The sequence below is a fragment of the Ovis canadensis genome, chromosome X (genome assembly GCF_042477335.2).
Source record: "Ovis canadensis isolate MfBH-ARS-UI-01 breed Bighorn chromosome X, ARS-UI_OviCan_v2, whole genome shotgun sequence".
Taxonomy (NCBI): domain Eukaryota; kingdom Metazoa; phylum Chordata; class Mammalia; order Artiodactyla; family Bovidae; genus Ovis; species Ovis canadensis.
In genome coordinates, this window is record NC_091727.1 from 87,053,228 (window position 1) to 87,197,406 (window position 144,179).

General features: G+C 46.2%; 1 protein-coding gene, 3 long non-coding RNA genes and 2 pseudogenes across 5 annotated transcripts; 3 read left to right on the plus strand and 3 right to left on the minus strand.

The window, feature by feature from the left end:
• Positions 1-19,889: 19,889 nt before the first annotated feature.
• Positions 19,890-45,197, minus strand: LOC138930409 (uncharacterized). Its single transcript, XR_011446182.1, has 4 exons — positions 45,164-45,197; positions 34,859-34,960; positions 23,837-24,028; positions 19,890-20,105 (listed from the first exon to the last, which is right to left on the minus strand). It is a non-coding gene; the product is annotated as an uncharacterized lncRNA (long non-coding RNA).
• A 3,320-nt stretch (positions 45,198-48,517) lies between these two features.
• On the plus strand, positions 48,518-58,474 carry LOC138930408 (uncharacterized). Of its 2 annotated transcripts, XR_011446181.1 has the most exons (3): positions 48,518-48,740; positions 53,253-53,529; positions 56,119-58,474. It is a non-coding gene; the product is annotated as an uncharacterized lncRNA (long non-coding RNA). The 2 variants fall into 2 exon arrangements; XR_011446180.1 differs by lacking the exon at positions 56,119-58,474 and having other exon boundaries at positions 53,253-54,014.
• Positions 48,760-51,741, plus strand: LOC138930410 (uncharacterized). The gene is made up of 2 exons (XR_011446183.1): positions 48,760-49,872; positions 51,522-51,741. It is a non-coding gene; the product is annotated as an uncharacterized lncRNA (long non-coding RNA).
• LOC138930406 (heat shock transcription factor, X-linked member 3-like) lies at positions 52,319-53,712 on the minus strand (annotated as a pseudogene).
• A 617-nt stretch (positions 58,475-59,091) lies between the features above and the next one.
• On the minus strand, positions 59,092-59,880 carry LOC138930407 (melanoma-associated antigen 10-like; annotated as a pseudogene).
• Positions 59,881-61,756: 1,876 nt separating this feature from the next.
• On the plus strand, positions 61,757-64,916 carry LOC138929983 (melanoma-associated antigen 10-like). The gene is made up of 4 exons (XM_070289633.1): positions 61,757-61,982; positions 62,323-62,468; positions 63,222-63,314; positions 63,665-64,916. Exon 4 carries the CDS (start codon positions 63,685-63,687, stop codon positions 64,468-64,470), a length of 786 nt encoding a protein of 261 aa, XP_070145734.1. The 5' UTR covers positions 61,757-61,982; positions 62,323-62,468; positions 63,222-63,314; positions 63,665-63,684; the 3' UTR covers positions 64,471-64,916.
• Positions 64,917-144,179: the final 79,263 nt, after the last annotated feature.

Consider the following 144,179-nt stretch of genomic DNA (forward strand, 5'->3'; position numbering starts at 1 on the left):
TCTAGATTGGTCATAGCTTTTCATCCAAGGAGCAAGCGTCTTTTAATTTCATGGCTGCAGTCACTATCTGCAGTGATTTTGGAGCCCAAGAAAATAAAGTTTGTCACTGTTTCCAATGTTTCCCCATCTATTTGCCATGAAATGATGGGACCAGATGCCATGATCTTAGTTTGCTGAATGTGAAGTTTTAAGCCAACATTTTCACTCTCCTCTTTCACTTCCATCAAGAGGCTCTTCAGTACTTCGCTTTGTGCCATATAGCGGCGGTGTCATCTGCATATCTGAGATTATTGATATTTCTCCCAGCAATCTTGATTCCAGCTTGTGCTTCATCCAGCCCAGCGTTTCTCATGATGTACTCTGCATATAAGTTAAATAAGCAGGGTGACAATATACAGCCTTGATGTACTCCTTTCCTGATTTGGAACCAGTCTGTTGTCCATGTCCAGTTCTAACTGTTGCTTCCTGACCTGCATACAGATTTCTCAGGAGGCAAGTAATATGGTCTGGTATTCTCATATCTTGAAGAATTTCCCACAGTTTATTGTGATCCACACAGTCAAATGCTTTCACATAATTAATAAAGCAGAATTATATGTTTTTCTGGAACTCTCTTGCTTTTTCTATGATCCAATGGATGTTGGCGATTTGATCCCTGGTTCTTCTGCCCTTTCTAAATTCAGCTTGAACATCTAGAATTTTATAGTTCATGTACTGTTGAAGCCTGGCTTGGAGAGTTTTGAGCATTACTTTGTTGGCATGTGACATGAATGCAATTGTGCAGTAGTTTGAAAATTCTTTGGCATTGCCTTTCTTTAGGATTCAAATTAAAACTGACCGTTTCCAGTCCTGTGGCCACTGCTGAGTTTTCCAAATTTGCTGGCATGTTGAGTGCAGCACTTTCATAGCATCATCTTTTAGGATTTGAAATAGCTCAACTGGAATTCCATCACCTCCACTAGCTTTGTTCATAGTGATGCTTCCTAAGGCCCACTTGACTCACATTCCAGGATGTCTGGCTCTAGGTCAGTGATCACACCACTGTGGTTATCTGGGTCATGAATATCTTTTTATATAGTTCTTCTGTGTATTTTTGCCACATCTTCTTAATATATTCTGCTTCTGTTAAGTTCATACCATTTCTGTCCTTTATTGTGCCCATCTTTGCATGAAATGTTCCCTTGATATCCCTAATTTTCTTGAAGAGATCTCTAGTCTTTCCCATTCTTTTGTTTTCCTCTGTTTTTTTGCATTGATAACTGAGGAAGGATTTCTTATCTCTCATTGCTATTTTTTGGAACTCTACATTCAAGTAAGTATATCTTTCCTTTTTCCCTCTGCCTTTAGCTTTTCTTCTTTCCTCAGGTGTTTGTAAGCCATCCTCAGATAACCATTTTGCCTTTTTGCTTTTCTTTTTCTTGGGGATGGTCTTGATCACTGCCTCCTGTACAATGTCATGAACCTCTGTTCATAGTTTTTCAGGCACTCTATCAGATCTAATCCCTTGAATCTATTTGTCACTTCCACTGTGTAATCATAAAGGATTTGATTTAGGTTATACTTGAATGGTCTAATGGTTTTCCCTACTTTCTTCAATTTAAGTCTGAGTTTTATAATAAGGAGTTCATGGTCTGAGCCACAGTTGGCTCCTGTTCTTGTTTTTACTGACTGTATAGAGCTCTTCTATCTTTGGCTGCAAAGAATATAATCAATCTGATTTTGGTATTGACCATCTGGTGATGTCCATGTGTAGAGTTGTCTCTTGTGTTATTTGAAGAGGGTGTTTGCTATAACCAGTACATTCTCTTGGCAATCTGTTAGCCTTTGCCCTTCTTCATTTTGTATTCCAAGGCCAAACTTACCTGTTATTCCAGATATCTCTTGACTTCCTACTTTTACATTCCAGTCCCTTATGATGAAAAGGACATTTTTGTGGGGATGTTAGTTCTAGAAGGTCTTGTAGGTCTTCATAGAACCATTCAACTTCAGCTTCTTCAGCATTACTGGTTGGGGCATAGACTTGGATTACGGTGAAATTAAATGGTTTGCCTCATAGACGAACAGAGATCATTCTGTTATTTTTCAGATTGCATGCAAGTACTGCATTTCAGACTCTTTTGTTGACTATGAGGGCTACTCCATTTCTTCTAAGAGATTCTTGCCCACAGTAGTAGATATAATTCAATTCAAACCATTGTTAGATTTGTGATAATGTAATCATGGGTTGGCATATTTTACCTTTCCTTTATCTATTTAAGAAAACAACAACAACGGGTTTCTGAGTAAAATTTAAGAGTATAAACATAAGCTCTTAGGGGATGTTTTACCTGGTTCAGAAAACAGACTGTTTCCAAGCTCTCTGACAACATACTGCTGCTGCTAAGTTGCTTCAGTCATGTCCGACCCTGTGCGACCCCATAGACGGCAGCCCACCAGGCTCCCCCATCCCTGGGATTCTCGAGGCAAGAACACTGAAGTGGGTTGCCATTTCCTTTTCCAATGCATGAAAGTGAAAAGTGAAAGTGAAGTCGCTCAGTCGTGTCTGACTCTCTGCGACCCCATGGACTGCAGCCCACCAGGCTCCTCCATCCATGGGACTTTCCAGGTAAGAGTACTGGAGTGGGGTGCCATTGCCTTCTCCACTGACAACATACATTTGTATATAAATAATTAGCATGCTGATTCAAATGATCTTTACCTACTCATCAGGGCATACTGTATCAAGACCTCTACTAGGCAATATTTTGTTTGTTGTTTCTAATATCATTTCTGTTTTTAAGTAATAAAGATCAGTCATTTTAAAAGAAGGTATAATTTGGAATTGTCAAGACATCAGAATGCCCCACCACACCAAGTCTGTTTTAGAGAGGCCTAACCAGTCCATCCTAAAGGAGATCAGTCTTGGGTGTTCATTGGAGGGACTGATGCTGAAGCTAAAACTCCGATATTTTGGCCACCTCATGTGAAGAGTTGACTGAGTGACCAAACTGAATTGAACTGAACTATAATACACAGATACATTTAAGCATCCTCATTAAAGAGCATTAGAATAGAACAGTCTTTTGGACTCTGTGGTAGAGGGAGAGGGTTGGATGACTTGGGGGAATGGCATTGAAACATGTATAACATATAAGAAACGAATTGCCAGTCCAGGTTCAATACAGGATGCTAGGAGCTGGTGCACTGGGATGACCCAGAGGGATGGTACAGGGAGGGAGGTGGGAGGGGAGTTCATGATGGGGAACACGTGTATGCCCATGGTGGATTCATGTTGATGTGTGCCAGAACCAACACAATATTGTAAAGTAATTAGCCTCCAATTAAAATAAATAAATTTAAATTAAAAAAAATTTTGAAAAATGCCCCCATACAATAAGACCTAAATCTGTTTACCTGGTTGTTGGGTATATAAACCAAGACTCCACTTAGGAACCAAAACACCCAGGGCTTTAAGAGACTATAAAGAAAGAGAAATAACCATGTGTCTGTGTTATTTTTACAGTTAGAACAAAATCTAAGTAGTGTAAAAGTTTTCAAAGGAAAGGTAAAGAAATGTCCTAGTAACTCAAACACTATTTTAGTCAGGAAAGAAAGCACAGAGGTCATCCAAGGCAACTCTGCTCTGACAACAAAACTCTCAACAGAAGCCCTAGGGATCCAGCCTCCACTTAAAGATTTCCAGAGCCTCAGAGCTTCTGGTCTCCCAAAGCTCCTCCCATCATCCAACAGCTCAAGGCATGGACAGTTTCCTTACATGGGATCAAGTTTCCTTACATCTGCCTCCCTGTAATTCCTGCACATTGGTTCAAGTATCTGAGGGGTGGGGAGAGCTAATGTTTTTTTATGGTTCTCTACATGGCATTTTCCACATCTGTGTTCTCAGTGGACCTTCTCAATAACCCTGTGAGACAGAGGCTCTACGACTCTTGTCTTATCAGTGAAGACATAGAGGCTGAGACAGACTCAGTTCTGTGCAGGGTGGTGAAGTGACAGAGGCAAGGCTTCAACTCAGCTTCCTTAAATCCACCTTTTACGTCATTTTCATTACTCTGTCTTGTTGAAACATTAAAAAAAAAAAAAAAAACAACCCTTCTGCTTCCCCATGAGAACAAACCTTGAAGATAGAAAGGGGTAGAATAATTGAAGTACCATTTTCACCAGTGTCCCAGAAAGATCTCTGCCACCCACGTGGCTTTAAATCCCCCAGACAGAGGGACCCGGTTGTGTGTTTCCAGCCATGAGTTCAGAACACACTAGCTGACTTCCCATCTGGATGTCCCATATGACCTCAAATTCAGCAGGTTCCAAGCTGAACTGATCACTTGCTCCTCAATCTCTCTCCACCTTCCACTCCTGATGTTGGTCATAAATAGCACACTCTACCCAGGCAGCTATGCTAGAAACCCGGAGAATTATGCCAGACACTTCTCTCTCCCTTGCCACCACCCCCAAACACCATAAGGATTCCATGACTTTGAAATCACTTTTGATCTGCCTCTCCCCTCCATCCCCACTGCTATAGCCCTATTCCATTCACCATGGAATTTCACTTTAGACAAATTCAGCAGCCTCCTAAATGGTCTCTGTGCCTCCAGAAGCAGCCTTCTCACACCCACCTGCCTCCATGTGGACCACCACCATCAGGGTGCAGTATGACATCCCATGTCCCTCCCCTGCTACCCACCTGTAAGTGGCTTCCTGTTTGCCTCCAGAAAGTGAAAATGAAAGTTGCTCAGTCGTGTCCAGCTCTTTGCGACCCCATGGACTATACATTCCATGGAATTCTCCAGGCCAGAATACTGAAGTGGGTAGCCTTTCCCTTCTCCAGGGGATCTTCCCAACCCAGGGATCAAACACAGGTCTCCTGCATTGCAGGCGGATTCTTTATCAGCTGAGCCACAAGGTAAGCACAAGAATACTCCAGAAGGCACTGTCAACACCAGCTGATCAAGAAATTCACTGGGACATAGATGGGATATCTTTATATTTTTTAACTTCCCCAAGTGATTTGAATGAGTCAGAAAAGTTGGAAAGTAATTCGTGTGAGGCCAAGTTGTTACCTTCAATGATCTGATTCCTCTCTAGTCATCATTCCTGCCTCTTCCCCCTCAGCAAAGACCATCCCAGAGAAAACATAGCATGCCAGCTCACACCTCTGTGCCCTATTGAAACTGACCTCTCAGCCTATAATGTTTTTCTACTCCTGGCCTACTTCTACTGAACCTTCAAAACTTAACCAAGATGTAAATTCTTCAAGAAGTATTCTGTGACCTCATCAGACTGGATTAGCCACCCCTCCCCATCACATCGCATAGAGTTCTCTATCATAGTGCTTAGGACTTTGTTCTGAATCAATTTCTTTATGTGTCTGAGTCCCTGGCAAGCCCATAAACTCCTCAAAACCAAGGACTGTGTTTATCTATCACTGGCAAATGTCTCACATAATAGGTGCTCAGTAAATGTCAATCTGCATTGAGCCTGATTTCAAGCCAAGCCCCCGCAGTGACTAACAAGACATTTGCATTTTAGGAAATTCAGTTCCTAAATTGGGCTTCAATTCCCACATCTGTAAGTCAGGATAACAAATCCCAGGTTCATTCATACACCAAACATGGGAATATCCACTAAGTGCCAGGTACTGAGTTACATGAAGAGTGAACCAATCAGTTGGGTTTTGTAAACTGTTACACAACATTCCAAAAATATTTCTGCAATTTTAACTTCTGCTTAGTCTCTCTGGGCCAGAAATAACAATTTCCTTCAATAAAACAAAAGTCTACTAAGCTTTAGTTTCCATTAGGCTCACCAAGGCATCAGGGTAAAGTCACTCAGCCCAAAGGGAAGGCACTGGCCTAACTGGGGGTGGAGGTGCACCCTGGGAAAGCACACCATATAGAGAAGAATTTGTGCCTGTCTCTGGCAGGGACAGTGCTAACACCCCAGAGACAGGGGACTCACAGCTGAGCACCCCTGAAGAAAGGTCACTGAGCCCCAGTCTTTCTCCCTGCTGACTTCAGTTTCACACTTGCTCAGGGTTCCATGGGAAAGGGTGTGGAGCCTGACCCCACAAGTTACACTGGGCTCAACCACCTGGCTTCCTGAGGCTCATCCAGGACTTCCTGAAGCTTGTCCACTCAAATTAATGCTGAGTCCCCTGAGATGTTCCTGGCAATGTGACTCCCAGGAACAACAGTCTTAAAGTTCAGGCTCACAAAGCCCAGGGAAACCAAACTGATTTGCTGGACCTGAAGAATTTGATGCTAGAGCAGCCCTGGGCTATTCTCCACCAAGTTACACTCCTGTTCTTAAAGGCTTATATCCTGCAGGCCCAGAGGGGAACATAAACTCACTCAAGTCCTTGGACTAGAGATTCTTGGACCTGTTCTAATCTCTCACTCTCTCCCATATAGTTCCAATCAACAGTTGCTTCTTAGAACTCACAACTCTGCAGGAATTTAGCAATGACAGAATGTGACACAATGTCCATCCCTTTAATGTGATCTAATCTCTCAGTGGCTCAGAAGTAACTCCTAGCATGGCAGAGCTCTCAGAAGTTACGCCAAGAGCCAGGCAAAGAGGAGACAGAAGCATTTCCATTATGAACAGAGCCCCCAGAAAGCATTTAAGTCCTCTTTCACTGAAGCAGGTTCTTACCAAGCATCCCCTTTGGATACCAGCCAGGTGATCTTGCCTACCTCCAAGAAATCAAATGATTTGAGCTCTTGGACAAAGGAAGAGAATAAAAGATGAAACGTGTTATCTTTGTTATTGCACACTTGATGACACATGGAATTAGACTTTCAGGATCACATGAAGCCCATGAACCATCTCAATCATTCATTCAATGAATATTTACTAAGCATCTACTCCATAGGTGGAAAATCAGCCAAAATCTGTCTTTGGAGAGCTAACAGTCTAGTAGTTCACTGATTCCTAACATGCCAATGTTCACTGGAATGGGCAAATTTAATTTAGATGACCATTGTACTACTGTGGGCAAGAATCCCTAGGAAGAAATGAGGTAACCCTCATAGTCAACAAAGGAGTCCAAAATGCAATATTTGGGTGCAGTCTCAAAAATGACAGAATGATCTCTGTTCATCTATAAGACAAACTATTCAATTTCACAGTAATCCAAGTCTATGTCCCAATCACTAATGTTGAAGAAGTTGAAGCTGAACAGTTCTATGATGACCTATAAGATCTTCTAGAACTAACACCCCACCCCCCCACCAATGTCCTTTTCATCATAGGGGACTAGAATGTGAAAGTAGGAAGTCAAGAGACACCTGTAATAATTGGCAAGTTTGGCCTTGGAGTACAAAATGAAGAAGGGCAAAGGCTAACAGATTGCCAAGAGAATGCATTGGTCATAGCAAACACCCTCTTCAAATAACACAAGAGATAACTTTATACTTGAACATCACCAGATGGTCAATACTGAAATCATATTGATTATATTCTTTGCAGCCAAATATGGAGGAGCTCTACACAGTCAGTAAAAACAAGAACAGGAGCCAACTGTGGCTCAGACCATGAACTCCTTATTATAAAACTCAGACTTAAATTGAAGAAAGTAGGGAAAACCATTAGACCATTAAAGTATAACCTAAATCAAATCCTTTATGATTACACAGTGGAAGTGACAAATAGATTCAAGGGATTAGATCTGATAAACAGAGTGCCTGAAGAACTATGGACAGAGGTTCATGACATTGTACAGGAGGCAGTGATCAAGACCATCTCCAAGAAAAAGAAAAGCAAAAAGGCAAAATGGTTGTCTGAGGACATCTTACAAACACCTGAGGAAAGAAGAAAAGCTAAAGGCAGAGGGAAAAAGGAAAGATATTCCTATTTGAATGTAGAGTTCCAAAGAATAGCAATGAGAGATAAGAAATCCTTCCTCAGTTATCAAAGCAAAGAAATAGAGGAAAACAAAAGAATGGGAAAGACTAGAGATCCCTTAAGAAAATTAGGGATATCAAGGGAACATTTCATGCAAAGATGGGCACAATAAAGGACAGAAATGTTATGGACTTAACAGAAGCAGAAGATATTTTAAAAAGGTGGCAAGAATACACAGAAGAACTGTACAAAAAATATATTCATGACCCAGATAACCACAGTGGTGTGATCACTGACCTAGAGCCAGACATCCTGGAACATGAAGTGAAGTGGGCCTTAGAAACATCAGTACAAACAAAGCTAGTGGAGGCGATGGAATTCCACTTGAGCTATTTCATATCCTGAAACATGATGCTGTTAAAGTGCTGCACTCAAGATGCCAGCAAACCTAGAAAACTCAGCAGTGGCCACCGGACTGGGAAAGGTCAGTTTTCATTTGAATCCCAAAGAAAGGCAATGCCAAAGAATGTTCATTACCACACAATTGCACTCATGTCACACGCTAGCAAAGTAATGCTCAAAATTCTCCAAACCAGGCTTCAACAGTACGTGAACTGAGAACTTCCAGATGTTCAAGCAGGATTCAGAAAAGGCAGAGGAAGCAGATATCAAATTGCCAACATTCATTGGATCAGGGAGACTCTAAACATTTTCATGTTTTAATTTTGTTGTTAGTATTGGTGTTCTTGTTTTTGTTTGTTCTCTGTAATGAAATGAAAGCGAAAAGTGAAAGTCCCTCAGTCGTATCCAACTCTTTGCTATCCGATGGACTATACAATCCATAGAATTCTCCAGGCCAGTATATTGGAGTGGGTAGCACTTCCCTTCTCCAGGGGATCTTCCCGACCCAGGAACTGAACACTGGGGTCTCCTGCATTGCAGGCAGATTCTTTACCATGACTAAATTTTCAGTTTGGAAAGAACTTTGTGTTTGTGGACTGTGTAGAGACAGTTGTGGTGCCACGGTGAGAGATCAGAGAGAGGAAGACAAGATTTAGAGTCACTGAAATCATCTCAATGAGAGGTGATAAAAACTCGAATGAAGAAGTAGCATGGAGATGCAAACAGCAGATTCAGGGGAATTTTATGATTCCCAGGTGGCACTAGTGATAAGGAACTCGTCTGCCATTGCAGGAGACCTAAAAGATGCAAGTTCAATCCTTGAGTCAGGAAGATGCCCTAGAGGAGGGCACAGCAACCTACTGTAGTATTCTTGCCCAGAGAATCCCATGGACAGAGGAGCTTGGTGGGCTATGGTCCACAGCTTCGCGAAGAGTCAGACACAATGGAAGTGACTTAGCACAGCACATAATAGAATAGATTTGGTGAATATTTGGCTCTTGCAGAGAGGGAAAGAAAAGAAATGATGGGCAGGATTCTGTTCCATGAGCCCCAGCTGAGTGGCGTCGCTATTGACTGAAGGTGGAGCAAGTTTGGGAGCAGCTGGGAGGAGACTAGTTCAGTTTAACTACACAGTCAGCCCTCTATATCTACAGGTTCCACATCTGCAGATTTAACCAAGTGTAGATTAACAATATGTGAAAAAAAAATCCAGAAACTTCCACAAAGCAAAACTTGAATTTGCCATACTATGCTAACTATTTACATAGAATTTACATTATACTTACAAGCATTTCCATAGCATTTACACTGTATTAGATATTGTAACTAATCTAGAGCTTATTTAAAGTACACAGGAGGATGTGCAAATACTATGTCACTTGATATAAGGGACTTCAGCATCCTCAGATTTTGGTATCTGGGGGGTCCTGGAGCCAATTCCCTGCATATACCAAATGATGACTGTACTAAGTTTGAGAAGTCTATGAAATAGATGTCATACAGATAGTTGGATATATGTGTCTGAAGTTCTCAGGATATTTCAGAACTAGGAACATATATTTGGGAATTATGTGTGTACATTACAGGTCACACTTTGGAACTACATAAAAATAACCAAGACAGATTTACAATGATCACGGAAGATGGTCAAGAAAGGGGTAGTTCATTTAAGGCAAAAATAATATTTAAGGTAGAAATTAAGGTCACTTAAGGTAAAAAATAACCTGAGATAAAATAATAAGAGATAAGAGAACCAGGAGAATAAGAGACTGAGAAAGTTCAAAAGAGGTTAGAGATCAAGAAGGAGAGAATAAAGAGAAAAGAGATGCAAAATATTACAAAAGTAACAGAGAACTTAGTAATGAATCGACTCTTTCCTATCCCATTTCTCTTACATCCAGATATGATGCCATGTTTCAAGTTCAGGTGATTAGAAAAATAATAGTAAAATTAACAGAATTAGGAACACAGAAAGAATTAATAGCTTGGGAAGAAAGCAGATGAGTTTCAGTTGGGACATACTAATTCTGAAATGCAATCAGGACACTAATCTCTGAGAAAATCTCAGAAGAAAGATCAGATATGGAAGTTAATATTTGAAAATCATCTATATGAAGGTGTTAGTAAAATCAGTGAAATTTTCATGGAAGAGAATATAAAAAGTGAGGAGGAAAAGAGGTATGCAAAAGTAAAGAGGAAAAGAAGGTATGCAAATGGCCAATAAGCATATGAAAATGTGCTCAACATAGAGTCATTGGAGAAATGCAAATCAAAACACAAAGAGATACTACTTCATATCCACTACAATAGCTATATTCAAAAAGACTGACAATATTAAGTGTCGGTGAAGATATGGGACAAAATGGAACCCCCTCCCCCCACATTGCCAGTGGGAATGTAAAATGGTACAGTTGCTTTGGAGAAGCCAGGCAGTTTCTATGGAAAACAATTTGGCAGTTCCTCAAAAAGTTAAATATAAAGTAGCCATATGACTCAGCAGTTCCACTCCTAGGTATCTATCCAAGAGAAATGAAAATGTATGTGCAATAAAATTTTTTACACAAATATTCATAGTAGCACTATTTATAACAGCCAAAAAGGGACAACTCAAGTGTCCACCAACTAGTGAATGACTTAAAAAAATCTGGAATAGCCATTCAGTTAAATATTATTTAGCTGTAAAAATATATTTTATTCTTAAAAATTGTTTTGTGAAGGACATTGTCAGAAGAATGAAAAGAGAAATCACAGACTAGGAGAAATATTTGCAGTATAGTTTGGATAAAAGACTTGTACCTTAAATATACAAAGATTACTTAAAACTCCATAGAAAGAAAACAATCCAATTTAAGAATGGGCAAAGAATCTGAACACTTTACCAGAAAAAGACATATAGATGGCAAATAAGTATATGAAAAGATGCTCCATATCATGTATAACTAAGGAATTACAAATTAAAACAATAATGAAATATTACTATGTATTATCTGTTGTTGTTATTCACTAATTTGTGCCTGACTCTTTGTGACTCCATGGGCTGCAGCATGCCTGGCTCCTCTGTCGTCCACTATCTCCCAGAATTTGCTCAAACTCATATCTATTTAGTCAGTGATGCCATCCAACCATCTCATCTTCTGTCATCCCCTTCTCCTCCTGCCCTCCATACTTCCCAGCATCAGGGTCTTTACTATGAGTTGGTTCTTTGCATCAAGTGGCCAAAGTATTGGAGCTTCAGCTGCAGCATCATTCCTTCCAATGAATATTTAGGGCTGATCTCCTTCAGAATGGACTGGTTGGATCTCCTTGCAGTCCAAGGGACTCTCGAGAGTCTTCTCCAACACCACAGTTCAAAAGCATCAATTCTTCAACATTCAGCCTTCTTCATGGTCCAACTCTCACATGCATACATGACTACTGGAAAAACCATAGCTTGGACTATGCACTATTAGAATGGCTAAAATTTAAACAACTGAGAACAGCAAATGTTAGAAGTATGTAGAGCAACTAGAACTCCCATTCATCACTGGTGGGAATACAATATGGAATAGCCAATTTGAAGGAGAATTTGGCATTTTCTTACAAAACCAAGCATACACTTACTATATGATCCAGCAATTATGCTCCTTGGTATTTACCCAAACATGTTGAAAACAGGTCCACAAAAAACCTCCACACAGATGTTTATAGCAGCTTTATTCATAATTTTCCAAATTTGGAAACAAGTAAGATGTCCTTCAGTTAGTGTATGGATAAATAAACTGTGGTCTATCCAGACAAATGAATATTCAGCTCAGTTGCTCAGTTGTGTCTGACTGTTTGCGATCCCATGGACAGCAGCACACCAGGCTTCCCTGTTCATCACCAATTCCTGGAAGTTGCCCAAACTCATGTCTATCAAGTCAGTGATGCCATCCATACATCTCATCCTCTGTCATCCCCTTCTTCTCCTGCCTTCAATCTTTCCCAACATCAGGGTCTTTTCCAATGAATCAATTCTTCACATCATGTGATCAAAGTTATCAGAGCTTCAGCTTCAGCATCTGTCCTTCCAATGAATATTCAGGACTGATTTCCTTTAGGGGCTGACTGGCTTGATCTCCTTGCAGTCCAAGGGACTCTCAAGAGTCTTCTCTAAAAGCGCAGTTCAAAACCTCAATTCTTCAGTGCTCAGCTTTCTTTATGGTCCAACTCTCACATCCATACATGACAACTGGAAAAACCATAGCTTTGACTAGATGGACCTTTGTTGGCAAAGTAATGTCTCTGGTTTTTAATATGTTGTCTAGGTTTGTCATAGTTTTTTTTTTCCCAAGGAGCAAGCATCTTTTACTATATAGTCCTAAAAGAGAAATGAGCTATCAAGGCATGAAAAGACACGGAGGAACCTTAAATGCATATTACTAAGTAAGAGAAAACAATCTGAAAAGGCTACATACTGTATGATTCCAACTACATGACATTGTGGAAAAGATAAAACCATGGAAACAGTAAAAAAAAAAAAAATCAGTGGTTGCCAGAGGTTCTGGGGGAGAGAAGCACTGTACCAAAAATCCCCTGTGCTCCAACTACTCATCAAAACTTTTCCATATGATATTGTAATCGTGGACACTGTAGTGGCTCAGATGGTAAAGTGTCTGCCTGCAATGCAGGAGGCCTGGGTTCAATCCCTGGGTCAGGAAGACCCCCTGGAGAAGGAAATGGCAACCCATTCTAGTATTCTTGCCTGCAAAATTCCATGGATGGAGGAGTCTGGTAGGCTACAGTCCATGAGGTCGAAAAGAGTCTGACACGACTGAGCAACTTCACTTTATGTATTTGTGAAAACACACAGAACTGTACAACACACAGAGTGAACCCTCATGTAAATTATGAATTTACAAAGCAAATTAGAATCACAAAGATGTAGAAAACATGGGGGTAAAACTGTGCTGTTTAAAAACATTTCCTCCAATGATTTTAGAGTGTCCAAGTAGTTTCATGAACAACTCCTTTATAATTTACAAGGGACAGATAATTTCCATCCTCTAAAAGTAGTTTAGTTAACAAATGAACCACACCAATGCAAGATGTTAGTGGAGAAAACTATGGTCAGAGGAGTAAGAAGAGAGGAGTATATGGGAACTCTGTACTATCTGCTCACTTTCTGTAAAACTAAAACTCTTCTAAAAATAAAAGTCTACTAATTTTACAAAAGTTAAAGAAAGACTGACATACTAGTCCATGTTGAAACAGAGTGAGCCTTGTAAACATTACCTTAACTGTGAGAATCCAGTCACAAAAGAATACATATCCTATGATTCCATTTATTAATACAAGAAAAGTCAAGAGTAGGCAAATCTATGGTGACAAAAAGCAGATTAGTAGTTGCCTAGGACTTAGGCAGAATAAAGGGAACATGCAGAGTGAGACTGCTAATGGCTATAGAGTTTCGTTTGGGGATTTTGAAATTGTTCTTAATTTTTTGGTGATGATTCTGGTGATGGTTGTGAATACACAGCTCCGTGAACATTCTACAACCACGTTAAATGGATGAATTGTATAGTATATGTACTAAATTTCAAGAAATCTTGATACTGTTAATGAATTTGAAAATCTCAATAAAATGGATGATTTCTTAGGTAACTTAGCAAATTAGAATCACAAAGATGTAGAAAACATGGGGGTAAAACTGTGCTGTTTAAAAACATTTCCTCCAATGATTTTATAGTGTCCAAGTAGTTTCATGAACAACTCCTTTATAATTTACAAGGGACAGATAATTTCCATCCTCTAAAAGTAGTTTCCAGCATAGAGGAAAGAAGAAACTAGGCCCCATTCATTTTATAAAGCTAAAGTTATCCTGCCCACAAAACATAATTAATACATGTACTAAACACAGAGAAAACTTAATGTCAGTTAAGAACATAGATGCAAAAATCCTAAACAAAATACCAGCAAATCAAATTCAGCAAGACAAAAATAATACTACAACATAAGCAAAGGATTATTATTTTAGGAGTGCAATTTTATATTAGAATATATAGATATATATTATAGCACAACACTTAGCCAAATGAGAAAACCGCCGTGTATGACAAAGAATATCTTAAATTTCGGTATCAGAACAGAAAATTGGACAAGAGTTCAGTTCAGCTCAGTCTCTCAGTCGTGTCCGACTCTTTGTGACCCCATGAACTGCAGCATGTCAGGCCTCCCTGTTCATCACCAACTCCCTGAGTCTACCTAAACCCATGTCCACTGAGTCGGTGTTGCCATCCAGCCATCTCATCCTCTGTCGTCCCCTTCTCCTCCTGCCCTCAATCTTTCCTAGCATCAGGGGCTTTTCAAATGAGTCAGCTCTTTGCATCAGGTGGACAAAATATTGGAGTTTCAGCTTCAACATCAGTCCTTCCAATGAACACCCACAACTGATCTCCTTTAGGATGGACTGGTTGGATCTCTTTGCAGTCCAAGGGGCTCTCAACAGTCTTCTACAACACCACAGTTCAAAAGCATCAATTCTTTGGCACTCAGCTTTCTTTACGGTCCAACTCTCACATCCATACATGGCAACTGGAAAAACCATAGCCTTGACTAGATGGGCCTTTGTTGGCAAAGTAACGTCTCTGCTTTTTAATATGCTGTCTAGGTTGGTCATAACTTTCCTTCCAAGGAGTAAGCGTCTTTCAATTTCATGGCTGCAATTACCATCTGCAATGATTTTGGAGCCCCCCAAAATAAACTCAGCCACTGTTCCTACTGTCTCCCCATCTATTTGCCATGAATGATGGGACCAGATGCCATGATCTTAGTTTGCTGAATGTCGAGCTTTAAGCCAACTTTCTCACTCTCCTCTTTCACTTTCATCAAGAGACTCTTTAGTTCTTCTTCACTTTCTGCCATAAGGGTGGTGTCATTTGCATATCTGAGGTTATTGATATTTCTTCTAGCAATCTTGATTCCAGCTTGTGCTTCCTCCAGCTCAGCATTTCTCATGATGTACTCTGCATATACATTAAATAAGCAGGGTGACTGCTTATAAATTAAATAAACACTGCATATAAATTAAATAAACAGCCTTGACATACTCCTTTTCCTATTTACAACCAGTCTGTTGTTCCATGTCCAGTTCAAACTGTTGCTTCCTGACTTGAATACAGGTTTGTCAAGAGGTGGGTCAGGTGGTCTGATATTCCCATCTCTTTCAGAATTTTCCACAGTTTATTGTGATCCACACAGTCAAAGGCTTTGGCATAGTCAATAAAGCAGAAATAGATGTTTTTCTGGAACTCTCTTGCTTTTTCCATGATCCAATGGATGTTGGCAATTTGATCTCTGGTTCCTCCGCCTTTTCTAAAAACAGTTTGAACATCTGGAAGTTCATAGTTCACGTATTGCTAAAGCCAGGCTTGGAGAATTTTGAGCATTACTTGACTAGCTTATGAGATGAGTGCAATTGTATGGTAGTTTGAGCATTCTTTGGCATTGCCTTTCTTTGGGATTAGATGAAAACTGACCGTTTCCAGTCCTGTGGCCACTGCTGAGTTTTCCAAATTTGCTGGCATATTGAGTGCAGCACTTTCACAGCATCCTCTTTTAGGATTTGAAATAGCTCAACTGGAATTCCATCACCTCCACTAGTTTTGTTTATAGTGATGCTTCCTAAGGCCCACTTGACTCACATTCCAGGATGTCTGGCTCTAGATGAGTATGATTGATCACACCATTGTGATTATCTGGACAAAGATCTTCATGACCCAGATAATCACTATGGTGTGGACAAGAATAAAGAGTAGAAAAAAGTTCAGTTTTAATAGCAACCAAATAAATGTACAGTTTAAAATAAGATACTAATTCTTTGCAGTCAAATTGGGAAAAGATTCAGTGATATCAAGAATTCAGATGAAAAGGGCATACCCTGCCACTAATATGAGAATTATTATAGGGCAATTTAGCTATATTCATCAAAGGCCTGAAAAATGTATGGAACAATTGCACATCTAGGTATTTATTCAAAAGAAGCAATCGGGGGTTTTTGCAAAGATTTAGCCACAGAATGCTCATCTCTACATTTTTATATTAGGGAAAAATAATCTAAATGTCTAACAATAGCGAGCTGGTCAAATAAATTGTAGTTTCACACAATGAAATGCTATGTAACCACTGAAGGTGTAGGATAATAAACTTTAAAGAAAGTTCAGAATATATTAAATAAAAAGCTTTATTAAAGAAAATACAGAATACAGAGAAAAGAGTGAAGGATTTTAATAAAATGTTCATAATGATTACCTCTGAGAGGTAAAATTATGGGTGACATTTATGTCCTTTTTCATTTTCCTTTTTATGTACCTGTGATTTCTACATGGTCTATAAAAATATATTACTTTGATAAAGAAAAATTCAATAAAAGAATAACTTTTAATGTTATGCTCTTTAACTGAGAAGTTCCACTTCTAGAAATTTATTCTGATAGTCATATTGTCACTGAAAGATTCATGTACAAGAACATACATTCTGATAATAACCAAAGAAAAAAAGGAGACCAATCAAATGTCTAGCAATAGTAATTATAAAGTATGACATAACTCTAGTTGTAGTTATAGAATAAAATACTGGGCCCCTATTACACATCATGAGGTAGAAGAATATTTAAGTCATAAAACATTCAGTGAAAAGAGCTGATTATAAAACATTAAATAGAATACGAAGCAAATTTGTTTAAAAACTAAGTAGAAAAAAGACTGGAAAGAAATATACCCAAAATGAACATCAGTTCTGGTTCTCTCCAAGTGATAGGACCACAGGTAATTTGTTGATTTTCATCTTTCTGCATTTTGTACTTTTTCTACAATGTAATTTTATTTTTATTTTTAAAATACTTATTTATTTGGCTGTGCTGGGTCTTAGTTGTGTCATGTGCGATCTCCGATCTTTGTTGTAGCCTGAGAGATCTTTAGCTGTGGCATTCGAACTCTTAGTTGCTGCATGTGGGATCTAGTTCCCTGACCAGGGATTGAACCTGGGGGCCCTGCATTGGGAGTGTGGAGTCCTAGTCAGTGGACCACCAGGCAAGTCCCTACAATATACTTTTAAACTCCAGAAAATAATTTAAATTTGCATTTAAGTAGCAAGGAGAGAGAAAATGTAAAACAATGTAACTCTTCTCTTTGCTGCCATCTTGCTGTGAGGCATTTAAGTTTAAGCATGTTGGTATTCCATAACTGAATCCAAGAACTGGTCCTGTTATGAGTGGGAAGGATATAGATTAAAATAAATTAGAAAAGGGGTAATATATTAATGTGATATCTATGTAACTTTAAAACATTTAGAAAAATTACATATGACTCTTCATGAATCACATGATTCATGTACATGAATCACATAATTTTTTAAAAGTATAAACATAGAAAACTTCAGAAACCAATACATGAACACATTTTCAGTAGTGTACAGCTTTGCGACCCTATGGACTCTAGCCTGCCAGACTCCTCTGTCCATGGGATTTCTCAGGCAACAATACTGGAGTGGGTTGTCATTGCCTCCTCCAGGGGATCTTCCAGATCCAGGGATCAAACCCGCATCTCCTGTGTCTCTTGCATTGCAGGTTCTTTACCTGCTGAGCCATCAGGGAAGCCCCAATATCAACACACTAAGAATAGTTAATTTCTGTTGGTATGAACATAGGTGGTTTCTTTTGTGGGTATGATTTGCTATTTTTTTATTTTCCAAAAGCTTCTGCACAACAAAGGAAAATATAAGCAAGGTGAAAAGACAGCCTTCTGAATGGGAGAAAATAATAGCAAATGAAGCAACTGACAAACAACTAATCTCAAAAATATACAAGCAACTTATGCAGCTCAACTCCAGAAAAATAAACGACCCAATCAAAAAATGGGCCAAAGAACTAAATAGACATTTCTCCAAAGAAGACATACGGATGGCTAACAAACACATGAAAAGATGCTCAACATCACTCATTATTAGAGAAATGCAAATCAAAACCACAATGAGGTACCACTTCACACCAGTCAGAATGGCTGCGATCCAAAAATCTGCAAGCAATAAATGCTGGAGAGGGTGTGGAGAAAAGGGAACCCTCCTACACTGTTGGTGGGAATGCAAACTAGTACAGCCACTATGGAGAACAGTGTGGAGATTCCTTAAAAAATTGCAAATAGAACTACCTTATGACCCAGCAATCCCACTTCTGGGCATACACACCGAGGAAACCAGAATTGAAAGAGACACATGTACCCCAATGTTCATCGCAGCACTGTTTATAATAGCCAGGACATGGAAACAACCTAGATGTCCATCAGCAGATGAATGGATAAGAAAGCTGTGGTACATATACACAATGGAGTATTACTCAGCCATTAAAAAGAATTCATTTGAATCAGTTCTGATGAGATGGATGAAACTGGAGCCGATTATACAGAGTGAAGTAAGCCAGAAAGAAAAACACCAATACAGTATACTAACACATATATATGGAATTTAGGAAGATGGCAATGACGACCCTGTATGCAAGACAGGGAAAGAGACACAGATGTGTATAACGGACTTTTGGACTCAGAGGAGAGGGAGAGGGTGGGATGATGTGGGAGAATGACATTCTAACATGTATACTATCATGTGAATTGAATCGCCAGTCTATGTCTGACGCAGGATGCAGCATGCTTGGGGCTGGTGCATGGGGATGACCCAGAAAGATGTTATGGGGAGGGAGGTGGGAGGGGGGTTCATGTTTGGGAACGCATGTAAGAATTAAAGATTTTAAAATTTAAAAAATAAAAAACTAAAAAATAAATAAATAAATAAATAAATAAAACCAAATGATAGAGCTACAGATATTTGGATTCGCTGGTTTGGGAACAGTGGGGACTCATCTGATCTGTTTCTGAGACTGTGGGAGAGCCCAGTCAGTTCTGGGTCAGGAGGAAGCATCTGTGACTATCGCTTTCCTTTACAGTCTGTGGGGCTGAACCATGGGGCACTGCTGGTGAAATAATGCAGTGACGTTAGCCTCTCCATTCCATTGTCTGCCAGGGAACCCCCCAGCCTATGCCAACAGCCACACAAATCAGTCTCAGATCTCCAGGCCTTTAGAACCTCTAGTCACGCAGAGCTTCAGGTCAGAAGCATTTCCTTCCCTGCCATGGCCCCCTTCTCTAGCTCTTCTGCAATCTGCCCCCTGTCCTGGCCCTGGCACCGTTGACTGCAAACTCTAGGAGGGTCGGGACTGTGGCTTAGCTCAAATCTTGCCCCGTGCCTGCCATAGCATCAATTAACATTTATGAGACTTTGAAGGGCAGGCAGGTATGAAACAGCATCTTGGTGCCCAGTTTGTGAGTAGAGAGGACAAGGATACCCGCATCGCATCCCAGAAGTCTTTCCTCCTCATAGGAAAGCACAATGCAGCCCTCTACTGGTGATGGTATGGCTACGGTAATTTCATGGGTAAGTGTGCCACCTAGTGGAATGGGGTAGACATGGGCAGTGATAAAAGTAGGTCAAAATAGAAATTAAATGATTCAAACAGATCTCTGAAATAAAAATACACAACTCATCATAAAAACTAGAGCAGTGGGGACCAGATGTCTGTGCAAGGACAGGGTAGCAACAAAGTCAATATGGCATCAATACGCAAACTTACCTGTGACATGATAGGTTTCCTTTGATTCACAGTGAAGGAACACATCCCATGGGCTTATAAATTAACCATCAGTTCAGTTCAGTTCAGTTCAGTTGCTCAGTCGTGTCCGACTCTTTGCAACCCCATGAATTGCAGCACGATTCATGGTACTTGCTCAAGGTTTCTATGGATGCTATGTCACTCCCATAACTTTAGGATTATTCTACCATTTTCAGCATTGTCTCTGTTAGTGAGGAGATGATGGAATTAGTCTATCATAAGAAGTATATAAAGGGAGAAACCTCCTTGGCCAAAAGTTCATATAACAAAAGATATGCAAACAATAATTTTTTCAATGAAACAAATCAAAATATTTTCTGGGTATCCCAAGCCACTGTGTTCTTAGTAACAAACTTCTAGGGGCAGAAAAACTGAGGTCAAAATTGCACAGCCTTTATATTTTCTTCTTCAAATATAAGTCAAATCATGGCTGTCAAATATCACAGAAAAATCCTCCATTTACCCCACATCAGAATGGACTGAGGCCCTACTGCTCAAGCTCACACATAGCACATCTGAGAGCATGCATGGGGGAAACTGCTCAGAGCTGGCTTGTGTGAACTGATGCCCTCTCTTTCAAGGCAATAAACTGGAAATGGCCAAACTGGATGTAGAGTTCCATGGAACTTCATAGATTTCATGATGCCAAAAGTACTATACACAGCTTGAGAAGCACATTCTGAACAAGTGTCTTTGAACCTCTGAAAGGTGAGGCAAAGCATTTTTTTTTAATTGAGCCAGGCAAAATCTTAGCCAGAAGGGCAAAAAAATCTGAGGAATTGAAGAGGTAACACCTCTTTTAAAAATTATTATTATTTATTTAGTCTGTACCAAGTGGCTTATAGGATCTTAGTTCTCTGACCAGGGATTGAATCCAGGCCACAGCACTGAAAGTGCTGAGTCAATCACTAGATCCTCAGGGAAGTCCCATCACCTGCTTTTAAACATCAGCACAATGACAAAGCCCACAGTAAAGTTGGACAACCTCCATAACAACTTTCATTCAGATCGTTGCAAGCTGCTGATTGATCTCTCAGTCTTCATTTCAAACTGGCCAAACCTACACATTCTAGCCATATTGATAGTTGTAGAATCTAACTCTGGCCATTCTAAATGGCCATTTCTTCTCTAGCTGCTGTTCAAAAACTTCCAGTGCTTCCAAACTTCCTGTCGAAAACATGGGAGCACCTCAGTATATATTCAGTTCAGTTCAGTCGCTCAGTCATGTCTGACTCTTTGCGACCCCATGAACTGCAGCACACCAGGCCTCCCTGTCCATCACCAACTCCTAGAGTCCACCCAAACCCATGTCCATCGAGTCGATGATGCCATCCAACCATCTCATCTTCTGTTGTCCCCTTCTCCTCCTGCCCTCAATCTTTCCCAGCATCAGGGGCTTTTCAAATGAGTCAGCTCTTTGCATCAGGTGGACAAAATACTGGAGTTTCAGCTTCAACATCAGTCCTTCCAATGAACACCCAAGACTGATCTCCTTTAGGATGGACTGGTTGGATCTCCCTGCAGTCCAAGGGGCTCTCAACAGTGTTCTCCAACACCACAGTTCAAAAGCATCAGTTATTCGGTACTCAGCTTTCTTTATACTCCAACTCTCACATCCATACATGACCACTGGAAAAACCATAGCCTTGACTAGATGGACCTTTGTTGGCAAAGTAATGTCTCTGCTTTTTAATATGCTGTCTAGGTTGGTCATAACTTTCCTTCCAAGAAGTAAGCATCTTTTAATTTCATGGCTGCAATCACCATTTGCAGTGATTTTGGAACCCAGAAAAATAAAGGCAGCCACTGTTTCCACTGTTTCCCCATCTATTTGCCATGAGGTGATGGGACCGGATGCTATAATCTTGGTTTTCTGAATGTTGAGCTTTAAGCTAACTTTTTCACTTTCATCAAGAGGCTCTTTTGTTCTTCTTCACTTTCTGCCGTAAGGGTGGTGTCATTTGCATATCTTAGGTTATTGATATTTCTCCCAGGAATCTTGATTCTAGCTTGTGCTTCCTCCAGCCCAGTGTTTCTCATGATGTACTCTGCATATAAGTTAAATAAGCAGGGTGACAATATACAGCCTTGACGTACTCCTTTTCCTATTTAGAACCAGTCTGTTGTTCCATGTCCAGTTCAAACTGTTGCTTCCTTACCTGCATACAGGTTTCTCAAGAGGCAGGTCAGGTGGTCTGGTATTCCCATCTCTTTCAGAATTTTCCACAGTTTATTGTGATCCACACAGTCAAAGGCTTTGACATAGTCAATAAAGCATAAATAGATGTTTTTCTGGAACTCTCTTGCTTTGCCATGAGGTAATGGGACCAGATCAAGACTAAAGACTTAAGAGCCTCTTGATGAAAGTGAAAGAGGAGAGTGAAAAAGTTGGCTTAAAGCTCAACATTCAGAAAACTAAGATCATGGCATCCAGTCCTATCACCTCATGGCAAAGCAAGAGAGTTCCAGAAAAACATCTATTTATGCTTTATTGACATCTCGATGATCCAGCAGATGTTGGCAATTTGAGCTCTGGTTCCTCTGCTTTTTCTAAAACCAGCTTGAACATCTGGAATTTCATGGTTCATGTATTGCTGAAGCCTGGGTTGGAGAATTTTAAGCATCACTTTACTAGCTTATGAGATGAGTGCAATTGTGTGGTAGTTTGAGCATTCTTTGGCATTGTCTTTCTTTGGGATTGTAATGAAAACTGACCTTTTCCAGTATATATTCAAGATCCTTCAAAACGTGGTCCCAACCTAACTTCCCAAGCATATTTGACATAATCACCCCATAATGAGTCTGTGCTCCAGCCAAATTAAAATGTTCACTGTTCAGGTGTACATATATTTTCTCACTTCTCTGACAGGGAAAAAATCAGGTCACCATAAAAGGCCATTAGGATGATTCCCAAGTGCTGTGAAAAGCATGCCTGGAAGAGAAGCATCTTCAGATGCAACATCACATAATGCATTGCCTTCGGAAATAAAGAGTCAAGAGTTTATACATCTCAATAACTGACCTGGATTATTTTCATTCTTCTGGTACTCACTTCTTCCAAACTTCCCAGAGCTTTTTTACTTTTGATGTTTCATTGAAAGTGAAAGTCACTCAGTCATGTATGGCTCTTTGTGACCCCATGGACTATGCAGTCCATGGAATTCTCCAGGCCAGAATACTGGAATGGGTAGCTTTTTCCCTTCTCCAGGGATCATCTTCTAAACCCAGGAATTGAACCCAGGTCTCCCGCATTGCAGGCTGATTCTTTACCAGCTGAGCCACAAGGGAAGCCCAAGAATACTGGAGTGGGTAGCCTGTCCCTTCTCCAGGGGATCTTCCAGTATCGAACTGGAGTCTCTTTTATCAAGGATAAAGGTGATTTATCAAGGATAACTGGGGATTCTTTTCTCAACTGAGCTATGATATTTCATTGGTCCTACTTAAAAAAAATTGTTTTGTAAAACTCACTGACCCTAAACCTAAAATGCTGGAATTTTTTTTTAAAATTAAAGCCAATTAAGATGGATTTGGTTTTGAGAATTTTAGAGCAATTTTGGGAGATCCCATGATACACCCCAGAACACCCCCAAAATGGAGTGGAGAATCATGGTCTTGGCAAATATGTTTGCCTCTCCATACTGTATTATTTCCATCTATAGAATGAGAACTAACGATGTCCCTACTCTCTCCCAAGTCTCTCAGACTGGAAATTATGAGGATATATACTGTATATAAAGAACTTTGTTTTTGCAGAATGAAGGAGTCATATATTATCCAGATAAAACAATTTAACTATAAATCCCCTTATGATAGTAAACATTCTAATAAAATATGAGACACTATCCCATTGTTTGATAACACAAAAGTATAAAATAATTTCCAACTGTGGAAAGACATTTATGTTACTGAACTTACTGAATTTGGAGCCCACAGTGCTTGGGAAAGTGTGCATCCAACATCCAAACAGAATTGTTCTGGGAAGGAAGCAGACTATGGACAGCTTTAGCTTGTGAACAGAGGAGTTCCTTCTGAGGTATGGCTGGGAGTTCAGGAACTTAAAATAACTTGTCTCAGTTTCAACTTGTTTCCCTGTTGAAATGTTTCTTTCTGCAGAGAGATTAGAAGTGAAACCCTGGGAGGAGAGGCTGGAAAACAAACATAAGGTTCCCTTGACAGGAGCACATTTTGTCCCCACAAAGCTAGTTTTGTTTGTAGTCACAATTCAGCAAATTCTTTTTGATATAATTCTTTTATTGCAACTGTCTCAAAGAGTTTGAACTTCTGCAAATAGCAGACTGTGGAGAATTCCAATATTAGACTATAACTGTGGCTACAAGAGTCCTACAAGTCACCAGCGAATCTCAGACCAAAGGAAGGTGACAGATCATGCAAGCTACTGTCCTGCCTTCAGGCTGTACAAGAAGCCCGCCCCAAGTACACTGGAAAAGAGTCCAAGTCATTCTAAAAGGGTTACAAGAAGGAATCCAAAGACTGTAAATCTATCTTAAAGCCAAGAAAGCACTTTAGAGATCATTTCCTGTAGCCTTTTTGCAGATAGCAGAGGTTTCTGCTAATTTTATGTAGGCCAAATGTTAAGAAGAAATTACTTGGTAGCCTCAGATGAAAATAACTAATGTGAAATAAATAATACATGTGTATAATCTCAATAAGATTAAATAACTTTTAAAGATTTTATAATATTTTTTACATATAAAAAAAGTCAGCATAAATTAGTCAGCTCATCCAATAGTGCCAAACAGTCCCTCCTGCTTCCCCATCGCATACAGCAAGAGCTTAGGTGATTAGATGCTTCCAGCTCTTACCAGAATCACAAGTGATTTTGACCCTTCAGGGGAAGAAGCATCCCAAAGACCCAAAGAAGCTATGAGGGGTGGACAAGCACTTGGTTTCCCTTAGGAATTTCCATGTGTTTAGAGAAGGGGATCTCGTTTAAACCAAGCCCATTTTCAGAGCCCACTGGACATCCAAACAGGAAGTTGCACATTTCCCAGACTAGAAGAAGGACAGAACTAAATGCACAACGGAGCTCTGGGTTTCTGAAGACTTCATTGCTCTTCCCTTGTTGGTAACAGGAGAGCAGAAGTTCCAGGTATCCTGGGGCTCTGTGTATGGGCTGGCAGACAAGCATAAGGGAAAGCTATCCCATCTCTGAAAGAACTCTGAATGCAGAAGCTCAAAGGCCATCTGTCTGGGACGCTGAAAAGATTACTGTATTAGATGAAATGTGGGATTAGATCTCTTCCAGTCCTGGGACTTGAGACTAAAATTGGGTGAAAAAATAGGGCTCACACCCATTTCTGATTCGCTGCGTTTTAAAATTTACAAATGACTTTCTCTCCCACTATTAGAGTTGATCTTCACAACAGCCTTATGAAGCCAATGTTGTTAGGATGAGTGTAGAGATGAGGAAATTTATGCAGAGGTGAGTCGGTGGCCCAAGGTCATGTGGCTGGTGAATCATAGAGCTAAGATCCAAACACATCTTTTATGGAAACACAAGGCTTGGGAACAGAAGATAGTCTTTTGTTTTTCTGAAGCCCTATCACCCTTTCTGGAGAGCCTCTAGAGTGGAGACCTTGCAGAAGACACAATTTAATTTTCTCTTGAAACATTCTGCACAGCTGTGCAAGATACACACAAGGGTGTCTGTGGCACTGTGGCAGAAAGCATGATAATTAGCTGAGGAAATTATTCTTGAGGGGGTTCCTCTTCCCTGGTAGATTCCTAAGCATAAAGCCCTCTATCTCCAAAGAAGGACATGGCGCCTGTGATTTATTGCGAGTGTCTATGTCTGAGTCCTTGAGAAGAACACAAAGGATTATTTATGTTTTACTAGAAGAGTGAATATACCAAGGGGAAAGGATTTTGAGTAGCAGCTCTATAGTAGGCTTCTAAAGACCAGAAAGAAGTAGTGCCTCACTCATTCAGAGCCCAAATTACAGAAGTTAGGATTGATATTTGTCTTTGTACTCTCTGTAAACAACTAGTTTCTAACCTAATTAGTGTGGTACTCACTTAAATAACTCCTTACCTTTGCCACCCAAAAACAGAGGTCGGGGAAATTATGTAATCATGTAACAATTTCCCTGAATCTCAGTCATATCTATTTATTTGTCTTTAAGAGAGTTTCTTCTTGAAAAGCAGCGATGAATCTCAGTGAAAAGAAATCTCCTAAAATGTCTCCCTTCAGCAATTACTGCAGTTCATGTAAAAGTTTCATTTGAAAATACTTAGGGAACAGGTGGACTTTTGATTACAAATGTGATGGGCTAGCTAGTAGTACACTAATACTCCCAACAAAAATAACTAAGAATTGCAGATAAAATTTAAAAACATCTATTTGAAGGCACCAGAGCATGATGAGGCAATCAGGGCTTGGGGAGAGAGGCAATGACACTCTGTAGCCATTTTTCCTTCAGAATGTTTGCTGATTCTGGGCATGAGGTAAGTGAGTGTTGATATGAGTAAGAACAAGGACTAAGGGCTCTCTGGTAAGAGGAGGGAACCCAGCAGAGCACTGGGTAGAAAGAAAGAGGGGGAACTGAGCCCACTATTCTGCCAGATTTTCCCTCCCAGATATTTACTGAACTCTGAAACTGCATTAACCAAAAAACAAAAACAAACAAACAAACAAAAAGATTACCAAACTAGAATTTTACATCTAGCAAAAGCATCTTTCAAAAAAAGAAGGCAAGGTTTTTTTTCATAAATATGTTCCCCACTTTACAGAGAAGGGAGTGCAGAGAGGGAAAGTGACTCGCCCACAAACTATACTGAAGAAGTAGTTGAGCCAGGATTTGAACCCTAGAGGCCTGGTAGTAAAAACGAAGGCAAGATTTTAAGAAGCAATGGCATCATGTTTTCAGTTCAGTTCAGTTCAGTTCAGTAGCTCAGTCGTGTCCGACTCTTTGTGATCCCATGAATCACAGCACGCCAGGCCTCCCTGTCCATCATCAGCTTCCAGAGTTTAATCAAACTCATGTCCATCGAGTCAGTGATGCCATCTAGCCATCTTATCCTCTGTCATCCCGTTCTCCTCCTGCCCCCAATCCCTCCCAGCATGAGGGTCTTTTCAAATGAGTCAACTCTTCTCATGAGGTGGCCAAAGTATTGGAGTTTCAGCTTTAGCATCAGTCCTTCCAATGAACACCCAGGACTGATTTCCTTTGGATGGACTGGTTGGATCTCCTTGCAGACTATCAAGAGCCTTCTCCAACACCACAGTTCAAAAGCATCAATTCTATGGCACTCAGCTTTCTTCACAATCCAACTCTCACATCCATACATGACCACTGGAAAAACCATACCTTGAATAGACGGACATTTGTTGGCAAAGTAATGTCTCTGCTTTTTAATATGCTATCTAGGTTGGTCATAACTTTTCTTCCAAGGAGTAAGCGTCTTTTAATTTCATGGCTGCAATCACCATCTGCAGTGATTTTGAACCCAGAAAAATAAAGTCAGCCACTGTTTCCACTGTTTCCCCATCTATTTGCCATGAGGTGATGTGACTGGATGCCATGATCTTAGTTTTCTGAATGTTGAGTTTTAAGCCAACTTTTTCAATTTCATCAAGAGGCTCCTTAGTTCTTCACTTTCTGCCGTAAGGGTGGTGTTATCTGCATATCTCAGGTTATTGATATTTCTTCCGGCAATCTTGATTCCAGCTTGTGCTTCTTCCAGCCCAGCGTTTCTCATGATGTACTCTGCATATAAGTTAAATAAGCAGGGTGACAATATACAGCCTTGACGTACTCTTTTTCCTATTTGGAACCAGTCCATTGTTCCATGTCCAGTTCGAACTGTTGCTTCCTGAGCTGCATACAGGTTTGTCAAGAGGCAGGTCAGGTGGTCTGATATTCCCATCTCTTTCAGAATTTTCCACAGTTTATTGTGATCCACACAGTCAAAGGCTTTGGCATAGTCAATAAAGCAGAAATAGATGTTTTTTTTCTGGAACTCTCTTGATTTTTGATGATCCAGCGGATGTTGGCAATTTGATCTCTGGTTCCTCTGCCTTTTCTAAAACCAGCTTGAACATCTGGAAGTTCACGGTTCACATATTGCTGAAGCTTGGCTTGGAGAATTTTGAGCATTACTTTACTAGCATGTGAGATTAGTGCAATTGTGCGGTAGTTTGAGCATTCTTTGGCATTGCCTTTCTTTGGGATTGGAATGAAAACTGCCCTTTTCCAGACCTGTGGCCACTGCTGGGTTTTCCAAATTTCCTGGCATATTGAGTATGGCACTTTCACAGCATCATCTTTTAGGATTTGAAATAGCTCAACTGGAATTCCATCACCTCCACTAGCTTTGTTTGTAGTGATGCTTTCTAAGGCCCACTTGACTTCACATTCCAAGATGTCTGACTCTAGGTGAATGATCATACCATCGTGATTATCTGGGTCGTGACGCTTTTTGTACAGTTCTTCTGTGTATTCTTGCCACATCTTTTTAATATCTTCTGCTTATGTTAGGTCCATACAATTTCTGTCCTTTATTGAGCCCATCTTTGCATGCAATGTTCTCTTGGTATCTCTAATTTTCTTGAAGAGATCTCTAGTCTTTCCCATTCTGTTGTTTTCCTCTCTTTCTTTGCATTGATCGCTGAGGAAGGCTTTCTTATCTCTCCTTGCTATTCTTTGGAATTCTGCATTCAAATGCTTATATCTTTCCTTTTCTCCTTTGCTTTTCACTTATCTTGTTTTCATAGCTATTTGTAAGGCCTCCCCAGACTTTTTTTGCATTTCTTTTCTTTTTCTTTTTCTTTTTTTAGTTTTTTATTTTTTAAATTTTAATATCTTTAATTCTTACATGCGTTCCCAAACATGAACCCCCCTCCCACCTCCCTCCCCATAACATCTCTCTGGGTCATCCCCATGCACCAGCCCCAAGCATGCTGCATCCTGTGTCAGACAAAGACTGGCGATTCAATTCTTACATGATAGTATACATGTTAGAATGTCATTCTCCCAAATCATCCCCCCCTCTCCCTCTCCCTCTGAGTCCAAAAGTCCGTTATACACATCTGTGTCTCTATCCCTGTCTTGCATACAGGGTCGTCATTGCCATCTTCCTAAATTCCATATATATGTGTTAGTATACTGTATTGGTGTTTTTCTTTCTGGCTTACTTCACTCTGTATAATCGGCTCCAGTTTCATCCATCTCATCAGAACTGATTCAAATGAATTCTTTTTTATGGCTGAGTAATACTCCATTGTGTATATGTACCACAGCTTTCTTATCCATTCATCTGCTGATGGACATCTAGGTTGTTTCCATGTCCTGGCTATTATAAACTGTGCTGCGATGAACATTGGGGTACATGTGTCTCTTTCAATTCTGGTTTCCTCAGTGTGTATGCCCAGCAGTGGGATTGCTGGGTCATAAGGTAGTTCTATTTGCAATTTTTTAAGGAATCTCCACACTGTTCTCCATAGTGGCTGTACTAGTTTGCATTCCCACCAACAGTGTAGGAGGGTTCCCTTTTCTCCACACCCTCTCCAGCATTTATTGCTTGCAGATTTTTGGATCGCAGCCATTCTGACTGGTGTGAAGTGGTACCTCATTGTGGTTTTGATTTGCATTTCTCTAATAATGAGTGATGTTGAGCATCTTTTCATGTGTTTGTTAGCCGTCCGTATGTCTTCTTTGGAGAAATGTCTATTTAGTTCTTTGGCCCATTTTTTGTCTTGGTCACTGTCTCCTGTACAATGTCATGAACCTCTGTCCATAGTTCATCAGGCACTCTATCTATATCTATATCTAATCCCTTAAATCTATTTCTCACTTCCACTGTATAATCATAAGGGATTTGATTTAGGTCATACCTGAATGGTCTAGTGGTTTTACACACTTTCTTCAGCTACAGTAGAAAAACAAACTAAGAAAGAACAAAACAGAAATGCTAGAAGTGAAAAGCACAGTAGACGAAATAAAGAATACCTTCAATGGGCTCATCACGAATCTCAGCACAGACAAAGAAGGAATCAGTGAACTCAAGGATCCATCAACAAAAATTACCCAAACTGAAAGTGAAGTGAAAGTCACTCAGTCATGCCCGACTCTTTGCGATCCATGGAATTCTCTAGGCCAGAATACTGGAGTGGGTAGCCTTTCCCTTATCCAGGGGATCCTCTCAACCCAGGGACTGAACCCAGGTCTCCTGCACTACAGGCAGATTCTTTACCAGCTGAGCCACAAGGGAAGCCCACCCAAACTGAAACACAAAGAAAATTTAGAAGAATATCCAAGATAATATAAGACAGTCTAGCATGAATGTAGTTGGAATCCAAGAAGACCGACGGATGAGAGATTAAGTTTATAATTTTTTATTTTATGACAGCATAATGGGTGAGAATTCCCCCAAATTAAATGACAGACAACAAACCACAAATACAGAGGTTAAGAGCCCCCAATAAAACTCCCCTTGGCATATCACATTCAAACTAGTGAAAATGAAAGATAAGAGAAAAATCTTGAAAGCAACCAGAGAAAAAAGACACTTTACATGGAAAGAAAAAATAAGACTTACATCAAATTTCTCATCAGAAACTATGCAACTCAGAAGTCTATACCCAGAAAATATCTTTAAAAAAATTTAAGGTGCCATTGTTGGTGCTAGTGTAAACTAGTGCAGCTACTTTGGAAAACACTTTGGCAGATAGTTCCTTAAAATATAAAACATAGTGCATTTTACTTCTGTTCTAAAAGGTACAGTAATCTGATGAGTAGTTTCACATTTAAAAAAATCATCACCTTGAGCAAAAATATATTCAATAATTATAAATAAGCACAGGAAAAGATATTTACTCAAGAAAAGTAAAAACAAAACAACTTCTAATAAATATATACATGTAACAATTTTATTCATAAGAGATAAAAACTAGAAAGAAACCAAATGTCCCTCAATTGGTGAATGGATAAAGAAAATGTGGTACATCTACACCCAGCAATAAAAAGGAGTGGCCTCCTGGTATATATAACCATATGGTTGCATCTCAAATACATTTAGCTAAGTGAGAGGAGCCAGAACCAAAGGACTACATACTATATGTTTCTACTTACTTGACAATCTGGAAAAGGTAAAAGTGTAGGGATAGAGATCAGACCAGTGGCTACCAAGGCTTAGGAATGGGGGAGGGGTGATATACAAAGAAGCAGACCAAGAAATCTGGGGGGATGAGGCAACGCTTCTCTACCTAGATTGTGGTGATGGATCCATAGTTTTCTGCTTCAGTCCAAACTCATGAAATTGTATAGCATAGAAGTGTGCTCTAGGTAAGTAAATAGATAAACAAACCAAAATAAGATCCCCCTGCACATCATCCTAAGTGACAGCATGTGCTACCAAGGATGGACAGTAACTGGAACTCATGCTGCTGGTGGTCATATAAACTGTTACAGGCGCTATGGAAAGCTACTTGGCAATATCTGCTAAGGAAACATGTACATTGTACAAATCATCAATTCCACCTCTAGACATATATGCAACAGAAGCATATATTTACCAATGAAATTAAATACCAGGCTATTCTTAGCAGCTTTATTTGTATTAGCAAAAACCTGGACACTATGCCAATATCCACAGACAGTGGAATGGATAATCAACTACAGTGTAATCATAAATGGAATACTGTATGGCAATGAAAATAAGGGAAATACTGCTCATATGACACCCTCCATGAATCTCACAAGCAATAAGAGTATGTAATGTAGGATTACATTTACATAATCAAAGATGTTACAAGTCAGAACAATGGGGTCTCAAAGAGTTGGAGACGACTGAGAGATGTTCACTCAGACTTGGAAAGGATCACAGGGATTCTAGCAATGTTCTATTACTTTACATACGTGCTGGTTATTGGTGGGTCAATTTTGTGAAAAACCATTAATCTGTTTACTTAATATTTGTGCATTTTTCCTGCTTGCAAAGTATACTTCCATTTTAAAAGTTTTAAAAGCAGAGTATGTATATTTCTTTTTCTTTCCTTTTTATTTATTTATTTTTTTAAAGGTTAAGATTGCTGATCGAAGATTCTTTGATTCCAGGGGAGAGGAGTGAGAATCATACTGAAAACTTTTGTTCCTGATTGGATAGAAGGATGGAAGCAGCTTTTGACTACTTGCTTGATCACGAAGGGTGCCAAAGGCTACACAACAAACAGTGGAGGTAGGAACTGTATTTCCATTTTTAGAGGTGGGGAAGACCCAAGGACAAGAAGGTGAGTGGTTTCAACTATGATCTGTGATTTGGCGTTTCTATAATGACAATCTTTGGGAACATCAGAGAGTAAAAAGGCCTCTAAAGAGCATCCAGTCCAGCCTCTTTAGTTTACAAAAGGGGAAAATGTGCTCCAGAAGAGAAGGGGATCATTCAGGATTATCCATCTACTGAAAGAAAGGGGACTAGAGCTTTAGTCTCCTCAGTATCCTCCAGTACATGACCAACCTGTGTCATGACCAGCATTTACAGACAGATCATCAAAACTCTTTAAGGAAGGGAGGGAAAAGAGCATTAAACTGGGAGTTGAAAGACCTGGATCCTAGCCTGGTTTTGTCAAGGAAGCTTATCTTCACCTTTGGGTTTCAACGTCTCCACCTGTGAAATACAAAGTGACAATACAAAAATCAACAAGAGATAGCAAGTTTTGGATCCATGACAGAGGCAGATCCAGGTTGTGTGGGACCCAAAGCTTTATAATACTTGAGGCCCTATTTAAGGATAAGAATACAAAATTACCAATACAAAATTAGGAACAAAAGTGAATATTTAAAATGAGAGAAGGAATGTAATAGAGCAAACATTTGAAAAAAGTCGACAAATGCTAGACATATCTCAAAATTAAAGAAAAATGACATAATAAATAAAAGCATAAATGCCCGACACACCTCTGTAATAGTACCACTTTTCTGTTATAGTTGGAGACTCAGTTCAGTTCAGTTCAGTTCAGTTGCTCAGTGATGTCCAACTGTTTGCAACCCCATGAACTGCAGCACACCAGGCCTCACTGTCCATCACCAACTCCAGGAGTTTACCCAAACTCATGTCCATTGAGTCGGTGATGCCATCCAACCATCTCATCCTCTGTCATCCCCTTCTCCTTCTGCCTTCAATCTTTCCCAACATCAGGGGCTTTTCAAATGAGTCAGCTTTTCACATCAGGTGGCCAAAGTATTGGAGTTTCAGCTTCTACATCAGTCCTTCCAATGAACACCCACGACTGATCTCCTTTAGGATGGACTGGTTGTATCTCCTTGCAGTCCAAGGGACTCTCAAGAGTCTTCTCCAACACCACAGTTCAAAAGCATCAATTCTTTGGCACTCAGCTTTCTTTATGATCCAACTCTCACATCCATACATGACTACTGGAAAAACCATAGCCTTGACTAGATGGACCGTTGTTGACAAAGTAACATCTCTGCTTTTTAATATGCTGTCTAGGTTGGTCATAACTTTCCTTCTAAGGAGTAAGCGTCTTTTAATTTCATGGTTGTAATCACCATCTGCAGTGACTTTGGAGACTCAGAGGACTCAGCATACAGTTGCACTCACAGCTAAGATGTAAGTACAGCAATGCAATAAGGACGCAAAGGTGGATCACAGGGAGAAAGACAGGCAGAGCCTGGAAGAATCCATGTGCAGACTTCCTTATGCTCTCTCCCTCCCTTGGGGGGCTACAGAGAGGATACCCTTCCCTCAGCAAGGAAAATGCACTGACAGGTGTGCAGTGTTTCTGCCCAGGGCAGCCCAGATCCAGAGCCCACAGCTTTTCTTCAGGGCTGGTCACATAGACACCATCTGCCTACTGTGCACCAGAATCCCGGACTCCCAGAAGGAAAATGGAGTTTGGCATAAAGCCCTCTGTATAAATGGTCCAAGCATAGTTTTCTGTTAACTGGGGACATTCTGAGAGCCACGATGCTAGATGCCAGCAGAAGGTCACTCTTATAAGCAGCCCTTTCTATGAACAGCAGTCTCAGGCCTGCTACATTAATTCATCTGCACACACACCCCTCAATGTTTGGGGTCTTGTTTCATGTCTGTGCCCACAATGTCAGGGATTCTGAAGAATATCTTTTCCCCCAAGCCCCATCCAAATGCCCAAGCCCCATCCAAATGGGAATATAAATATATCTTGTGTTTATAATTGCATACACTGCACACGGAGTATCCTCCTGACAGGACAGACCGTGTGTTCATTGGCTTTACATATCTGATTCATGACCGAAAGACTTTCCCATAGACTAGCTTCTAGCTCCATGTAGTGTGACCTGTGAGGCTCCCTCACCGTCAGCATACTTCTGGTGCCTAGTGCTGTGAAGCACAGTAACATCACAATGTTCCCTCCAGCCTCAGACCTCTTGTCCTGATACTGCATACAGGCATGGTGAGTTTGAGTATTCCTGGAAGCTCTTTCAATACAGGACAGCTAGGAATAACTTGAATGTGTACAGAAGTGGTTGGGAGCCCCTAAAATATGTTTCTCCAAATCCAAACTACTTTCTCCTGATTTAATCTCCCCTTAGACAGATTCCCAATGTGCCCATGGTCACTGTATAGCCACCCAATACAAGAGCAAGAGGGATGGAGGCAGCAGAATGGACACAGAGATGCCCTGAGCCAACTGTGGCTAAACCACCGTTCGTTGATTTTACAGACCAGACGCTGGCATATACCATAATGCTAGGGCCCCTTCCAGGCCTGGAACTGCCAATGACTCTGAAGCTTAATCTTAAACTTCATTAGCTTTCCTGTTCATTTCTGTCTGGTCCAGAGAGTTACAGAAGGGAAACCAAACACTGAGAAAAGGCTTATGACTAAGATAACAAGGTAGAAGGGAGGAGGGTATCTAACCAGAAGCAAGGATAAGGCAATCAGGACGAATTCCAGATAACCAGAATGCAAAAGTACCTGGGAGTGGGACTTCCTTGGTGGTCCAGTGGTTAAGACTCCTTGCTTCCACTGCAGGGAAATGGGTTTGATCCCTGGCCAGGGAACTAAGATTCCACATGCCTGAGAGCAAGGCCAAAATAAATAAATAAAAATTAAAAAGACATCTACATTTACTGAGGGCTCAAAAAATAAAAAAAATAAAAAGTTCCTGGGAGTGAGTGACTAGCATGTGACCTAAAGAATGGAAAGATGGCTTGAGCTGGGACATCATACAAGGACCCAAACTACACAGCTGTCTTTCCTCCATGGCTGAGGTGAGAAGCCTGGCATGATGTTGGGTAGACACTGAGTGGTAGCAGGAGGAAGCAGTTCAGGGGAGGCGGGCTTCTTGAACCAGCATCAGAGAAGAACCATGCTGGGCCAGCACAGCATCGAGTCAAGTAATGCAGAAACCAAAAAGACAAAGACAAAGACAACCCTCTGAGTCTGTCAACACTGAATTCCCTGATGGTACAGTCATAGCATCCAATATGTACCGAGCTTGAAAGGACCTTCTAGGTCCCATGTTCCACACCACACCCTCTTTGGGGACAGGGCCGGTCACTAGTGCAGGGGCCAGGGCTGGCCCCTTGGGGGTGGAATCCTATCTCACTATCATCCACACCCCACCCACTCTGTAGTGTGCCACTCAGAGCCCACCTCCCTCTTCTTGCAGGGAGAGGCATTCTAGCACTTCAGATGTTTCTACAGAGAGTGGTCCTGAGTCCAATGAGATTACTGACATACTTGCCTTGCTTACCCACCTTGCACACACTGATGCCTGGGCAGGGCCTATCTCATCACCTACTGAGTCCAGAGTGGTACAGCAGAGTTGATGAGTGCCAAGTGACTCAAATATAAAGAAAGCTGAATGCAGAAGAATTGATGCTTTTGAACTGTGGTGTTGGAGAAGACTCTTGAGAGTCCCTTGGACTGCAAGGAGATCCAACCAGTCCATCCTAAAGGAGATCAGTCCTGGGTGTTCATTGAAATGACTGATGTTGAAGCTGAAACTCTAATACTTTGGCCACCTGATGTGAAAAGCTGACTCATTTGAAAAGACCCTGATGCTGGGAAAGATTGAGGGCAGGAGGAGAAGGGGATGACAGAGGATGAGATGGTTGGATGGTATCACCGACTCGATGGACATGGGTTTGGGTGGACTCTGGGAGTTGGTGATGGACAGGGAGGCCTGTCGTGCTGCGGTTCATGGGGTCACAAAGAGTCGGATACAACTGAGCAACTGAACTGAACTAAACTGAAGTGACTTGAAGCCAACAGTCAGCACCTAGTCAGTGTCTCCTCTGGCAGAAGCATCTCTGGGGACAGTACCAAGGTAAACTGGGCGGGGTCTTTATCCTCAGAGGGATTGCAGTCTAGCTGGGGTAACAGTGCATGCATGCACATGTGCACACGCGCATACACAGAAACAGAAGCAGAAACCGCCCAGGGTAACCTTGCACAAAAGGAGTACTATAGAGAGCGTTCTGGAAGGTTGCATGCACATACACACACACACATAAACTCATACACACAGAAACCGCCCAAGGTATCCTTTCACAAAACAAGTACTATAGAGAGGGTTCTGGAAGTTGTGGGGAGGAAGGAACAGTCCTGAAGTCAGCCTCAGAGGCTTCAGGAGGACACAGGAAGTGAGGAGGGAGGGATTTACTGGGCACACTGGGAGTCGGGCTGCGGGAGTGGAGGCGAGTCCATGACCATCGGGGAGACAGGGGGAAGTGCTCCTGCGAGGAAGGGAGGAAGACCTGTGGTGGGGGTCAGAGCCCTGAGAAGCATGGAGGGCGACAGCTGATCCTGGGCCCAGAACTGTTTTCACTGACCTCATTTGACAGACAGGCAAGATGAGGCCAAAAGCTGCAGGCACTCAAACACCAAGCTGTGGGAGTCAGGGGTTGCCTCGGGGAAAGCTGCGGTTTAGGATTCCTGGTTATGCTACCAGGGGACCTGAGTGGGAGGGGCTGGAGAAGGATTAGTAAACTGCCTGTGTCATGTCAGGACAGACCCCAGGTTAAGAGCACTCAGGAAGCACTGGACAGACAGGGTAATCTTCCAGAAACTTCTTCTTAAGGATTCTATCTGAGACTCCTCTACTCCTAACTGCTGATTTTATGCCAGGGGGAACTGAGTGGGAGAGAGGTGGCTGGCAAAAAAGACTCTTACGCTTCATCAAAGGTGTGCAAGGAAGGCTCAGGCACAAGCCATCCACATGTACCTGAGGTGACCCAAACGCTCTGGGGATGTGACGGGAAGGCAATGCACACTGGATCAGTACCCCAGACACACTGAGCTCTATGGCTCCTGGCAACTATCCCTGGCATCCTTCCTCAGAGATTCCAGATTCTAGGAGCTGCGCCTTTCTGTCCGCCTGTCTGGGGCTTGTCAGCAATTTCCCCCTCTTCTCCACCTTTGTAGTCCCTAGGCCAGGCACCAAGGAGGTGCTCACACACCAGAGAGGGAGGGGATTAATGAAGGAAAAAGGTGACTGGTGGCCGTTGACAGAGCTATTGATGGGCCAGTGTCTCCAGACTGTCAGCGTCTTGAGGAGGGGGCGGTTGGGCACACTCCGCCTGGGCTTCCCAGGTGCCTGATGCTAAAGAAGCCCATTGACAAGTCCTGGGAACACACGTCCCCTAGACTGTTCTCTTCACTGACTGACCACCAAAGGAACACCTCTGTTTTTGGATCCAGCCTCCCTGGTGTTCAGTCTCACCTCGCTTCCTCAGATAGTGCACATGCCACCTCCACCCCCATGGGAAAGTGGTCATCCTTCTGAATGAAGGGCTCGGGCAATGCCACCGAGCACACTGTTCTCCTGCCATATTCCACAAAGGATACCTGACATTTCAACACACTGGCTACTCTAGCGACTGGGCTTTTGTCTCCTTGCTAAAGTGGGTCCACTTTAGCCATGATGTTACTGAATTGAAACAGACAAAGACTGACAAGCAAAGCCCTATGGTCTGTCAAAGCAGCCAGTCTTCTGGACACACACCAGAGGAGTCCCAACAGAGTGCAGAAGACAACACTCTACCAACTCTGAACCTGGAGCACTCAACTCAGCAATGGACAGAAAGGGTGGAGGCCACTTACATGAAGGTGTCTTTCTAGATGCCATGTCATTAAGATTATCAAAAAAGCACATGGATGCCAGACACACCAACAGCTGTCCACAATTCTGAACCTTCACTTAGACCTAGAGTGTGGAGACAGGCCTCAGCCAGGGTCTGAAAGCAGGTCACTTGTTTCCATCAGAAATTCCCTTAGAAAAGTGTCCGTTACCTTACATTGTGGCTCAGATGGTAAAGAATCTGCCTGCAATGCAGAAGACCCAGGTTCAATCCCTGGGTTGGAAAGATTCCCTGGAGAAAGGAATGGCCATCCACTCTAGTATTCTTGCCTGGGAAATTACATGGTCAGAGAAGCCTGGTGGATTACAGTCCATGGGGTTGCATAGAGTCGGACACAACTCATTGACTAACACTTTTGCTATGATCCAGACTACAACCAAACCAAAGTGGAACTCTTCTTGACAAAGTTGAACAGCCTCTTAACCCAAATTGTGTTCTTCAGAAAATATTGTACAGATGTTTCAGACACTCGCAGTTGAGAAACAAATAGTTTCTGTCTCCTTCATATCTCAGGTCAGTTTCCAGATCTGTATACTTGAGGATGTTGCCCTTAATAGAAACATTCATTCAACACAGATTTATATTTTATGACACAATCAGGATAACAGTAAAAACTCTGAATCAAAGGATGTGAAAGGTCAAAGGCAGTATGTGATCAGACCCTTGCTTTTCAAAATGCTATCCACATACCAGACACTTAGGCATCAACTGGGATCTGGTCAGAAGCACAGAATCTCAGGTCCACCTCAGAACATCTGAATCAGAAGCCACATTTGACAAGATCACTGAGGGATCTGAATTCACACCGAAATCTGAGATCTAGTTTTCAAACCGTGTTCTCTGGCACATTTTGGGGGCCTCTATGAGGAGTGGGCCGGGAAGAGATTAGGAAGAAGGCGGATGGGGAGGAGGCCTCGCTTTAGCTGAGCAGCCTGCCTCTGATCTGTATGGGAGGCTGAAACCCACACCACCCCCCAGTTAGATATCCCATGGACACAAAGGTTGGAGAATCACTGTTCTGGACCAATCATCTCGTTTTCTACATGCACAACTGACAACTTCCAAATAGCATAAGGGAATTTCACCAAAGTCACATTATAGTCCCTTGAACACTGTTAGAGGATTCTTAAATTTACAAAGTCTGGGAATTTAAAAAAAAATCTTTATAGGCAGTGTTGCTGGAATAACCTCCCAACTGCAGAAGTAGAAGCAAAGACAGACCCTGAGCCCCAGTGGGAGACAACATGACATTCATGGTTGTGTCCTGGAAAAGCCCTGTGACATGAGCATCATCTTGTGCTACCTGGTTTTCAACAGAGGATAGATACACCCAGAGATAGCAAGTGCCAAGGCTACACAGCAGGAGAAGAGCTGATGTCCAAACCCAGGTCCCTGGACCCGAAAGCCCAGGTTCTGGATTATGTCATTCACATCATGAGCACAAATAGGCAGCCCCTCTGTGTGCCCTATGCATTGGCCCAGCCTATGAGCTACATGGACACACATCCACTCAAAAAAGGAGCCATCCACCCTCACGGACCTGTGGGATACAAACAATGGGCTTCTGTGCCAATGCCTGGGCTCCTGCTATAGGCTCAAGGCACGGAACATGCAAATTCAGTTGCTATATCTTTGTGGTAATGAGAGTTAAGAATCCATTGCTATGTATCTGACATCTCCATGCCTTGGGAAAGTTAGAAGGATTAAGAAGGCAGAAATGGTCAAAGGAGGAAAAGGAAATGAAATACTTCACAATGTATTACATATTAGGTTTAGCGCCTCATTTTTATTTTCACACCCTCCAAGCACTGCATTGAGCTTTCTGCCATGGAAGCTCTTATTGCTAACCATCTTTAATTAAAACTGAAGCTGCAAAAAAAAAAAAAAAAAAGACAATCCAATCAAAAAGTGGTCAGAACACCTGAATCGACATTTCTTCAAAGAAGACACAGATGGCCAAAAGGCACATGAAAAGAGGCTCAACATTCTTAATTATCAGACAAATGCAAATCAAAACTCCAAGGAAGTATCACATTACACTGGACAGAATGGCCATAATTAAAAAACCTACCAAGAATAAATGCTGGGGAGGGTGTAGAGAAAAGGCAACCCTTGTACACTGTTGGTTGAAAAGTAAATTGGTACAGTCAACATGAAGAACAGTATGGAGGTTCCTTAAACAATTACAAACAGAACTACCATATGATCCAGCAATCCCACTCCTGGATATATACCAGGAAAATACAAAAACTTTTGAGAGACAAAAATTTTCTCAAACTTCTGTTTGAGAAGATACATGCATCCCAATGTTCATTGCAGGACTATTTATAATAGCCAAGATATGGAAGCAATGTAAATGTCCATCACCAGCTAAACAAGATAAAGAAAATGTGGTACACACACACACGCACACAGACACACACACAGACACAGACACACACACACACACACACACACAGAGGAATACTACCCAGCCATGAAAAATAATGAAGTAATACCATTTGCAGAAACATGGGTGGACCTAGAGATTATCATACTAAGTGGAGTATGTCAGAAAGAGAAAGATAAATGTCCTATGATATTAATTATATGTGGAATCTAAAAAGATGATACAAATGAAATTATTTGCAAAGCAGACACAGACTCAGAGAATAAACTTTTGGTTACCAGAGGGGAAAAGCAGGGGAAGGGATAAGTTAGGAGTTTGGGATTAACAGATACACACTACTACGTATAAAATAGTAGTACTGTGGTGCTGGAGAAGAGTCTTGAGAGTCCCTTGGACAGCAAGGAGACCAAGTCAGTCAGTTCTAAAGAAATCAACCCTGAATATCCATTGGAAGGACTGATGCTAAAGCTGAAACTCCAATATTTTGGCCACCTGATATGAAGAGCCAGCTTACTGGAAAAGACCCTGATGCTGGGAAAGACTGAAGACAGAAGGAGAAGAGACTGCTAGAGGGTGAGATGATTGGATGGCATCACTGACTCAACAGACATGAGTTTGAGCAAACTCTGGGAGAGAGTCAAGGACAGGGAAGCCTGGTGTGCTGCAGCCCATGGGGTCACAAAGTCGAACATGACTGAGTGACTGAACAACAATGTATAAAATACATAATTAAGGTCCTACTGTATAGAACAGGGAACTATACTCAATATCTACCATAACTTATAATGGAAAAGAATCTGGAAGTGTTTATGTAGTGAATCACCTTGATGTACACCAGAAACGATGGACACAACATTGTTAACCAACTATGTGAAAGTGAGGGAGAGTCACTCAGTGGTGTCCGACTCTTTGTGACGCCATGAACTCTACAGTATACAGTTCATGGAATTCTCCAGGCCAGAACAGAGGAGTGGGTAGCCTTTCCCTTCTCCAGGGGATCTTTCCCATCCAGGAATCAAACTGGGGTTTCTTGCATTGCAGGCTGATTCTTTACCAACTGAGTTATGAGGGAAGTCCTAACTATATTTCAATTAAAAAAAAAAAAAGTGAAGTTGGAAGAGCGGGCCAGCAGATGGCACAACGAGCAGGCAGCACATTACCGTCAAACTCCAGTTTCATTTCAGATACAAAGCTGGCCCCTTTCCTAAAGCCTCCTCCAAGTGTCATCTGGGGACTCTAGGTGGGCAATAAAACAGGGCAAGGCCACCCTCCCCATATCATCTTGTCTTCACTGCCTGCACTACTCCTTCTAAGGCAGTAAGCGAGGGGCCCACACTGCTAAACTCCTGGCGCTTGAAGCTGCCACAGCTCAGGCCACTGGGGAGCTGGTCTGGGCAAAGCTGCACCACGTCTTCCTTCTCTGCACAATGCATCAGCAGCAGCCACTCTGCTCAGCCTGGGGGACACTGGGTGCCACAGGAGGCAAATCAACCTACTGCTGGGGGCCAGGAGAATCTGGGCCCAACGCCCTCACCTCTGTGTGTGTTCAGTCGCTAAGTCATGTCCTACTCTTTGTGACCCCATGGAATGCAGCATGCCAGGCTTCCCTGTCCTCCACCATCTCCCAGTTTGCTCAAATTCACACATTCACCTGTGCACCCCTCTGGTCTATCTGCTGTCTGACCCTGTGTATGGGAGGCACACAAAGCTTTGTCCAATCACTGTCTAACCAAATAACTGAATCAATGAATTCTTCATGGGCAGAGAGGCAATTTAGAGTTGGTGATGGTATCTAACCATCTCCCGACAATAACTCTCAGAACATAAAGACCTAATGTCATATCTCTAAACCTCATTCTGGATGCAAGAACAAGAATTGGAGACCTCATCACAAGCCAGGAGAAGTCAGCCTGTGGAAGAAGGTGCCCATGCCCAGTTCAGCGAGAACAGGCACCAGCTGCCAGAGCCACTCATCCTGGAAAGAGCCATGCTGGTCGCCTGACTCATCTGTGCGCCCCTCTTGTCTATCTGCTGCCTGACCCTGTGTATGGGAGGCACACAAAGCTTTGTCCAATCACTGTCTAACCAAATCACTGAATCAATGAATTCTTCTCTGGTAGAGAGGCAATGGCTTGCCTTTAAAACTGCAAGTGAGGGCATTGATCAACTGTATGCAGGGCAAAGACCAGATGACTTAGAGTCGCCCCTGAGTGGGACCCAGGCTAGTATCCCAGGCCCTTTCCCATGACCTCGATCCAGCTACACACCTGGGCTCAGTTCCCTCCATGGGTCTGACCCTTCTGAGGGCCCTTCCCCCATTTCCCAGCCAAGGAGACCCTCTTCACTATGAGACCCAGCCCAGATGACACTCCCATCTAAAAAGCCCTTGATGTGAGTCAGTGTTTGGTTCCCCACGCTTCATGCTCCCCAACCTCTGCTTTGTTTCAGGCTCTGAACTTTACAGATCTTCCTGGAAGATGTGCTCCAGCCTCTCTACCCCCGAGCCCTGAGTGATACAGGGGTGAGTGGAGACCTGACGCCCTGCACGGTGGAGGAGCCTGTTGCAGGACGGGTGTCCTTGGGCTTGAATGTGCTTTGCCTCGTGAGGTCTGGCACTCAGACCTGCCCTCTCCCATCAGGCTGTGCTTACACCGGGGCCAGCTGATGGCCAGGTGGCCAGCACACTGGAAGCAGCTCTCCTGCCCAACCCAGCAGTTGTCTCATGCGAAAGACGCCAAGAGCCCCTCCCACCAGGCTGAGAGCAGGGCAGAGCGTGGTGCCACCCAGCCAAAGGCACTTGGAATCCTGTGTGTACACACAGCCACCGCTCAGGCACCAATTCCTGGTTTTAGTTCTCCCGCTTGGTCAGTAGCGATCACGAGCCTCAGGCACTGTGACGGCTCGACCACCGGGGCCCACCGTGGACACCTCCAATGCCTGTCTGTGCTCTGCATCTCCTGACGGGCTGGCAGGAACTGTCAGGTCAACATCGCAGGTGCAGGGATGCCCTGCCCACCCTGCCTGCTCCCTGTCCCCTTAGTGGTGAGTCCCCAGCCAGCCTCCAGCACCAACTCCCCTCCACCCCACCCCCGGGAATAGCCTCACGAAGGACTCATGCCGAGGAGGCTGGCCCTGGAGTGGTCTGAGGAGAGGTGGCAAGATGGGGCCTTGGTACGGGGTTGACATCCCCTGCCCCACTGGTTATGAGATCCCCTCCTGGGGGTAGTCAGGTGCACTCAGCCCTGGGCTCAAGGCCACAGCCCAGCTGCTAGAACTTTCACTGGGCTGGCAGGGGGAGACGAATTCCCTGGCAAGTGAGAAGATCCAGGAGTGTGGGACAAGGGGGAAATAGAGGGAAGTGACCTCTTTGCAGTGCTGTCCACAGGGGGCTGAGCAGCTCAGGGTGAAGAACAGTGAGAACCAGGGGCAGGGGAGCCAGGGTCTCCCTGGTATCTGACAAAGCTCCAGGCAGTGGACAAACATCAGCCCAGGATTCTACAGGATTGGCTGAACCACAAAGACACGGAACATTCCACTAAGGCAGGCCTGACCTGCTGGCATCGGAGGTCCTCTTGGGAAAACCTGCATCCCTGACATGAAGGCCAGGGAGACCGGGAGGCAGGCCCTTGAAGACCAGGACTACACAGACGTCTCTGAACTTCGGAGCCTGCAGCAGCAGCCCATCCCCCCACCCAATAAAGAGCTGGTGCCCTCCCACCCCCACCCCCAAGGGAGCAAATGGGACTGGAGCCCTCCCTCACAGGTGCCCTCCATCCCAGGAGGCAGAGGAGCTCCCCGTCCCGAGTTGTGGCAGGACCCACAGCACTACCAGCAGGAGAGCCCAGGAACCATGGGAAGAGGTGGTCACATACTGCCCGGCCACCAAGCAGAGCGAAGTCACCACACAACACAGGCCAGGCTCGCCAGGCCTCATGATGGAGGAGATGGACGACACCCCCACTCCCTGTCCCCACTGCCCAGGGATTGCAGCAGAGCTTGCAGGGTTGCACTGAGTGGTCAGGAACCAGGGGCCATGATGAGGACTGCCGCCGCCCAGAAGACCGTACCCACAGAGCGGGGCAGGTGGTCAGTACAACACGGCCTCCTGGGGGCTCAATGGATGGGCAACGGATTAAGGTATGCTCCAAAATGACGCTGAGGCCAAGGGCAGCCACCCCAGTAAACAGGTCAAGATCCCTCGTCCAGGTTCGGCCCCCAAGCCAATTCTCAGATCTGGAACCGAGAAACAGGGATAAGGTGGGCCCCTGGGGGAAAGACGCTGCAGCACCATAGCACACAAACAAGGGAAAGACCCCAGCTCTTCCCAAAGGGACCTCAGGCTCTTGGTCAGTGACCCCATCTAGGGAGGTGGGACCTTCAGAGGCATGGATGTTGCCAGACACAGGGTCAACTTGACACTGATGTGACAGACCCAGTTAACTCTGACTCTGCAGTCACTTTGGGAGGACCCCCTGGGCTGGGCTTTCTGAGCAGAGGGGGTCAAGGGGCAAGGGACACAAGGCCAGTCCCGAGGAATCATCAGTGGGTCTTGAGCTGGGAGAGCCTGGAATGCAGTAGCCCCCAGAGCCACGTGCGGGGCTTAGTGAGACCTGGGCGAACATGTGATATGAGTGAAAGATGGTAAGGCCAAAGGGAAACCCTGTGTAAATTTCAGCGAGTAAAAGAAAGGCACAGAAAAAGAGGAGGGGATACATGTCCCACTGATGAACTGGAGGACCTTCTCACCCTGGTGGCGCCTCATGGGCATTCTCTGCTCCTGATGCTCACACCCTCTCTGTGCTTAGCCAAGTCTCCATGGTGTGCACGCAAGTACTCAAACGGTAGCCAGATGGGGCTCTCGCCCAGAGCACAGGAGTCCAATCACTGAAGTCTTCCCACCATGGGTATGGGATGGCAATGTTCCTCCAGACAGCCCTCCCTGCTCCTTGATATCAGAAACAAAACAGCTGGACCCATTCAGTGGGCTGCTGGTGTCCAGAAGCCTGGTGTCCAGAAGCCCCCTCCAGTGCTGGGGGGCCTGGGGCCCGAGTCATGGCCAACCTGTTCAGATGGAGGACAGTGAAGAGCACATAGTCCCCAGAGTTCAGGAGAGATGGAGACACGCAAACCAGCATCTCCTGCTCCCGGGTCAGATGCGATAAAAAGGCCTGTGATGTGAATGTGAGCGGGGCAGCACCAGAAGCTCACATAAACTCCTGAGGTCCCCCTGGGCGGTGCCCCATCCCCTGGGAGGTACCCCATCCCCTGGGCAGGCAGCACCCGAGAAGTGGCAGCGAAGTGGACACCCGTGTCCTCTCAAGGAACTGCAGTGAAACTGAGATAAAATCAGAAATGCTGTCGGTTCTCAGGCTGGCCCCTCGATCTGGGCTACATGGAGAGGGGCAGAGCCAATAGGAGCTGCCCCGGGGACAGAGAGGAAGGTTGGTTGATGTCCCAGAGCTCCATGACTGCTCCTGGGCTTGTCCTGGGGAAGTCCAAGGCCTGGAACTGAAGCTAGGCAGGGACCAAGGGACTGACACGGACGTGAAGGAGCCCTCTCTCACAGGCAGAGTGCTGGACGCCAGGGCAGTGTCTCCTCTGGGACTGCTCGCCCCAGGTGCCAAGCCTGGGGATGGACTGCAGCCCCCAGTGGGAGGGCCTGAGGGACACGCGCTGACCTCTGGGGCACTTACGGCTCCAAGAGACCAGGTGAATACTGAGTCTGTCGCTAGCCTGCAAACAGAAGAGGGAAAATCTGAAACACAAAAAATCCAGGGCAGGATGAGTGTCCAGACCCTGAAAGAAGTGCCCACAACTCAGCACAGAAAAGACACACAGCTCAGCAGAGAGATGGGCAACAGGCATTTCAGAGAGGAAACCACATTGGCCAAGGAGGACCCAAGGGAAACTGAGAATCTGGGTTGAGCCCGCCCCAGGTCAGTGCTGCCTGCAAATGCACAGCAGGAGCAAAGTGGAAACCCTCACCAAGCCTCAGAGACCCAGGTGGGGTGGGAGGCAGCACTCCCCATGGCTCGGTCCTCACATCTGGACACGTGAGGAGAGCTGGGGCCAGCAGCAGGGAAGGGATGGGTGCAGAGAAACACCATGGAGCAGGTCCTCACAACTGCTCCCATCAACAGCCACACATCATAGGTCTCCAGTTCACTGGGCAAGGTCTACTTCAAAACCAGGATTTGCTCCAGTTTCATCCACCTCATTAGAACTGATTCAAATGTATTCTTTTTAATGATAACCCTGTGTGGGAGACAGCAAAAATGACACAGATGTATATAACAGTCTTTTAGACTCGGTGGGAGAGGGAGAGGGTGGGAGAATGGCATTGGAACATGTATAATATCATATAAAAATAATTAATAAATTAATGTAAAAAAAAAAAAAACAGGATTTGAGAGGAACAGCAGCAGCCCACCCACCATTCACAGGACCCTCCCTCATTATTTGAAACCACTATGAGGAGATTCTGGGGTGTCTGGAGACTGCTGGTAACCACTCTTGGGGTGAGGAGCAAGGCGCCAGCATGAGGGAGTTGGGTCTGGTGACCTCTCAGGTCCTGGCATTGCTGAGGCCTGAAATCCAGGAGGCAGCCTCTGCCCCTCAACTTGTGGCTGGGAGGCTTCTGCAAGGAAAGAGCAGGCTGCACGCTGGAAGGGAAAGCACTGCTCCACCGACTCAACATTCCCACAGCAGCAGTTGTGTGGGTGCCCAGGTAACTGCAACCAGTGAGACACTGACCCTGCCTTCCTGGGACTCGGCTAACCTCAGTTGGTGGGGGGCGGGGAGGGCGGTCCACACTTGTGCACAGCAGCCACAGCCTGGGAGGAAGAGGGGGGCAAAGGCAGGCTGCAGGAAGATGCAGGGTGCCCCAGAACTACCAGATGAGAGCATCTGACACTCGGGCAGACGGAGAAAGGGATGTTAAGGTCCTGCCTGGAAGGAGGACAGTAGGTGGTCAGGAGAAGAGGAGCCAGTGGTCCAGGGGCAGAACTGCATGTGAAAGTGTCGGGTCCTGGAGGAGCTCTGTGCAGATGGCATGGCCAGCACAGCCACCCAGGGTGCTGGGCGACAAGGAAGGAGACCTAGGACCACCGGAAGCCCCACCAGGGCACCATGGACATGTTGGGGCTGAAAGAGGAGAGGGCTCGGCTGTGCTTTCCATCCGGGGTTGATGAGGACAGATGGGCATGCAGTGTGACCAGAACCATGGTATGTGAAACACCGGTGGGAGGAGGAGAGACAGTAGGGGTTCAGGCTGGTGGGGGGCGGGGCTAGGCTGACAGCACCCACCGCAGGCCATGCAGTCTGAGCTCAGCCAGTAGCAGTGGGGACAGGAAGAGGAGAATTTACTCTGGTCAGGCACTTGGGAGGCAGGGACACAGCAGGGAGGGTGGCAGAGTCAGGTGGCTGCCCTGGGTGGGCTGAGCCCCCAGAAGAGAGGAAGAGGACAGGAAACAGTTTTGAAGGTGAAGTTGCCTTTCTCTGGGACATCTCAGGTCCCAGGGGCAGCAAGAAACGCAGTGAGGATTGTCCTTCTCATCTGCAAAAAAACCCAGATAAAGACTTGCTCAGCACTGGGCCAGCAGCCGGAGGGTGGCTTGGAGGGGAGAGGGCCTGGGCTTTCTGCCCAGAGATGCGCAATTCTGCCCAGAGGCCCCGCCTCTCTCCGCTTCCCTGGCTCCTGGGGTCCACGCTGAAGCTCGGATGCGGTCGCTGTCACTTTGCCTCTCGCTGAGTCTCTCGGACTGGACGCCTACGGCAAAGACTCAAAAGGGCACGGTCTGGCCTACGCCACTGAGTGGGTCAGTCCTAGCCTCCGTGCATTCCTAGCACCCACAGCTCCATCCCTGTCAGCCCCGCCCCGCTCCCCCGGTGGCTCCACCCCGCCCCAGCCCTGCCCGGCCCCGCCCCAGCCCTGCCCGGCCCCGCCCCAGCCCTGCCCGGCCCCGCCCCAGCCCTGCCCGGCCCCTACCCGGCCCCGCCCCAGCCCTGCCCGGCCCTACCCGGACCCGCCCCAGCCCTGCCTCCTTCTCCAGAAGCTCCTCCTCACCCACGTGTTTCCCACACTTCAGCCACAGACTTCTCGCCCTGCTCCTCCCATCTCCTCCCCTCTTTTCCGCCCGCCGGACCGCTCACTTCTGGTCCTCCCCCGGGTCCTGCTCCAGGCCGCGGGTCTCGAGGCTCCTCCTGGCCTGACCTTCCAGGCGCCTCAGAGCTTGGCGGATCATATTTCGTCTCCAAGGGGACAGGGCTGGCTGGGGAATGCGCGTTTGTTCCTACGTGCGTGTCTACATAACTGCGTGCCTATGTGAGTACGCACCCTGGTGGCTCAGAGGTTAAAGCGTCTGCCCGCAAGGCGGGAGACCCGGGTTCAATCCCTGGGTCGGGAGGATCCCCTGGCCAAGGAAATGGCAACCCACTCCAGTATTCTTGCCTGGAGAATCCCATGGAGGGAGGAGCCTGGTGGGCCCCAGTCCATGGGGTCACAAAGAGTCGGACACGACTGAGTCAAACTAGTAGTACGTGAGTACAGGAAGCCATACACACCGGAAATCAGGGGCTTCAGTGTTTGTGGACGCGACGGGACGAAGGCCAGTCAGCGCTGTCACCTGTCAGCGGTCTCGGGCCCCGGTGGTGGACCACTGTCCTGCCTAGTGGCCGCAGCCCGGCCATCCCAAAGCGCCTGGGACTAGCTCTGCTTGCAAGAAGGCGGGACCTGCCTCGTGCGCTGATCATACCTCCGGGCGGGGGTTCCTGGCTCTGGGACAAGGAGTGACTGCCGGATGGCCACGCCGCACTTCCGGTCCCCTCCATGGTCACAGTCCCCGCCCCTTTCCTTCCACGTGGTCATGACTTCTTTCCAGCCTCCAGCTCCGCCCCCAGACTGTGACCTCATGCGAGCCCCACCTGATCCCTGAGAGCCGCCCCCACCAGGCAGGCCCTGCCCCTGCAGGACTCAGTTGCTTGTCCATGGTTCCCCTCCTGGTGGGGCCCAGCCACGAGTCCATGGAGGGCAGCCCACTGACTGTGGTGGCCCCCAGATCCTTCCAGAGTGGCAGTGTGAGGGGAGGAGTCATTTTCTCTTGTTCCTTGTGGCATCTCCTGGGCTATAAATCACTATCATTCCTGGGGGATGCATGCTGAGGCATCGTGGGGTCCCTGTCCCAGCCGCGTGAGAACAGGCCAGCTACTGTGATGAGCAGAACCCACCCTGAAGAAACCTGCACGTGTGTTTCACATCCGTTGGGCCCTCCTGGGTCCCCGTGGTGTGAGGCTCCTGCTGAGAAGAAAACTGGTGGCCTGTTGTCCAACATTGCTGTCTTGTCGCAGTGATTTTCTCCCTGTTGCTCTGGTCCTTGGGCAGGTGAAGATGCCCAGACAAGCAGGCAGAAGAGTGTTTTCTCCTCTGGCCACCAAGCAGGCACCCTCTGCTTCCAGAGGTAGGAGTGCTTGCAGCCCCTTCTTGCTCAGGCATCCCACCCACACAGTTGAGCTTCGGTGGCGCCCAGGAGGGAGGGGTTGGTTTGGCTGAGACAATGAGTGGCGGAAACTGGGCAAGCCTGGGATCCTGTCACATACCCCAGTAGAAGACACAGCAATGGCCACACCCCAGGGGCCAGCCAGGCTCCCTGGTAACTCATCCAGACCCAGTGAGGAGGGTGACCCTTTGTCACCCAGCAGGTGGACAGAGATTCAGCGGGATGATGAATCTCAGGGCCCGCCAGTGTGTGAGGACATGGCACCCTTGCCTGTGGTTGGGGGAATGGTCATGGAGGAGCCTTTGTGGAAGGCTGTTTGCTGGTGTCTGTCAGCCCCTTGGGTGTGTGCCCTGTGCCCTGGGCCTCCTCCTGCATGGATCTTCCATCAGTGAGTGTGTGGTCCCTTTGAGTGGCTGTATTGGCAGAATGAGTTTTCCCTTCCCTTCCATCAGGAGGGACGAATCAGTAACTTGTGGGACCCCCAACACTGGGAGGTGTAAGCAGATGCATGAAGTTGTGCAGAGGTGGAGGAGTGTGCCCAAGGCGCTGGGAGTGTAGAAGTCATCCCTCCACTCCTCACTTGCCTCTGTGGAGGGATGTCTGGACAGGGCTGACTCTCTGGCTTCATTTGCTGGCAGTCACATCAGGGTCACATGGGCTGGGTGACTCAGACTACAAACCATGCTGGTTCAGGAGGCCAGAAGCCAGGGTTGAGATGTTGGCTGACATTGGCTGTCATGAGGGCTGTGAGAACTGTGGCTCTGCTGTGCTCGGGGAAGGAAAGGCCAGGGAGGACCTGGGCTGGGAGCCTCTGGGACCTTGTCCCCGTCCTCACAGCCATGTGGAAATGGAGGCTCTGCAAGGCACTGAGATCCTGCTGAGGTTCAGGCCCGTGGCGCTGCTTCTCTGCCTCTCCCCCCTCCAGTAAACAGGGACCCCCTTCCAAGTACAAGGATAGAAGTGAGGATGGAGTTGCCTGTGGTCAGCTTCCCTGCAGTCATGGGCTATCTCTCTATCCCTCAGCACCTCCTCGGTGCCTCTTCAGCCGTGGGAAGGTGTGACAGTAACCTGGCAGGTTATTTGAGATTTGAATTCTGTGATCCCTGCATGGTGCCATCCCAGGCCCTGGCGAGGACAGGGAGAACACCCGACCCAGTAGTTCCTGCTCTCCTTTGTTCTTTCTGTAGGCCCTGGGCAGGGGCCAAGGCATCTGCTGACAGTGGAGGCAGTGGTGTGGGAAGGGCTGGGAGGAAGGTGGCTCCCAAACGCATGGGGAAGACACCTGGCAGGGCCGTCAAGGGCAGCCCCAGGGCCGAGGCCAGGTTGGTTAGCACAGATCTGTGCTCAGGAGGCCTGGGGTAACATGGGGGATCTGCAGAGTTGGCAGTGATGGGGCCTGGAGATGAGGGATGGGGTGGGTGTTGGGAGGAAGCCAAGCCCAGACTGTGCCTGTCTGTGCTGAGAAAGGACCAGAGCCCGACCACTGGGCTGCGAAACCAGGGGACCTGCCCTCCCTCCTCAGTGTTCCCAGGGTTTCATGGCCCTTTGTCTTGGAACTCACCATGTGCCTCTCTCCACCTGTCCCGCCCTCCTTCCTGACTTCCCTGCAGACTGCATGTGATGGACGGGTCCTCTGGGTTGCCACCCTGCTGTTAATGGATAGCGTGGAGGCAGATGGAAAGAGCCAGCCATCTGTGACCACCCCCTTCTGTGTCACCAGGCTTAGAGGATGCTCGAGCACATGGGGCTGATGTCTGGACCAGGGACTGTATGTTGGGCGCAGTGGCTGTGAGGGCAGAGCAACACCGGCTGGTGTTCACCTTGTGGAAACCTTGTATTTGTCTTCAGGTATGGGGTCACGTGTTTGCAAGGCCCTTGGTGGTTGGGGTGACCCTGCTTTGCAGTGAGGCTCTTGGGGAAGCCCCTGGATTGGGAGCTGGTGACGCTCAGCTGCTGATCAGAAACTTGTGGCATCATCGAGGGACCCAGGAGGAGCCCCTTCTGCTTCAGGGTGCATGACTCATGGAAGGTGACACCCCCATGGTCAGGAGCCAGGCTGGGTCTTCTGCTGTGTGGCAGGCAAGGCCCAGGGACCCGCCCGTCCTGGGATGGCCTCAGCACATGGCTTGGGAGCCACACTCTTGGCAGAACGTGTGAAATGCTGCTGCTTCAGGTGAAAAGGAACTGTGGGGACTGGACTGAGGCCTGCCTGGGGCGTGGGCTTCCAGCCTCATCTGGCTCACCCAGTGCCGTGTGAATAGCATGGACAGACAGAAAGAACACAGACTCGCAGCTCTCATTTGATTCTTTATTTACTCCCGTGGAGTTTTGGTGTACTTTATTAGAGCCAAAAATAGATTTTTGATTACAAAAGAGCGCTTTTGGGTGTCCCTGGGGACCTGGCAGCTCAGGGATTGGGCTTGTCCTTGAACTCCTCACAGAGGGCACACTTCTGAGGACTCCTCCTGCTCCTCCTCTGCTTCAGAGGCCTCATTTGGGGCCACAACTGAAACGGCTCCCCTCACGATGGAATCAGGTGTTGTACAAAGTCATCACTGGACCATAATCTGGGTACCTCAGGGAGCTCTTGGGCAGTTCCCCTGCACTGTCCCTTCCAGCAGTAGCCAGGGGTACAGACATGGCATTGCTGGATGTACCCTCTCCACTGGGGCAGCCCTGCTCGCTGGGGAGATGGCTTGACCTGGCCGCCCGACTACACTGTCCATAAACCAAATGCCAAGAACTCAAATGAGCACTGGCCAGGGGTTCCATGAACAGTTGAGGCTCCCTTCTGGACCTGCTTGTCAGCCTCTTTGGTGCACTAGTGATGGAATCAAGGAGAGCATCTGGTCACCACTGCTTGCTTCTTTTGGGGGTCGCTGTTGTGCCGGTGGCGGGCACAGTTCTTCTGGGGTCGCATTTCCTCTAGATGTTCTGCAGGAGGGGAGGCTTGTCTCTCTGGAACTTGGAGTAGTGATAGATCTGAAAGGAAATGAATCACTTCAGCCATTGCGGGGGAGAATAGCTTTTCCTCACAGCCCTCCTTCCCACCACTGTCCCGTCCTTGCCTAGCTATGGAAACAAGGTCTTCTCATTCCTGGCAGGTGTTACGGGCACTCCCTGACATCAAGTGGCCTCTCAGGGTCTGGAGTCACCCCTGTGGATCCTGTCTAAGGGGATTCGTGGAACATGACAAGGCCTGCTTTCTCCTCTTTCCTTAACCACCCTCTCACGAGAAAAAAGTTCTCCTGGAAATTGAAATCCATCCAGCACTCGGCTTTTCTAGTCCAGGCTCCCCAGAAGGGCTTTCTACATTACCATCATCCTTTTCTTCCCTGCAGAGCAACCCGAATGGTGGATTTTACTGAACCCATGCAGGTTCAGTTCACGGATGAAACTTTTGATGCTGTCTTGAAGATCCTGTCTGTGCATGTGTGATGGAGGACCTCCATCTGGAAGAGATCTGCCTCAGTTAACACCATGTCTCCCTCGTCGTTCCAGTGCACAGAGGTGAAGGCCGCATCCTGCATGATCATCCAGAGCTTCCTGGGCAAGGACAGCCCAAGGACGGCATCGTTCACTTCCTCACTGGCTGTTGCTGGGTTCGGGCCCTGTGGGGTGGGTTGTCTTGGGGGCCCGGATCTGGGCTCTTGGGTTGGTCCCACAACTTCTCCAAAGCCTCCTCTGAATCCACATTTGGATCTGGGTGACATCAGGAGGGTGCCCTGCTGTGGGCTCTCCATCAGTGGATGGGGCGAGCGGGGCTGCTGCACATGGCTTGTTGGAACTCTGACTATCCATGGAGCCAGTCTAGTTTAGGAGCATTCTCTACCGAAGCAGTGAATGGTCCGGGCAGAAAGGCCTCAGAGCAGGGTGGTAGTGCCCAATAAATACTGTCTGGAGATTCTAGAATCTGGGTCATGGGCCAGGCAGCCAATTAAGTGGTCCACTTCCTTACTTGTTTCATGATGTCACAGAGGTGATGTGGAGAGGCAGCCCTGGCCCGGTGTGGGGAGGGGGTCTGGGGACAGAGATGTGATCCCCAGCTTGTCTCTTGTATGAAAGTACAGAAAAGTATGTTTCAGGTTGCCTGCACAGGCTCCCATCTGCTTCCATGTGCCTTGTTTCAGGGGGCCAGGCCCTGGATAGGTTGACAAACATGCCCCTGGCTCCACCCCTACCCTACCAACGGGCAGGCCTGTGGCTGCCTTCTGCTAAAGGGCCAGGCCCTGGTGAGTCCTGGTTCGGCTACCACCGAGAGACACCCCAGGGGTCAGATGGGCCCCTGGCGACTGTCCCTCCTGGAAGAGGGGGTCCATAGCAGGCTGGTTGGCCTAGCTTGAGTTGGTGATCCCACCCTCCCCCATCCCCAGGCCTTGTCCCTCTTCTGGCTTTGGTCTCTTCTGACTGGTGCTGCCAGTTGGTAGGTCCCACTCAGATGGCCCCAAAGTCAAGAGTCCTGTTTCCTGCCCCCATCGCCCCCCAGGTCAAGCTTTCTGCAGTGTAGAGCTGTGCTCAAGCACAGTGGTAGTGACCTCACGTTCCACATGACTGTTCCCCAAGCACCCGAGACACAGACTCCCCTTAGAGTTCTCACTTTGGGACCATCTGTGTGTATGCTTTTCCCATCCCCTTCCCAGAGTCTCAGACTCGGATTTAGCCTCCCTGGAGGCTGCCACAAAAGCCCTGTTTCCTCTTGACAGTGAGGTGGTTGGGCTTCTGCTATCCCCGGTCCTGGCCTCCCATGTCCAACTTGGGTATCTGTGGTTCCCTGCCATTTCAAGGACTTGGTTGGGTGTTCAAGATATAGCCTGTTCTGTTGAAAACAAGCACTTCACTGGTCCTCTACGAGGCCAGCTCTGATCTTCTCCGCCCATTCCCCTGTCCCCACTACCATTGTGGACCAGTTCTCCCTTACCCAGATGGCAGGAACATCGAATGATTTTGCTGGCTCACAGGTTAGGCGTTTTCCAAAGGGCCTCCTTTACACACACTCACTCCCAGGGACATGTCTGACTTATTGAGATAGATGTGACCAAAGGGAGCCCCCATCTACCTGTATTTGAAAATGCATGAGAGTCTGGGTATGGGACTGGACAAAACCCGAATGAGTCACTGGTGTTCACTGCATATGGATGATGGGGCAGTGGGTTTCGAGGTGCATGTTCTCTGACCTTTGTGGGCCACTGTTCTTCAAAGTCACCATGTAGGGGACAGACTGGCACCTTGGAAAGGTATGTGTGTTGAGTACCCTAGGGCACTGTCCACCTAGTTCTGCCACTCAGCAGGGTCATTTGCCCTGTGTGAGGGCCACAGCATGGTGTCTGAAAGGGGACAGCTAAGAGGGTGTGGAAGAGGCTCTCCCAGAGGCCCTTCGGCCTGAGGACTGGCAGCCGGAATGGAGCTCACAGGCCTTGACTTGAGCTTGCTCCCTGGCCTTTGCGCTCCTAAACAGGTTGATAAAGCTCCTTCAGGTTGGTTCACCCGACTGGGACATGACCCTGGAGGCTGTGATCTTCAGTGGGGGTCCCTGGTGGCTCCTCCAAAGGGACTGAAGACTGTGCTATCTGTGGGCAGCCTGGCTATTGTGGCCTTTCCTGCCCCCACCCCCACCCTACTCTGGGCCCCTCCTCACCCCCTGGGTCCTGAGGGAGCTGACTTTTCTGGTCCCCCTCCTCCAGGCACCATGTGGGCTTTGGCAGTGGGTTTTCGTGGCACTGAGGAGTTTTTGTCAGCTGTGGCTCAGGACAGCTCTGTTGTGCACACACAAGCCCTCATGATGGCCAAGGCCTGCCTTTCTCAGCCTTGTTCTCCTGCCCCTGTGCTCGGTGTCCCTTACCCTGGTGTCCCCAGCCCAGAGGCCCTCCAGCTGCTCCCCTCCCTCTCTGTGGTTGGGGAGACCTGGAGCCTTGGGGGTCGTGTTACTTTCCCTCCCATATCGGAGGAGGCTTCTATAGGGGCTTTATCCCAGTGGGCACTGGGGCCATAAGGTCAGACCGCCCCCCTCCTGCTCAGTGAGGAGCTGGCGAGCCTGGCAGGTTCATTTGGGCAGGAGGCCCCATGGCAGCAGCAGTGACAGGGCACCGCCCTCACGTGGGAGGCGCTGGGACTGGACAGAGATGCAGGGCCCTTGCAAAGTCAGTTCTCAGCAAACCACAGAGCAGCCCCACAGTGCTTCTGATTCTCCTTGTCCCCTTCATTCCACAGACCTGCTTTTTGTCACCTCAGAGGCATTGTGTAGCACTGAGAAGAGAATGGCATGAGAAGTCGGAAGGTTGGACCACAGCCTGGGGTGTGTGGAAAGGGTTGGGGCTCCAGAGGAACTGAGACCAGTGCTCTGAGATCCCCACAGCCCTCATTTGCACGTGGTCCTTGGAAGGTCCCAAGCCCCATGGCCTAAGTTCTCCTGTGAAGCCCACTGATTTGAGGAGCCCATTTGTTGGGCTGCAGGATGCGCCTGAGGGACAGGATGCAGCTGCCAGGGCTTGGTGGCCATTGCCTCTGTGATGTCGGGGCAGGAATCTGTCCCAATGTTGCCCCAAGACTGTCCTCCAGTCTCTACTGTGGGAAGGAATTGGCTGCTTTGTGGTCCAGGACTTGTCAGAGAATATACACTTCAATAAGGTGTGGAATAGCTAATCAGCCAAACAGGATGTTTCATAAATAAAACTAAGAAACTTTGCTACTTAGACCATAGTGGACCATAATGTTAGTAGCTCAGTCGTGTCTGACTTTGTTACTCCATGGACTGTAGCCTGCCCGTCTCCTCTGTCCATGGAATTCTCCGGGCAAGAATGCTGGAGTGGGTTGTCATGCTCTTCTTTAGGTGATCTTCCTGACCCAGGAATCGAACCCAAGTCTCCCACAATGCAAGCAGAATCTTCATCATTTGAGCTACCAGGCAAGCCCCATTTCCATAGAAGACCTGTTAAATTTGGGTGTGGAGGAGTGTTCCAACAGGACTCAAGCTGCTCCAGGAAATAGAAGCAAGAACCACTATTTGTCTGTGCCCCAGCTGGTCTTCCATCCAAGACATTACTTTCCTTCATTGCAGCCCCAAGGAAGGTCAAGTCCTTGAGTACAATGGCCAATTACAATCAAGATAATTGTAAGCTAATTAACACCTTGGGTTCTGGATCACCCAGGGACAGGAAAGAAAGGGTAGTTCCATGCATTTCTTGGGCACCACTTCAAGGGAGTGCGACCAAAGTTCTGCAGGATTCCTAGCAGATATGGGGTAGAAAACACCTCCTTTGCCCCTGTGATCAACAGCAATGCGACAAGAGTTATGACCCCTTCCTTCCTTCCCCAGAAAGAGATCTCTCTGGGCTTTATCCAAGATGCAAAAGGACACCTTACAGCAATGATCTGTTTCAGATTTTGCCATCACCCTGAAGACACACTGTCTGCAAGTCTGAGGGCTGCCACCAGCCAGCCTCATGATGATCACCTCCCACATAAGGAACCCAGCTTCCCAAAGCCACGAACCACCTTGGCTCAGGCACTGACACTCGAGTGCTCCTCCTGGAGCCCCACTGCCCTGCCCCATGTTGCCTTGTTCAGTGTGACTAGGGGACTTCTCTCCACCTTCCTTGTGTGACTGCGGCTCCTAGACCTTTGCTCTAGGTGTGGGGGTGTCCTGCTTCTCCTAGTGTCCCCACTGCTAACACAGCCTTTCCTGTAGCAGATACTCCTTAAAGGTCTTCGGAACATATGAGCCAGTGAGCAGGGGCCTCAGATGAATTGTCTGCTACTTCCTTAAATAACCCAGGCAAATCCAAATAAAGATCATTTAGTTTTTGAGAATTGAAAGGTGGTTGCTGAATGAAAAGACGCTGGGATTCTTGGCCTCCAGAGGAGAAGAATTCAATCCGGGGCCAGAGACGAGGCTTGCTCAGAGCTTTTTTGTAATAAAGTTTTATTAAACTATAAAGGAGATAGAGAAAGCTTCTGACATAGGCATCAGAAGGGGGCAGAAAGAGTACCCCTCTGCTAGGCATCAGCTGGATGTTATATAGTCACTAGCAGTTTGTTAAAGAAAGGAATGTCTTAAAACTCAGAATGGCACCAGGCCCCTCACCCATAAGATGCATTTTGGGATAATCTTGGCACCACATGATTCATCCCGGGCCATAAAATGATTGGCTTGAATCTTGTAGAAGGGCAGATTACCATACAAATAGTTTCGTCCACATAGATTAGGGGAACAATATCTGAGTATAACATATTGGTTTGTCAAGTAGGTTCTGAGCCATTAGGTGAACCTATTTGAAGACAGAGTCTGGGGTAAATGCATAGTACATTAACATAGTTTAAGACAAACATTTCCATAAGAAAAATGCATTGGTTAACTTAAGGTTTGAGAATAGTTAACTTCAGGTGAAACCAGGTGTCATTATGGCAACACAGCAGTTTAAGAGAAACCTCCTTGTTGATCCCTCTCTCTCCCACACCCACAGAGATGTTATGGAGAGGGAGGTGGGAGGGGGGTTCATGTTTGGGAATGCATGTAAGAATTAAAGATTTTAAAATTTAAAAAATAAAAAACTAAAAAAAAAAAAAAGAGAAACCTCCTTTTACATTTGTATAGAGAAGGAAAAAATATCACTAGTTTGTTTCCTTCTGCCTCTTAAGAAAGATAAAAATGTCGGACACTTGCAGCTTATTTCCTCTGTTTGGAGACCCCTGGCCTTCCTGCCTGTTACCCTCTCAGAATGACACACAAGAAGGACAGAAGGATGAATTCACTACAATTACTGTTATCATCTAATTCTTTCCCCATCAATATTACTGCTAAGTAAGCTCACATTTCCAAAATAGTTCTGATTCCAATTCGATTGTGTCCCTTTCAGGGTCACAAAACAAAATGGAAGAGTTTCCAATCTCTTACAAAACAGCAAAACTCTTGTTCTTGAACTGGGTAAGCACAAACACATTGTGATCAACATCATTCACCAAGCTAACACACTGACGTTTAGCCTTTTGTGAAAACAATCAAAGCTTGAAAATTTTCTAAGGAAAACAGATGAATCTCCATGTCATCATAGAGAACAGAAGCCCAAAGATGGTATGAACTGGTTCCCCCAACTGGCCCGGGCCCTTACTTCTGAGAAGGCTGACTACTCCCTCTTCACTCACAGAGGGAATGATCAACCTGGCTGCTGCTCTGGTTCAGGCCCCCTATTCCTCCTCCCTTGCAGCCTCTGCAGACAGGAGTGGGAAGGCCCTCAAAGCCCTCTGTTTGACCCTGAGCACAAATGCCATGACTTGCCACTTGCTGGTCTCCACATAGGCCCAGGGACCCCACAGGCACTCATAGCGAGCAGGGTGGCTGTCAGGCACCTGCTGGTACTCCAGGTATCCCTCTTACAGCCACACTTGTGTCAGCAGCTCCCTGGGCTCCCCCAAAGACACTGTGCTCACTTCCAACACACACCACCCCATCCTGCTCAGTGCTCCCAAGACTGCCTCCTCAGGGGCCAGGTCTTCATTCTGCATGATCAGGCTGAGGACCAGCACCAGGAGGCCGGCCTTGGGCAGGCTCTGCCCACTGCTCAGTATCTCATCACAGGTGAGGCCCAAGGTGAGGACCACGATGTAGATGTGTTCCCTGAGGTCCAACTCCTTCATCTCCATGCCAACGACCACCTGTAGGCACTCTGAGGCTTGAGTGAAGACCACTGGGAAGTGCTCCTGGTTATCCCTGAGGGCCTTCTTCAGCATTTCCGCTTGGGAGGTCAGCTGTTTGGGCAGATACTTGAGGAGAAAGAACTTCACCAGGTTTGCCACCATCTCATTCAGAGCTTCCTGGGGCAAGGCCTCTGCAAGGGCAGAGCAGGAGACTGTGGGGGAAGAGGCTGAGGGGGATGCAGCCTCCCCTGCCTCAGCCCCAAAGAGCTGTGCCTCCACAGGGCCCTGGGCCTTGCCTGGGTCCTGAAGGTCTTCCTTGAGCCTGCTCAGCTCAATCATCTCGACCACAAGCATGATGCCTGCAATCAAACCACAGAGTGAGGCATGGGGGCAAATGGGGACAGATGAGGACCATGGGCCTGGATGGTGGATAGAGGGGCTGTGAACAGCCTCACCTGAGAACCACAGGCCTGGGCAGCCACAGGCCACTTGCAGGTCTCCTCTTGAAAGGTGCTCTCAGACCTCACAGGGGCATGCCTCTGGAGTGGCCAGTCCCCTGGCTACCTGAAGGAGGAAGTGAGGTGGCTCCCTAGGGTGTGGTCAGCACAGCCCGAGATTTCTGGGACTGACAAGGTAAGAAAATTAGGCCCTTGTGGGGTCCCCTCTGTTCTGGGATGGGGAGCCCTTGGTGTACACTCAGGGCACCCTTCTCACCTTGACTCCCAGCACTGCCTGGACCTCCTCTGCTCTCTGAACTCAGGACCTGGGCCTCAGATGTCTGCCTTTGCCTCCTGGTTCCTGCAGCTCCTGTGAGAGAAATGGAGAGGGCACCTCGGTGGTATCCTGTGGCCCAGCCCTGAGCATTCTCTGACGGTATGAGGGGAGGACTCTGTGAGGTCCCCTCAGTTGTGTGGTGGGAGGTCCCCTCGGGGCTCCCTTGTAGTGCACACCTTTCCCCTGGCGCAACCTGGTCCCTCCCCTCTAGGGGCCTGCAGGGAAACTCAGAACAAGACCTGAGACTGAACAGAAACCGCTGAGGGGCCCCACATGTGGCAGCACCTGCCCAGGGTCTCCTGCAGCTTCTAGGCTGGGGAGATGTTCAGTCCTCTGCTCCTCCTCATGTCCTGCCTGGCCTCCCAGCACTGACCACAGAGGCGCAGGTCTGCTCAGTCTTCCATTGGGGTTGGGGAGTCCAGCCTCTGCTGACCTGAAGCCTCTCTGCCCTCTGCCTGGAAAACCTCACCTCCTGAGGTCCCTAAGCCAGAGGTCAAGAAACTGCTCACCCAACTCTGGGCCCTCCAAAACCCTCTTGCAAGGGCCAAGATCCCTCCCTGTTGGGGTCTAACCACCTCAGTCCTTCCTTGCATGGAGCCTAGACTCCAGACAAGACTTGGAAGTGTACTGTCTGCCATTTGGAGGTTCCACTGCTTTCAACAGGTCCCCGGTCTCTCTGACAGGGATGTCAGGCAATGCGGCACAAGGTAGTCCTGCCCGGGGCCTACCAGGGTTCCCTCTGTTCTGAGATCTGGCTATCCTCAGTCCTCCCTCAGGGTCCTCACCTTGACTTCCAGTAGGACCTAGGCTCTGTCCTCTCCCCACCATAGTCCCTGCTCCTCACACCAGGTCCCCAGTCTCACAGAACTGGATGTCAGGAAATCAGGACAGACCTAGTGTGCACTTCTCACCCCGAGGGCTCCCAGGGCCGATGGCAGGGACAGGGATTTGTGGGGTTCCATCAGTCTTACCTTGGAATCCCTAGAATCTTCACTTGAGGTCCCTTCAGTCTTCCCTCAGGGACCTCACCTTATCTCCAGGTACAACTTCAGAGTCTTTCCTCTCCCCTCCCCTACAGGACCTCAGTCTTTCTGAGATTTGGATGCCAGTAAGTCCATTCTCCATACTAGGACACCAGTCTGAAAGCCGGATATTAGGAAGTCAGACCCCTGTACCAGGTTCCCCAGTCTCTCTGAGACCCAGATGTCAGGAAATGCAGCATGTGTTCTTCTGCCCTGTGTCCTCCCAGAGCCCACTCTGCTCTGGGGTCCAGGGTCCCCTCAGTCCTCCCTCAGAGTCCTCACCTTGACTCTCAAAAGAACTGAGATCTTTCCCACTGCCCATCTGAGGCCCTGCCCCTTCTAACAGTTGCCTAATGTCTCTGAGACACAGATGCGGAAGTCAGAACAGGCTGCCAAGTGCTCTTCCTACCACCAGGGTGGCCCAGGGCTGACAGCAGGGGCAGGGATCAGTGGGGTTCCTCATATCCTCCCTCAGGGACCTCATCTTGATCACTGGCAGATCTGGGGATGCCCCTTGTGTCGACCAGAGGCGGGACCCTCACATCAAGGCTCAGGGAGCACTGAGGGTGGATGAGCATATGCTGCATTTCCTGACATCTGTGTCTCAGAGAAAGTGGGGACCTGGGAAAGGAGGTGTAGCCTCAGGTGAGCAGAGGGAAGAAGCCCAGCTCCTCCAGGGTTTCAATTGGAGGACCCTGAGGGACGACTGAGGGGGACCCTGGACCCCAATCAGAGGAGACCTCAGAAAAGCCTGTAGCTGCTGTTGGTCCTTGTCAGCCCTGGGATACGATGAGCCCAAAATGCATGGTTGCACTTCCTGACATCCGGGTCTCTGACTGGGGACCTCGCATATGGGGCGGGGCCTCAGGGGGTGCCGATTCCCAGGTCCTGCGGGGTTGAAGACCCTGAGGACCCTGAAGAGGGACTAGAGGACCCCGGATCCCTAATCAGAGGAGACCTCAGAGAAGCCCGTCTCTGTTGTCAGTCCAGGGCAACCGTGCGGGCAGGATGAGCACCACAGGCATGCACTGACTTCCTCACATCCGGGTCTTCAAGAGACTGGGGTCCTGGTATAAGGGGCGGGGCTTCAGTTGCGGAGAGGCGAGAATCCAGGTCCTGTGCGGAGGCAAGGTGAGGTGCCTGAAGGAGGACTGGGGGCACCCTGAGTGAGGACCGACAGAACCCCACAGATCCCCGCCCCTGTAGTTGGCCCTGGGAGACTTTGTGGTGAGAAGAGCACACTCGGCCTGTCTGACTTCCTAACGTGCGGGTCTCAGAGGGACTGGAGGCCTTGTGAAACTGGCGAGGTCTCAAAATGGCGGACGGGACAATCACCGGTCCTGCCTGGAGTCCAGGCTCCATGCGAGGAAGGACTGAGGTGGTTAGACCCCAACAGAGAGGGATCTTGATCCTTGCAAGAGGGTCTTGGAGGGCCCAGAGTGGGGTGAGCAGGGTGAGCAGTTTCTTGATCTCTGGCTTAGGGACCTCGGGAGGTGAGGTTTTACAGGCGGAGGCTTCAGGCTGGCAGAGGCTGGACTGAGCAGATCCCCTCCCCTGTGGTCAGTGCTGGGAGGCCAGTCAGGACGTGAGGAGGAGCTGAGGACCGAGCATCTCTCTAGCCTAGGACCAGCGCGAAGCCCTGGGCAGGTGCGGCCGCATGTGGGGTCCCTCAGCGCTTTCTGTTCAGGCTTGCGTCTTGTTCTGAGTTTCCTTGTACTCCTCCAAAGGGGACGGTCCAGACCATGCCGGGGGAAAGGTGAGCACTACAAGGGACCCACCACACAACTGGGTGTATTCACAGAGTCCACCCCCTCCTACCAGCACAGAAGGCCCAGGGCTGTGCCACAGTACAGCCCTTAGCTGTCACCTCCATTTCTCTCACAGGAGCTCTAGGATCCAGGAGGTGAAGCCAGAGGTCTGAAGCCTGTGTTCTGAGTTCAGAGAGCAGAGGAGATCCAGGCAGTATCAGGAGTCAAGGTGAGAGGGTGCCCTGAAGTGAACCAGAGGCTCCCTATCCCACAACAGAGGGGCGCCCCAGAAGGCCCCAATTCCTCCCACTTTGTTGGCCCCAGAAATCTTGGGCTGTGCTGACCGCACCCTGGGGAGCCACCTCACTTCCTCTTTCGGGTAGCCAGGGGACTGGCCTCCCAGGAGGAGCGCTCCTGTGAGGTCTGAGAGCACCCCTCAAGGGGAGACCTGTAAGTGGCCTGTGTCATACCATCCAGGGTACGTTTCTTAGCTGAGGCCGCTCTCACCTCCTCTCTCCCCGAGGCCCTTGGTCCCCATCTGTTACCTCTGCCTCACTTCCGTGTCTTGTTTGACCTCAGGCGTTGTGCTCGTGGTCAAGATGAGTGAGCTCAGCAGACCCGAGGAAGACCTTCAGGAGCCAGGAGAGGCCCAGGGCCCTGTAGAGGTGCAGCTCTTGGCGGCTGAGGTGGGGGAGGCCCCACGTGACTTGGCCTCCTACCCCCCAGCATCCTGCTCCACTCCTGTGGAGCCCTTGCCCCGAGAAATTCTGAATGAGATGATGGCTAACCTTATGAAGTTCCTGCTCCTCAAGTATCGAGCCAAGAAGCTGACCTCCCTGGCAGAAATGCTGAATAATGTCTTCAGGGATAACCAGGAGCACTTCCCGGTGGTCTTCAGTCAAGCCTTAGAGTACCTGCAGCTGGCCTTTGGTGTGGAGGTGAAGGAGGTGGATCCCACAGAGCACATCTATGTCTTGGTCCCCACCCTGGGCCTCACCTGTGATGAGATGCTGAGCGATGGGCAGGGCCTGCCCAAGGCCGGCCTCCTGGTGCTGGTCCTCAGCGTGATCATGTGTAGTGGAGACCCGGCCCCTGAGGAGGCAGTCTGGGGAGCACTCAGCAGGATGGGGGTGTATGTTGGGAGCGAGCACTGTTTCTTTGGGGAGCCCAGGGAGCTGCTGACCCAAGTGTGGGTGTGGGAGAGGTACCTGGAGTACCAGCAGGTGCCTAACAGTGACCCTGCTCGCTACGAGTTCCTGTGGGGTCCCCGGGCCTATGCGGAGACCAGCAAAGAGCAAGTCATGGCATTTGTGCTCAGGGTCACACAAAGGGTTTTGAGGGCCTTCTCACTCCTGTCTGCAGAGGCTGCGAGGGAGGAGGAATAGGGGGCCTGAGCCAGAGCAGCAGCTAGGCTGATCTTCCCTCTGTGAGTGAAGAGGGAGTAGTCAGCCTTCAGTCAGAAGTGGGGGCCCGGGCCAGTTGGGGGAACCAGTGTGTAGCATCTTTGGGTTCATGTTCTCTGTGATGACATGGGGATTCATCTCTGTTTCCTTTAGAAATTTTTCAAAGTTTGGTTTCAGAGAAGGCTAAAGAAACGTCAGTATCTTAGCTTTGTGAATGATATTGATCCCAGCGTATTTTTGGTTACTCAGTTCAAAAACAAGAGTTTTGCTGTTTTGTGAAAGAGATTGGGAAGTCTTCCATTTTGTTTTGTGATCCTGAACAGAATACAATGGAATAGGAATTAGAACTGTTTTGAAAACGTGAACTTATGTAGCAATAGTATTGAATGGAGAAGAATTAGATAATAAAAGTAATTATAGTGAATTCATGCTTATGTCCTTGTATCTCATTCACAAAAACTAAATTATCTGTTTATTGAATTTTCCTTGGTTGTTAAAGAAAGTAGCCGACAATCTGAGACCCTGCTCACTGGCTCATTTATTCCAAAGACTGTACAGATTCTCTGCTCCGTGAAAGGCTGTTAGCCGTGGAGACACTAGGAGAAGCAGGACACCCCACGCTTTCAGCGATGGTCTAGAGCTGCAGTCACGTGAGGTTTGTCTTGGGGGTGAGGGGAATCTCTGAAATGGATCATTGCTGTGAGGTGTCCTTTTGCTTTTTGGATAAACCCCAGAGACATCTCTTTCTAGGACAGGAAGAAGGGGTCCTGGCTCTTGTCCCATAGCTGTTGACCGCAGAGATGAAATAGGTGTTTTCCACCCACCATCTGCTAGGAATCCTAGAGAAATGTGAATCTTGCTCTTTTATGTATGGCCCAGTATTCCCTGTGCCTTCCTGTCTCTGCCCTGGGAAGCTGATTACCAAGTACATTGAAATAACAGTCTATTTGGTCATCTGGACTTTATTACTTTCACTTGTGAGCATGGTCTAGATTTCATTTGGATGAAATGAGTGGAGAGAAGCTACAAAAGTAGACAGGACCTGCTGTGTGACTAGAATCCTGGGATCTTTGAGTGAGCTGTGCCCAGCTGGAGACACTGCTCTCCACCCTGAAACACACACAAACACTGAAATTGAATAATATATCACCGGGGAGGAAAACACACAGAACAGCAATTCTGAGTGGTTTTCTATTTCATTTTCTACTGAGCTGCCAATTCTCTGAGGTGTCTTAAAAGAAAACAATTCCAGAGGAGAGGGACAGAGTCTGAGATCCGAATCACACGAGAAATAAGCAGCAGCCAGGAGAGATGCAGCGTCCGCCAGCGCCCGGGTTCAGGCAGGGTGAGAAGTGTGGAGGCAGCAGAGACACAGGGTGAGGCTGTGCCTGGCATCAAAAGGCAGGAGCGACTTCCGGCCCTAAGGAGGTGGTGAGGTCACTGCAGTGGGGGGTGCAGATGGGTGCGGGGGGCCGAGGGGGCAGCTCTGTGCTGAGTGCCAGAGAACAACGGGAACAGGAGACGTGATTCTGCCCACATATGTGCAGCTGCCAGAGAGTCAGTGGACTCTTGGAAAAGGGGGAGAATTTCAAGACCCATGTGACCTGCTCAGACTCTCCTCCCAAAACAAAGGAGATTTTTAACCGGTGCTCTTTGTTGAGCATCTGCTAGGCAGTGTGCAGTTGGAGAGATGTCAGGTGCTCGGCCACCTCTTGTCTTCCTCTCTCCCTGCACACATGGGGGACACCACCCTGCCAGGCCTCTTCACTTAGGAAGGGTCATGTGATGACCTGTGACCAGTGAATTTTGAGCAGAAGCATTTTTGTCAGGACCATTTGTTTTGAAGGGACACAGGCCCCTGGGGGTTGATCCTCAATCAGGACAACACACAGACATAGACCACTCGGAGTGTGGTTCCTCTTCCAGAGACTAAAGTCCTGCGCCTCTGACCCTTGAGAGAGGCTGCCCCGCAGGGAGCTGGCTGCAGGAATCCCACCCACCTCCCCCAGAGACCCACAGCCTGCCCCTGCCCGCCATGAGCTGCACTGTCAGCCCCCTCGGGGCTGTTGCTCAGTCTCCATCAGGAGGGCAGCAGCCAGCTGCCAAAGGCCCCTGTTGGGGTTGGGGGCATCCTCCTCATGGGTCCCAGCCCCGAGGCCCCCTACCCCTGCTGCCCACAGTGTCCTGTCTCCCCGGAACCTGGCCTTGGGTTTTGTCCTGCCTGCCCCCCCACCCTGCCCCATGCACTGGCAGTGGATTAGGCCCTGGTCCTGATGACCTCGTGTGTGTAACTTTATTTGGAAATCCCAGAGCAGCATCCCCTTCCACGGTGCTTCAGGTGGAGCCAGCAGGACTTGATGCAGCCCGCAGGACTTGATGCAGCCCCTGGGCAAGTCTCCTCATGGTGGGTCAGTAGTAATCATTGCCATGGAAGTGCGGGGCACATCTCTAAGATCCTGAGGTGTATCAGACCGTTCCCTGTGGAATCCCTGTGGAACATGTTGGAGTAAACTCAGGATCTTTTGAATGTGACTGTGAAGTCCTGGCTTTTGAGCCTGAGTGTGAGAGGCAGAGGGGTGTCTGGTCAGCCACCTGCAGAGCCAGCTAGGACTTTGGTGTCCCCAGTCAGGCTCTTCAAGCAGAGGACAAGCTCTAGAAGATGCCTGGGAGGACGCTCACCCAGGTGCCAGAGGCCCCAGACTCCAACGAGGATTCAGAAAGGAATCAGGCAGGAGCAGAATCTGGGGTCCCAGGGATACAGGCTGCAAAGAGGGTCAACAGCCCCAGAGACATGGAAGCAGCAAGCCCCTGGAGATCTCATCAGACCTGCCCCGGGGCTGGCCGGGAGAGGGAGGGGGGAGCAGATGCCGCTGCAGATGAGCTGCCACCCTGGCCTCCATGAGGACATCTGTGCTGTGGGGCCAAGGCTGGGACCACAGCCTCAGGGGACACTCCAGGATGTATATGTGACAGCTCTCATAACAGGTACTCCTCATGCGCCTTATTGGATATGACTGCTAGGTGTGGATGGGTTCTTGCTCTGGGTATATAAGAACCTCAGGGCTTTGATTGCTAGGAGGCCCAAACTGCCCCCCACTCCCACCGACTTATCTGGAGGTCATTTCCAGGATCCAGCATCTTCTGAAGCAGTCTCTGTGTGGACACACACCACCCTGTTCCCCAGCTAATCTTGCCCAGGGCATCACAGATTGGACAGGCACCTCCCCTGGCTTAAGGAGTCTCAGTGAATGTTCTGTTCCTCTGAGAAGTCCCTGTGTTTCCTTATGGCTTCTCTGGAGGCTCAGTGTTAAAGAATCTGCCTGCAATGAGGGAGATGCAAGTTTGATCCCTGGGTGGGAAGATACTCTCGAGGAGGAAAAGGCATCCCACTCCACTATTCTTACCTGGGAAATCCCATGGACAGAGGAGCCGGGGTAGCGGGGGTGTGCCACAGTCCATGGTGTCACAAAGAGTCAGACACGACTGATCGACTGAGCACTCACATGTACGCATGACTAAAGGTTTGCTCTGGACCCTTGTATCCTTTGCAAGACACTTACCCCTGCCTGGATCTTGACAGACTTCTGTGGCAAATAATAGTGGCAGATGTCTTAAAGTGGTTTTTGAGCAAGTACAGGGTTCCAGGTCTATACCTGGCCTCGGTTGGTGGCTTTTGCCATATCCAGGCAAAACATCTATGAGGTTGGATCAGGGCAGCGTTTGTGGGACTTGACAAAAAGTGGATCCAGAGATGTTTCTGTGTGGAAGAGGCCTGGTTAGTATATTATATGGGATTGGAGGTTAAGGGAGAGGGAAAGTCGAAGCTAATTTAGCAAGGGTTGTTTCACACTTAGTTCCTGTGCTTGTGTTTGGTTTCCTTTCTATTTCCTTTTTTAACGTACTCAGCATGTTTTGCCCAAAATTTCCTTGCCTTTTTTATTTTGAAAACAGACTTTATTTTCACCTTTTCCTTTATAACCCGTTTAACCCTTGTAAACCTTTAAGATTTGAAAAAAAAAAAAACTGTGAAAATAGCAGAAATCTCTCACGCCCCACACCCAGTCTCCCCTATTCCTAATATCCTACGGTAATATGATATATTTAATACAATTAATTAGGAAGTATTGATGTATTATTTGTTATCAACTAAAGCCCATGCTTTACTCAGATTTCTGTAGGGTTACCCGTTCCCAGATCCTGGCAAGGAAACTACCCTAACATTTAGTTGTAATGTCTCCTTGGGTTCCTCTTAGCTTTAACATTTCTTTGTTTTGGATGATCTTGGCAGTTTTGAGGAGTACTCGGTAGATGTTTTGTACCATGTCCCTTGACTGGTATTTGTCTGATATTTTACTCATGACTAGTCTAGGATTACAAGTTTGGGGGAGGAATTTTACAGATGTAAAATCCTATTCTCATCACATTGTATCAAGTGTATATATTATTAGTACAGTTGATCACTGATGATGCCCTCATTGACCATGTGGCTGAGGTAGTGCTTGTCAGGCGTATGTGATAAAGTGATTGTTTTATGTCCCCTTTCCACCCTGTCCTCTTTGGAAGAAAGTCACGATGTGCAGTCCATGCTTCAGGGGTGGGGAGTTATGCTCCACTTTCTACAAGTGGGAGTGTCTGCATAAACTGGAATTTTTCTGTGTGGAACACTTGTCTATCCTTGTTTGTGTAATTAAGAAATTATTTTTGTTTCTCAGTATGGAATCATGGTATCTTTATTGCACTTTGGGTTAAAATCCAGTACAACTTTATATATTTTTATTTTCCAATTGTTCTCGGAGCTCTTCCTGTCATATCCCTTTGTATACACCTTTGTCATACCCCTGGAAATGTTGCTTCCTCTTTTGAAAGTTTTTTGAGCACTTTTTTTTTTTTTTAATTTTCACATCATACAAGATGCTCCAGTCTCATTTTCTATATTTCCGGTCCCAATTCTAGAATCATAAATTTTTCCATGGAGCCCTTGTTCCTTTTATTGTCAAATGCTATTGACAAAACTAGATCTGTGCACTAAGTGTGTTCATTGGTACTGAAGGGTTATTGCTTCTGGGCACCCGTTGGTTGACAGGGCAAAGAATTATATGTGTACTTCTTATCCTGTGTTTATTTACATATCTAGAAATATTTTAGATGGTAACGATTTCATGGGTATGACACCAAAAACACAGGCCAAAAAAAGAAAAATGTGGATAAATTGGACCTCATTAAAAAAAAAAAAGTCTGTGCATCAAAGAACACAATCAAGGAAGCTACCATATGATCCAGCAATTCCACTTCTGAGTGTATAGTCAAAAGGAAATGAAAATAGGATACCGAAAAGATATCTGCATTCCTACATTTATCGCAACATTGTTCACAATAGCCAAAATATGGATACAACCTAAGCGTCCGTCAGTGGATGAATGGATAAAGAAGATGCAACATATTCAGTATACAGCCATGTGAGAGAAGGAAATCCTGCCATTTGCAACAACTTGGAAGGAGCTTGAGGGCATTATGCTAAGTAAAATAAGTGAGACAGAAAAAGATAAGTACGGTTTGTTATCATTTACACGTGGAATCTGAAAAGGACAAAGTGGGACTTCCCTGGCGGTCCAGTAGCTAAGACTCTGCACTTGCAATGCAGGGAGCATGGATTTGATCCCTGGTTAGGGAAGTAAGATCCCACACTGTTGTGCTGTTATTGTGTTATCTAACTACTTGGTCATCTAGGCGAATCCATTCAAGGGAAGTACACAACAGAGTGAGGAAACTAAATACCCCCCACTCTGTGTGAGAGGACCAGAAGGAGAGTCTCCTGGTAGCCAGAGTGAGGGCAGATAGTGGGGAAGAGCAAATGTGAGCAAGGGATCCCAGCAAGTTGTAGGAACTCCTGAGTTCCACCTGAGCTGTACATGCAGGAATCGCACCAGAGACAGAATATCAAAAGCATGGAGAACTGAACCAGTGCCCAAGGGGCAGGCTGGGCCCTGCGTGATTCACAAGCACTATGGATCTAAATATCACTGCATCAACCACAGCAAAACGCACATTGATTTCAAGCACATGTGAAACATTCAACAAGATAGAATCCTATATCCTCAAAACAAACTAAAAAAATTTAAATGATGCGGAGTATGTTCTCTGACAAGAAAAGAATCAAACTAGAAATCAAACAATATGGAAGGAGAAGAAAAGTCTCAAAACACTTGGAAATTAAACAACCATCCACAGGTAAAAGAGAGATTCTCAAGGAAGTGGAAACTGCACTGGAATGAATTAAAATGAAAGGGCAATGCATTGGAATTTATGGGATGCGTCTAAATCAGTGTTAAGAGGGAAAATTACAGCATTTAATGTTTAGATTAAGAAAGAAGAAAGACCTCAATCAGTAATCTTTGCTTCCACATTAAGTTAGAAAAAGAAGGAAAACTATACCCAGAGCAATCTGCAAACAAACACACCAAAAACAGAAGAGAAAAAAATTGAAATAAAAAGTAAAGAAAAAAAATCATCGGAAAAAAAAAAAAAACTGGTTCATTGAAAAGATCAACAAAATTGATAAAACTCTAGCCAGATAAATAAAATCAAAAAAGAGAAGACAAATGACTAATATCAGAAATGAAATACTGACTATCACTACAATCCTACAAGCCCTACACTAAAGATGTTGGAAGGATAAAAAGGAAACACTAAGAAAAAATCTATGTACTGTACATAAATTCAAGAACTTAAGTGGAATTTTAAAATTACTCAAAATCCAGAAACTACTCAACTCACCCCTGATGAAATGTATAATCTTTATAGTACTACAACTATTAGAAAATGGATGTCACATTTTAAAATTTTCTAAAAAGATAATCTTTAGACCTTCAGAAATATCAAAAAGCTCAAGCAGAAATTGTCACAAGCAGCTTTATTAGAACTCTGAAAAATTGTCAAAAGTTAACAGCAACTAAGCTACCAAGATTGTGAGCTCCACTGGGTAAGGGTTACTGTCATGCTCTGTGGTCCTGGTGTCCACCATGGGCCTTGGCACTCAGTGGGAGATCAGAAAGTGTTCGCTAAATAATGTCTTATTCGCGGCTCCTGCAATCTGGTTGGATCAACTTTATTTGACCTCCAATACATTTAACTGGAGAAGGCGATGGCACCCCACTCTAGTACTCTTGCCTGGAAAATCCCATGGACAGAGGAGCCTGGTGGGCTGCAGTCCACAGGGTTGCTAAGAGTCAGAAATGACTGAGCGACTTCACTTTCACTTTTCACTTTCATGCATTGGAGAAGGAAATGGCAACCCACTCTGGTGTTCTTGCCTGGAGAATCCCAGGGACGGGGGAGCCTGGTGGGCTTCCATCTATAGGGCCGCACAGAGTCTGACATGACTGAAGCGACTTAGCAGCAGCATCAATACATTTAACAGGTCAACATGACCATAAACACAAACAGGAGCAATGACACAAGTATATCTCTGCAAACATCTGTAGCAGAGGTGCCTGACACTGACATACCGACAGAGACAGAACTATTTTAGCCCATGGGTGGCTTTAAAAATTTCCTTTTTTTTTTTTTTCCATGAAAATCTGATCACTGCTGTGAAAGAACAAAATGATGGCAAGAAAGAGTTCCTCACAGAATGACAAGCTGAGCCCTTGTCCTCCAAGTGCTGGGAGAACCGAAGTGGCATTTATAGGAGGAAATGACCAACCAGGCACAATAGGAAGGCTATTTAGATTTGGAGGAGTACAATATTCTGATGACTTCCGGAAGTATAAAACCCAGTCCTTTCCTAAAATATCCTCTGGCACATTCATGACACGGAGACCTTTGACTCTTCTAACAGGATAAACGTTCTGGCCCTTCCCTGATAGTGTATGCATCAAATGTCAGTACACAAGAAACAAGTGCCCGCAGAGTCCAAATTCCAGGCCTGGCCTTCCTGTCACTATTACACAAAAGTGAGTGTATGAAACGAGTATTTAGTAATTGTTTCACTTTTGCTTAAATCAAAACGACCTGAGACTGTGTTTGGTTAGCAAATCCACCCTTCAATGGCACCCCACTCCAGTACTCTTGCCTGGAAAATCCCATGGGCAGAGGAGCCTGGTGGGCTGCAGTCCATGGGGTCACACAGAGTCAGACATGACTGAAGTGACTTAGCAGCAGCAGCAACAGAGAGGTCAAGTCAGTAAGGTGATAGATACCTGAGCACAAAAGTAGGCCTAAGACCAAAATTCAGATGCAAATGCAATGGTGCACATGACCACAGGTTAGAGAGTCCATAATATACAACGAGGATGCTCAGCTGGTGTTTTCAGCTCCTCATCAGGACTTCATGCTTTCCTGGGTTTGGGGCCATGATGTCGAACAGTCACTGGATGGAGTTTTATCTGAAAGAATAAAGAGAACACAGGTGAACTGAAAGTGTGTCTTATTGAAACAACTTGATCTCAAAATGAGTAAAGGATTGTTCTTAGATGGGAGTTTAAATGGTGCCCTTCTTTTGAGGTATTCATAAGTACCTCACAAACAGAACATTTAAGCCTTTCTCATAGCCAGTGAGGATAGTATATAAGAAAACAGATCCAAATCCCACTCCCAAAAGGAACTGAGGAAGATGAGAGAGCCCAGGTGTGATCATGTCACTCTGCTGCTTAATTCTCTACCATCCATAAAATAAAAGCTTCCCAGGTGGCGCCAGTGGAAATGAACCTGCCTGCCAATGGCAGAGACATAGAGATGCAGGTTTGATCCCTGGGTTGGGAAGATCTCCTGGAGAAGGAAATGGTAACCCACTCCAGTATTCTTGCCTGGAGAATCCCATGGACAGAGGAGCCTGGAAGACTACAGTCCATAGGGTCGCAAAGAGTCTGACACGACTGAAGCGACTTAGCATGTAAAATAAGGTCCACACCTCTTCCTCTGATATTCAGGGTCCCTCGAATAGGACAGAAACCCCCATGTATTCTCTATTTACACCATGATCCCAGTTATTGTTTCCCATGTTGGAAGATTTCTGTTTCACTGCAGGAAATAGGGCTGAATATTTTTTCTTGGGTTGTAATCTGTGTGACAAGTTAGCCACAGTTAGCAGTGATTTCTGGCTGGTTATTTAGGAAATTTTTCAAGCGCTAGCTTCCTCTCTTCCTTATTTCTGCATCTGGGCTCAAGAGAGAAGAAAACCTGACAAACACTACTTCAGCTAGGTGACCAAGGTCAATATCAACGGTGATAAATCATGTTGATAGAATGTGCCCTTGATGTGATGTGATAAGAATGGCACTTTGTGTCTCTGGTCTTCCTCCCCAAAACTCATTACCCAATTGAATACTTTGGACTAACCCTTCTTTTTATGATGACTGGATGTTGATTTTTATTAGATGCTTTTCTGTATCGACGTAGCTCTGATTTTTCTCACTCAATCTGTTATTTTAATGAGGCAATCCTGGGCTTATGCATTCCCAGATCCATCCCTCATTCCTGCTTGCTCTGTTCTAGATTATACAGGGGCCGACTCCAGCAGGCTGCAATCAAACTAGCCAGCAGTTGGCTGCCATTTTGGTTCAGCTAATCGGAAACACCAGCAAGAGATTAGAATCCTGGAAGACAGAACAGTCAAAGATTTTTTGCTTCCTCTGCATCAGGTGGCTTGTCCTTCAGTGGTTCCCTATTCTCCATGGCTCCAGCCACTCAACCATGAGGGAGACCCATCATGGCTCTGGATCCTGTTGAATCCAACACCCAGGTTCCAGTAACACTGTCTCCTTTCTTTGTCCTTCCATCCTAGGGGTGAGTGATTTACTTGTGTTGCTAATAATTGGGTTTCCCACTTCTCTCCTGCTTGGCTTCCTACCATGTTTGTAACCAACTCCATGCATTAAGTTCCCTCATGGTAAAAATTTACAGTGGTTTCTATTTTCCTGGACAATCCTTCACTGTTACATGCTGCCATTTATAATGACTGATCTTCTAGTGTGAAACTCCTTTGCATTCCTGGCATAAACCCAGCTCTGTCACCAGAAGTTAAATGTTTGTCTCTTCTGTAATTAATAATAATAATAATAAAACAAAATACCCTGGGCTCTGAAACCTTCCCTAAATAATGTACCTTTCATCATCATCTTCACAGTCTTCTCAAAAATAATTTTTATACTCGCTAGTTTTGGGGCATATATTGAAAAATTCCAACAGCATAAGTAATAAAGTGATTTAGTCAACTTGTAAAACATAATTCAAGCAATATGCTGCTAAGTCACTTCAGTCGTGTCTGACTCTGTGCAACCCCACAGACGGCAGCCCACTAGGTTCCACCATCCCTGGGATTCTCCAGGCAAGAACATTGGAGTGGGTTGCCATTTCCTTCTCCAGTGCATGAAAGTGAAAAGTGAAAGTGAAGTTGCTCAGTCGCATCCGACTCTTGGCCACCCCATGGACTGCAGCCCATCAGGCTCCTCCATCCATGGGATTTTCCAGGCAAGAGTACTGGAGTGGGGACCATTGCCTTCTCCGTCAAGCAATATACATGGAGTTAAATAGCATGGCTTGTGCAACAGAGGCAAAATGGTGCTCCAAGGGAAATATATAGCCTTAAATAGATGTACCAGAAAATAAGAGCTATTTAAATTACCCAAGAAATTCAAGAAGCTAGGTAATGAACATCACATGAAACCTTAAATAAGAGAAGGTAGGAAATAATGAAGATAAGTATAGAAATAACACATGTACACCCATGGCTGATTCATGTTGATATATGGCAAAAACAACTACAGTATTGTAAAGTAATTAGCCTCCAATTAAAATAAATTAATTAACTAAAAATAAAAATAAAATGCAATACAAAAAAAAAGAGACAGAGAGAGAGAAAGCAGTAAGGCCAAAAAACAAATGCCAATTACTTGAAAATATTTATGAACAGACTTTTAAAAAAAAATAATGACCAGATACTAAAGAAAAAAAGAACATGTAAACAATATAAGTTTAAACTGTGTAAACTATAGATGCCAAAAATATTTAAATGATGTAAATGCACAGCAAATATGATTATATGATTCCCTCAAGATAAGCAAATGGCGGACAAGGAAAAGTTTCTGCATGTAAAAGTATTTCAGGTAATAAACTAAAACTGAATGAGAGAATTTGCAAATTACCCCTCTGCAATCTCCAGTGGGTAAAAGAAGGTGAGGATCATCAATGACTGCCAACTCAGCACAAAGGACATGAAACATTATGTTCTTCTTAATGGAATTACATGGCATCACCTAGGTAGCAGTCTTGTAAATAAACAAGTTAATCAAGCTTCTACCTGTAACTACCAATTTAAAGAACTGTTGAGGGCCCAAACATGTTAAACGACATCAAACTGTTTCATTCAACATAATCTATATTATGGAAAACTTGAAAAATAAAAAACCTGCTTTTTTCACAACAAAAGCTACAAGAAAAAAAGATGATGCAGGGGAAACCTATTGATTAAAAAAGACTCAAGGAACATTAAAAATATATATATATATATAGACAATATATAGATGGTATTTGTGATTCAAACAAACTAAAAAAAATAATGTATAAGGTAAATGTGAAAAATTACTAGATATTTGCTCTTGTTAAAACATTTAAATTTTTAGGAATGATCATTATTTGGGGTTTGTTTTATAAAAGATTCCTTGTCTTTTAGAATGCGTGCTGACATACTGAGAAACGAATCATCCTGATGTCTTGGACTACCTTCACATCAGTCCATTGGCAGAGATGTGGGGAAGGTGAGGGTACATTGGAACCAGACTGGCCATGCGCTGCAGATGACTGATGCTCACTGCCGAGTATATTGTGTCCCTTATACCATTCTCTACTGCTATATGTGTTTTACAGTATCTGTTATAATAATACACTTTTATTATAAACATCATGCAATTAAACTTGAAATTCTGAGTGAAATGGACAATTTTTTTTAAAAAAAAGACCAAATCAGTCCATAAAGAAACAGGAAACTTTAAACAATCCAAACTTTAACTGTAGTCAACACCCAAGCTACCTTCAAATGTTCCAAGACAGGCAGTTAGGGTGGCCAGTTCTACCAATGGTCAGGGAAAACTAATCTCCATCTTATATAAACTCTTCTAAAGCACATACAAAAAAACTGGGAAATTATTTAACTTGTTTGCCCAGACCAGCTCTCCTTGACTATAAAACCAGATGAGTACCCTCAGTCCTACCATGCAAAGAACACGTGAGCAAAGTTCACCCACACAGTAGCAAATATCCTAAGCAAACTAATAGCATATTCAATATAGCAGTGAATTACATGAACAGACAGGTTATGGCTAAAGAATGAAAATATGATTCAAACTAGAAAATAGCTCAAGTATAATTCTCCACAATAACAAATTAGGGGAAAACATTGAAGCCTGTCAATGGATGTGGGAATAGCTTCTGAAATCAATTCAACATGAGTGTGACTTTTAACAAATTGAGATTAGAAAAGAACTTCCATTTCCTAACATCTACAGCAAACATATGTGAAATGTTTGATGCGTTCCCATTAAAGACAGGAACATGTCAAAGATGCATGCTCTCCCTTGTACAATGCAAAAATTCACTGGAACACAGAGTTAGAACTGTGCATGTCAAAGGAAATAAGAAGTATGAATATTGAAAAAGATAATATTTTGTGACAATATGGTCATCCACACAGGGAATTCAAAGAAATCGATACATGGAGTACTCAAATTAATAAGAGATGAGAAAAAACTTTGTATGGAAGATTACTACAGTAAAACCAAGAGCCTTGCCACATACGCAAAGCACTAACTATTTAGAAGATGTAATTTAAAAATGCCCTATTTGCAACACAAATCCAAAACTTACCTAAGAAGGCTAACAAAATATGTAAAATCTTAATAGAGGCTACAACACAAATTTATAGATAGATATGGAAAAAAGTCTCAAATAAATAGTCTCAAACAAAAAGTCTCTAGCAGTATACCATATTCATTTATGGGGGGAAACTGTTATAAAGATGTCAAGGCTGCTTAAACTATTTATAGATTTAGTGCTTTTCCTGTAGCTCTCAAGATGGTGGTGAAGTGTAGGCTGCCATCTTCTGTTCCCAAAATCTACCCTGGCAAACTAAAGAAGAGAAAATGAAGCAAATGAGAAGTACAATATCGACCACAAAAGCTAAATAACATAACAGCCTCTGGAGGAGACTGAATTCTGTTTTGAATAGGATAATAAAATGCAGGAGGAGAGAGTGGGGGAGTTTCTGGGGTTAACAGCGTGAGAGATTCCTGCCCTGCCATCACAAGGCCAACAGCCGCCAGACCCTTTGGGCTCTGTTCTGTCCCTCAGGCGCATCCCGCAGCCCAACACACAGGGCTCCTCACACCTGCTCGCCTCCCAGGTGAAGAACAGAGGCCGCGGGGCTTGGGCATCTTCCCAGGATCACGTGCTAGTGAGGGCCGGGGTGAGCTCCAAGCCCTGGTCTCAATTCCTCTGGAGCCCCCGCCCTTCCCGCCCACCCCAGGCTGTGGCCCGACCTTCTGACTTCTCATGCCTTCCTCTTCTCAGTGCTACACGATGCCTCTGAGGTGAGAAAAGGCAGGCCCATGGAAGGAAGGGGTCAAGGAGAACCAGAAGCACCGTGGGGCTGCTCTGGGGTTTGCTGAGAACTGACTCTGTGGGGGGGCCGGCATCTCTGTCCAGTCCCAGCACCTCCCTCATGAGGGCAGAGCCCTGTCCCTGCTGCTGCCATGGGGCCTCCTGCCCAGCTGAACCTGCCAGGCTGACCAGCTCCTCGCTGCTGCCCCTTCTGAAGGCTGCACAGGAGGATCTCCTGTCCTTCCCTACACAGAGCTTTCCAACTCCCTGCAGAAGTCCTCTGGCTGTCCCAGCCCTCCCTCTGCAACCCCTCCAACACCTAGAGTCCCTTTGCTTTGGATAGTAACCTTCAGACACCTGGTAATTCTGGGCAACTTCAACACATTCTCCAAATGTTTTCCTGTTGCATGTGTGAGTACTCTGATGTGCCGCATAATCAACTGGCTCTTTGGATATAAACCTGAAGTTAAAGAGAGGGATTTTTAAAACCCCCTAACATTCGCAGCTGGATTTCAATGGGGTGTCTTCTTTGAAACTGGCCACCGAAAACATGCCTAGATGAATGAGCTTACTAGGTGGTCAAAACCCAAAGCCTCCATCCTACATGCTAGATGAGGAAGGAACACAGAAGTGGAGCCAAGGTTTTCAGGGCTGAACTCTGAAAACTGTGGGATCCTCCTCTGAGGTGAAGAAATCGTTCCTTGGCAGCTCAGATTTTAAAAGAAAAAAGTAATTATCCATCTTTCTTGGCCTCTTGTCTGGTATCTGACTCACAGGAATGTCATGGTTGTCAGTGTGCCTAACGGTACCTGGGCAGGTGCTCAGGCAAGTCCAGTTGTGTGGAGGCAGCTGAAACCCCCAGGAGAAGATAGCCTTGCATCAAAAGAGACCATTCTCAGTCGACTGACATTACAGTCAGTATTACAGTCCGGATCGCAAAGGGAAGTACAGAAATGTGCTTTGTGGTGACATGTAAATCCACCTGACTGACATTTACATGCTTCTATTAAGATTAATGTGACACCATGTTTGAAAACAACTGACATATAGGAGGCACTTAAGTATTTGGAGGATATCAAGGCAAATCTGGCTTTCTCAGAAACTCTTCCAAGAAATGAAGAAGCTAGTCATAACAAATGATAATGCTGCTGCTGCTGCTGCTAAGTCATTTCAGTCGTGTCCGACTCTGTGCGACCCTATAGATGGCAGCCCACCAGGCTCCCCCATCCCTGGGATTCTCCAGGCAAGAACACTGGAGTGGGTTGCCATTTCCTTCTCCAATGCATGAAAGTGAAAAGTGAAAGTGAAGTTGCTTAGTTGTGTCTGACTCTTAGCGACCCCATGGACTGCAGCCCACCAGGCTCCTTCATCCATGGGATTTTCCAGGCAAGAGTACTGGAGTGGGGTGCCATTGCCTTTTCCAACAAATGATAATGGCCACTCTTAACTGAGCACCTACTATGGATCACTATATGAGAGAGACTACAAGTGCTTGTCATTATCTTGTCTTCCTTTCCTCCATCCCAGACACAGGGGACTCTACATTGCCTGTCCGCTTGCAGCTAGGAAGGGTCATGTGACTAGCCATTGCCATTGAGATATGAGAAGGAGCATTGCTGCTCACGTCTGGAGCCAGTATGCCATTTCTGTGCTTTCTCTTTCACTCAGCAGCAAACATGGCAGTCCATTGGTACAACTCCAGAATGGAAACAGAATGGGAACTGGGGCCCCTCAGATCAGAGTTAGTGTTAGTGGCTCAGTTGTGTCTGACCCTTTGTAGCCCCATTTGCTGAAGTTCGCCAGGCTCCTCTGATATTCTCCAGGCAAGAATACCCGAGTGGGTTGCCATTCTCTTCTCCAGGGGATCTTCCTGAACTAGGGATGGAACCTGCATGTCCTGTCTCCTGCGTTGCCGGTGGTTTCTTTACTGTCTGAGCCACCAGGGAAGCCCAAGTTGAGCCATTTAAATTTCAGGTTTTCAGTTACTTTAGCTGACATACAGCTACTATCTTGGCTTCCCTGATGGCTCAGATAGTAAAGAAAACACCTGAATGCAGGAGACCCGGATTCAATCCCTGGGTTGGAAAGCTTCCTTGGAGAAGAGCATGGCAACCCACTCCAGTATTCTTGCTTGGAGAATCCCATGGATGGAGGAGTCTGGTGGGCTACACCCCATGGGGTCTCAAGGAGATGGACATGACTGAGTGACTAACAATTACTAACAAACGTGTTGTTAGAGTTATTTATGTATTGTAATCACAATGATAATAGTGCATGCACTCGTCTTGAGAAAACTTTCAAAACTCCAGACAAATCATTTTTTCCCTCTGCAAAATTTCCTCAAAATTTAGACCTGCCTTCAAAAATAACCACATCTAACAATCTGGTGTATGTAATTTTAAAGCTGATTCTAGACTTTCACACATAATTGTTCACGAGTCTGAGGTATGAAGGCTGATTATGACCATGATATGGCAGTGGCATGTGACAAGCTTTATATGGGCAGTACTTTGACAGGATGGCATGTGAAGGGAAGTCCCTCACAGCAAGAGATCTTGCAGAGATCATGGCAAAGACTCACCATCCAGAAGGGCAAGATGCGAGAAAAGGCCCAGTGGAAAGGGAATCGGAGGGTGATGTCACCTTCCAGCACAGTGGGGGATCTCTGGGTCAGAGAGTTCCGAAAGGCAGCAATGGCTTGAAGTCTTATGGGTTCCAGGTTATAGTTATCTCATCTATGCCCTGTTACCCTTATCTATGCCCAGCAGGTTTGGGGTTCAGTTTTTCAGAGTATGCCAAGAAAGCAGGTTCTAAATGGTGAAAATCAGTCTATTTGGACTACATTTAAAGTAATTAGATATTCAAAAATTTGAGCTTCTTGGGGAATATTTTAGGGAAGGGCTCCATCTCACACTTCTGCAACCATTCTGCAGCACACTCCACTCCCAGCCCCAAGCTTAAGTTGCCTTCCTATTGCGCCTGATGGGTCATTTCCTCCTAAATGCCACCACAGTTCCCCAGCACTTGAGGGACACTGGCTTAGCTTGTCATTCTATGAGGTGCTCTCTCTTGCCACCATCTTGTTCTTTCATAGCATTGATCTGATTTTCCTAGAAAATGGGACTTCTTACTGTTACCCATGGGCTAAAATGGTTTGTCTATGACTGTGTAAGTACCAGGCACCTCTCCTACAAATGTTTGCAGAAATGAACTTGTGTCATTGCTCCTGTTTGTGTTTATGGCCGTGTTGACATGTATTGGGGGCCAAGTAAAGTTGATATGATCAGATCATGTGATCTGTAAGTCATTTTCTGATCTTCTACTGAGTGCCTGTAGTGGCCACCAGGACCACAGAGCATGGCATGTGCACTCTGACTTGAGCAACTCATGATCTAATAGGCAATCTGGCCACATACACTTTACAGCATTCTTGAGGCAAGAATACTGGATTGAATTGGCATTTCCTCCTTCGGTGGACCATGTTTTGTCAGGACTCTTCACTGTGACCTGTCCATCTTGGGTGGCCCTTCACAGCATGGCTCATAACTTCATTGAGTTATGCAAGCCGCTTTGCCTCGATAAGGCCGTGATCCATGAAGGGTACCTTGATGCTGGGAAAGACTTAAGGCAAACGGAGAAGAAGGCTGCAGAGGATGAGATGGTTAGATAGCATCACCTAACCAATGGGCATAAATTTGAGCAAACTCTGCGAGATAGTAGAGGACAGGAGAGCCTGGTGTGCTGCAGTCCATGGGGTCGCAAAGAGTCAGACACGACTTAGCAACTGAATAACAATAAATGGGCACATAACAAAGTTCCTTCTTTATGTTTTAGAAATACCAAGGCAGATAGACAACAAAAATGGATAAACACAAATGTATTTGGTTTTCAGTGAGCATATTTAGTCAGACTTAGGTTTAAAGGAGTTGGCAAAGTACATGGCTATAAACAGGGACTCTGAATCCAGCCAGCCTGGATTTCAATCCTGACTCTTCCACTTCCTGGCTGAGTGATCTTGTGTAAGCTTTTGACCTCTCTGTGCCTCAGTTCCCTCATCTGTAAACCATGGATAGCAATAGTACCTAACTCATGGGGCAGTTTTGAGGACAAAACCAGGTAATATCTGTAAAGCACATTCAACAGCACCTGGCACATAGCAAATACCAAGTGAGTGCTTATTAAATCAGCAAATTCTGACCTCACCAGACACTGCTGTGTAGCCTCAGGATTCTGTCATTTAGCTCAATAAACAGAACTTGGACAGTCTGTAAAACAGGGCTAAAATTTGTGCTCCACTGAGATGTGATGAACATGAAACACAGCCTCCTGCAAATCATGGTGTATGGTTATCCTTATCCTTGACGGAGGCCTGGAAGCCCTCCGATCCTCCCATGCCCCAGTGGGTGTTATTGCACCTCTTGAATGTTCTACATGGATGGCCTCCCTTCCCATGACTTAAGCCTCCAATAGCTAAACTGCAGGGTATAACTTGCATTTCACTCTCCCAGTTATCTCTGTTGCCATTTCAGATCACAGAGGTCACAGTAATGATTTGAAACCAGATGACTGGTATTCCTAGCCTCTTCTCACTTAGATAAATAAGTATCAGTAGATCAACATCCTGACATGTGCTGCTCATCCCCAAACACTCATTTATGCTTTTTCCACACCCTGTCATGGGCATGTGCTTTTGTTGGGCATCAGACACAACCTGCTGTTATAGCAGAGGTAACTGGGAGCCTTGGCCCGAGTGGGAAATTCAGATCAACAGGAATACTCATTATTTGTGATCAGCTTCTAATTAGCTCCACCATTTCTGTGCTCTTCCGAGCCCAGCTCTGGTTTTTCATATGTCTACTCCCCTGGTACTTGAAGATGCATGTTGCTTTCCAGCACTGGCAGTCAGTAGCCAGTGTAGACAAAAGAACCCAGCGCCTGCAAAGACAGTTCCCTACAGGGAAGGAGTGCCAGTGAGAAGAGCCAGACAGGCAGCTCCCTGTGATGCTTTCAGAAAAACAGCCATTGTGGGGGCCACTTCTGTTATAGGGACCCCAAACAGATTGCTTTAAAATTATTTGTGAATACATTAAAACTGCCATTACTTAAAATTGCCCAGCACATCAAGACACTTTGCAGACCTCACCTTGGGGCTTAATTCCTGAGTCATGTCAAGAGCTGCCACACTTCCAGGCATGTTGGAGGCAGCCAATGGACCATGATCCAGTCTCCTGGGAGATGTCAGGCTGGTGGAGGAGCTGAAGGAACCAAGGGTGTGCTAGTGGGTTTTTCCACACTTGTGTTTTCACTCATAACATAATGGAAACTGCTCCTTCCATCTTCCCTGCCACCTTGGCCTTGAGATGTATGTGATGTTGAACCTGGAAAGGGCCTGAGGGATTTTATATGGCAGGAAAGGCTAGGTTTTTCTGGTCCTCCATGACTGACTCTCTCTGACATTTCTGATCTAATCGTCAGATAGTTAGCTGGTCATTCCTGATATATGTATATCAATACCAATGTACTCAGTTCAGTTCAGTTCAGTCACTCAGTCGTGTCCGACTCTTTGTGACCCCATGAATCGCAGCACACCAGGCCTCCCTGTCCATCACCAACTCCTGGAGTTTACCCAAACTCATGTCCATCGAGTTGGTGATGCCATCCAGCCATCTCATCCTCTGTCGTCCCCTTCTCCTCCTGCCCCCAATCCCTCCCAGCATCAGGGTCTTTTCCAATGAGTCAACTCTTCACATGAGGTGGCCAAAGTATTGGAGTTTCAGCTTTAGCATCAGTCCTTCCAAAGAACACCCAGGACTGATCTCCTTTAGGATGGACTGGTTGGATCTCCTTGCAATCCAAAGGACTCTCAACAGTCTTCTCCAACACCACAGTTCAAAAGCATCAATTCTTCAGAGCTCAGCCTTCTTCACAGTCCAACTCTCACATCCATACAGGACCACGGGAAAAACCATAGCTTTGACTAGACCCATCTTTGTTGGCAAAGTAATGTCTCTGCTTTTAAATATGCTATCTAGGTTGGTCATAACTTTCCTTCCAAGGAGTAAGCGTCTTTTAATTTCATGGCTGCAGTCACCATATGCAGTGATTTTGGAGCCCAAAACAATGAAGTCTGACACTGTTTCCACTGATTCCTCATCTATTTCCCATGAAGTGATGGGACCAGATGCCATGATCTTCATTTCCTGAACATTGAGCTTTAAGCCAACATTTTCACTTTCCTCTTTCACTTTCATCAAGAGGCTTTTTAGTTCCTCTTCACTTTCTGCCATAAGGGTGGTGTCACCTGCATATTTGAAGTTATTGATATTTCTCCTGGCAATCTTGATTCCAGCTTGTGTTTCTTCCAGTCCAGCGTTTCTCATGATGTACTCTGCATATAAGTTAAATAAGCAGGGTGACAATATACAGCCTTGACGTACTCCTTTTCCTATTTGGAACCAGTCTGTTGTTCCATGGCCAGTTCTAACTGTTGCTTCCTGACCTGCATATAGGTTTTTCAAGAGGCAGGTAAGGTGGTCTGGTATTCCCATCTCTTTCAGAATTTTCCCACAGTTTATTGTGATCCACACATTCAAAGGCTTTGGCATAGGCAATAAAGCAGAAATAGATGTTTTCCTGGAACTCTCTTGCTTTTTCGATGATCCAGCGGATGTTGGCAATTTGATCTCTGGTTCCTCTGCCTTTTCTAAAACCAGCTTGAACATCTGGAAGTTCACGGTTCACATATTGCTGAAGCCTGGCTTGGAGACTTTTGAGCATTACTTTACTAGCGTGTGGGGTGGTGGCTGAGAGGAGCTACTTTACGTCCGAGGTCAGGGGCGGCACCCGAGTGGAGCAACCTCACGTCCAAGAAGTGGTGGCTGCACGGGCACAGGAGGGCAGAGAGGAGCTACTCCACGTTCAAAGTCAGGAGGGGTGACCTTGTCCAAGGTAAGGAGCAGCAGCTGTGCTTTGCTGGAGCAGTTGTGAAGAGACACCCCACGTTCAAGGTAAGAGAAACCCAAGTAATATAGTAGGTGTTGCGAGAGGGCATCAGAGGACAGACACACTGAAACCTTAATCACAGAAAACTAGCCTATCTGATTACATGGACCACAGCCTTGTCTAACTCAATGAAACCAAGCCATGCCGTGTGGGGCCACCCAAGACGGGTGGGTCATGGTGGAGAGGTCTGACAGAAAGTGGTCCACTGAAGAAGGGAATGGCAAACCACTTCAGTATTCTTGCCTTGAGAACCCCATGAACAGTATGAAAAGGCAAAATGATAGGATACTGAAAGAGGAACTCCCCAGGTCGCTAGATGCCCAGTATGCTACTGCAGATCAGTGGAGAAATAACTCCAGAAAGAATGAAGGGATGGAGCCAAAGCAAAAAACAAAAACAAAAACAAACCCAGTTGTGGAAGTGACTGGTGACAGAAGCAAGGTCCAATGCTGTAAGGAGCAATATTGCATAGGAACCTGGAATGTTAGGTCCATGAATCAAGGCAAATTGGAAGTGGACAAACAGGAGATGGCAAGAGTGAACGTCGACATTCTAGGAATCAGTGAACTAAAATGGACCGGAATGGGTGAATTTAACTCAGATGACCATTATATCTACTACTGTGGGCAGGAAACCCTCAGAAGAAATGGAGTAGCTATCATGGTCAACAAAAGAGTCTGAAATGCAGTACTTGGATGCAATCTCAAAAACCACAGAATGATCTCTGTTCATTTCCAAGGCAAACCATTCAATATCACGGTAATCCAAGCCTATGCCCCAACCAGTAATACTGAAGAAGCTGAAATTGAACGGTTCTATGAAGACTACAAGACCTTTAAGAACTAACACCCAAAGAATATGTAATTTTTATTATAGGGGAGTGGAATGCAAAAGTAGGAAGTCAAGAAACACCTGGAGTAACAGGCAAATTTGGCCTTGGAATATGGAATGAAGCAGGGCAAAGGTAATAGAGTTTTGCCAACAGAATGCACTGGTCAAAACAAACCAATGTACTAGTGTATACCAATATATTGGTATATACCAGTGTACCAATTTATACTGATATAAACCCAAGTGTACAATAATTGATGAATAGACAGAATATGTATCTATGCAGGGCTTCCCTGATAGCTTAGTTGGTCAATGACATATTATTCAACCATTAAAAAAGATTGAACTAAAAACTTAAGGAGAAAGAAAGAAGAAAGTACTGATACTTGTTCCAACCTGAACCAACCTTTAACTGTTTGAAGGGGGGTAAGTTCCAGAGAATGGCTTTTCCTTCTAGAGAAGGATGTGATGGGTAATTTCTAGCTAGTGATATTCTAGAGGGGGATTCAGATGTTGGGTAGGGCTTGGGAGTAGATTTTGGGAGGCTGCTCCAAAATCACTGCAGATGGTGACTACAGATGGTGACTGCAGCTTACTCCTTGGAAGGAAAGTTATGACCAACCTAGACAGCATATTGAAAAGCGGAGACATTACTTTGCCAACAAAGGTCCATCTAGTCAAGGCTATGGTTTTTCCTGTGGTCATGTATGGATGTGAGAGTTGGACTGTGAAGAAGGCTGAGCTCCGAAGAATTGATGCTTTTGAACTGTGGTGTTGGAGAAGACTGTTGAGAGTCCCTTGGACTGCAAGGAGATCCAACCAGTCCATTCTGAAGGAGATCAGCCCTGGGATTTCTTTGGAAGGAATGATGCTATAGCTGAAACTCCAATACTGTGGCCACCTCATGCGAAGAACTGACTCACTGGAAAAGACTCTGATGCTGGGAGGGATTGGGGGCAGGAGGAGAAGGGGACGACAGAGGATGAGATGGCTGGATGGCATCACTGACTCAATGGATGAGAGTCTGAGTGAACTCCGGGAGTTGGAGATGGACAGGGAGGCCTGGAGTGCTCCGATTCATGGGGTCACAAAGAGTCAGACACGACTGAGTGATTGAACTAAAATGAACTGGGAGTAGATGTATATTACACTCATATACATGTGAAAGGTTCTCTCTGGTTGAATTTACTGATACAACACCTAGAGGAGGATATAACACTTTAAAAGGATAACTTTGGAAGGATAGGATATGAAGAAAGTGCAACCCGCAGCTTTAGCTTTAGCCATTTGCTTGTCTCTGATAATAGCTGCAACTCACCTGCAGCCTCCAATCCATGACAGGGCAGCAGAATTCCCAGGGATCTTGCTGTTCAGGCTGAAGGGATGTAGCAAAAAGACAGGTATTCCAAAGGCCTGTGAGGCATCCGCTGATTGGTTGTCAGCTGCAGAGCCAAGAGTAACATCAGCACCCCGAACGTGCGGTTCCCTAGCACCCATTGTGTTTGTTAACTTCCCTGAACAAGCACCAGCAGATGGTAGGGGAGGCCAGCCTTGGATCAATACTGTAGGGTGGTAACATCTGTGTGGGGCTTTGGGGTTGGGGGAGTTGAAGTTCTAAGCTTACTGACTTGCTTCAGGGATTCAAATCCCCTGTTCAGTGCTGCACGGCACAAGTTGATTCTCGAGGAGGAATTGGAAGAAAGGAAAACTCCATAATCCAGGTCATACCCCAAGGTTTGAACACATAGTTTTAATTGGTCTGGAGGCTGTTCTTTAAGCTCAGTTAGGAGCTGGGGAGGCTCTGGTTTGCACAGTGAGGCAGGGACCTGTTTATGTGTACAAGCTGACTTTTGCACATATTCTGGTCAATATGCTACAGGCTTTGTGTAGACCCCATGTGTGGGCACAAATAACTTTGCCAAGTGAGAACAAAGCCAGTGGCCTCTGCAGAAACCAAAGCTACAAGTGAAGCCTCGAGAGATATAACTAGGCTACTGCTCTCTGAGCTCTTTCTCTGAGCCAGGCCCTTGGTTAGACACACTGGGCAGTAGGATGAGAGGAAGGAAAATCAAGGAGGCAATGTTATCAGGAGCCAGGAGCACAGGCCTAGGGAACCTCTGTGCCCCAGAGCCACTGACATGTTAGTGAGGTCACTCGCCTCTTACCTGGCCAGAACTGGATCGGCTTTGTGTCTCCTGTCCTTTTCCCACCCACGCCGGTACCTAAGCCTCCAAACTCATTCAGCCACCAAGGTCCCCCAGTTCTAAGTCAGAGATGTCTCAACCCCACTTTCTCCCATGGCCATGGTCTGAATTCAGGCCCACATTCTTTCTGGTGTTCTAACTGCTCTCTACTCCCAGGACCTCAAATCTGTCCTCCACACTGCTGATGAGGAACTATCTAGAAGCACTGACAGGACTACTGATATAGGCTCTGGGCTTTCTGTAGGTAAGGGGAGGAAGTCTCCAGTTCAAAAGCAGCCCACATCAGCAGCGCTGGACAGCCACTCTGGCGCTCTACCCTGCAGCCTAAAGGGCGGAACAACAGGCACGGAGCTGGCTGTCACTCCCGGGGGAAATGGGCAGTCAAGAAGTGGGCCACCCAGAAATGTGGACCTTGTGCCTCCTCTGCCCTCTATGCAAATGCCCAGTGCTTCCCGCCTGACTCTTAAAAATAGTCTTTGCACTTCATGTAGCACCTTTCATTGGAGGATTTCACAAAAGAACCTCAGAGCAATCTGCTCACAGACCTGGATCACAGGCTTCCCTTTCCCAGCAGTGTCTGAGGGCAGGAGGAGAAGACAGGGGAGCAGGGCCCTGGCGCTTCCTTGGGAGACTTTCTTCTGCTTGGGAATTCCTTCCTGGCCCTCTGAAATCTAAAGTAGAATCCCATTTAACATGAAGAATATAAACAAATAGCACTGTGTGTTTGAGCATGAGACTGAGGGGCGGGGGAGCAAAGAAAGTCAGGAAGAACTGAATGGTCAGCAGTGTTACTTCCTCTGGGAAGGAGGATGGGGGCGGGCTATGTGGGATGATTGCTCCTTTCACTTCTGGGCTGTATGATTTTTTATTCAAGAAAGTATATTTATTGCTTGGGTAATATTTAAAAAATCTCTTTGTAGTGTATCATGAATATTGGTGAAAAAAGTAATGAAGCATTTTGGTGGGGCAGTAAACCAGTACTATGCAAATCTCAAACCACTAAAATATTAAACAAGTAACGAACATTTATATTGAATATAAATATAAATGAATATTGCCCTTGCTTCTTCAAAACAAGCTTTAGATGCTGCTTTTCTTGGACTTAAAGACATGGAAAGGAAAATATTTTTAGTATTAGGTTATTAATAGAAGATACTCATATCTTGCTTGCAGTGGTAGTTACACAGCTTAATGTGTTTGTCAAAACTTAGCAGTGTACACTGAAAATAGTGAATTTTACTCCATGTAACTTATGCCTCCAAAAGAAGTAAAACAATAGGTTATCATTAGAGGATGGTTGGCAGTCCACAATAACTACCACTGCTAATTGCAGATTTTTTCCATGTAAGACTGTTTATCAGCTTAAATACAGTATTTCATGTATTCCTCTCAGTGAGCCTGACACCATCATAATTCTCTTTTACAGATAAAATAATAGATGCTTGGAGATGTCATGTGCACAATGGCACAGCTGGTAAGCAGCTGGTCTGGAATGGGAACCCAGCTCTCACACCATGCACCTGCACCACCCTACACATGTCCATCCAGAGGGTCCACTGGAGATGCTTTACTCCTTCCTTCTGGACACCCTTGGCCTCTGCAGGGAGAATCTGGAGTGAACTCACTTCAGGTCTCTGCTCAACCATGTCTTTGGGTCAGCCTTCATGTCCTAGTGATGCCAAGGGCACCAAAGGCAGCAGCCTTGCACTCCCTGCCCACGTTCCCACCTGATTCTCCCAGAGCAGCCTCAGTGGATGATGCCCCAGTGTCCACCTGGTCACGTTCTGACTAACCATCTGCCCACAGATGGATCTGCCCCATCAGAAGAGCAGAACTAGAAGCGGCTGATCTAATTAGCATGGTCCAGCTTCTATTACTCCATGTCCACCAAAGAATTCATCCCTGGTGCACCCTTTAATCTCCAGGGCCATGCTCAGCCACAGTGTCAGGAACCTCTTTGTGGGACTGAATCTCATTCAAGGCAACTCAGGACACAGGAGTGACGTGTCAAATCACGACTTGCTTGCTGGTGTACAGGCTCAAGCAACCCCGGAGCTCTACTTGGGAGAGGGGGAACAGCACATCCATGCCAGGAACAAGCAAGGGCAGTGTGGAAAGGCTACGGGGTGGGGGAGGGTGGGGACAGGAGGCCCCTGGCCACCAGAATTCCCCACACTGGCCTTCAGTCACCTGCTGCTCAGACACAAAATCCAACAGCAGAGTGGGAAGGGGCACTGAAGTGAGCCTGCGTACCTGCCAGGAGCTAGAAAGGGGAGCAGGCACTAGGGGTGAGGACAGAGGTTGGTGGGGGCAGAATCTGGAGACAGGCAAAGGACCCCAGGAAGGGCATAAACTTGGGAGGAAGGCCCAGGTGCCCTGGGAAGGTCATGAGAGAGGGGGGCTCTGGGCCTGGGGAGGGATGAGGGGTGCTGGCCGGTGGGCTATGGGTTTCTGAAGAAAGATACTGGGTTTCTCCAGGGTCTGGAGAAAGCTGAAGAGTGTGGGGTCAGAAGAGGATGTGGGGCTATGGTGGGGAGTAGGGGCAATAAGCAGATTTCAGCAATGGGGAGAGGGCCTCGGAGCTTGGGGAGGGGAGAGTGCTCCAAGGAAGAGAGGGGGATCCAGGGAGAGGGCTCAGGATCACAGATCAGGATGGAGCCACAGGGTCTTGGGAAGAACATGGAGTCCTGGGGATTTCCCAGAGGGCTCCGGGTGTCCGGGAGGGCAATGATGTGCAGGGAAGGGATGACAAGCTTAAGAGAGAGCACTAGGGCCCTGAGAAGGGGCGCTGGGTCCAGGGGAGGAACTTGCGGGATGAGAGGTGGGGCTTGGAATTGGGTCGTGGCCAAGGAATTTGGGGAGGGACATCAGGTCCAGGGAAGAAATTGCGAGTACAAGGGAAAGGCAAGCCATCTGGGGAAGAAGGACGGTGTCAAAGATGGGGGAACCCAGAATCCGGGGAGGGATGTGGGACTGGGAGAGGGCTTGGGGTCCCGGGGAGCAGCACAGAATCCATAGGAAGAGCTCGGGGTCCTGGGAAGAGACGCAGATTCCAGGGACTAACGCAGGGTCGTGGGGCTGGGGCCTCAGAGGGCTGCGGCAGCGCTTTACCTGCTTCAGATGGAGTCATTGTCCAGGTCCCGGCAAATGTAGGTCCAGGTCCCGGATCACGCAGAGGATGAGCAGGATAGCCAAGAGGAACAGAGCCACGAAGATGGCCTTGGTCACCGGAGAGACCAGGGCCTGCATGGTCCCGCCGAGGGGGCGCCACGGGGTCCTGAAGGAGGGACAGCGACGAGAGCGGTGCGGGCTGCCACCTGCACCCGTGGGGAGACGCCCTGACAGGGAGGAAAGTTCTGCGGGCCAGCACCCCAGGGCGCCTGCTCACTTGGGGCCAAGGGCGTGCCCGGTCTGGTGGAGACACCAGGTCCCCTGGACCCCCAGCCCGAGCCTCCTTCACCGTGGTGCAGCCGAGGGGCTCTGACCTTGGCCGGTGGGAATCAAAGAAGCTTAAAGCTGAGGGAAAACTGTCAGGCGCTGCGGGGCACCTCCGGAGTGGACCCAGGGTCTCCTTGAGGAGAGAGACTGGGGAGAGGTGTGGGGGTCTCCCCCGTGTTCCCTAGGGCGTCCCTAAGAACCATCCTACTCATCTCTCTGGCACTTCGGGAAAGGACACATTGGGGAGGTCATATCTAGTCCCAGCCCGTCCCATCCCGTGCCCAACACTACACACTGACATTTTCCTGCACACAGTGACCGGTTCCAGGGCCGTCACCATCCTTTGGTGGATCTTTAAGGAAAAGTGAAAGCCGCTCAGTCGTGTTCGATTCTCTGCAAGTCTCCTCCATCCATGGAAATCTTGAGGCAAGAACACTGGAATGGGTTGCCATTCCCTTCTTCAGGGGATTTTCCTGACCCTGAAATCGAACCCTGGTCTCCTGCACTGTAGGCAGGTGCTTTACCATGATCCTAAGACACCAGGGAATCTCTGATCTCTAAGAAGGGAGGACAAAAGTAGCTGTGACAGGCCAGGGCTGCTTGAACAATTGCCAAGCCTTCTCAAGGACCATCAGGGTGCACCCACCTGTGCCTGGGGTGAGCCAAGGCCCACTCTGGCTGCTTTGTCTCCATTGCAACCCACCCTCCCCACCACCCCAACCCCTGCCCTCCTCTGCAGCCCACCAGTGGTTCTGGACCAGCAGCACCCTATCACCTGGGTGCAGAGAAGAGAACCAAGATCACAGGCTCCACCCAGCTACACAGCGAGGATCTGCATATTAACGAGATCCCCAGAAGGGGGAGGCTGCTAAGATGGTAGAGAATCTGCCTGCAATGTGAGAGAACCAGATTCGATCCCTGAGAAGGGAATGGCAACCCCAGAATTTCATGCACAGAGGTGACTGGCAGCGTCCATGGGGTGGCAAAGAGAGAGACTCACTTTCACTTTCAGGAGGGGGATGGGGCAAGTCACCACGTGTTCACTGCGCCTTGTGCTGTGGTGTCTGCCTTGGAGGGTCTGTGAATGCAGGGTCATTGGGTCTTCCATAGTCAGGAATGGCTTTCCCAGTGGCTCCTGTGTGCCTGCTATCGCTTCAGTCGTGTTCTGCATTGGCAAGCGGGTTCTTTAACCCCTACCGCCACCCAGTGGTAAATAATTCGCCTACAATGCAGGAGCTGCAGGAGACGCGGATTTGATCCCTGGGTCGGGAAAATTCCTTGGGGGAGAAAATGGCAACCCGCTTCAGAGTTCCTGCCTGGGAAATTCCATGGACAGAGGAGCCTGTTGGGCTATAGTCCGTGAACAACTTAGCACGCACGAATAGTCAGAAGAAATCGTGCCTGATTTCTTCAGTGGAGACTTTCTAGAAGCTCCAGTTAGTTACTCACCTAGCGAGAGTTGTTCTTAGTTCTGTAGGAGCATGATTTCATTCATTTTGGAGAAGGAATTTTTTCATGAGTGAAGAGTAAGGACCACAGAGAAAAAATTGATCTTAATGGTTTAAAGGAAAACAGAAGTTAGGACTTCTCTTCCCAGCCCCCACCCCACCTCCAAACCTCTGTTCTTGGTGTTCTCCTACTCTCCAGGTGGTTTCTCAGGTGTGCTCTGCACATCAACCCTGCGGTCTAGCCTGTTCTAGTGGGAGGGGGAAGTAACACTTTGCCCATGGGGTTGTCAGAAAACGTGACTGTCAGATTTGCAAGCACTGGCTGCACAGGCCAGATCACCTTTCACTCCCCCAGCTGCCCACAAGCCATTTACCAGCCACCGTCAGGAGAGCATTGCTCTTGGAAGGAATGAGGCCACTTGCAGTTTGAGTGAGATCCTGCGTGCTCAGTCGCTCAGTTGTGTCTGACTCTTTGCGACCCCATCGACGGCAGCCTGCCAGGCTCTTCTGTCCATGGGATTCCCCAAGCAAGAATAGTAGAGTTGGTTGCCATTTACTCCTCCAGGGGCTCTTCCTGACCCAGGGATTGAACTCTCGTCTCCTGCATTGCAGGCAGATTCTTTACTGCTGAGCCACACTGGGAAATATCTCTGAATGGGAATATCTCTGGACAGGCTTAGCTCAGTTCAAGCAAGGAGTGTTTTCCCATGGTCTTTGCTGCTGAATTCCTTCACTTGTCACTGCTCCTTTGAGTGAGTGTACCGTGATTTTCTCTGCTGAATCTTTTCCTATGGTGATAGCAACTTTCCTTCCTTAACATCAGGCCAGGTCAGCAGGACCATCCAGTCTGTAAAATATTAGGCACCTACTGATGAGATGGTTGGATGGCATCACCAACTCAATGGACATAAGTTTGAGTTAACTCCGGGAGTTGGCTATGAACAGGGAAGCCTGGCGTGCTACAGTCCATGAGGTTGCAAAGAGCTGGACGTGACTGAGCGGCTGAACTGAACTGTGTACAGGGTGTTTAGGGGGTGTGGCAGGCAAGGTGGCAATCAGTAAGACAGAAACCATGAGAGTCTAGTGGAGGCCCTAGAACAGCATGCAGATACCTAGGGCAGAGGCAGGGGTGGAGCTTGCCTACTCAGATCTGAGCAAGGTTCAGAACAGAGACTGAAGAGTGAGGTCAGATATGAATGCAGAACGGGAGGAGGCTTCATGGAAGAGCTAACAATAGGAGAGAGAGGGGAAGGTCACTGCCTGCACCACTAACCCAGAAGTGTGAAGTGCAGTCCTATGTGAGAAGTCCCACTAGGGTCATTCTGTGGCCAGAACAGAAGGTGGTGGTGCAGGGCAAGACAAAAGGAACACACAAATGCAGATGCTGGTGGAGCTCGGTGGCTGATAAAAATGAATGAAGCTGCCCAGCTGCAGGAGAAACACTGGCCCAGCACAGGGGCCAAGTATTGTCAGTGCTCCCCCTGAGCCTTTTTTTAAATTGAGCTGTAAATCCAGAGTTTGATGTTGCTTCTCCCAGTTTTAAATGGCTGGCAACCATTGCGGAAATTCTAAAAGCATCCTTTCTCTCATACTGACATGTCTCCCAGCCCCGTTCCCCCACATATGACTCCCTCTGCTTTTCTCTGCTCTCCTTTCCCAGGGTCACACAGCGCCCAGCCAAGATGGTACCTGTGGGTAACAGGCAGTGGGTGGGAAAGGGTGAAGGGAAGAGAAAGGGCCATGGTGATGGAAACTACCAAGTTCAGTTACTGTCCAGAGAGGCAAGCCGTAAGTTCCTGGTAGGTGCTCTTTCTCTCTACCAATCGGAAATAGCACCCAGGAGACCAACATGAACAACTGATCTACCAATTGTATTGACATATATTTTAGATATCAGAGAATTTACTCTTCACTCATTTTCAGTGTATCATTGAATGCATCTTAGCATTTAGTATGATGTTTGCTGTAAGTTTTTCTTTATAGATACCCTTATCAGGTTGAGGACTTATTCTTCTATTCTTAACTCACTAAACAGTTTTTATTATAAAATGGTATTGGATTTCATCAAACGCTTTTCCTGTATATATTAAGGTAATCTTGTGATTTTTGTACTTTCTTCCATTAATATAATACATGACATTAATTGACTTTCACATGTTAAAACAGCTGCATATCTGGGATAAACCCAACTTGGCTGTGGTGTATCGTCCCTCTTATGTGGTGCTGGATCCAGTTGATCAGCGTATTGTCGAGCGTTTTGTACCTTTGCCATGGTCTATTGTTGTCTTTCCCTGTGCTGACTTTATTCAGCTTGGTATATAATACTGGCTGCATAGAATGAGTTGGGAAGTGTTTCCCCTCTCTTTACCATTTTGGTAGCGTGTGTGAGCATCAGTGTTCATTCTTTTAATGATTGGTAGAATTCACCAGTAAAGCCATCTGAGCATGGGCTTTTCTTTGTGGAAAGAATTTTTATAAACTAATTCAAAATTCTTACTTTTTAAAGAACTTCATTTCTTTTATTTGTGGCTGTGCTGGGACTTTGTTGCTGCCCAGAGGCTTTCTGTAGTAGCAGCTAGTGGAGACCACTCTCTTGTTGTGGAGCATGGGCCCTAGGGTGCACGGGCTTCAGTACTCCTGGCACATGGGCCCAGTTGCTCCATGGCACACAGAATCTGCCCAGACCAGACATTGAACCCTCAATCCCCACTGTGGTAGGCAGATTCCTAAACATTGGACCATGAGGGAAGTCCCCCAAATCATGACTTTTAATAGTTTTATTTAGATATTCTATTTCTTCTTTTTAAATGTTGTTTGAAATAAGTCTATTGATACAAATTCCTATAGCTCACAATTCGTCCATTTAAAGTGTAAAATGCAGTCATTGTTAGTGTGTTTGGAGAGTCAGCCAAGCATAACCGCAATCCGTTTGAGAAAATACCCAGCACACCAGTAAGAACCCAAGTGGACGAGCATTCACAGACACTGTCTCCACCACCACCTCCCCCGGCCCGCCCCAGCCTGGCGTGTGTGTTCAGGGGCTCAGTCATGTCTGACTCTGCAGCCCCATGCGCTGCAGCCTGCCAGGCCCTTCTGCCCATGGGATTTCCCAGGCAAGAATACTGGAGTGGGTAGCCATTTCCTTCCCCAGGGGATCATCCCAAGCCAGGGATCGAACCTGTTTCTCGTGCATTGGCAGGCGGATTCTATACCACTGCACCATCTGGGAAGCCCCTAGCCAGGTAACCATTAATCTTTCCTTATCTCTAGATTTCCCTATTGTGGACATTTTATATAAATGGAATCATAATATGTGGTCTTTGGTGGCTGGCTTCCTTCACCTAGCATGTTTTCGAGGTTCACCCACATTGTCTTTTTTCATTTTGCTCCTCATGCATTTGGTGTCACATCTAAGAATCCATTTCTGAAATCCAATGTCATAAAACTGTACCTCCGCATTTTCTTCTGAGAGTTTTAATGGCTCAAGTCTGGGAACTGATCAAAGGGCTGCAACTCTGTGTTTTTGTGATTCAGAATAGACTTTTGTTCTTTTGACCAGTGACATCTCTGCTTATACAGATCAAGTAAGAACTTACTGGGCTTCCTAGCTTCCTAACTCTTTTACTTCTAGGAAGATCATGAGCAACTAGATAAAACCATAGAGCTGCCTAAGTCAGCCTGTTCTAATTGGTGCTTTGACTCTTCTCTCCATTGCTGTGACCTGGCCCTTGGTGGTTGTGTGCTCCCACTTGGCTCCGGCCATCTGGAGATCTAAATACCCCACTGCATTTAGGTTTCCCAGTTCAGGGACTGCAGTTCCTACTGTGAGTTCTGGCCTGCAGAGAAGAGCAATCACAGAGTTCTTCAAGGGTGCTGGGGATACCCTCACAGTCTTGGTGAAAGGTATGTCTTCAGGACTCTCCCAGTATGGATGAGTAGGTCTTCAATGCCAAATCCACACTAACAGTCAAATCTCTGTAAACCTCTGAATGCCTTTCTCTGTATTAAACCAAGGCAGGGCTGACATTTCCAGCTCACTCACTGTGTGCCAACTTTTGGTCCATAGTTCAACCAACCAGACAAGCTAATAAGAGCCCTTTCTAACTCCCAGAGTTGCAATATTAAATGCAGAATCTATGCTTAGTGAATCATTTTGGCCTGATCTAGCTTTCTGTGGTGGAGAAGGAAATGGCAGCCCACTCCAGTGTTCTTGCCTGGAGAATCCCAGGGACAGTGGAGCCTGGTGGGCTGCCATCTATGGGGTTGCACAGAGTTGAACACGACTGAAGAGACTTAGCAGCAGCAGCAGTTTTCTGTGGGGAGGCTGATCCCACTGGGGGTCAGGAGGCTGCTTCCAGCTGAGGGTGGGGAGGATTCTTCCACTGGCAAGGATGACTCACCAGACTTGATGGGCTCAGTGTCCCCAGCTTCCTCAGGGTCTTCCCACACAGCTCTATCACAGTGTACAGAATCCCACTCTTTCCATGTCAGTGCCCTCGTTTTACCAGGAAACACTCTAGTGGCAGAATTAGACTCCCACTGTAATTCAACCAGTTGCAGGATGAGTGTTTGCATGTGACCATTAGCAATCTCAACCCTGTATCTACAGGTGATAACTGTCTCCTTATTGGTACACGTAGAATCTTTTAGGTCTTTTACTGTAAACTGAGCTAATCCTTTTCTTTCACCACTCTTTCCAACTACATTGGGAGCAATCAGGAAACTCATCATATCTACTGGTGTTCCAAAAATGTTGAAAAGTATCATATACACAGTCACAGAACACCGTGCACCCAGCACTTCTTTTAAGTGGTTCATCAGGCATATCCAAAGGAGATATTTTCCATAAACCTATTGTCATGGGAGAAGGCAATGGCACCCCATTCCAGTACTCTTGCCTGGAAAATCCCATGGATGGAGGAGCCTGGTAGGTTGCAGTCCATGGAGTCGCTAAGTCGGACATGACTGAGCAACTTCACTTTCACCTTTTGCTTTCACGCATTGGAACAGGAAATGGCAGCCCACTCCAGTGTTCTTGCCTGGAGAGTCCCAGGAGCGGGGGGCCTGGTGGGCTGCCGTCTATGGGGTCGCACAGAGTCGGACACTACTGAAGTGACTTAGCAATTGATGCTGTCTTTACTACAGAGTCATTAGCAGCTTTAAACCTAAGCATATTACAGAGCTAATTCTAGAAACCCCAGAACCATTTGAGAAATCTCTTTAAAAAACAAAAAAATTGAAGTATAGTTGCTATACAGAACTATATGTTATAGATGTACAATGTAATGATTTTCAATTTTAAGGTTATACTCCATTTATAACTATTACAAAATATTGGCTATATTCCTCATGTTTTGCAATATATCATTGTAGCTTATTTTATACATAATTGTTTGTACCTCTTACTCCCCTATTTCTTTCTTGCCCCTTCCTCCCTCCCTCTCCTGACTGGTAACCACTAGTTTGTTCTCTGTGTCTGTGAGTCAGCATCTGCTAAGTTAATATTCAATTGTTGGTCATTTGCTCAGTCATGTCCTACTCTTTGTGACCCCATGGACTGCAACACGCCAGGCTTCCCAATCCTTCACCATCTCCAGGAACTTGCTTAATCTCATGTCCATTGAGTTGGTGATGCCATCCAACCACCTCACCCTCTGTCCTCCCCTTCTTCTCCTGCAGTCAGCATTTCCCAACATCAGGGTCTTTTCTAATGAGTCAGTTCTCTGCACCAGGTGGCCAAAGTGTTGGAGTTTCAACTTCAGCATCAGTCCTTCCAATGAACACCCAGGACTGATCTCCTTTAGGGTGGACTGGTTGGCTCACCTTGCAGTCCACTGGACTCTCGGGAATCTTCTCTAACATCACAGTTCAAAAGCATAAATTCTTCGGTGCTCAGCCTTCTATACGGTCCAACTCTCACTAGATGGACCTTTGTCAGCAAAGTAATGTCTCTGCTTTTTAATGCACTGTCTAGCCTGTTCATAGCTTTTCTTCCAAGGAGCAAGCATCTTTTAATTTCATGGCTGAAGTCACCATCTGCAGTGATTTGGGAGCCCAAGAAAATAAAGTCTGTCACTGTTTCCATTGGTTCCCCATCTATTTGCCATGAAGTGATGGGACCAGATGCCATGGTCTTAGTTTTTGGAATGTTGAGTTTTAATCCAGCTTTTTCACTCTCCTCATTCACTTTCATCAAGAGCCTCTTTAATTCCTCTTCACTTTGTGCCATAAGGTTGGTGTCATCTGAGTATCTGAGACTATTAGTCTGTTTTATTTTTTAAATTCAACATCTAAGTGAGATCATAGAGTATTTGTCTTTCTCTGTCTGACTCATTTCACTTAGCATATTGACCTCCAAGTCCATCCATGTTGCTGCAAATGGCAAAATGTCATTCATTTTTATATCTATGTAGTACTCCATTATGTGTATATGTGTGTGTGTGTGCCGCACCTTATTTATGCATTCACCAATTGATGGACACTTAGATTTGCTTCCATATCTGCCAATTGTAAATAATTCTACCATGAACACTAGGGAGCATGTATCTTTTCAAATTAGTGTTTTTGTTTTTTTCAGATATATACCCAGGAATGGAATTGCTGGGTCACATAGCTCAATTTTAGTTTTCTGAGAAATGTCCCTACTGTTTTCCACAGTGACTACACCAATTTACATTCCCACCAACAGTGCACAAATATTCCCTTTTTGCCACATCCTTGCTATCGTTTTTATTTGTGTTCTTTTTGATGATAGACATTCTCACAGGTATGAGGTGACATCTCATTGTGATTTTTATTTCCATTTCTCTGATGGGTTAGTGATGTTGAGCATCTTTTCATGTGTCTGTTAGCCATCTGTATATCTACCTTGGAAAAGTTTCTATTCAGTTTCTCTGCCCATTTTTAAAGTGTGTGTGTTATTTTTCCTGATGCTGTGATTTTGAGCTATTTATATATGTTGGATATTAGCCCCAAATCAGTCATTTGCAATATTTTCTCTCATTCAGTAGCTTCTTTTCATTTTTCAATGGTTTCTTTCGCTGTGCAAGAGCTTTTAGGTTTAATTAGGTCCCTGTGCTATGCTAAGTAGCTTCAGTTGTGTCTGACTCTTTGCCACCCTATGGACTGTAGCCCACCAGGCTTCTCTGGCCGTGGAGCTCTCCAGGCAAGAATACTGGAATGGGTTGCCATGCCCTTCTCCAGGGTATCTTCCCAACTCAGGGATTGAACCCTCATCTCTTATGTCTTCTGCATTGGCAAGCAAGTTCTTTACCAGTAGTGCTACCTGGGAAGCCAATTTGTTTATTTTTGCTTTCATTTCCTTTGCTTTAGGGGATGGATCCAAAAATAAGGCTATTGTGATTTATGTCAAAAAGTGTTCTGCCCAAGTTTTCATCCAGATGTTTTACAGATTCAATCTTACATATAGGTCTCAAATCCAGTTTGAGTTTGTTTTTGTATATAGTGTTTGATAATGTTCTAATTTCATTCTTTTACATACAGCTGTCCAGTTTTCCCAGCACCACTTACTGGAGAGACTCTTTTTTTCCCACTGTATTCTTGCCTCCTTTGATGTAGATTAGTTGACCATAGGTGCATAGGCTTCTTTCTATGATTTCTATCCTATTTCATTGATCTGTATGTCTGTTTATGTGCCAGTACCATACTGTTTTGATTGCTATAGCTTTGTAGTATAGTCTAAGGTCAAGAAGCTTGATTCCTCCAGCTCTGTTCTTTTTTCTTTTTACTTTATTTGACAGTGTCTGGTCTTTGTTGCAGCATATGGGATCTTTTATATTCATTGAGGCATGTGGGCTCCTCAGGTGCAGCATTCGGAATCCTCAGTTTCAGCACCTGGGATCTTTTTAGATGTGGCATGTAGGGTCTTTAGCTGTAGCATGTGAACTCTAAGTCGTGGCATGTGAATCTCTGTTGCACCATGCTAACTCTTAGTTGCTGCAGGTGGGATCTAGTTCTCTGATCAGGGATCAAACCTGGGCCCCCTACATTGAGAGAGTGGAGTCTTAGCCACTGGACCACCACTGAAGTCCCTCCAACTCTGTTCTTTTTTCCCAAGATGGTTTTGGCTATTTGGGGTCTTATGTGTCCATCCAAATTTCTAGTTCTATGCAAAATACCATTAGTAATTTGAATCTATAGATTGCCTTGTGTAGTATAGTCATCTTACAAAATTGATTCTTCCAATCCAAGAACACGGTGAAGTTTTCCATCTTGTTGTGCTGTCTTCAGTTTCTCTCATCAATATCTTACAGTTTTCCAAGTACAGGTCTTTTGCCTCCTTAAGTAGGTTTATTTCTAGGTAGTTTATTCTTTTTGATGCAGTTAAATGGGCTTATTCAATGGTAAATGGGTAATATCCTGAAGTTCTCTTTCTGCTATGTGCTGTTAGTGTACAGAAAGGCAAATAGAGTTTTATATATTAATTTTGTATACTGCAACTTCACTGAATTCATTGATGAACTCTAGTAGTTTTCTGGACCAGAACGCTGGGAGGTCTCTTGGCCAGAGAAAAAGGGAAAATCAAGTTGCCATGGACAGCCAAGGGGAGCAGGGGTGGGTGAGCATCTCTCAGGAGTATGCAGGGGCAACCAGAACATACACAGAGGAGAATGGGGGCCCGGGGGTTCAGCCATTGGCAGAGAGTGCCCTGCCACAATCCTGAAATCTGAGGAGGCAGCTGAGAGTGTTTGCGGAGTCCCAGACAGTCTAAAATGGAACTCAGGTTTTCAGGGGTCTGAGGCATTCCCGGGTCACATGGGAAGGCACTGAGTAGGGCTTCTGTCTAAGGGAAACACTGGGCAATTCAATCTAGCTCATCCAAGCTGTGTCTAGAAACATTTAATTCAGATGGTGTTTCAGCCCCCAGTTTGCAAGAATTGACAAGGAAGCCCATCCCTCAATGGTGATGGGAGGCTTCCATCATGGAACCGAGGTCCACCGGGAGATCAGTGCTTATGCGGCTTAGATGCAGACTTGCTGTGAGACATAGCACGCTTCCCCTTAACCACATGGCAGTCTTAAGTGTCAGCACCCTTGCCACCTCCTATGCCTCCTCCAAGTCCTCAGCACCCCGTGAGGCAGGTGCCCCTAGGATTACCCATGTGGGGAAGCAGAGTCTTAGATTGGGTGAGCCAGGGAGCTGGGGATCAGCAGTGCTGTGGTGCCCAGCGTGGCATCTCCTTACCCGAGCCCTCTCTCTCACCCACTGAGCCAAGTGCCTGGATCCCAGATGGCTGACGCCACAAGGTCAGAGGCATTTCTGATTCTGGAAGTCTCAGGAAGATCCTCAACCCCAGGAACAGAGTTGGGATGTGGGGCATTAGTAGGGTGGGCTGCACGTGAGGGCTGCCTTGCATGGCCACCTCTTTGATATTAGAGCACCAGGCCCAAGAGCAGGATGGCAGCTCTCACAGCCTGGATGCAGAGCTGGACAGTGGTCCCGTGGACATCAGTCACAAGAAAGGTAGCCACACTGTGCATGAAGGCCCAGGGAGACCACCCCCTCCCACGTTCCTGGGACCATGGTGTGCAGAGCAAGGCCAGCCTGGGGTGGACATGGGCAGGCTGCAGAGCCCAGAGGACAGCAGCCTGTCCTCATTCTCTGTCCCCAGGACCTCACCTGTCACCTCCACAACCCCCATCCTGGGGCTCCTGCAGACTGATGGCAGGTTGTAGGCGGGCGGCCGCTTCTGCAGCAGGGGCTTGTGTAGGGGACTGGATGCCCAGCCAGTGGCAGTGCACAGAGGGCCAGGTGGCTGTACCCTTGACCATGGACCCCCACCCTGGACGAGGCTGTGCTTGAGCACAAGGGTGCCATGCCGAACCCTCAAGGCACCTGTGAACACAGAGGAGGGGCTGACTTTGAGGGTCACATGTCTGTTGGTGCATGTGTCCCTGGCCTCAGGGGTCTAGGACCAGAAGGCCATGCCCGGTTTGCATGAGTGCTCAGCCTGAGACTTCACACCCATGCACAAGTGTCATGGTGCCTGCTGCCATGACGAGTGTGGACGAGGAGGCTGACATGCTGACCAGCCTGGGTGCAGCCAGCCCTTTATTAGTTCACTTAATGGCTGCCTTGTGATGTCAGCCCTGAGGAAGCAGAAGCCTTTGGTGAGGGGCCAAGCACCCTTGTGAGCCTGGACTGCTCTTGACCAATGCACTGTCCTATTTCCAAGAAGGAGGGATGCACCACCCTCCGTGTGGCTGTGGACAAGGAGGGCGCCGTGACGGACGGGATGCCCGGTTTCGGCAGGGGTCTCCCTTTCTTCCAAACGCAGGGCCTCTGGCCCTCGGCTCAGGGAGATGTGCCCCTCCCTGTGGACCTTTCAGTTGTCCTGGCTCAGCTTGTGCCCACGGGCCACCACAGCTTCAGGCTGCTGCTGGAAGAGAGCACTTTCCAGGCTTTGAGGTGAGAGCCTTTGTTGAAGAGGCTGCACTCCGAGTGTGGTGCCCTGCCTTGGGGAGAGGGCAGCCTCCTCTCCTTCCCCTTTCCCAGGAAGCTGTGGACCATCGTCAACAGTCACTGCTTTGTGTCCATCTGGTGGGTGGAAGACAGCACTTGCGTAAGCGTCAATGAGGAGCTCTTCGAGAACATTTTAGAGAGGGTGGGCTCAGACAAGGTATTTGAGACAGACCACAAGAAGAGCTTGTTCCATCAGCTTAGCCTGTATGGATTCAGCAAAGCGTGCCAGGATGTACTCACCTCCCTCTGCTTGACCACCCTGCTCACGGAGGAGCCACCTATCTGTGTCCTGAGCAAGGTAAAGGTGCGGGAGTACCTGCTGGGCCCTGGGGGCGGGGTGGGTGTCAACCTCAGGGCCTCCAGGGACAGTGGCCAGGCAGCAGGGAAAGCTGTGTGTAAAGACAGGACTGGTTACCGACGTGACTGCTGGAGCTGCCAGTGCTGCGCACTGCGTTGGGGAGTTGTGAGGGGGAGAGCCTGAGCATTCTCAGCACAAAGAAGTCACTGCCCATCCTCTCTTTCTCCAGTGGGGATGTCTGTGTGAGATGCCGGAGGTGAGCTGAATGCACAGTAGGGATCAAGTCAGGATGCACGGGGGCCAGGTGTCACTCTGCACCGCTGATCCATGGGCCCTTAGACCGCAGTTACACTGGGGAAAGAGATGACACTGCTCAAATGCTGGACCTTCCTCTCCTCCAGCCAGGGCACAAACGGGGCCAGGGCACAAACGGGCCCAGGGCAGAGGCAGGTGGGGGAAGGGGTTTGTGTGCCCCCATGACTCCCTCATGGCTCAGACCTGAAAGAACCCGCCTGCAAGGCGGGAGACCTGGAGTCGATCCCTGGGTTGGGAAGATCTCCTAGAGGAGGGCACGGCAACCCACTCCAGTATTCTTGCCAGGAGAATCCCCACAGACAGAGGAACCTGGTGGGCTATTGTCTGTGGGGTCACAAAGAGTCGCACATGACTGAGTGACTAAGCACATGACTCCCATAGCTGTGGAGCAGAAGTTTCGTGCAGGGAAGCACAGGTCCTTTCCTGGGAAGTGTCCTGGTCAGCCGAGGAAGTGCAGGCCATGGTCGACACCTGCATAGAAAGCAGGGAAGCTTCTGCAGTCTGCCTGCTGCAAATGCCAAGTCCCCTCTCTGGGCCTTGTGCGGATAGTCTTGGGCCACTCTGTCATTTTCCAAGGTTGAGAGGTGATGAATTACTGAGTCTTGAGGATGGGCAAGCTGGGACACCGACTCCTGTGGGACAGGGTCCCACTTTCTCCATGAGGCCTCGGGATGGCTGGGTGAGGGCACCCAGGGGCCTAGCCGGGAGGGTCCTGGTTTCAGTATGCCTTTTGAGACTCGGACTTTGCTATTCTCTCTCTTGGTGAACCCCAGTTACAGTTCTGCTGCAGTCCCCTGGTTAAGAGAGACAGCCCACACCTCCTGGGGAAGATGAAGAGTAGAGCGGGCATGAAGTCTGTGTCTCGGCAGGTGGAGGGCAGGCTGGTAGCCCTGGGTGTCCCTCCTGAGCCCAGCACCATGCAGCCACAGGACGGCTTGTCACCCTGCCCTGAGGGTGCCCAGGAAACTGCAGGCCACCTGGAACTCGCCCCCACCACCCCCCTGGCTGGGACCTATGCCGCCCTTGCTGCTGGTCTGGGACAGAAGCCCCGAACCCCTTAATGGGTCCTGATGCCTGGCAACCCGAGGGCACACAGGCTCCAGTTTCTCTAATCCCTGTCCTGATGGAGGTGGCCCTGCCCATCAAGGGCTCGTGGCTCTGCTTCACTTGGCCTCCTGCCCAGATGGCTCCTCCTGTGGTGGTGGTTGGCCCCACCACTGTGCCCACCCAGATTTTCAGCCTGCTCCCTGGGCAGCTCCCAGTGGCCATGCTGGTGCCTCTGTGCACCATCTGGATTCCCAGTCGTGGCTCAGGCCCTGAACCCCTTCTATTACTGCTTAGGCAGCCCCTCTTTCCCATAATCTCCAGCCATTCTTTCCAATAGTCCCCACAGCCTTCAGGTGCGCCCCCAGAGGACCCCAAATATGCACCCTATTCAGACAGATAGAGGCAGCCCTGTGGTCAGAACACTGCACAGCAGTAAGAAGCCTGAAAACACGAGAGATTTCCCGCCCGGCATACTTCTTCAGCGCCTCCACCCTGGGCCTGGCTGAGTATTTGAGTTCCCTCAGGCAGCTGCTTGCTCCGGAAGGCAAGACATATGGCTGCCCGCCTCCAGCACAAAGCAGGTACCTCGAACACACCCAGGGAAGCCCCTCAGATGCTCTGAACCCGCTCATTGAAAAGACCCATCAAGGGCTGGACAAGAGCCTGACAGAGTGGCTTCACAGGCACAGGGACAGTGTCCAGCAGGCTCCTCACTTGACAGATGAGGAGAAATTAGACCTCCCCTTGTCGGGGGCCCCAAAAGAGCCCTTCCTGTCCTGAGACACACAGGGCTGGAGCCTGTGGTCCCTGCTCGAGGTCTGTGGGTGTTCAGTGTGGGGGCTCACTGGTGTCTGGACAACAGGCCCAAGGATTGCCTTTATTTCAGGGCCTGCATCTGGTGACATTTTCTTCTTTCTCTTTTCTTTTCCTTTTTCAGCTGAGCACTCCAAGGGTGTCACACCTCAGGACCCTCTGATCACTGGGGTGTCCAGTTTATAACATGCTTTCTCTTAAAAGAGAGTTTGTCCTGAGGAGCATAGCAAATAGGCCTCCAGGGTCATGCTGCAGAGACAAGGGCTCTGAGGTCAGGAGAGGGGAGAGTGCACACTCCAGTCCACTGGAACCAGAAGGCCGGGTCTCAGTCTGGCGCAGGCAGAGGAGGCCCTGAGAAAGGTCACAGGACGGTGCAGGCCAGGGTTCTGTCAGCCCCAGCACTGAGCTGCTGTGATGCCTGACCAGGGTGCACACTTCTAAGACAAAACACAGGCCATTACGAAGGTTCACTGCCTGGGGAACACCTTAACTTTTCGGAAGGTTTCATTCAATTTTTTTTGTCTTGACTTCCGTATGCCTCCTGACCTGGAATCACTCGCAGATGCTGCTATTTAAAAACAACGTTCCCAGAAACCTCAGCATGTGTGGCACCTGCTTACCTGTAAACCTATAGAGAAAACAGAGATGGGCAGATTGTAATCTTAAGTCATCTGCTTGTCACAAAAGGCAACTTTAATTTACAAAGTCAAGACTGCCTGACATCAAGAGACCCATGTGGTACTTCACTCCCACCACTCAGTCCTTGGTAGATTTTGACTGATATCTGCAGAATGAAGTGGCTAAGCATGGGTCTTCCTGGGCCAGGCAGAGGCGGCAGCCTAAGGTCACACAGGAGTGTAGGGAGGGAGCAAGGACTTGATGGGCTGGCCCTGGACAGCCAAACTGTCTCGAGCCCCAGACGTGCCCAGGTCACCAGAGGAGAGGCCAGGTGGCTCCAGAGGCACAGAATTAGTTATGTCCCCGGGGCCACACAGGCGACAGTGTCTAGGAGAGTGGAAATGCAATTCAACCAGACAGGGTGTCTCAGAGAGGGGCCCTGCCTCACAAGTGCTCCAGCTAAGAAAGGGTGACCCTGGAGACCCAACTGGGCAGACCCCGGGGGGCCAGTGATCCATGGGCAACTCACTTCCCCCAGCCCTGCCCAAGCCTCCCTCAGCCCAGTGCTCGTCTTGGGTCCTCAGTGGCCCCTTCATCCCCTGGGCTCCCTTGCTCTGTCCCTTCACAAAGGGAGGCACCATGGCCAAACAGGGATGAGGTGGGGAGGCTGAAAAAGGCTGATTTCTGGATGACAGAAACAAGGCTTAGCCTATGATGAGCAAACCTGGTCTGGAGTGCCAGCTCTCTGCAGGAGGAACCGCCTGGGACTCTGTGGGAACTGTCATGAGGAAATGCCCTGGGATGAATCACGCTACAAATTGGCAGGAGAGGCTGATGATACACCATGGCCTGGGTTTTGTCCACACCCAACCCCCCAAAAAAGGCCTGTGAATGGGCAGGAAGGTGCTCAGCAATCTGCTGAGCCTCTGGAAAGGGAGGGAAGGTCCCCATCTCCAGGGTCTGAGGTCCCAGCCAGGGGGCCTCCTGAGGCCCCATGCAAACCCCTCAGACGATGATCTTTGCATGTCCCTGCCCTCAGCAAACCTGGGGATGCCCAACTCTCACTCAGGCAGCACCTCTGGCCTCCAGGCAGTGCTCTGGGGGGTTCTAGGGGGGCTGGGGGCTGCCAGGCCATCATGGGGGCTGAGCTGGACTGCAGTGAGGCTGAATCCTTGGCCCTCAGGGGCCCCAGGGGCAGGGCAGGGCAGTCACCCACTATCCTCCCAAATGTCTCTCCTTCCTGGTAAAAGAGTCTAAGGTCACCCAACCGGTAAGGATTTAGAACCCAAAACAGAGGAGTTCTTGGCCTCCAAGAGCCCTTCTGGCCACTCTGCACAAGAAGGGCCTGTGGAGGGGCATCCATGCAGAGAAGTGGAAGAGAGTCACCAGGAGACAACCCTGGGGATACCCCACAGAGGAGGAGTGTGAAGTCACTACGAGTGGCCAAGGCCATCTCCAAGCTGCTGAATTCTTGCTAACTCACCTGGCACTGCTCACCCTCTTTGGCTAAAACGACATCTTTAATGCAAAAGTTTACAAAGTCTAGTGACTGCTGAGGGGCCCCCATGAGAAGGTGAGTGGTTACCTGTGCTCCCCGACTGTCATGGGTGCAGACGTCCCCCATCCAGCATCTGTGCTGGGACCACAGCCTTCTCTCAAGAGTTAAGGAGGCCCCCTCCTGAGAGACGATGAGAGGGTCCAGGCACCCCAGAACATAGGGCCCCATAGAACACAACTCCACCCCTACTGGGCCCCAGTCTGGGCTGTCAGGCTGAGACCCCAAGCACCCTCACTTCCTCAGTGAATTCAGGGATTCAGAGGCTTGGTCTTTGGGGTGCAGTCTCAGGTGGGCAGAGGGAGGGGCCCACGCCCTGTGGAGACTCGAGGTGAGGACCAGCGGAGGCTGAGGGTCCCCAGGGGATGCATGTGTGGCCCTCCCGACAGCCCTGGGGGACCCTGGGGTGTGGTGTCCAGATGTAACGTTACTCACTGATCCCGATGGGAGTGAAGTGAGGGCCTGGGTCAGGTGCCCGGGTTCAGGTCACCAGAGTGAAGGAGCCCAGCTGTGCTAGGAGTCAAGCTAGAACCCTGAGGGGGGCTCTGGGGCCCCAGGACAATCCAGGTCATCACTGCTCTCAGCCCTGGGAGACCCCGGCAGGGTTGGGGTAATGAGCCCCCAACTCTTGCTTTCCTTTCAGGGGTCCTGGCTGGGGTGGGCCTGATTTTAAGGGGAGAAAAGTCAGCATGAGAGGGTAGTACCCAGACCTGCTGAGAGTCAAAAGTGAAGAGCAGAAGGAGGGTTGAGGATGGCCAGGGGCATCATCTCAGCTTGGGAAGCCCTGGGCTTGGAGCCCTGATGTCGTGCCCACAGACTTCCCTTTGGGGTCTCAGTGAAGTGATGGCTTGGTGTGAGGGCCCTGCCTCCAGTCAATGCAAGGGGCATCCCCGGACCTGCCAGGGCTCAAGATGAGGACCTTGAGGGAGGACACAGGGAACCTCACAGGTCCAGGAACCTGCTGTCAGCCCGGGGCGACTCTGGTGGCTGCGTGAGCACATGGTCTCACTGACATTGGAGACGTGATATAAGGGGCGGGGCCTCAGAGATTGGAGGGGAGATTCTTAGGTTCTGAAGGAGTTTAGGTGAGGACCCTGACGGAGGACTGAGGGGACCCCTCAAGAGGAGACATTTAAGTGGCCTATGTCAGACCATCCCAGGTACGATTCTCATCCAAGGCCCGTGGTCCCCATCTGTCGCCTGCCTCACTCCTGTCTGTGGTTTGATCCCAGCCATCACGCTTGTGGTTGAGATGGGTGAGCTGAGCAAGCCAAGCAAGCACAAGGAAGACCTTCAGGATCCAGGTAAGGCCCAGGGCATGGTGGAGGCGCAGCTCTCTAGGCGTCCTCTGCTCCTGGAGCTGGGGCAGCCACCCTGGACACTATGAGTTCCTGTGGGGTCCCCGGGCCTATGGGGAGACCAGCAAGTGGCAAGTCATGGCATTTGTGCCCAGGGTCAACCACAAGGCTTTAAGGGCCTTCCTACCCCTGTCTGCAGAGGCTGCAAGGGAGGAGGAAGAGGGGGCCTGAGCCAGAGCAGCAGCCAGGTGATCCTTCCCTATGTGACTGAAGAGGGAGCAGTCAGCCTTCTCAGAAGTGAGGGCCCGGGCCAGCTGGGGGAACCGCTGTGTAGCATCTTTGTGTTCCTCTCTCTACAATGACATGGAGATTCATCTCTGTTTTCTTTAGAAAATTTTCAAACTTTGATAGTTTAATAGAAGGCTGCTGCTACTGCTGCTGCTAAGTCACTTTAGTCGTGTCTGACTCTGTGCGACCCCATAGATGGCAGCCCACCAGGCTCCTCTGTCAATGGGATTTTCCAGTCAAGAGTACTGGAGTGGGCTGCCATTGCCTTCTCCGAATAGAAGGCTGCTGCTGCTGCTAAGTCGCTTCAGTCGTGTCCGACTCTGTGTGACCCCACAGACGGCAGCCCACCAGGCTCCCCCATCCCTGGGATTCTCCAGGCAAGAACACTGGAATGGTTTGCCATTTCCTTCTCCAGTGTATGAAAGTGAAAAGTGAAAGTGAAGTCGCTCAGTCGTGTCTGACTCTTAGCGATCCCACGGACTGCAGCCCACCAGGCTCCTCCATCCATGGGGTTTTCCAGGCAAGAGTACTGGAGCGGGTTGCCATTGCCTTCTCCGAATAGAAGGCTAAATAACATTTAATGTCTTAGTTTGTGAATGATGACAATCAAAATGTTTGTAGTTACCCAGTTCAAGTACAAGAGATTTTGCTCTTTTGTAAAAGAGATGGGGAAGTCTTCCATTCTATTTTGTGACCCTGAAAGGGATACATTGCAATTAGAACTGTTTTGGAAACATGAGCTTACCTAGCAGCAATATTGATGGGGGAAGGTTTAGATAATAATAAAGGTGATCATAGTGAATTCATGTTTCTGTCCTTTTGGGGTATCACTCAAAAACTAAGTTATCTCCTTTTATTTGGATTTGTCTGGGTTATTTAAGGAAGTAGCAGACAATTAATCTGAGCCCTCCCCACTGGCTCATTTATTCTGAAAACCTTTAGAGCCTCTGCTCCCTGAAAGGCTGTGTTAGCAGTGAGGACACAAGAGGAAGCAGGACATGCCCACACCTCAAGCGATGGTCTCAGAGCAAGAGCCACACAAGGAAGCTGGAGAGATGTCCCCTAGCCCCACAGAACAAGGCAACACAGGGCGGGGCTCCAGGAGGAGCACCCTGGGGTTGGTGCATGAACCAGGGTGCTTTAGGGCTTTGGGAAGTTGGGTTCTTTCTGTGAGAGGTGATTGTGATGAGTCTGCATGGTGGCACCCCTCAATATTGCATTGTGACTTGGGGGTGATGGGAATGTCTGAAAGGGATCATTGCTGAGAGGTGTCATTTTGCATCTTGGATATACCCCAAAGAAATCTCTTTCTGGGGCAGGAAGGAAAGGGGTCCTGCCTCTTGTCACCTTGCCGTTGACCACAGGGGCAAAGGAGGTGTTTTCCACACCATATCTTCTAGGAATCCTGCAGAACTTTGGTCACACTCCCTTGAAGTGATGCCCAAGAAATCCATGGAACTACCTTCTCTTTCCTGGTACCGGGGATCCAGAACCCAAGGTATTAATGAGCTTTAAAGTATCTTCTTTTGTAATTGGCCATTAATCAAGGACTTGTGGACCTAAAAGAAGTAAAAGATATTAAGAAGAGGTGGCAAGAATACGCAGAAGAACTGTAAAAAGATCTTCACGACCCAGATAATCATGATGGTGTGATCACTCACCTAGAGTCAGACATGCTGGAATGCGAAGTCTAGTGGGCCTTAGGAAGCATCACTATGAACAAAGCTAGTGGAGGTGATGGAATTCCAGTTGAGCTATTTCAAATCCTAAAAGAGGATGCTGTGAAAGTGCTGCACTCAATATGTCAGCAAATTTGAAAAACTCAGCAGTGGCCAGAGGACTAGAAAAGGTCAATCCAAAGAAAGGTAATGCCAAAGAGTGCTGAAACTACTGCACAATTGCACTCATCTCACACACTAGTAAAGTAATGCTCAAAATTCTTCAAGTCAGACTTGAGCAATATGTGAACTGTGAACTTACAGATGTTCAAGCTGGTTTTAAAAAAGGAAGAGGAACCAGAGACCAAATTGCCAACATCTGCTGGATCATTGAAAAAGCAACAGAGTTCCAGAAAAGCATCTACTTCTGCTTTATTGTGGAGAAGGCAATGGCAACCTACTCCAGTACTCTTGCCTGAAAAACTCCATGGACCGAGAAGCCTGGTAGACTTCAGTCCATGGGGTCGCGAAGAGTCGGACATGACTGAGCGACTTCACTTTCACTTTTTACTTTCATGCATTGGAGAAGGAAATGGCAACCCACTCCAGTATTCCTGCCTGGAGAATCCCAGGGATGGTGGAGCCTGGTGGGCTGCTGTGTATGGGGTTGCACAGAGTTGGACACAACTGAAGAGACTTAGCAGCAGCAGCAGCTGCTTTATTGACTATGCCAAAGCCTTTGACTGTGTGGATCACTATAAACTGTGGAAAATTCTGAAAGAGATGGGAATACCAGACCACCTTACCTGCCTCTTAAGAAATCTGTATGCAGGTCAGGAAGCAATAGTTCAAACTGGCCATGGAACAACAGACTGGTTCCAAATAGGGAAAGGAGTATGTCAAGGCTGTATACTGTCACCCTGCTTATTTAATTATATGCAGAGTACATCATGAGAAACGCTGGGATGAAGGAAGCACAAGCTGGAATCAAGATTCTGGGAGAAATATCAATAACCTCATATATGCAGATGACACTGACCTTATGGCAGAAAGTGAAGAACTAAAGAGCCTCTTAATGAAAGTGAAAGAGGAGAATGAAAAAGTTGGTTTAAAACTCAACATTCAGAAAAGAAAGATCATGGCATCTGGTCCCATCACTTCATAGGAAATAGATGGGGAAACAGTGGAAACAGTGGCTGACTTTACTTTTCTGGGCTCCAAAATCACTGCAGATGGTGATTGCAGCCATGAAATTAAAAGATGCTTACTCCTTGGGAGGAAGGTTATGACCAACCTAAACAGCATATTCAAAAGCAGAGACATTACTTTGTCATCAAAGGTCCATCTAGTCAAGGCTATGGTTTTTCCAGTAGTCATGTGTGGATGTGAGAGTTGAACTATAAAGAAAGCTGAACAGGAGAGCCAACCAGTCCATCCTAAAAGAGATCAGTCTTGGGTGTTCATTGAAAGGACTGATGTTGAAGCTGAATCTCCAAAACTTTGGCCACCTGATGAGAAGAGTTGACTCATTTGAAAAGACCCTAATGCTGGGGAAGATTGAGGGTAGGAGGAGAAGGGGATGACAGAGGATGAGATGGTTGGATGGCATCACCAAGTCAATCGACATGGGTTTGGGTAGACTCTAGCAGTTGGTGATGGACAGGAAGGCCTGGCGTGCTGCAGTTCATGGGGTCACAAAGAGTTGGACAACTGAGCAACTGAACTGAACTGAACTGAATGGAAATCTACTGAGTTTTCACCCCATATGTAACTCTACTGAGAAGCCCACATCTTTAACAAACACTGATGATACAATTTCTGGATACACACTACTAAGCTGGTGACTCATGTCACCGAAAATGATATGGCAGGTTCTGAAAAAGAGATGAATTTAAACTGAGAACATCAAAACTGGGTTGGAGGTTTTCATGATTTTAATACAGTCTAAAATCTTTAGAAGTACAAAGGGATCTGATTTTCAAAATTTAAAATGACGGTGTTTAAAACAAAGCAAGGATTTTATTTTCATGGTTAGCTATTTCACCTATGGAACTAGAAGTCCACTCAAGTGCAAAGCTTGAAAGGAAGTACACTCAGGGCAGCCTTAATTTTGTTTAGAGCATCAGAAATTTGTTATGTAAATGAACAGCTGGCTGGGCCAGTGCCCTTGCAGGAATTCTGGCAGCAACAATTGCAATGCTTACAGCAAGCGGCAGGACAGGACAGTGAGAACCATGTGACTTCAGATGTGAACTAGAACCTCTGGGAGCTACCATGCATTAACACGACAGAGGAAGCTGAGGCCTGTGGTCAAGGTCTGTCAGAAAGAAAACCTCTTCAACCAACCAAGCCTGTGACACCCTTATCCTCATAGTTACCTGGAAAGCTGACCTTCAGGGGGCTCTTCATCTTCCTTTTTTTAATTCTTTCTCTTCCTCTTCTTCACTATCTGTTTCAAACAAATAGTAATCTCCACTCCTGACTACTAAGTAAAACAAAATATGTACTTATTTCTTGGAAGAAATATGAGACAATTGGGGGCATATTTATGAAATGCCCCCCAAAGACACATAAATTGTCCATCAAAGGCATCAGTGGGGAGGAGGAAACAGGAGATGATGAGGCCTCACTCTGGGCTGAGCTACATGGTCTGTGGAGGCCATGGAGGGGACCTGGCTGCTGCTGGGTTCATCTGGCATTTTCTTCCTTCTTCACAGGAAATTGTACATGTATGCACCAGATCAAGCCTGCAGCAACCAGTTCTGTTACCAAGATGGCCCAGGAGACTGAAAACTATCATCATGTCACAGTTCAGCACTTTGGGACCTCAGACAAGGTCTGAGGAAGTGGAAGCTTCATTGTTATCTGAATGGGTCCAAATTGTTATGGCAAAGCTAATTGGGATGATTAAGGACCAGGAGTCAGTGTCGTCACCTTCTGCTTCACTTTATACTGTGCAGACACAGGCCACAACACAGGCTGCAAAAAGAGGTTTTTATTTTTTTTATTTTTTTTTTATTTTAATCACACATTATCATGAGGAGGAAATGGGCAAATAACATAAAAAAAAGAAGGAAAATGGACAAATAACACGAAATAACATGAAAAAGAAGAAAATGGGCAAATAACATGAAAAAGAAAAGAAAAGAAAAAAGCACAATCACAAAAACACCACCACCACACTTTGGTTGTTTCTACTCATAGGCTAGGACAGAAGCAGCCAGGTGGACGTAATCCATACGGTTTAGCGCTATTTAGCACTGTTAGGCTTCCGGTCAACAAGGAGTCCCCCAGTTGCTTACTGAAATTTGAGGAGAAGTGTACTGACCACAAGACACAAAGCACAAACTGTATGGATGGTCCTTGCTGGCATTTTCCTTGCAAAGACATATTGTGTCTTAAGCATGGGGGCAGTCTAGAGAGCTGAAATGTTCAGAGAGCTCAAGAAGTTTGAGAATGGAATCTTTATCAGTTTGATGACTATTTTATCAGAGAAAAGAGACCCAGCATGTGCATTTCTGATGCTACAAGAACTTTACTGTCACTGCAGGAAAACATATGCATATTTTCAAGTTATATCAGAATTTTCAAATGCTGAGGTGTCTTTTGGATGACATCATGTGACGTCTTTAGGTATCTTCTGGACTTATCCATTGTAAGGTCACAGGAAACCTTGGCTTGTTGAAAATTAGTTGCTATCACTAAACATAACAGTGAGAAATTTTGCCCATGTTTTCAGACATATCTGAAACCTTCATCCATGAAGATGCAGAATGAATGAATTGGGCCTTATATCCTTGAACAGAAGCACTACAATTTGTTTCATTTATTTTGAAGCAGGCACCAGGCCCAGAGGACTGGGCCCAGGCCTAAGGAAATAAATGCAATTCAACATAAGGTAAGAATAAGCGAGAACGAACCAAAGTCATAGTATTATGTCAGACTGAGATGGAGACCATGAAAGTAATGCTTCAGATAAGCTCAGAGACTTGCTGGAAAGTCACACGGACTTGATATCATGTGGTCATTTGGTAAACACCAAGATTTCCAGGACTGAACATTTTCCCTTCATTATCGGCTCTAAAATCAACTATAGCTCAACTGTATTCAATCATACCTTCAAGAACTTTTGTTCACATGGCCACTGAAGTCAGTTTTCATCATGAGAAGTCGTACATTGATTTTTATTGTTTGAAAGATGCTGCCAATTTATATGCGACATGTGCCATTAACACATTAAAAAAGGAAGAAAGTGTTTTTAAAAATATCCTATTCCTTTATAAATTGTTATTGAAATGAAACTTAGATAATATTTTCTAAAGCTTTATCTGCTAATAATAAGTAGATAAACTCTTATATTTATGTTTGTGAGTTCTGATAGGGGTCCTGCCTCCAGCCTGGGTCCGTGTATGTACCATGGACACTGATGCTGACAGCTGGCTTTTAAAATCCCACCACCTGCATGGCAAAACCAATACAATATTGTAAAGTAATTAGCCTCCAATTAAAATAAATAAATTTATATTTAAAAAATAATAAATAAAGGTTCAAAGACTGAGAAAATTGTTTGTAGTGTCTATATGGTTCAATCATGCAAATATAGTACAAACATATTTCAAATGGAGAGAGAATGAACAGAAAAAATGTTAATCTGTTTTCAGTAATTATAAAATTGATGGCAGTATTAGTATTACCTTTGTTGAAACTGTTGCATATGTGATATAGGGAAAAACAAACATAATACTAAATCATGCTAATTCCATTATTTCCTCTTTTCTTGAGATCCAGGATTCTCAGGGTTTAAGAAATGAGGTAAAGATGTATTATAGAAGAGATTCAGTTTTAAAAATCTTTGAAGTTGCAGTTAATTTGTAAGTATGAATGTATGAAATGTCTAATGTTTCCATTCTGTCCACTGAAAAGGCTTATAAATAATAACCAACCAAGTAGCATTGAGTATTCCTTACCCCCCAGAACAGATCATGGTTTTGAAATACCATTTCCTTGTTAAAGAAACCAAAAAGACTTGGACAAATGGTTGATTCCAGGTCCAGAACAGGAGATACACAAAACAAGCCTAGAACATCTTGTAATGCTAGAAAGCCAAGAATCTAGAAGAATTACAAGGGTCATGACTAAAGTACTTGAAGGTCAACTTGAAAGGGCTACCACCAGTCAAAGATGGGACAATTATTTTTTAAGATGAGACAATCTGAACTTCAATAATGACAATAACTGCAAAGGGTTAACATGTATCCTATATGCTTAAAAATCACAATTTCATAATGATACCAAAAAATTATTTGGTTACACTTGGAGAATTATATAGCATAGAATATTATCTTGAAAAGTAGTGAATTAAAGAGAAAAATTTATCTTTTTTGTCTGATTTATACCAATATGTATAGAAGTGGAAATGCCTCTTTATAAAAAGTATTCCAACTAATAAAAAAAGAAATGATTGTTTTAGAATATCACATTTGTAACTCCCAGTGAAGTAATGGACTTAATGGATTCGGGCATTGAGCATCAACAGCTGCTAATATCACAAAAGACAAATTAGACATGAGGTTCCCCTTGATGTAGGAATATACTAGCATCTCCTGCCAAAGGGAACAAACCTGGATCTGACCAAGCCTCTCAACCAGTTAACCCAAAGCTCTGAGGACAGAGAAGCAGGTTAAACAGGACCACAAGTTTGCAAACAGCGATGTGCAGACTAGGAGAAACTACAAGTCAAATACCCAGCACCTTTAACAGATTGTAAATTGTAAAATGAAGGAAGGATGAGACTAAATCATAATGTCCGGGGATGTTCTTTGAGTGATAAAGCTATAGAGAAACGCAGATGAAACTGCTATGAAATCAGTTGGAGGTTGCTTTGCTGGTTGAGGCCAGTGTGACTGAGGTGGGCACAAGGAAGGGGCCATTGGATGACTGATTGTTTTGTCCGGATGGTGGTTATAGGGTGGCAATTTGTAAAATGTGTTATGTCATTTGTTGGTTTCCTGTATTTGTGCTTCATTTAACAATAAAAGTAGTTGCAAAAAAATAGTAAAATAAAATCCCACCACCTATAATCCCAGGGGCTTGGTCCTTTATTTCAGATATTTGACAACAAAGTGAGGTTTGTCACTGATTCTGCTGCACAGAACTGATGTGGAAACAAATGTGTCTTACCAGCATGGAAGGTATCATTGAAGAGCAATGATGCGATGGGCTGTGTGCACATAGACGTGGAACTGGGAGGATGTCACCTACAGAACATGTTAAGAGCTCAGATGCTCACCAATAATGTGAACAACACAGCAACATTATTATATCATCAATAGGTTTTCCAAGGGTATTCCAAAGACATTTATTCTTAACTTGGTACCTCTAAGAAATATTTAAAAGCCCAATGACTTAAGAGATTGGAAAATGGGCTTTCAGTAAAGTGCTTCCAAATCTAAAGATAGGTTTTGGAACTCGTCATTGTCTACAAAATAAGCCACACATTAATTCTTTTCCTTTCCTCCCCAACTTGTAAAAAGAAATATCTGATTCCAAACTATCAATGACACATACCCCGGCATCACTGCACTGGAATTTTTATGACAAGGCACAGGTGGTGTAATCCCAGCCTTCAAGAACTTGATATAATGAGGGTGAAATGAATCAGAAACTAAAGTCAACAACATTCAGAGGAAGTTATTTCAAGGATAACCAACTCATAAGGTGGTGATCGAAGATCATATCCAATTCCTTCCAAAATGCAATATTTACATGAGCAAAGGAAAGACTCATGATGACTGCAGCGGGCATATACCCCCAGTTAAAGACAAAACATCAGTATGACACCATTTTGAAATGGATAGGTCTCTCAAAACTAGCAAAGGCCCCTTTAAAAACAGACAGATTAGCACAGTTTACTTGTGACTTGATAGAAATTGGCACACAGCATCTACACAGGAGACTGTTGGCATGACTGACACGCCAGCAGACAGTGGGTCACACAGAATTTCAGCTTGAATCTTTGTCTTTTGACTTAAACAGCAGATGAAATGAAACTCTTTAGAACTCATGGATTTTTTTCACACGATAATGCTAAATTCAATATTTGAGATTACATTTGATTACATCCAGGTATATGAAGCATTTTGAATATCACTCTTGAAATTGGCTTGCTGATTTTAGGAAATTACTTCTTGGGTGAAAGGCCAAAACCAGATCTAAATGATGGTAAGAATCAGGTGAGGGAAAGGATTCTACCTGATTTCCTACTGATTCTGAATACCATCCTGTTGACGTTAGGGACCTTGTGATATTACTTGTCAGATTACATAAGCTGCAGTAAACAAGACACAATACAAGACATAAAAGTCTGAAGACATTACGAGTAATCTGCAAGATAATTAATAATTATTCAATATTCTAACAAATTCAAAGTGGGTCAGGCTGAAATGGATCATTCCATTAGAATGCCATTGCCAAGAGTAAGTGCTAAAACCTTTGCTAAGTGGAGCAGGCATAGCTGCTGCATTTTGCAAATACTTATTCATTTTATTTTTCTGTGATAGGGTGAAACGCACCAACTCTGTGTGGCTATAGAGCTCTGCTTTTCCAAAACCACCATCTGACTTTGCTCTGAAGGGTCCTGTCTGAGCTCTGGTGACTCTGAGACCACCCACACACTGGGCATTGGATTTGGAGGGTAATTTAGAGCTTTTTTGAAACTGAGGAGGCAGGGTGAGGAAGTAACTGTCTTAAGGTATCCCCATCTTTGTGTTTAATAATTTGCCAACTACCCTTACATGAAAATGGAATCAGTGCTCTCGGAATGGCAGTGTGGGGCAGGCGAGGGCAGGAGGGGGAGCTCATTCGCATTCACTCTCAATGCTTTTCAGAGAGGGTCATGGACATTCCAAATACAGTGGTTCTGTTTAAATTCAGAGTTCCAGGAGGAGTTAAAATTCATTTTCAATAAGGGTTTTCAGCCATGGAACAAACACATCTCAGCAGAGCTTTGGACCTCAGAATTGGATAACAAAATCATCAACCCCTCTTCTCTTTCTGAGCCCATGGGTGGTGCTCAGGAGCAAGTGAGCCACATGGTAGTCAGCTGACTGCTCTGGAAGATTCCATCGGTCAGGCCCAGAGACCCACAAAGATCACAGTGTTTCTCCCCTCTGCCCCTCCTATCAAGTCACAGGCATCAAACCATGCATGGAACACATGGGTCACAGGGACACCTGAATTCTGGTCAAGGATATAAGGGTTAGAATCGATGAAATTGTAAGAGGATTGAGAAAACCTACTGGAAACATGATCAACCCAAGGCCGCCACCACTGCTTTTTTTGCCCTTCATTTTCTGTTTGTCTGTTTCTCCTAAAATAAAATATGTCCAAATATTAATTCTCAGGAAATGAGAAAACAAACTTTGAAAAAACCATTTTAACAAGTCAACTGTCAAAATCTAGACACATTGCAAAAGTACACCTGAGGTCAGGAAAAGAAATTCTACAGACTCTGAACATTTATGTGGTTCAGCAATCAATTTCACAAGGTAAATATTCAGTATTCTATTAACAGAATGCCACATTTTCACTCTCTTTTTAGTGACTGAAGGCATATAAAAAGTATAATAAGAAAAGGATTATCTGTCAAAAGTGCATCCTGAATTGAATTTTCCATAGAATTAACAAAAAGCACCACCCAGATATTATAGAAGAATTTAGTGGCAAATAATTTGCTAGAATACGTCCATTCCAATGACCAGAAATACCTCTTGTGATCATTTTAATGCATGGTTGGAAAAATATCAGTTTACTGTTGATAAATAGATGCTATGCACTAGAAGAATACCACATATTATTTCTCCATTCCCTTCAAACATAAAAGCATGCAAGGATCTTTTAGAACTTTTAAACTTAACTGGATATAACAAATCTATAATTAGATGTAATAAATATGCTATTTCATCTCAAGTTTCATTGGAACAGACAATAATTGAATATTTTAACTACTGTTATTCAGAGGCCTATGTATTTAATTTTTGTATAAAATTTATAGAAATCAAAGACAACTGTAGACTACATATCTAAATATCTTCCCTAAAGGAACAAATGAAGCCAACTCATCCTATTTTCTTCAGAAGCACATGTCCATGAAAGAGAAGCTAGTTATATTAAAGTCATCTTGCTAAATATGGGGCTATTCATAAAGTCATGGATTCATTAAATATGTACTTTCTGAAACAAACACATTTCACCCACAACTGGAACATAAAACTAGAATGAATAGTAATATTATTTCATAGCACTACCCTAAATCATACTTTTACCCAACATCAAGGTACTGTGTGAATAAGGAAATATTTCAACACATACTCGTCATCCTCTTCAGAAAGTTTTTGGAGGTCTTGGCCTTCCCCCAACTCCTGGGTCAAGTTCAGCATCCTCTCCTTACCCTATTTGTATTTCTGTTGCCTGGCCTTGATGTGGTCCATCCTGTACAACAAAACACCAGCAGCAATGCCAAGAACACACCCACAGTTACCTACGCACTTATGGACACAGCTTACACCCACAGTTACCTATATACTTTTATGCACACAGCCAAAATCATAGATAGTGTGGCAACAGTTGGGATTTGTGGATGGTTGCTTGTTAGCAACAAGTGTCTCCTTGTTTCTTTTATTCTCTCAGGTTTTGCATTCTTCTTAAAAAGAAAAATACTGCCTACCTTATATAGTTGTAAAGATCAAGTGAAAAGACGTATAAATGTGAGAACCGTTTTGTAAATAGTAACTTGCTACTTCAACATTCTTGAGTGTTCTATCAGACCCTGCAACTCTTCTGTGTGTCATATCTAATCTCTTATTGGATCTGGGAAAATGTCTTGTAGCTTTTTGTCTGTTTATTCAGGAAATCTACTCAGAAACTGCAGTGTTGAGCTTCATCTCCCACATATGCCCTCTTGAAAAATATCATTTCCTTTTATTTTTAATTTTTAATTTTACTTTATTTTACTTTACAATTCTGTATTGGTTTTGCCATACATTGACATGAATCCACCACGGGTGTACATGCGTTCCCAAACATGAACCCCCCTCCCACCTCCCTCCCCATAACATCTCTCTGGGTCATCCCAGTGCACCAGCCCCAAGCATCCTGTATCCTGCATCGGACATAGACTGGCGATTCGTTTCTTACATGATAGTATACATGTTTCAATGCCATTCTCCCAAATCATCCCACCCTCTCCCTCTCCCTCTGAGTCCAAAAGTCTGCTCTACACATCTGCGTCTCTTTTGCTGTCTTGCATACAGGGTCATCATTGCCATCTTTCTAAATGCCAAATGCAAACTAGTACAGCCACTATGGAAAACAGTGTGGAGATTCCTTAAAAAATTGCAAATAGAACTGCCTTATGACCCAGCAATCCCACTGCTGGGCATACACACTGAGGAAACCAGAATTGAAAGAGACACATGTACCCCAATGTTCATTGCAGCACTGTTTATAATAGCCAGGACATGGAAACAACCTAGATGTCCATCAGCAGATGTATGGATAAGAAAGCTGTGGTACATATACACAATGGAGTATTACTCAGCCATTAAAAAGAATACATTTGAATCAGTTCTAATGAGATGGATGAAACTGGGGCTGATTATACAGAGTGAAGTAAGCCAGAAAGAAAAACACCAATACATTTCCTTTTTTTAATTAAAAAAAAATTGGCCTCACTGTGTGGCAAAGTGATACATATACACAATGGAATATTATTCAGCAATTAAAAATAATGCATTTGAATCAGTTCTAATGAGGTGGATGAAACTGGAGCTTATTATACAGAGTGAAATAGGTCAGAAAGAAAAACACTGATACAGTATATTAATGCATATATATGGAATTTAGAAAGATGGTAATGATGACCCTATATGCGAGACAGCAAAAGAGACACAGATATAAAGAACAGACTTTTGTACTCTGTGGGAGAAGGTGAGGGTGGGATGATTTGAGAGAATAGCATTGAAACATGTATATTACCATCTGTGACATAGATCGCCAGTCCAGGTTTGATGCATGAGACAGGGCGCTCAGGGCCAGTGCACTGGGATAACCCAGAGGGATGGGATGGGGAGGGAGGTGGGAAAGGGGTTCAGGATAGGGGACGCATGTACACCTATGGCTGATTCATGTGAATGTATGGCAAAACCACTACAATATTGTAAAGTAATTAGCCTCCAATTGAAATAAATAAATAAATTTACAAACAACATTTTTGGCCTCGCTGTGCGGCATGTGGGATCTTAATTACCAGATCAGTTCAGTTCAGTTCAGTCGCTCAGTCGTGTCCAACTCTTTGAGACCCCGTGAATCGCAGCACGCCAGGCCTCCCTGTCCATCATCATCTCCCGGAGTTCACTCAGACTCACGTCCATCGAGTCGGTGATGCCATCCAGCCATCTCATCCTGGGTCGTCCCCTTCTCCTCCTGCCCCCAATCTCTCCCAGCATCAGAATCTTTTCCAATGAGTCAACTCTTCGCATGAGGTGGCCAAAGTACTGGAGCTTCAGCTTTAGCATCATTCCTTCCAAAGAAATCCCAGGGTTGATCTCCTTCAGAATGGACTGGTTGGATCTCCTTGCAGTCCAAGGGACCCTCAAGAGTCTTCTCCAACACCACAGTTCAAATGCATCAATTCTTTGGCACTCAGCCTTCTTCACAGTCCAACTCTCACATCCATACATGACCACAGGAAAAACCATAGCCTTGACTAGATGGACCTTTGTTGGCAAAGTAATGTCTCTGCTTTTGAATATACTATCTAGGTTGGTCATAAATTTTCTTCTAAGGAGTAAGCGTCTTTTAATTTCATGGCTGCAGTCACCATATGCAGTGATTTTGGAGCCCCCAAAAATAAAGTCTGACACTGTTTCTACTGTTTCCCCATCTATGTCCCATGAAGTGATGGGACCGGATGCCATGATCTTCATTTTCTGAATGTAGAGATTAAAGCCAACTTTTTCACTTTCCTCTTTCACTTTCATCAAGAGGCTTTTTAGTTCCTCTTCACTTTCTGCCATAAGGGTGGTATCATCTGCATATCTGAGGTTATTGATATTTCTCCCAGCAATCTTGATTCCAGCTTGTGTTTCTTCCAGTCCAGCGTTTCTCATGATGTACTCTGCATAGAAGTTAAATAAGCAGGGTGACAATATACAGCCTTGATGTACTCCTTTTCCTATTTGGAACCAGTCTGTTGTTCCATGGCCAGTTCTAACTGTTGCTTCCTGACCTGCATACAGATTTCTCAAGAGGCAGGTCAGGTGGTCTGATATTCCCATCTCTTTCAGAATTTTCCACAGTTTATTGTGATCCACACAGTCAAAGGCTTTGGCATAGTCACTAAAGCAGAAATAGATGTTTTTCTGGAACTCTCTTGCTTTTTCCATGATCCAGCGGATGTTGGCAATTTGATCTCTGGTTCCTCTGCCTTTTCTAAAACCAGCTTGAACATCAGGGAGTTCACGGTTCATGTATTGTTGAAGCCTGGCTTGGAGAATTTTGAGCATTACTTTACTAGCATGTGAGAAAAGTGCAATTGTGCAGTAGTTTGAGCATTCTTTTGCATTGCCTTTCTTTGGGATTGGAATGAAAACTGACCTTTTCCAGTCCTGTGGCCACTGCTGAGTTTTCCAAATTTGCTGGCATATTGAGTGCAGCACTTTCACAGCATCATCTTTCAGGATTTGAAGTAGCTCAACTGGAATTCCATCACCTCCACTAGCTTTGTTCGTAGTCATGGTTTCTAAGGCCCACTTGACTTCGCATTCCAAGATGTCTGGCTCTAGATTAGTGATCACATCATCATGATTATCTGGGTCGTGAAGATCTTTTTTGTACAGTTCTTCCATGTATTCTTGCCACCTCTTCTTAATATCTTCTGCTTCTGTTAGGTCCAGACCATTTCTGTCCTTTATCGAGCCCATCTTTGCATGAAATGTTCCCTTGGTATCTCTAATTTTCTTGAAGAGATCTCTAGTCTTTCCCATTCTGTTCTTTTCCTCTATTTCTTTGCATTGATCACTGAAGAAGGCTTTCTTTATTAATTAATTAATTAATTTATTTTATTTTATTTTTACTTTATTTTACTTTACAATACTGTATTGGTTTTGCCATACATTGACGTGAACCCACCACGGGTGTATACGAGCTTCCAATCCTTTCTTATCTCTTCTTGCTATTCTTTGGAACTCTGCATTCAGATGCTTATATCTTTTCTTTTCTCCTTTGCTTTTTGCCTCTCTTCTTTTCACAGCTATTTGTAAGGCCTCCCCAGACAGCCATTTTGTTTTTTTGCATTTCTTTTCCATGGGGATGGTCTTGATCCCTGTCTCCTGTCAAATGTCACGAACCTCATTCCATAGTTCATCAGGCACTCTATCTATCAGATCTAGACCCTTAAATCTATTACTCACTTCCACTGTATAACCAGATCAGGGATCAAAACTCTGTCTCACCCCTGCCGTGGAAGTCTGTTGGACCACTAAGGAAGTCCTAAAACATTTCATCTCCTGGTTTCTTAAAATTCTAAATGTATGGCCCAAGTTTTAAAACTGATTTAAGTGACATTTCTGCTTTGGGCAGCTTAAATATTTTCTTTATTTGTTTGTATTTAGCAATGAGCATTGCCTTCATTCTTTTTTTATTCTGACTTCTCATTTGAGGAAATGGAAAAATCCAGTGATATAAATTATGGTAAGAGGTCTCACTTATGGGAAATTAGGAACACATACTACATGTGAGTTCAAATTTGCTATTTCTCTAGAGCTGATTTAGATAGCTAGAAACAGCAATCGTAGTAACTACACCATATTGTACTTTCATTATATATATTTTATATACTTCATACCTCTGTTTATGAAAATAACCATACATGGGATAGCATGATTCATATTGGCAAATATTTTTTGCACAGGGAAAGGAGCTGGGAGATGAGGTCAGGATGGAATGAAGTAGTCTTAGAAATGCAGGGAACTTTCCAGGTGGGCTGACAGAGTCTCTCCATTTTCCTGGAGAAACTGGCTAGGTTTTGAATTCTATGGCCATCAGCTCTTAAGCCTGGCCCCAGACATGTGAAGCACTAGCCTTCCTCAGAAGTTCCACTTACTGCTAGAGATTTCACTCCAAGAAAATAATTATTTTCAGTGGGCTAATTAAAAAAGAAAAAGACTTCTCAGATCTCCTGGGTGGAGTTAGTCCATTATTTGAGTTCTCCAGAACGGCCCAGTGGGACAGGAGGCTGTGAGCTGGACATGGAAATGTGGGTGTATTTTTAGTGCCACCTCCGGTTAGTTGTAGGTTTTAAGTTATCTACTACATGCATCAGCAGCTTCTGACCAGACTGGACCGTATTCTCTCTAAAGATCCTTCTGAAGTGAGAACCCATGTTCCTTCACTTCACCCACAGACACAATGGACTTCTCCCTGAGTTAGTGTTGCTGGGAACGACCCTGTCTCATTCACTAGCTTGTTTAATATTTACCAGGATCAGGCAGAACCGAGTCCTAATCCAAAACAGGAAACTGGAATTCAGATAGTTTAGAGACCTGCTGGGGGCTCCAGAAGAAGCATCTAAACTAGGACCTGACACTGGTCTTGCCCATGACAGCTCCTCCCTTTGCCCCAGCTTCTCTGTGACCTTCTTTGGACAATTTCCATGTCAGTCGACACAGAGCAAACACCTGGGTAGGTGTGAAGGTCACCACAAATGGCTTCTTCAGGGCTTGGGGCCCCCTGGGAGCCAGGATCTGGTGAGACAGATCAGGTGTACCACAAATGAAAGGGAAGTGTCCTTACTGCCTCTTCAGTGGGTCCATGGACTTTTTTTCCTCCTCAATTTTGGCCTTTACAGCCTTTACAATGGTGGCATGGAAAAGCTCAACCCCTCTAAAGGAAATCCAGAAACAAAATGAAAGATCATTTTTATCAGTATTGGCCACTTTCCCTGACAACAGTTACCAAGAGAAAACATTTTGGGTGGGCTGCTGCCTGGAGTCGCTGGGCTGGGGCTGGGGGTCCCAAGTCCCATCTAGAAGCCCCATCCCCGTGAATGGATTCACACAGCATCCATCCTCCCCTGGGGAGAGGGGCTCCTCTGGCTATATTCTGAAAGGTAACAGGTGAGTATTTTTTCTCTACCGTCAGGAGTTTCTCCTTAAAAGGGAGGCAGCAGTGGGGTGGGGGAAGATGGGCTAGACTCTGGACCAACATGGTCCCTGCTTCTGTTCTGACTCAGGTGGCCCTAAGGAGCTACTCCAGGACTGAGGTCTGGACCGAGGAGCTCAGTGTCCAATCTGTCTTTGAACTTCAAGAGTATCCTACTCTTGGTAAGGTGTAACTTCCTCCAGAGTCTTCCTCTTTACTCTTCTGTTCTAGATCTTAAAGCCTTGGATCACTTTTCCTGGAAGGAATGTGTCTTAATTCCTTGTGGGTTCTACAGGCAAGCTCATAGAATAGACCAGGGGCAATGTCACTTCCCAGTAGGTTTCTTAGGAGAAATCCCTTGATTCCACAGCCTGACCCACCTGGATGCCAGGACCTTCTAGGCTTTTATATCCACCACCACATGCAAAAAATAGTAACTCATGAACACTCTTCTCTACAGCAGGAGGAAGGCAAAGCATATGCTGTCCCAAATGATCCCCACCTCCCCACTGAGCAGTTTACACGACGAGTAGTCATCAGCTAGGGGAGGGGAAAAGAAAAAGAAAAAAATTAAAATGAATACTCATTTTCATTGTTATTTTATAAGCTCTGTGATATGATCACACAGACATACGAGCAAACTTCTGAGACATGGAGTCCCTGTGAACGGATTTATTTGCAGCCAAGGGCACAAACTTCAAGTATGGTAACGGCACCAGTTCAGAAGGCTGGCCACAAGTAAGCTTTGGATACTCTAGGGCTCAGGAGGAAAGGCCAGGAAGAAATCACATCTGTTTGTCCCAACACCAGAGGGAATCTCGGCACAAACAAGACATGTTCTGGGAATGGGCCCTTTCCAGGGTGACTAGCAGAGTAGCTACAGTCTACTGGAAGAATAGGTGCCAACAGCATGTCTGACCCCCCAAGTCAAACAAGCTTTAGTGCCTCCTTCATCATCTGACTGGAAGGCAGGGCAGGGCGGGGGTGGGGGTGGAGGTGGGGGAGAGCCAGGTTCCAGGCCCTATGGAGAACAGAGGACAGTGGCACTGTCCAGGGTGCTGACGCAAGAGGCACAGGGTGGGAATGGGAGTCCCGCCTCCATCAGGCAGGGAGTCTAACTACAGACATTCTGCTGCTCCTCCCAACTGTCCACCCAGTGGAGCTTCTCTGAGCTTCGAGGTGGGGGCTCTGCAGGCAGAGCTCCTCTGATGATCCACCCAGCAGTCATAGGTGTGCATGGGCTTCTGTGACCCTTCCCATCATAAATACAGGAAGTTCAGGGAGTTGCTAAATACCTGCTTGGGAAGAGGGGTGGGGTGTTTGTAGAAGAAGATCAAAGATTATCCTGGGGGGTGGGGGTGTCCTGACTGAAGATACCCTGAAGGCATCATCCCACAGCTCCATGAAGACACTGAGTTGGGCATCCCTTCATCTCCTTCCTTCAGGGGCTTTGGCCCAGATATTTAAATTAGAACACTACTTCTGCCCTCCCTTCTCTGTCCCTCCATTCCCAAATCTGCTTTTTATACTCATGCATTTGTGTATCCCTGGACTGTGCAGGCCAGGCTGAATGCTTGGATCAATCAGTAACTATTTTGAACCAGTTTTTCAACATAGCCACACACTCTTATCTGAAAAACAAGTGGGAAAGGAGTAACCTGAAACTCTGCACCCAGAAAACAAGGTTGATGTCTTGCAATCCCAACACATGCAGGAATTCCCCACAGCTCAGTGCTCTGATGGCTCCTAAAATCCAGTCCCACCCAGTAAAGCACTTGGTGTTTCACTTCCGGGAGTTAAACCCAAGGAGCAAGGAGGAGAAGCCTCAGCATGGTGCTCTTTGCACTGGGAAATACCTCTCTTTTCAAAGAGGATACTTAAAGCATCATAGGAACAAGCCTGACTTTGCAATAGCCAATGGGTGAGCACTAATCCAGGATTCATTTGGGCAGAGACAAACCTAGACAGCATATTAAAAAGCAGAGACATCACTTTGCTGACAAAGGTCCATATAGTCAAAGCTATGGTTTTTCCAGTAGTCATGTATGGATGTGAGAGTTGGACCATAAAGCAGGCCGAGCACTGGAGTATTGATGCTTTTGCGTTGTGGTGCTAGAGAAGACTCTTGAGATTCCCTTGGACAGCAAGGAGATCAAACCAGTCAATCCTAAAGGAAATCAACCATGAATATTAATTGGAATTACAGATGCTGAAGTTCCAATACTTTGGCCACCTGATATGAAGAGCTGATTCATTGGAAAAGACACTGATGCTGGGGAAGATTGAAGGCAGAAGGAGAAGGGGACAATAGATGATGAGACGTTGGATGGCATCACTGACTCAATGGACATGAGTTTGGGCAAACCCCCTGGGTGATAGTGAAGGACAGGGAAGCCTGTTGTGCTGCAGGCCACGGGGTCTCAAAGAGTTTGACAAAACTGGGCAACTAAACAGCAACAACACAAAAGTGAAGACCAGGTCTGAAACCTGGGTTTACAGAATGAATGAGTGAATGAGTGGATTCCACAGTCACACACTTTCCAGGAACAGCTCTTGGGAGGGATCAGCTCCCAGGTGTCCGTCTCTGCCCATCAGACTGGCTTCAGGAGAAAGCATGACCTCCTGCCCTGCCTCACCCCCTGCCTGACAACTCTCAACACCACCCCACAGACAAACATGCACTGCTAGAGTCCAGCTGAGGAATAAAAATAACTTTTACTACCAACTAGAAACTTAACCATTCGCATGGACTGGAGAAAAAATAAATTCTTCAAAGACACACTCATTGTTACATAGACTTGGCTTCCCCAGACCTCTAAACACGGCAATGTACGTGCGTCCCCACACCCAAAGTCAAATGCTTTCCAGGAGAATTACCCGGCAAGCTCATCTTTAAGTGCCAGGAAGGGGAGAAGCAGGCAGTCATACATCACTGTTCTTTTATTTTTATTTTAATTAATTTTTAATTGGAGGATAATTGCTTTACAATATTGTGTTGTTTTATCCCACACATCAACATGAATCAGCCATAGGTATATGCATGTACCCTCCTTCTTGAAACTCCTTCTCACCTCCTACCCCATTCCACCACTGTTCTTCTAATGCTCTGTCAGTTACAGCCATGAGCAGCAGGCCCTGGGATTGAGTTTAAATTAGAGCTAGAGGTGGATTAACTCCTTCAGTTCTTGAAAGGTCACTGTTTAATTTCTTGACAGAATACATAGCTTTAAAGGTATCTTTGTGGCCTAAAATTTTCATGTGACTCTGGGATGACCTGTGGGTGGTTTATCTACCGGGGAGGGGCCACACTGTGGCCTGGAAGGCAAAAATTTAACAGAGGACCAGCCATGTTCTGTGGACATTAGGTGTTGGTCTCAATCCTGAACCATCTTAGCTGTTTTTAAGTCAAGATGCCAGTGCTTAGGGCAGCTATGAAGCTCCTGCGTCTACCCATGCATCAGGGCACTATAAAACACCTGCACCTTTGGGGGCCTGTCCCTCCCATCTGTACCCCATACCGTGTGGAGAAAAACCTTGTCCATTCTATCAATATTTACACTTGCACAGTGCTTTCCCAGTAAGAAAGTCAGTTTCAGTCAACAGAATATAATTTGTGAAGGCATCCCATGACGATTTCAACTCATAAAGGGCCACATGCAGCCTGTCCTGGAGTGATATCCAATTGTTCCTCAAAAGGGTTAGATTTTAATTGAGAAAATACATTTTAGAGGGTTTTTTTTTTCCTACAAATACATATCCTCTTGCCCTTGAGAGGGTAGAAGTGAGCAAAAAGGATTCTGCTTAAAACGGCAAAACAAGGAGTAATAAACGGTCATTCCAATTCTGAGTTTGCCAGCATCCTATTTGGGGCTTTTAAGAGAGCAGCATGAGAGGCTGAGGGCTTTCTGTAACCACCCAACAGGTCATTTGCTCTAAGGCTGAGACCGCAAATGTGTTATATGGCACAAGCCACTTACTGACAGTATGTTTTTCGTTGTGATCATGAAGACGTTGTAAGTGATCAGCCAGTCCCAGTAGCACAGGATGCTCTTGATGGGTTTCAGCAGCAAGTCACCCCCGAAGAGCAGGAAGTAGAAGCAGGCCACCACTTAGCCCATGCAAAAGATGCTGATGTGGGTCATCCCAGTGATGAAGATGACGGTGAGCACGAACCAGAAGGGGTAGCTGAAGATGACCACCATGGATATGTCCAGGTACGACTTGGACAATGAAACCAAGAGACAATACAGACTGCAGCACAGATGAAGTAGGGAGGGTCTAGTCGAGGAAGGGAATGCATTCACACATCCTCCTCCTGACTCAGCCTGGAGGCACAGGCCAGACAGGCACTTTGGTCACTGGCTGGTCCACGCGCAATCCTCACCCAGCTAGTGACAGACAGAGCAGTACTTTGTGAAAACACCGTGTGCACTTTTATTATCATCAAATTGGGGCCAAACTTCCCACAGGCAGCAACATTCTCTGCCTAGTACCTGAAGAGTCAGACAGGACTGAGCGACTACCACTTTCACTTTTTTATACTCCGACATGGAGCTTGCAGGCTCTGTAAGCACTCTCTCTGCACTTCCCTGGGCTGAGCCAGGATCCCTTCTGTGGACCACCCCTCACTCTGCAGACAGGCAGATGCTCAGGCCCCGTCCTCCCCCAGTGATGGAGCTCTGGGAGCTTCCCCAGCTGGGAAGCTGTCAGCTAATGCTAACAAACCTTGTTCCTACAAGCAGTGTCCTGTCTGGATTCATTTGCTCAAAGGCTTTGCTTTGGTTGTTTCTCTTCCCAAGTTTGGGGAGAAGCACAGAAGCACCAATTGTGCTATCAGATACTTGATAACTGAGTTGTTATTTTGTGGGAGCTCTTAAGTCATCTCTGATAAAATAGGTGCTACACTGTTCTCAGTGTGGTTAGAGAATAAGTGGTCCCTGGAATGCTGGTGATGGACAGGGTGATGGAGTTGGTGATGGAGGGGGAAAGCTGGCATGCTGCAGTCCATGGGATTACAAAGAGTTGGACACGACTGAAAGACTGAACTGAACTGAGAACACTGTCCCAGAAGTGGACTTTTGGACTGTACTCTTCTTAGACTAAAATACTCAACACTTGTGAATAGTTCCATGACTTTTCTCTAAACTATGTTTCACTCATCCTTGATGTCACACATACTGAGAGTGCTTAAGATGTGGGTGTTTCTCAGCATCCCACGGTCACACAGGCAATGTCCGTGACTCAGTCCTGGTGGGATCTGAACACCCATAGTCCTCTCGATGTGTGTGACTTGAAGTTGGCGGAACTAAGCTGCTGGCATGTTTGAGTGTGAGTGTGTGTGTGTGCCTGTGTGCACATGTTTGTGCACTGTGGGCTTTCCATCCATTTCCCTTCCTGAAGCTATGAATCCCCCTGTAGAAGCCCCAGCCCTCACTCCTCAGCCTGACCTGCTTTGGGTTCAGAAATCATAAAACTAAGCCTGTGGGAACAGCATGCAAACACCAGCCAACACGCAACAGGGAGGACCTCCAGGACTGCTGGGAGCATGTGAGGCCCTGGCTGTCCTGGGGTTCAGGGGCATCTGCTCCCCAGAACTGCCCTGGGCATGTTCATGGAGGATGGAGGATAACAAGGAGGTTTGGCCTCCAGATCACTGAGCCATCTGGCCCTAATATTCTTGGCTTCATGGTAAAATAAGCAGGTCAGTGCCCAAGAAAGGCAGGGGAGCTAGAGGCATGGACTTCGGGGTCACGTCTTCTCAGGGGCTGCCTGTGGGTGGCTGCTTTACCTGCAATGGATGAAGTCAGGCACGGGGTTGTGCTGGCTGAATGAGGCCGCATCCAGGTTCATGCAGATCTCTACGTTGTCACCTGCCATGATCCATATGGCGGCCTTATTCTCATCTTCAAAGATCTGTCATTGCAGTGAGGTGCACAGGAGCAGCATGAAATCATCTGATGGAACAGAAGCATCTGTGGTCTGGCCTTGTCCTTTCAGCTACTCTGTCCTATCCAGTTTGTAGGTCTATGTCCGTGGTGGCAGCAAGAAGCAACTGCTTCCCCAAGACCAGGCCCATCTACCCCCACAGACCCCCCCCCCACCAGAAGGTGGGTGCATACAGGTGTATGGGGCTGGATAGTGGGGGTATGTGGCAGGAGATAAAGTTACTAAAGTGAAAAAAGTATTTGGAATGCTAACATGATATTAACTCTGCAGATTTAACAGCCTGTCCAGACTGTACGTGCAGAGGTGTGGTGGCAGGGGGTGGGGCAGGAATGCACCACTAGGGGAAAGATGAGCAGGCAGGACCCCAGCTCCCCACTTACACAAGAGGAACACAGGGTTGGACCAAATGATGAAGTCAGGGAAGTACAGCCACTTGACAATTCTGTCATTGAAGCTGGTACCCTTGAACCTCCAGGGGTAGTCTGCTGGGTGTGGGGTGGGAGGAGATGGTCAGGGAGCCCCTCATGCCCTTGAGTTCCCCCCTTCCCAGCTCTGGTGCTGGTGGGGGAGGACTCACCTCAGCAGTGGGCAGGGGGGATGCCAATGCAGATGAAATGCTGGAAGGTGATGATGCAAGCCAGGAAGTAGCAGTACTTGGGTGGGTCAGATCTCACTGATGGCCTTCCTCCTGTGCCGGTACAGGACGGCAATCACCCAGCAGGTATGAATCATGGTGTAGAAGTCTATGCACTGGCTGATCACGTTAGCTGGCATGAGGAAACAGATCTGCGTGAAGATGAATGAGGCAGAAAGTTGTCTTTACAGGGAAGGGGAATGGCATCAGTGGGCAGCTCCCAGGGGCGGTGGAGACCCGTGTTCCTGGGGCCAGACTCTAGATGAGTTCTTCACCTGCCCTGCCTCTGCAGTGTGTTTTCATCATGAAGACAGAAGACTGACCAGATGACCGTCAATAAGAATCACTGTTCCGAGTACTGAGGGCAGACCTTCCACACTATTCAGGTCAAAACAGTGTGCTCTGGCTGAGGTCATACATTCATAAGGCACTAAACAGACATCCAGGCATCTATAAGACTGGGCGTCCTGAGAAGCTGTGTCCACAGCCACAGAGCAGGGGACAGGCACTGAGTCCTAGAGACTCTCCACCAGGCCAGGGATCCCTGCCATAGAATTTCACCCCCAGACCCCCGGATCCCAAGGAGACAGAAATCAGGGCCTGGAGATGTGCCACAAAGCCCTCGTGGCCACCTGGCTGAAAGCAGCCACTGGAATTTTTAGAGAAAAGAGAAAGAGAACAGGTCAGCAAGGAAACTCACCTCCAGACCAAACTTGTGGAAGAAGTAATTGATGAAATACCTAGCACAGTTAACAAGTCCATCATCCAGCTGGAGTCTTGTGGTGTTGTGGTAGATGGTTTCAGACACAGGGGTTGAGAGGTTGTTCCATCCTTGATAGTACTCCTGATGGCAGTAGATGGTGACCTTGAAGGCCAGAATGGCTAGCATCAGCAGGTTGTTCTAGAAAACAAGGAAAATACACTTGATGCCACGTGGTCATTTACAGTCTCCTCAAAAAGCCATCTCATTTCACTGTGGGTATCTAAAGGGACAGTGTGTGATCAGATCCCACATCCATGAAACAGTCTTGACTTTAATGCTCATTTTCCCTGTTTTGTGGTAACAAGGGTGGAGTCATCTCCAGTTTGCAAATCAGGCTAATTTTCATGATAACAGGATTTAGAACCTCTACACCAATGACTGGCGATGGTCACACCAGATCCAGAAAAAGTACCACCGAACCAGATAGCTAGGTCCAGTTACTTGGAAGGGTTTCCAGCCTTCTCTTCAACTAAATGTGAGAAACTCTTATATAGCATCCTACAGGGACCCTGGGAAACAGACTGAGCTGCAGACTGGGGCTCAACTTAGCAAGTTTTGAACATAGTACCTCTGAAATCAGGCTAGAGAGAGCAGTAGAGTGAAAAATATGCTGAACATACTACAAAATAATAATATAAAATAGGTAACATTTATGTGCCAGACATTAATTTAATCATCCTTTGCAAAGATGGCTTGGTTTTATCCTTGTAACAGCTCTTAATGGTAGACATCATTTGTATGTTACAAACAATATTGGTCATATGAGCAAAAAACCAAAAATCTACACCAAGAGAGAGAGGAGATGCTTAGTACACTTTCAGACTCCAAGAGTTGAGTACAAAGGCTTTAATTACATCATCAGCATAATCCATCAAAGTAAAATGCTCAAACTATCCATTATAGTAACATGTGAATAATCTGAACTATATTGCTTTCTTTATGTTTGTAATCAGAATTCATTTTTCAAAGATATGCTGTTTATATGTGGTTACTTCTAATAGATGCCATTGATTAAAATATGTAGAATTTAGAGAGCAAACATTTCTTGTCCTTACTTCTCAGAAATAATTACTCTGACCATTTGGTGTAATTTACTCAATATTTTTTCTTTGTGCCTACAAGACATCATTCTATGTATCCTGTTTTGAAGTTTGCTTTTCTTTTTCAACATTACAATATATTTTGGATATCTTTCAGTGTCTGATAATATCATCAATCTACCTCAGTCTTTGAGTGGTTTCATAACATTCCAGTGAATATATTCGTCATACTCTATTTAATGAATCTCAAATTACTCAGCTGATTTCTTTTCAGCACAATTCAATACTGATTTTAATATTCAGTCATGTGTTTTGGAGGTGACTGCAAACCCCACGTAAGAGAATGAGGCTCTCAAAGGTGAGGTGAGTGGTCTCCAGGGAAAGGGCTGCAGACGTGAACTTGGCAGAGGCAATGCTAAGGATGAGGAAGCCTTACCCTCAGGTGGACGAGCAGAGGAGACGACTTCCTGAGGTCCATCCGTTCCGTGGGATCAGTGGGTGTGCTGTAGAGCAGAGGCTTGTTCAGCTGGTGCAGGGGTATGTTCGTCTGGTTTTCATTTGGCTGAAAAGAAGGAAGAAAGGAGTAAGAGATGGCCCCACAGTCAGGAAAGTTCAGACTAGTCTCTTTCAGCTTTGAGCAAAGGGACTCAGGGATGGGGAGGAGGACCCATTTCAGAGGGAGTCAACATCAGGAGAGACAGGACCAGGACACTTCCAACTCACTGAGCTGATGAAGGCCTGATGGTGAGTGCTGGGGGATGTGGGTCCCCTGAGGTCTGCCTCCCTTCCCTGAAGGCCAGGCAAGGAGACCTCCATCTCCAGGGCTCACCAATGAACAATTCACAGAGAAGTTCTCAGGCTTGATGGTCTGCAGCTGGTACAGCATCTTACAGACGATGATCACACATGTCCAGACGGTGCAGACACTGGAGGCCACATGGCAGAGCTTGGCATATGGCAGAGTGAAAGCCCAGGAAACCAGAAACACATAGTTGAACAGAGACACCTGAGAACACAAAATTGGAAACGCAGACAAAAATATGTCACATGGCACAACATCTAAAAACCTGGATGTTTTTAGGCAGCTTGACTGATTCAGTTCCTCTGAGTTGAGCAAAGGCTGGCTGAGCTCTTATGTACGAGAAACGGCCATGGGTGTTAAGATATACATTTTGTATGCAGACACGTGTACAACCAGGTGATGTTAAGTAACATCACAACAGGAAACTACAGAGGTGAACAGGCTTCTGGGAGGACACTCAGGGGGTCCTTGGCCCAACCTGGAGCTTCAGGAACCTCTCCTGGGAGAGAACACACCTGAGCGGTGCCCTCAAGCTGTGAGGAATTCAGACATACCCACGCTGGTTGGGCATGTGGCACACAACCACATCTGTGAGTCAGTGTCCATCGCTGCCCCATCCGCGCTCATTGGGGGACCTTAAGTCTGAGCGGCCTGGGGCTCCAGCTGGAGCAGACACCTGCTGGGTCTGGCCTGAAGACAGAGCGGCATCACTTGCCTCCTTCACGGACACCCAGATGATGCAGGAGTGCATGGTCTTGATGATGTGCAGCTCCAGTGTCCACAACAGGAACGTCAGCAGCTGGTAGAAGCCCTCCAGGAACCACAGAAGCAGCACTATGAGGTGGTCGATCACCAAGTGCCAATTGTTCCTCAGATCTGCAAGGCAGGACACGTGTGCAGCTGTGAGTGGAAGCCTGGGCTGTACAGATTGTTCCCACAGTTTCTAGCTCACTGCCCAGGTCAAGTATATACTTGAGCATATGTTGAATATATATTTTATTATATACTTATATATTGAGTATATATTTTATTCACTTGGAGCAAGTCAACGTTTTGTTTCCTCCACCTGAGTCAGCATCCAAGCGGCTCCTGGGCAGGCAGCTTACCTGACGTCTCCTCTTCCTCTTCACCCTCCTTGTCCTCATCCTCATCCTCGTCCTCGTTGTCCCTGTCAGGTTCACCCTTCTTGGCTTTTGCAGGGCATCGCCCCCAGTGTCTCCTCCCCAGGCCCAGCCAGCTGCTTGACTTCTGCTACCTCCAGGCTGGCAGTCAGCTTCATCATGGTGAGGTCCAGAAGGCTTCACTTGGGGTGGGCCAGCCTGTTGGCAGAGAGCAGCCGAGTCAGGGAGGGAAGGGTGTTGGGAGCTGAGACTAAGTGGCACATGGAGGAGGATGAACAAAATGGAAGTCACTACGCAGCCTGGCATGTGGGCTTGTTAGCGTCTGGTTGCTTTTTATTTTTTAAAGCTCTTTCTAAAAAATGAACTGTAAACTCAGGTTTGGTGAGCTCTTCCAATTCAGATTCTAGTGATGAGTCAGTCATGAGAGCTATCAGCACCTAAATTTGACACTTTTTCCCTTGGGAGAAGCATGAAATGGCATCGTGTAGAGCAAGAATTTCATGGCTTCACAGGGGGACTTACTCATTGTGGTGGATTGGTAAGTTTTTCTTGATGCTGCTCAAAGTAATGGAAATAGAAAGAAAAAAAAAGGAGATGAGAACAGAAGAGTTATAAGGAGAGTCAGAGATCACACATCATGCTACAGTCATCTACTGTACTCTGGGTGCAGGGGCCCTAACACCACGTGCATTCCAGGATGGCGGCCACAGTGTGTTTTGACTGGGAGCCCTGAGCTGGGCAGCTAATCTGAGAGTGGACAGCACTGCAGTGGTGAAGGGCAAGATGCAGAGACTGCTGAGGCACGTCTGGTCATGCTTTCTTAGAAACACGGGAAACCATCCTCTAGGAATCAAGTCATTCACAGTTTAAGGAGGGATTTTTTTTTTTAAATTCTTAAATAATGTGTAATGTTGGGCAACCTTTGCATGGACTAATCTCATCCTGTGGCCTTCTGAAGCATATGCAGTGGATGCAAATGTTTCCAGGAGTAAGAAGCCTGCAACACACCCCATCCTCAGGCACCAGGTGAGCTGCCAGATCAGATCTGTGAAGACTGTGGGAGCCTGGCTGAGGGGGCTGTAGCCTTAGGGAGCTCAGTGACTCTCGGGGATCCAGCTTAGTTCACAGCAAATAGTAATGAGAATGATCTTGCTCCTCAGTTTTTAAAGAGCATATCTTTTTATTCATATTCAAATGAACGTTTGAAGGAATGTTATTGGGCGATAAAGTAGACATTAGGAAAAGGCATATTACAGATAATGCAGGTAGTCCTCCTCATTTGCAATAAATTATTCATTTCAGCCTGATTGTTACAAGACAGACACTGACTAATGTTATTGTATCTGTAATACTGTAGGCTCTGAGTAAATTTCACATCTCTGGAATTTTACTTTCTTTTAAAATGAGTAAGTTTAACTAGATGAAAATGTAAGCTCATATGCAACTTGTTGGTTTTGCACTTAAAATGCCTGTGATATTCGAGAACTGTGGTCAAGATTCTGTATTGCCGTTGGACTTTCAGAGAGGTTCTCCTTCACAAGCAATTCCTTTTAGAGATGTCAAGCAGGTAGATCATCACAGAATGTCAGAAATGAGTTGCTAATTTAATGAACAAATAATGTTCTGAGGTCAGTGGAATAAAGTGTGCTGACATGTACTTGCTTATTTTCTTTGTCTTTTCTTCTCTTATTGGATATATGCATACGTATAGCTGATTCACGTTGTTGTACAGCAGAAAGTAACACAACATTGTAAAACAACTAAACTTCAAAATATAAATTAATTAAATTGTATGATCCCGCCAAAATTCACCTTGCAGTTTGGCTTTGATGATCCACATTAAATTCTCGAGGGCTCTACATGATGAATTCTTCAGACACAAGTGACACTTGCCTACAGGGCAGACACAAGTCACACAAACAACAGACAAACAGGCAAAGGATAGCTGGCTGTTTACATAAACAACAGGACCAGAATCAATTTAAGGGATAAAACATACTGATCATTCCCAGTTTGGGATTTTTTTTTTTGGGGGGGGTGTAGCATCTACTAAGGGGGCAGGAACAGAGAAGGCAAAGCATGACAGTCAATCCAGTTCTGAAGACCTCTTTCTTCATCATTTTGACTCTAATGTAGCCACTTACTAGGGTCCTAGGGACTAAAAATCACTAGTAAGGAAAATACTACAACGGAAAAGAATTGTGAAAGTGATGGGATCCACGTCCCATGCTCCAGGTAGAAATTTGGGGACTTTTGTATGAAACTCCTGCATGAAATCCCAAACTGCCAAACTCAGATGCGTCCTTTGAACTCTCTGAGTTCCTAGAAAACTCTTTTCACAGAAGCAAAAATGAAATCCCCTGACCCCAAACCATACACATTGCTGACATTACTCATTTTTGCCTCACCCTTTACGTTCTCTTAGAAAAGTAACAGTTCAGAGGGTTCTAGGGGCTGAGCCTCGGCCAAAGGAGGATGAGCCATGGCCTCAGACTGACCAGACCATGGGCCTCCTTCCTGTCCATCCAGGTGAGGGGGTTATAGGCTGGCTGGACAGTGGAGGAAAACAGGAGGACACATCTTGATAGGAGGTTGCTATCCTTTTTCAGAACCCACATAATTAAACCATGTTTACGTACTTAAGGAAACCCTGTTCAACACACTCAGTTTTCCATAATTCCACCAGTCAATATTAAAGGAAGTCAACCTTGAATATTCATTGGAAGGACTGATGCCGAAGCTCCAATACTTTGGCCACCAGATGTGAAGAGCTGCCATTGAAAAAGACCCTGAAGCTGGGAAAGACTGAAGGCAAGAGGAGAAAGGGATGACAGAGGGTGAGATGGTTGGTGGCATCACTGACTTGATGGACATGAGTTTGAGCAAGCTCTGGGAGTTGGTGATGGACAGGGAAGCCTGGTGTGCTGCAGTCCATAGGGTTGCAAAGAGTCAGGCATGACTGGGCGACTAAACAACAAACCCCTAGCACAGCAGAATGTTCACAGTCTGACATTTCATGAACTATGCCTAATGAATTACTGCTTCATCTTCTTTCCATAGACTCACTGTTTCCCTTGAGGAGCTCAGGGGAATTTCCACCTGTGGCATCTGTGTTCCTCTGAAGGCAGCACTTTGCTCCCTCATCTATGCAACAAAGGTTTTCCAGGAGCTGAATCACAGGCTATTACGTGAAGCAGAGAGGAAAATCTGTATCAAGGCTCATTTAGACGAATGCCTGTAATGTTCCCAAGTTGTGGCCAGGGCGAGAAGGATCCCATCGGCTACTTGGAAACACTTTGTATTAGTATTTATTGATGGAAGACAGCAACAGGGAACGAACTGGTCGCAGAAATCACTGCCTTCACCCTTTCCTTAAATGTTACTCTGGTTACTCGAAGATGGCAGAACCTTTCAGCCGAGTTCCTTCCTTCCCGAAACGAAAAGGAGAATTCTGTACTACGCTTTCACTTATAGAGACTTCCTTACTGCCTGTCAGTGCAACAGAAAACTCACCCTCTGAATTTAGCCAGATTCTGTAAACAGTTCTAAAAATACCCCATCACCCCAGATACAAAAGACACATCACCATCGCAAAGGAACTTCAGTCTGCACAACTCCTCTGGACCAACTCACACGCCTGTCAAGATCACCCATGAAATATCATAAATTACTACCCACGTGCATGCTAAGTCGATCAGTCATGTCTGACTCTTTGCAACCTCATGGATTATAGCCCACCAGGCTCCTCTGTCCATGGGATTCTCCAGGCAAGGATACTGGAGTGGGTTTTCATTTCTTATTCCAGGGAATCCTCCTGACCCAGGGATCGAACTTGTGTCTCTGATGTCTCCTGCACTGGCAGGCAGGTACTTTACCATGAGCATCACGTAGGAAACCCAAATCACTACCTACTGTTTCGTAAAGTGCCATCAAACACTTCACATTTTTTCTCATTTTTCCCCACTCAGAGGCTGACTGTCATGGCAAGTACAGGTTGAGATTCTCAGTGAGAGGACGGGAGGGTCTGGCTGCGCTTGCGTGGGCTCACCTATAGATGGCACTGTCCTCCTTGCTGGGGATGGACTTCAGATTGGTGAGCTCCAAGAACCAGCCGTGGAAGTAGTGCCGGTGCAGGAGGCAGACCGGGAGGAAGGAGGTGGGGATGGAGATGCGCGTGAACAGCTCGGCCACCCTGAACTGCTTCAGGCCAAGGGCCTCTAGCCTGTGAAACAGGGCAGGTTTCCCCTGTGGGCTCACTCACCCATATGCCCACTAAAATTCAGCTATGTCTCAGTGATTTCACACTGAACATTTTCAAGACAGAAGTCTCCATTTCCCCATGTTCCTGAAGCAGCTAAGCTGTTCTCGCCCCCTCCCCACTCCAGGCTTCCCTGGCACAACCGTCCACCTCGTGCAAAATGCCCAAGTCAGAATGCCCCCTCACCCCCACACTTTCCTGTCTCCACCATCCACGTTCCTTCACTTTCATTTCCTGAATCTGTGCTCTTGTTTCCTCTCTAGTGCCTCCTATTCTAGGTGAGGCTGCCATCCTCCATCTCAGGACCTCACCACCACCACTGCTGGCTGACCACCTGGCTGTGTCTATTATTCTGGCCCCCACACATCACTGTTTTCTCAGCCAGTCAAAGGTGCTTTAAAGACTTGTAGACATTTCACTGAGAATGAGATGCAAACCATCACCACCTAGGAGCCCTGCACCTCCGGGCGCCTGGCTGACCTCCAGCCTCCCTGCAGGTGAGACTTCATGCTATTCAGTGCCCTCACCAAACCCTGTCCTGCCACAAGCCCTTTGCATTTGCTGTTCTCTTTTCCTGGAATGTTCTTCCACCTCTCAGTTCTCAACTCAGTTTTCTAAAGACAAGCTCCTTCTTATTCTTCAGGAGTTTAAATGATATCTCCTGGGACTTCCCTGGTAGCCCAGTGGTTAAGACTCAGCATTTTTACTGCCAAAGGCATGGTAAATCTGTGCTGGTCAGGGAACTAAGATTACACATGCCAGGTGGTGCAGCCAAAAATTAAAAATGACAGCTCCTCAGGAAAGCCTCCCCGAACCACTCCATCTCTAGCTATTGTGCCCCCACTGTTCACTGTCTCGGCTTGTTTTTGTTTCCTTCACAGATGGGTCTGTCTGTAATTTATTTGACATAAAGTAGGCTTTTTGGTTTGTCTCCTGTCCTAGAATGTAAATTCCACAGGACTCAGACTCCGTCTGGCTTCTTGTTGATATTCAGGTGCACAAAAGTATCTGGCTCAGGCAAGGTGCTCAGTTCTATGCCTCCTTCTCGTCCTGTCTATTTCATGCACGAGAAAGAGCTCATCACTGCTAGTTTCCATGGCCAAGCAGTCCTTGAGAGTCCCTTGGACAGCAAGGGCATAAACCAGTCAATCTTAAAGGAAATCATTCCTGAATATTCACTGGATGGACTGATGCTGAAGCTGAAGCTTCAAATCTTAGGCCACCTGATGGGAAGCCCCAGGGTACTGAAAAAGACCTTGATGCCGGGAAAGATTGAGGGCAGGAGAAGGGGACGAGAGAGGATGAGATGGTTGGATGGCATCACCGATTCAATGGATATGAGTTTTAGCAAACTCCGGAAGATGGTGAAGGCAGGGAAGCCTGGCATGCTACAGTCAGGGGGTCACAAACAGTTTGACACAACTTAGCAGCTGAACAACAACTGCTTAGAATCTCAGCACCAGCTCCATCAGGGAGGGAGGCTGATGCTCTGTGTTACAAGCCTCCAGTTAGGAAGGGAGAAAGTGTGACTGTGAGGAGCCAGGCAGGTGAGCTTCACATGAAACAGACACTAGAAAAGCCATAAGGCACTGAGAAATCACTTTCCAGTCAGTTCTTATTGAGTACCTATTATGTGCCAAAAGCTCAGGCCTAGGTCACGAGAACCCCAAACAACGGAGACCAATGAGTTCTGTTCTGGAGGAACTTACAGCCAGTGATGACATCAGGTTTTACCAAAACTTCCTTCCCGGCAGTGTGTTTGGAACAACATGCCCTCGCAACTTCACCTGGCGGGTCACTTTCCACCCTGCTGTCCAGCACAGTTACTTACTTTTCTTTTTTCAGTCCAATCATGTTTTGCCACAAGCCTGGGAAGTTTTCAAATTGATATGCATGTATAAAGATGAGCACCGGCATCATGCAGATAACCACTGACATCCAGAAATACTTCAGGATCTGCCTCCACCACTCAGTGCACCTGTGAGTCAGACGGTGAACAACGAATGAGGAAAAAGCATGTTAGCAGAAAACTCACAAAAATACCTGCTCCATTCAATGAAGACAGGTGGTTCCATTTACAGATGTCTGAAAGCAAAGTCAAGTTCATTTTTAGTGTTTGAGGCGGTGTTGCTCGTAGAGTTGGGACGATGTAGATTGGAATCTGAAGGCTTCCGTTGTGGCTCAGATGATAAAGAACCTGTCTGCCAATGCAGGAGATGCGGGTTTGATTCCTGGATCAGGAAGATCCCCTGGAGAAGGAAATGGCAACCCATTCCAGTATTCTTGCCTGGAGAATCCCCATGGAAAGAGGAGCATGGCGGGCTACAGTCATTAGGGTCATAGTCAGACACAACCAAAGCAACTTGGCGTGCAGGCATGCTGTGTTAGTTTCAGGTGTATAGCAAAGTGATTTGGCTATATGTGTATATATATATATATATATATATATATATATATATATATACACTTTTCTTTTATAGGTTATTACAAAATCTGGGTATAGTTCCCTATGTTATTCTGTAGGTCTTTGTTTATCTCTTTTATAGATAACAGTGTGTATATGTTAATCTCAAGTTTCAATTTTATCCCTACTCTCACTTTCCTTTTAGGTTAACAATAAGTCTGTTCTCTATGTCTGCAGGTCTGTTTCTGTCTTGAAAGTAAGTTCATTTGTGCTGTATTTTAGATTCCACACGTAGCTGACATCCTATGGTATTTGTCTTTCTCTGTCTGATTTCCTTAGTATAAACATCTCTAGGTCCATCCATGTTGCTGCAAATGGCATTATTTCATTCTTTTTATGGTTGAGTAATATTACATAGTATAAATATACCACATCTTTATCCAGTTATCTGTCAATGGACATTTCTAAGGTCGAGAACAAGACAAGGATGCCACCCTAACCAATTTTCTGACTTTTTCAGAACACAATATTTCAAATTAGTGAACAGGTGGAAGGGGCTCATTTTTCATTTTATGATTCCTAGCCTGTATTTTTTGAATCTCATCAACCCCTTTACATGATGCGTTCATGAGGTCATAG

Excerpts from the sequence above, each read along its gene's own strand:
- LOC138929983 (XM_070289633.1), top strand. The coding sequence starts at position 63,685 with ATGAGTGAGCTCAGCAGACCCGAGGAAGACCTTCAGGAGCCAGGAGAG.